The sequence below is a fragment of the Saccopteryx bilineata genome, chromosome 9 (assembly GCF_036850765.1).
Source record: "Saccopteryx bilineata isolate mSacBil1 chromosome 9, mSacBil1_pri_phased_curated, whole genome shotgun sequence".
Classification (NCBI taxonomy): Eukaryota; Metazoa; Chordata; class Mammalia; order Chiroptera; family Emballonuridae; genus Saccopteryx; species Saccopteryx bilineata.
This window is the reverse complement of record NC_089498.1, coordinates 46,210,692-46,332,587: the sequence shown is the minus strand read 5'-3', so window position 1 is coordinate 46,332,587 and position 121,896 is coordinate 46,210,692. Positions and strand designations below refer to the sequence as shown.

At 49.7% G+C, this 121,896-nt stretch overlaps 4 protein-coding genes across 7 annotated transcripts; 3 read left to right on the top strand and 1 right to left on the bottom strand.

The window, feature by feature from the left end:
• The first annotated feature begins 10,986 nt into the window (after window positions 1-10,986).
• Window positions 10,987-67,037, top strand: AKT2 (AKT serine/threonine kinase 2). Of its 4 annotated transcripts, none has more exons than XM_066242245.1 (14): window positions 10,987-11,175; window positions 30,763-30,892; window positions 37,312-37,440; window positions 39,031-39,142; window positions 56,663-56,816; window positions 57,236-57,367; window positions 58,842-58,907; window positions 59,903-59,971; window positions 60,713-60,835; window positions 61,907-62,035; window positions 62,215-62,429; window positions 62,925-63,012; window positions 63,123-63,225; window positions 64,320-67,037. In XM_066242245.1, exons 2-14 carry the CDS (start codon window positions 30,847-30,849, stop codon window positions 64,544-64,546), a joined length of 1,593 nt encoding a protein of 530 aa, XP_066098342.1. In that variant the 5' UTR covers window positions 10,987-11,175; window positions 30,763-30,846; the 3' UTR covers window positions 64,547-67,037. The 4 variants fall into 4 exon arrangements, with proteins under 4 accessions (XP_066098342.1, XP_066098345.1, XP_066098343.1 ...); XM_066242248.1 differs by having other exon boundaries at window positions 64,313-64,530; XM_066242246.1 differs by lacking the exon at window positions 10,987-11,175 and adding an exon at window positions 11,387-11,490.
• Window positions 67,038-71,610: 4,573 nt separating this feature from the next.
• CCNP (cyclin P) lies at window positions 71,611-76,447 on the top strand. Its single transcript, XM_066243076.1, has 7 exons — window positions 71,611-71,674; window positions 71,750-71,947; window positions 73,933-74,022; window positions 74,099-74,254; window positions 74,977-75,135; window positions 75,227-75,378; window positions 76,268-76,447. Exons 1-7 carry the CDS (start codon window positions 71,669-71,671, stop codon window positions 76,437-76,439), a joined length of 933 nt encoding a protein of 310 aa, XP_066099173.1. The 5' UTR covers window positions 71,611-71,668; the 3' UTR covers window positions 76,440-76,447.
• A 3,561-nt stretch (window positions 76,448-80,008) lies between these two features.
• On the top strand, window positions 80,009-82,245 carry TTC9B (tetratricopeptide repeat domain 9B). Its single transcript, XM_066242464.1, has 3 exons — window positions 80,009-80,423; window positions 80,964-81,146; window positions 81,960-82,245. Exons 1-3 carry the CDS (start codon window positions 80,009-80,011, stop codon window positions 82,061-82,063), a joined length of 702 nt encoding a protein of 233 aa, XP_066098561.1. The 3' UTR covers window positions 82,064-82,245.
• Window positions 82,246-82,342: 97 nt separating this feature from the next.
• On the bottom strand, window positions 82,343-102,125 carry MAP3K10 (mitogen-activated protein kinase kinase kinase 10). Its single transcript, XM_066242463.1, has 10 exons — window positions 100,079-102,125; window positions 93,615-93,795; window positions 90,574-90,722; window positions 89,947-90,122; window positions 88,486-88,732; window positions 87,069-87,185; window positions 84,764-84,926; window positions 84,557-84,669; window positions 83,610-84,266; window positions 82,343-82,946 (listed from the first exon to the last, which is right to left on the bottom strand). The coding sequence occupies exons 1-10, from the start codon at window positions 100,752-100,754 to the stop codon at window positions 82,624-82,626; spliced, it is 2,802 nt and encodes a 933-aa protein (XP_066098560.1). The 5' UTR covers window positions 100,755-102,125; the 3' UTR covers window positions 82,343-82,623.
• Window positions 102,126-121,896: the final 19,771 nt, after the last annotated feature.

Below are 121,896 nucleotides of genomic sequence, written 5' to 3'. Positions count from 1 at the left end.
GATGTTAGGCTGAGGCAGAGGTTCAGAGTAGATAAACCTATCTTCATTGTTCCAAAGTTTTCCCCTAAAGCTTTTTTTCTGCCCCCTCCTATTTAGCACAGGGCTTGCTCCTAAGTGACCAGCATAGCATATCCTGGAGATCATTTGGCCTTCTGATGGTCTGGGCGGATTAAGGGCTTGATCTCTTCAGCTGTGTGATTGGACACGTTAGCCTCTCTGTGCTTCAGTTTCTCTTCACTAAGATGGGAGTAATAGTAGCACTACCTCACAGGATGGTTGTGAGAATACATGAGTCAATTTATGTGAAGGGCTTAAAACAGTGTTATTTAATTTTATCTCTGAAAATTATTTTCAGGGAAGATATTCAGCACCAGCAGTAATTAGCACCACTACCTAAAGAACCCTTTAGGCCCTAGCTGGGTAGTTTAGTTGGTTGGAGCACTGTCCCCGATATGCCAGAGTTGTTGGTTCGATCCTCTGTCAGGGCACATACAAGAATCAACCAATGGTCCTGGCCAGTGGCTCAGTGGTTGGAGCATTGGCCCCACATATGGATGTCCTGGATTTGATTCTCAGTCAGGCCACACATGAGAAGCAACCATCTTCTCCCCCCCATCTTCCCCTTCTCCCCTTCTTCCCCTGCTGCAGCCAGTGGCTCGATTGGTTCGAGTGTCGGCCCCAGGTGTTGAGGATAGCTCCGTTGGAGCGCATCAACCTCAGGCACTAAAAAATAGTTCAGTACTCAAGCATTGGCCCCTGATGGGTTTGCCGAGTGGATCCCAGTCAGGGTGTATGCAGGAGTCTGCCTCACTATCTCACCTCCTCTCACTAAAAAAAAAAAAAAAAAAAAAAAAAAAAAGAAACAACCAATGAATGCATAAATAAGTGAAACAACAAATCAATGTTTCTCTCTCCCTCCATTCTTTCTCTTTAAAATAAATAAAATTTTAATAAAGAACCCTTTAATGACATTCTCTTTGGCTACAAAAAAGCTTTTTGAGTATGATATAATTTTGAGCTTATTTAAAAGAAGAATAGTACAAGCATTTTGCCTACTCGTGTGTGTGTGTGTGTGTGTGTGTGTGAGAGAGAGAGAGAGAGAGAGAGAGAGAGAGAGAGAGATACAGGATGGGAGAGAAATGAGAAGCATCAATTTATAGCTGTGTCACTTTAGTTGTTCATTGATTGCTTCTCACACGTGCCTTGACTTGGGGGCTCAAGCTGAGCTACTGACCTCTTGCTCAAGCCAGCAACCTGTGCTCAAGCCAGTGAACTTGGGATCATATTGATGATGATCCTGTGCTCAAGCTGGTGACCCCTCATTCAGTCTGGTGACCTTGGGGTTTGGAACCTGGGACCTCAGTGTCATAGTTTGATGCTCTATCCATTACATCACCACCAGTTAGTCTTTCTTTTTTGTTTTTGGTGCGGTTTTTTGTTTGTTTGTTTTTTACAGAGACAGAGCAAGAGGCAGAGAGAGGGACAGACAGACAGGAACGCAGAGAGATGAGAAGCATCAATCATCAGTTTTTCATTGTGGCACTTTAGTTGTTCATTGATTGCTTTCTCATATGTGCCTTGACTGTGGGGCTACAGCAGACCGAGTGACCCCTTGCTCAAGCCAGTGACCTTGGGTCCAAGCTGGTGAGCTTTGCTCAAGCAGTTGAGCCTGTGCTCGAGCTGGCAACCTAGAGGTCTCGAACCTGTGTCCTCTGCATCCCAGTCCGACGCTCTATCCACTGCGCCACCGCCTGGTCAGGCTGTTTTTGTTTTTTTAATTGATTTTTAGCAAGTGAGAAAGGGAGATAGAGACAGGAACATAGGTCTGTTCCTGTATGTGCCCCGACCTGGGGTCGAACCGACAACCTCTGTGGTTAGGTACAATGCTCTAACCAACCAAGCTATCCAGTCAGGGTGGTTTTCCTTTTTTTTTTTTTTAAATATTTTTTTATTTATTCATTTTAGAGAGAGAGAGAGAGATAGAGGAGGGGGGAGGAGTAGGAAGCATCAACTCCCACATGTGCCCTGACCAGGCAAGCCCAGGGATTCGAACCGGCGACCTCTGTGTTTCCAGGTCGATGCCCCATCCACTGTGCCACCACAGGTCAGGCTGGTTTTCTTTTTTATTTGTATTTGAAAGAAAGAGAGACAGGAAGGGAGGCATATTTTCTACTTTTTATTCAGAATTTGCCAATTGTTTTCTTATTTGTCTTTTCATTCCCTCCTCTTCCCTTCTCTTCTTTATAAGCATGCATACATACAAATATATGTACATATACATGTGTTGTGTTTTTGAGCCATTTGAGAGTTAGGCTGGAGAACATCCTGCCCCATTACTTCATAATATTTCAGTGAATATTTCCTAAGAATAAGCACATTCTCTTTCTTTTCTTTATTGAGAGCAGGGGAGGCAGAGAGACTCCTGCATGTGCTCCAACTGACCTGACTGACTGTGATCCACCTGGCAAGCCCCCTATGGGGTGATGCTCTGCCCATCTGGGGCATTGCTCCGTTGCTTGGCAACTGAGCTATTTTTTGCGCCTGAGGCAGAGGCCACAGAGCCAGGGGCCAACTTGCTGGAGCCAATGGAGCCATGGCTGCAGGAGGTGTGTGTGTGTGTGTGTGTGTGTGTGTATGTGTGTGTCTGGATGGTTGCTTCTCCTGGGTGTCCTGACCAGGAATTGAACCCGCAACATCCACACGCCAGGCCAACATTCTACCACTGGACCAGCTGGCCAGGGCCATATAGTCTCTTTCATAAATACAGTATAACTATCAAAAGCAAGAAATTTAACATGGCTAAAATACTCTTATCTAAGCCCATTTAATTAATTGTCCCAATAATGTTCCTGGAGCTCAGAATCTAATTGCAACCTCGTGTTGCTTTTGTTGTTGTTTTATTTTTTTTTTTTAATTTTTTTTTTAAATTTTATTTTTTTAAAGATTTTATTTATTCATTATAGAGAGGGGGGGAGAGAGAGAGAGAGAGAAGGGGGGAGGAGCAGGAAGCATCAACTCCCATATGTGCCTTGACCAGGCAAGCCCAGGGTTTCGAACCGGCAACCTCAGCATTTCCAGGTTGACGCTTTATCTACTGTGCCACCACAGGTCAGGCGTGTTGTTTTATTTTTAATTAAATTTATTGGGGTGACTGGGTAACTATATAGGTTGGATGGTTTCCATGTCTTGGCCACTGTTACTAATTCTGCAGTGAACATAGGGGTGTATTTTCAAAATTTTCAGGTAGATTCCAGAAGAGAGATTGCTGGATCATGTGGTAACTATTTTTAATTTTCTGAGGAAACTCCATACTCTTTTCCATAGTGGCTGTACCAGTTTACATTCCTATCAGCAATGAATAAGGGTTCCTTTTTCTCCACAGCCTCTCCAGCACTTGTTATTACTTGTCTTATTGGTAGTAGCCATTCTAACAGGTGTGAGGTGGTGTCTCATTGTAGTTTTGATTTGCATTTCTCTAATAGCTAATGAAGATGAGCATCTTTTCATATATCTATTGGCCATTTGTATGTCTTCTTGGGCAAAGTGTCTGTCAGTTTCTCTGTCCACTTTTTAATTGGACTGTTTATTTGTTGTTGAGTTGTATGAGTTTTATATATCTATATATTTTGGATAGTAACACCTTGCCAGAGCTGTTTGTAAGTATCTTCTCCCATTAGGTTGGTTTGCCTTTTTGCTTCCATTTTCATGGATTGAAAGAAACAACATAGTTAAAATGTCCATATTACCCAAAGCAATAAACAGATTTAATTCAGCCCCCATCAAAATCCCAATGACTTTTTAAAAGAAATAAAACATAAAACATCAGATTTATGTGGAACCACAAAAGACTGAATAGCCAAAGCAATCCTGAGGGGGAAAAAGTAGCCAAAGGTATCACACTAACTGAGTTTAATTTATACTGCAGAAAAGGATGGTTGATCTTGGCAGAAAAACAGACACACAGACCAACGGAATAGAACTGAGAGCCAAGTAATAAAACAACATGTATATGGGCAAGTAATTTTTACAGAGGAGCCAAAAACACACAATGGAGAAAAGACAGCCTCTTCAGTAGATGGTGCTGGGAAAATTGGAAAATATGAAAAAAAAAAAGAAACTAGACTACAGTTTGTCCCCATGTACAAAAATGAATTCAAAATGGATCAAAGATCTAAACATAAGATCTGAAATAAGAAATTACATATAAGAAAACATAAGTACTAAACTTACGGACCTCAGTCTTAGAGAAGATTTTAAAATTTTGACCCCAAGTGTAAGGGAAGTAAATGCACAACAAAAGAAACCAGCAACAAAACATGTTGCTTTTAAGAGCAGTGTCAGTTTTAAGGAGTGACTTGAACAACTCAGAATCTTGATGCCAACTGCTCAGCAGGGTTCCAGCCAGAATGGCGAGCACATGTGGCGCCATCTTGTGGCAACAGTTCAAATAGCGTTTATAAATCACCTTGAACATCTATGAAATGATGCTCTTCTTGATGACCTAAAAATCTCAATTTTAAAAAATAATGTGGTAACCCTGGCCGGTTGGCTCAGTGGTAGAGCATCAGCCTGGCATGCAGGAGTCCCGGGTTTGATTCCCGGCCAGGGCACACAGGAGAGGTGCCCATCTGCTTCTCCACCCCCTCTCCCTCTCCTTCCTCTCTATCTCTCTCTTCCCCTCCCACAGCCGAGGTTCCATTGGAGCAAAGTTGGCCCGGCCGCTGAGGATGGCTCCATGGCCTCTGCTTCAGGTGCTAGAATGGCTCTGGTTGCAACAGAGCAATGCCCCTGATGGGCAGAGCATCGCCCCCTGGTGGGCATGCCGGGTGGATCCCGGTCGGGCGCATGCGGGAGTCTGTCTGACTGCCTCCCCATTTCCAACTTCAGAAAAATACAAAAAAAAAAAAAAAAAAGAGAGAGAGAAAAAAATAATGTGGGGATGCCTGACCAGGCAGTGGCGTAGTGGATAGAGCGTCAGACTGGGATGCGGTGAACCCAGGTTCGAGACCCCGAGGTCGCCAGCTTGAGCGCGGGCTCATCTGGTTTGAGCAAAGCTCACCAGCTTGGAACAAAGGTTGTTGGCTCGAGCAAGGGGTTAGTCTGCTGAAGGCCCATGGTCAAGGCGCATATGAGAAAGCAATCAATGAACAACTAAAGTGCAACAACGAAAAACTGATGATTGATGCTTCTCATTTCTCTCCGTTCCTGTCTGTCTGTCCCTATCTATCCCTCTCTCTCTGTCTGTCCCTGTAAATAATAATAATAAAAATAAAAATAAAATAAAATAATGTGGGGAACTGTTTTAAGTATTTTTATGTTTCAAATATACATACTTTAACTTAGTATAAAATGATACTTTTCTTTATCTGAAATGTGGACACACACAGGTTAAGTTCAGTGCTGTGGGTAAAACTGTGGGCTTGATTTGAGGCATCTTTGGGAATGGATCCAGGCACCACAGTATGGCTCTGTGAAATTTGGCCTCACTGGGCCTATGTTACTTCTGCAAAATAGGCTTTACAGAGACTTCTACCTGCAGGAATATTAAACAAATCATGTATAGTTCCTAGCACTGTGCCTGATATGTGGGAGTTCTTCAATAAAGGTTAAGAAATTATTACTAGCCTGACCAGGCGGTGGCGCAGTGGATAGAGCATTGGACTGGGATGCCGAGGACCCAGGTTTGAGACCCCGAGGTCGCCAGCTTGAATGCGGGCTCATCTGGTTTGAGCAAAAGCTCACCAGCTTGGACCCAAGGTCACTGGCTCGAGCAAGGGGTTACTCGGTCTGCTGAAGGCCCGTGATCAAGGCACATATGAGAAAGCAATCAATGAACAACTAAGGTGTCTCAATGCGCAACGAAAAACTAATGATTGATGCTTCTCATCTCTCCGTTCCTGTCTGTTTGTCCCTGTCTATCCCTCTCTCTGACTCTCTCTCTGTGTAAAAAAAAAAAAAGAAAAATAAATCATTACTATTTGTTCAACTTTTTGTGAGTAGACAAGTTCTGACCTAAAGTAGAAATCAGCCCAGTACAGAACTTGAACCTTCCCAATCAAACCGGCAACCTCAGCATTCCAGGTTGATGCTTTATCCGCTGCACCACCACTGGTCAGGCCAACCTTCCTAATCAAACCCACAGTCAGTCAACGAGTATTTCTTAACCCCCCAGTCCCAACTCTGTGCTGGGCATTGTTCTAGGGGCTGGGAAGACAGTCGTGCCCAATACAAGGTCTTTGACCTCTTAGGAAAATTTGTTTTTGGTTTGCAGTATGACAATTACAAAATAAACAAGAAGTCTAAAGTGATCATGATAGCTTGGATCTTTTGGATTTGGGGTGGCCAGGGAAAGTTTCTCCAAAGAGTTGATATTTGAACTGAGTTCTGAAAGACAAAGAACCAGCCATGCAAAAATCAGAATCAGGAGTGAACTGTCCAGGCAAAAGGAATAGCAAGTGCAAAGGCACTGAGGTGAGAACAGCTTGTCTTTTTGGAGTGGCAGAGAAGGGGTTATTGTGCCTAGAATATAGTGGTCAAGGGCAAGAGTAGCTTGAAGTGAAATTAGAAAGATAGTCAGGGGCACTTCACATAGGACCCTGAAGGCCATGGTCAGGCCTTTAGCTTTTACTCCACATGGGACGAGAAGCCATCTATGTGTGTCTGATTAAGGTGTCCAATCTAATGAGGGTAGAAAAAGTACCACTCCAGGCTGACCTGGGGTGGCGCAGTGGGTAAAGCTTTGACCTAGAACGCTGAGGTTGCTGGTTTGAAACACTGTGCTTGCCCAGTCAAGGCACTTATGGGAGTTGATGCTTCCAGCTCCCCCCCCCCAAAAGGAATAAATAAAAAAAAAATATTTTTTTTAAAGTATCACTCCAAGGTCTGCCTCAAAGTGAATTAGCATAGCACAACCACTGAAATGTTTTGGGAATGTCCTGTGTTAAAAAATTAAATGTGCCTGACCAGGCGGTGGCGCAGTGGATAGAGCGTCGAACTGGGATGCGGAAGACCCAGGTTTGAGACCCTGAGGTCGCCAGCTTGATCACAGGCTCATCTGGTTTGAGCAAGGCTCACCAGCTTGAGCCCAAGATCGCTGGCTTGAGCAAGAGGTCTCTCAGTCTGCTGTAGCCTCCCAGTCAAGGCACATATGAGAAAGCAATCAACGAACAACTAAGGTGCTGCAACGAAGAATTGATGTTTCTCATCTCTCTCCCTTCCTGTCTGTCCCTCTCTCTGTCTCTGTCACACACACACACAAAAAAAAAAATTAAATGTGCATGGTGTCTTCTATTACAATTTTTGAAAGAGAAATATTTTTTACAAAAAGATAATTGGAGGCCCTGGCCTGTTGGCTCAGTGGTAGAGCATCGGCCTGGCGTGCAGAAGTCCCGGGTTCGATTTCCGGCCAGGACACACAGGAGAGGCGCCCATCTGCCTCTCCATCCCTCCCCCTATCCTTCCTCTCTCTCTCTCTTCCCCTCCCGCGGCGAGGCTCCATTGGAGCAAGGATGGCCCAGGCGCTGGGGATGGCTCCTTGGCCTCTGCCCTGGGCGCTAGAGTGGCTCTGGTCATGACGGAGCGACGCCCTGGAGGGGCAGAGCATCGCCCCCTGGTGGGCAGAGCTTTGCCCCTGGTGGGCGTGCCGGGTGGATCCCGGTCGGGTGCATGCGGGAGTCTGTCTGACTGTCTCTCCCCGTTTCCAGCTTCAGAAAAATACAAAAAAAAAAAAAAAAAAAAGATAATTGGAAACAACATTTATAGAATCTCTGAGGCTTAATTGTACTTCTGCCAAACAGTTAAAATGACTCTAAAACGATCTTTCCAACACAGTAGCATCTAAGGTGGGGCTTAGTAACTTCTGGCTGGGGAGTTAAAGATAGTTCAACATTTCTGTATAACATGAGAAATGCTTTTAAATAAAAAGTTTTTCTTAACGGTGCCAGGCTTCTTTAAGAATTTGATGAATGCAATGGACTTTCTCTCCTGAAAAGCTCTGTCTAGGATGAAGGGGGGATTCTCATTCCTCTTGCTTTCATCTCCTGATTGCCCATGTGGCAGGGAGGACCCCCATGACCACCTCCACTACTGCCAGGGATAGACCCCCCAGACCCCCTGGGGATGACGTAGAAGCCTCTTCACTTGGGGACCCTAAGAGCCGGTCCATGTAGCTCATGCAGTCACCACCAAGAGCCCATTCTTTGTGAGAAGGGTTGAAATGGATTTGAGGGCTGATGTCTGCTCCCTGGGGCTTTGCGGAGATGCCCTCTCCATCCCTCAAGGAAGGATCCTGAAATCATTTTTTTCTGAATCAAGAGGTGTAAGGCCAGCGGCCACCGCCATGGCCATGCAGGTTCTCATTGGATTCGGGCAGACAGTAAAGGAACAGTGGAGCCAGAAAATGGTGGGCCATTCCGTTTATTAAAGTCTTACAAGGGCAGACGAGCAAACAGGCAGGGAATACCGCTTTTCTTTCCCTCAGGGCTCCCAAGCCCCTCAGCTCCCTCTCTCTCTCTCTCTCTCTCAATTCTTCAGCAAAACAAGAGGTGTGTGTGTGTGTGTGTGTGTGAATCCCTTCTCCAGCAAACAATCACCCCTCCCAAGCAGAAAGGCAATCCACATTTTGCAATCTGTTGCCCTGACAGCAAGCACCCACAACCTTCCATAGACTGTACACACATGGTGCTGTCCCAATACAAGCAGCAAACTTAAAAAACACTTGTTTACCCAACAAGAGGCCTCTGAGCAGACTTCAGATGACAAGTTACCGGACTTTTCCCCATAAGCATGCATGAGCAGCCCATATTTATAGTTATGGGAGGGGAGTTCACAGAACAGATTAGACAGTAGAGAACAACTTAGGGTTCTAGGGAATTTTCTCCTCAGTCACCCTTGATGTGGAAATTGAGAGACTGAGGCCCAGAACAATAATTAAGTGGTTTGCTGAAGCAACACAGAGGACAAGAGTAAGACCAGTACTTCTATCATTATGCAGGATATAAGTGCAAAGCACAGGTTTTTATATTTCATTGCCAGGGTTCAAATCCCACCTCCACCCCTAACTTGTCCTGAGACTAGGACTGTTGTACTAACTTCCAAGATTATGTTGATAGAACAGGAAAGCACAGGCAGGACTGTGTTAAGCAGAACTTGGCCCACAACAATTTCTAAATAAATTCTATTAATATTTTGCAATGAGGAAAGGCAGGCTCAGAGAAGTGATTTGACAAGGACATAGGAAAGGCATGATTAGAACTAGAGCCCGTCCATCTCCAAAGCCAGTGAACGATGTTTACCTCCATACCAGTGTTTTTGAAACTGCAAAGCTTATTAGTGAATCAGAAAATCAGTTTGGCAGGGTCTCAAACAGCACTGGAAAAAAAATAGCAGACTGCATCACATATTAGGGTAAATAGTATTTGGTGACTTGGTTTCATGATACCTTAAGTACACATATGTGTATATTAGTTCTTAAAATAGTTTGAAAAACCTTACCTTTGACTACCAGTGTGCTGTAAATACAAGCACACTGGAGGCTTCAGTGAGGTAACCCATCCTGTGCTCTAGAAGGGTCAGGGATTTGAGTTGCCCAGGAAGACTCAGAGGTAGGGGAATGGGCTGTGAGCTGTTCTGCATGCAGAGGAGCAGAGAGGGTAGGCCACAGTAACCTTGCATCTAGATTGTAGCAGAAGGGCTAATTCTTGAAACAAGTATTCTCCAAGGGCCCCCTCTGTGCCAGGCCCTTTACAAAGTACACAGTGATGATTGAGACTGTCCTGGTCTTTTCCTTCTTCGGACTCTCTGTGCAGTGGAGAGAGACCTGTCACCAGACAGTAAGAATCTAAAATGGGTGTGGTGGGGGAGGCACTGGTCAAAGTTATCAACACTGTGTTGGAGCAGGACCACGAATTAGAAATATAGAGCAGCGAGTTCCAAGATGGAAGTCCATAGTAAGGGCTAGTTTCAGCATTAGGTCTACCTAAGGCCCATCCATGAACAAGACTTGCCCAAGGCACTCTCACAGACTTAGGTGAACCCAGGATTCTTCAACTCGCAGCCAGTCAGTCCTTCTAGAAGTATGCACTAACCAATGCATACTTGCCAAACTGTGTGGTATACTGGAACCCTAATTCATAAACTAACAACCTCCCCCAACCTATGCGAGAAAAGGCACTGGAGGCCAGATGTCTCATAGCTGTCTAGCACAATAGCTAATAAGTGGGCCAGAATATGTGCGAAACTCTTCTTGCAGGGCGACTTTTAAGGCCTTTGTACGCCCCAGTTACCCCGCAAAGTTATATCCCATATTTAATTACATAGGTGATGAGAAGATAAGAATAATTTGGAGTCATAGAATGTCTAATTTATATAAACTGTTCTGTTTACATAAAACAGTCCAATAGCCCAGTTACGTAGGTATGACTGTTTCCATTTTGCAGCTGTGGATACCAAGGCACAGAAGGAAAGGCGAGCCTTCTACTCAGCCACCAGCAAGAAAATGTAAAGCTGGGTTTGTGTGGTTTTAGAGCCTTACCTCAACTACGAAGGACAAACTGAAAATAAGCCACCCAGACTGACCCCAGGTCCAAGGCTCTTTAAGAGCCTCGGGACCCGGAGGAAAACCTAGAGCCGTGTAGAACATCAAAGCGTATGCAAATACAAACAGGGGCTGCCGGGAAACGTCGCTGCGGCTAGCCTCTAGGGAAAGCGGGCGTCAGCCAGAGTCCTACTGCGCCTGCTCATGCCTATCTCTTCTTTCCGTCCGGCGCCTGCGCGAGGCACATCCCTAACCCACACCGCCCAAACTTGACTAGTGTACGAAGTCGCTCAGCTCTGAGTCCGCCTCCTCCCTTTCCTTGCGCCTGCGTCCTAGCACTCTCCGAGTAGAGCGCTCGCCTTTACGTCAGTTCCTGTTGTGGCGGGAGAAGGCGGTATTTCCGGCCAGAGGGTGGGACAGGGCGGTAAGCGGGGGCTGGGGGGAGGGGGCGGGGGGGCCGCGCCGCGCGAGCCGTTGGGTCTGGCTCGAAGGAGGCGTTTCCACTGCCGCCGCCACCACTGCCGCCAGGAAACACAGGAGCGGGACCAAGCACCAGGAAACACAGGAGCGGGACCAAGCACAGCGTGGCAATGGGCGGGAGTACAGCCCCGCCGGAGAGGCTTGGCAGCTGTCGGTGACAGGTGAGTGCGCCAGTGCTTGTCCCCGAATGCCCCCCCCCCGCGGTGGTCGCGTCCGGACCCACCCGCAGTGCCTCGTTGGGTCGTACCACCAGTGCCTCCGGGTGGGGGCCGCGGTTCTCGAGCCCCCCCCTTCCGGGACTTAGGGGTGGCTGAGCGGGGGCGGTAGTTCTACCCTGAGGGGGCGGGGCGGCGGGGCGTACCATTGAAGCGGCGGGGAGGCAGGCGCCAACGAAAGTGAGAGGACCGAACCACTGGAGGGCTGGAGGCGCGGACGCCAGCATGTGCGGCCTTGGGGCTGAACTCGTGTGGTGTGAAGTGAGAGCGTGCCTAGTGGGGAGTGCTAAGCGGTTGAGGGGGCGCGACTTACGACGTGTAGGAGGCTGTACTTATTTGGGGTCGTGGGAGCAGTTCCTATAACGCATTGAGAGGGGTGGGGTCTTCTGGGGAGGGAGCTGTACCGAGTGTGGTCAGAGTAGCCCCGTCAGGGTTGTACCACTGAGGTTCATGGTGGGGGAGCCTTCCTTAGAACGTAGAGAGCGCTGTATCCGAGTGGGAAAGTTGTGATGTTTATGGTCTTTGAGAGACTGGGCCGACCCAATTGGGTGTTCAAGGGAATGTTTTGGGAGAGGTATACTACTAGTGATCAAGAGGGGCTTCTGCCTCGTATGTTTGGTGGGTGGGACTTGGGATTTACAGGGAGCTGGAGGGGAGTATCATCTTTCATTAAACTTAATGACTTTGGGGGGAACTGGATGGACACTGGATTCCCTTGTACCCCAGAATTCTTTCATATTATTACAGTCTATTTTAAGGTATGTGGGACAGATACCTCTGTGTGTGGCAGGTTCTTTCCACAGGGTCTGGGGGAGATGTCTTAGAAGCCACTGTTTGAAATTTAGGGAGAAGGGATAGTGAGCTTGAATTTAAGGAGTGTGCTTCTGGACCTGCTGAAGAGTTTGGAGGGACTGTTTGGTGTGGGACATGTCTCTTCCAGGGCAAAGGGGCTGGGGACACCTTGATACTTGGGGTTTTGAGGACCCCCTTCCTTGGATTCAGAGGCTGCTTGGGCTCAGCAGGAGCCTGGACTGAAGTAATTAGGTCCATCATGGGCTGCTATTCAGCCTTGTTTCTTTTTCCTGTCTCATACAAGCATGGGGAGTTACAGTAAGTCAGGTGCCTGACCTTTGTTGATGATGGGTGTGAAGAGACCAGGCACCACCCACTACAGGCCCTTCTGTCCTCCATGTGGCTGTTTGTGTCTCTTGGAATGGTTAGCATTCCAGGTGCCCGTCCTGTTTACGCTCCCCATCAGGCCATAACAGTTGGCCTCACCGTTAGGCAGCAATGAGGCTAAACCCTGTTTTCCCAGCTGTTCCTCTTTGCATAGGCCAAGGGGACTTGGGGGGCGGGAGGTGGGAGAGCTGCCCCTGGCTCAGCCTGATCCAGAGAGGAAGACTGCTCTTCTGAAGGACTTGCAACAGCCAAATTCCCCACAGGTCTGGTTTCTCACTGTGGCTGCTTGGTGGGTGTTAGGAGCAGCCAGATCCAGATGGGAAGCCACTGCCCTGCTATCCAGGCCAGCTTGTGACCTTGGCTTGCCTGGTAACCTCTGCCCCAGGTCTGGAGTTCCCAGAGGGCAGGCTGTAGTCCCTGATTTACCCAGCTAACATGGGCTGGGGATGTGGTCAAAAGGGAGAATGGTTATTTCTGGTCCACAGCATCAGCTACCAAGCTGGTGGGCTTCCATAGGTTGTGGTTCCTGGAGAGAATGGTCCTTGAGTCGCTTTGTGGCTGTGGTGGCTCTGTAGAATTTTTCTCCACTAGGGGTTTGTTCTGCTGGTTTCCTTCTGCTAGTTTTAGAGGGTTTGCCTGATGGGCTTAACAGCAGCAATAAAAACAATAATCATGAGATTGATGGCTGACATTTATTGAGTGCATTCTTTGTACCACATACTGTTTAAAATGCTTCACATGGATTAACTTACTGTATACTCACATTCTTTAGTAGGTACTGTTATGATCCATTTTAGAAGGGGAAACTGAGGCATAGAAAGGCAGATAATTTCCAGAGCTAGTGAATAGCCAGTGTTAATTGAACATCCAATATATGTCAGTCATGTGACAGGCCTCTTACACACATTATCTCATTTAAATCTCAAAAATACTCCTATAAGGTGGGTATTGGTTGGGCCCGTTTTATAGATCCCAATGAGGTAAGAAGTGTAATACCTGTTTTACAGGTGAGGAAACTTAGGCACTTCCTGTGAAGTGAAACGATTTGTCCAGTTTTTGTGTTTTTTTTTTAGATTATTTAAAAAGTTCATTTTTAGAGAGAAGGGGGGAGGAGCAGGAAGCATCAACTCCCATATGTGCCTCGACCCAGGCAAGCCTGGGGTTTCGAACTGGCAACCTCAGCATTCCAGGTTGACATTTTATCCACTGCGCCACCACAGGTCAGGCAGTTTGTCCCAGTTCTTACAGCCAGGGGTGGTACAGTTGGGATATGAATCCCTGGCCTCATTTGGCCTTAGAGTGAACCTCATGTCAACAAGTAACTGTGATAATGGTTTATTTTCACCCAGGGATGGATGTGGTGTTTCTATACATTTTGCAGAGTCAGAAATTGGGACTCTCAGACTTAGGGGCCAACTGGGGTTTGAATGCCTGTCGGCTTGTTGCTGGTGGCATGTACTCCCAGCTCACTGGGTCCCAAGCTGCAGTGAGGCTCTGTCACCTCAAAGCCCCTGCCCTGGACCCTGCTAGCTGCACCCTTGGCCATTTTCCTTCTCTCGTCCACAGAGCCTATGACTACTGTGAGCATCTCTGCAGGCAGGCAGTCAGTCCAGCAGTTCTGGCTTGCTGGTGGAACTTGGTCCATCCTCAGAGTTGAGCCAGGGCATCTTTTAACCCAGGGCAGAGTATATACTAGGAGCTGGGAGAAGACAATGAGAGCGACATGTAGGGGGTGTCACAGCTACCAGGGCACCCATGTTAGAGGTTTCTACACAAGGATGGTGTGGGGCATGCATGCAAGTTCTGGTGCTTTCATGTTTTGGCTGTGTAACCTTGGGCCCCGGTGTTCATCTCTGTGCAGTTGGCCCAGAAGGAGCTCCTGCCTCAGGCTATTATGAGGATTAAATGAGTTAGTTAATTCATGAGAGGCTCCTCAAAGAGTGCCTGGCACTGTGTAAATGCTTAGCAGTCCTGAGGGCATCAATCCCGCACCCTCAGTCTTGCTAACCAGCCTCTCAGCTTGACCCAGCCAGGATCCAGGAATCTGGTGTCCTGGTCTCTAACCTTTTTAAAGAGCTGCGCTGAAGTGACTCAGAGCACAGGGTTCAAATCCAGCCCCTTCACTCACTGATTGTGTGACATTCAGCAGGTTCCTGAACTCTTCGAGCCCTTTTCATCGTATGTGTCGTGGGATGATGATAACCGTCTCTTAACAGGTTGTCGTGAAGGTTAAATGGGTTAATTTGTGGAAAGCATTTATAACTGGGAAGGTGTAACAGTAAGCCTACAGTAAGTATGTCCTGCTCTCACTTTATTTAAGAAGAGTGCCTGACACATGGTGCATCATAGGATATCCTGGCAATTATAGTTCTTATTATTTCTGCTAGAATTTTGAAGGCCCTTTCAGGTTATAGAACCTTGTCAGATAACACCAGGAGGAAGAAATGGCCAAAATTAGCACCTCCAGTTTCCCAATGAGGGTTGAGGGTGGGAGGGACATACAATCAAATAAAAATTGGCAAAAGCAGTGCCCAGACCCATCTGTCGTCTACACAATTGCTGCCCGGAGACCCTTCAAGATAAAAATTCCAGCTCCTTTCCAGATGTTAGCCTCTGCTAAACCTGCTCTTCTTTCCTATGTGTGTTTTTATTGCATCTCCACCACAGCCCCCAGGAGGTGGGAATGGTCTTGACCCTGGTGAGGAATAGCCCTTTTGAAAGCTGCAAGGCCTTCCAGGTGGGCAGGGAGAGTTGGAGAAGTGCTCATGGATTTGGGCCAGGCTTTGTAGAGCCTGGTGGACCTGGCCAAGAAGTGTAGATTTAACCCTGAAGGCATTGCAGGGCTGAGAAAAAGTTTTCATTCATCCACCACTATTCATTGAGCACCCACTGCATGCCTGGCATTGCTTCAGATGCTGGGGATACAGGCATGTACTTGACAAAGGCCCTACCCCCATGGAACGAAGAAAGACAAACCCTAAACCTGGTGGATAAACAAGCGGCAGGTTAAAGGGTCTAGGCAGTGAATTAAAATCAGATATGCCTGACCAGGCAGTGGTGCAGTGGCTAGAGTGTTGGACTGGGATGCGGAGGACCCAGGTTTGAAACCCTGAGGTAGCCGGCTTGAACCCAGGCTCATCCGGCCTGATTGCGGGCTCATCCAGCTTGAGTGAGGGGTTACTGGCTTGAGCATGGAATCATTGACATGACCCCATGGTCGCTGGCTTGAGGTCCAAGGTCGCTGGTTTGAGCAAGGGGTCACTAGCTCTGGTGTAGCCCCCTCCCACCCCCCAGTCAAGGCACATATGAGAAAGCAATCAATGAATAACTAAGGTGCCGCAACGAAGAATTGATGCTTCTCATCTCTCTCCCTGTTGTCCCTATCTGTCCCTCTCTCTGTGTCACAAAAAAAAAAAAAAAAAAATCAGGTGTGACTGGTGCTCCTTTAGATGGGCTGTCAGGCAAGCCTAGGAGACAGACAAGGAAACATGAGAAGGAAGAGCCTTGGGGTGTAGGGGGACAGCAGTGCAAAAGTCCCAAGGAGGCCGGGCTTGGCGAGGTGCAGGGGCTGGGTCACTCAGAGCCTTGTAGCCTGCCCTGAGGAGCATCTTGGTCAGATTTAGGGTTTTAATAGGTGCCTTTTGCTATGAGAGAGGTTCTCAGGCTTCTGCTTGGGGTGGGAGTAGATTTTAGAGTTGGTCAGGGAGTTTCACATGTCTCCCACTTCCCCCTTGACTAGAATCTCCGTTTTAGAAATGCTGAAGGCCTGATGGTTGACTCCTTTCTCTGTGGTTTTCACACTGTGTTCCCCCAGGGCCCATGAGTATACCTTTTAGGGACAGATTGGGGGGGGGGGCTCAATGGCCTGATGCGCTGCCCACCCATCCCCAACCCAAATAGTTGGATAATATCAAGTAACAGTGCAGAACAATAGTAATACCTGATAAAAAGCATACTTGCTGATTTTGCCTTCCGCTCAGCTTGTGCCTGAGTACCTGTACCATTCCTGGTGCTGCTCTAGAACTTGGAAGACCAGGCCTTGTGGGCCTACCTTCTAGTGGAGACAGGTTCCCAGCAAACAAATCTGTCATAGGATGTCAAGTCAAAAACAATGTTATGAAAGCAGAGGGGGTGGGGGTCAGAGAAAAGAGTGTGAGGATGTTAGTATGTTTTAGCAGGGATGGTCAGGGAGGGCCTCCAGAGGAAGTGACATGTAGGTAGGAACTGGAGTGGTGAAGGAGCTGTGGGAGGATTTGAAGGAAGACCCCTGAGACCAAAGAGGAATCAGCGATGATTCTAACCTCACAGTGGTGAGACTTGAGGCCTGGAGAGCCTCAGTAACCTGTGCTGGGTCCCCCAGTCTGGCAGTGTTGGGCCAAGCTCTGAATTTAGACCAGAGGTCCCCAAACTTTTTCCACAGGGGGCCAGTTCACTGTCCCTCAGACCATTGGAGGGCCGGACTATAAAAAAAAAAAAACTGAACAAATCCCTATGCACACTGCACATATCTTATTTTAAAGTAAAAAAAACAAACAAAACAGGAACAAATACAATATTTAAAATAACAAGTAAATTTAAATCAACAAACTGACCAGTATTTCAATGGGAACTATGGGCCTGCTTTTGGCTAATGAGATGGTCAATGTGCTCCTCTCACTGACCACCAATGAAAGAGGTGCCCCTTCCGGAAGTGCGGCAGGGGGCCGGATAAATGGCCTCAGGGGACCGCAGTTTGGGGACCCCTGATTTAGACAGTATGGTTCTGGAGTCCTCCAGTTCAGGAAGACACTCTAACCGTGGGTGAGAGTCGCTTCTAATTCCTCACCTGAGCCTCAGACCTGAGGTTTAGCACAGAGAGCAAGAGCCTGGCGGTTGATTTTCCCATGTTCATTCTGGAGTGTCTTCCTGGAAGGAGCGGAGCCCCTCAGAGCGTGCTCTCAGGGTCTCCAGCATTTCTTTGGATTGGGAGGTTGGAAAGGAATGTCCTTTGTAGTTGATCTCAAAGCCTCTGAGGGACCCAGAGACGCCCCTCCCTGGGCCTCTCTTTGATTTCCCAAGTGGAAGGCTTTTTCAACCATCAGGCCTCTGGGCTGCACGGTGGGGTGGTTCCGTGGCAGGCTCTTCTGGACAACCAGCCAAGCAGTGAGAGGCCCAGCTGGGGGAGACAGCGGTGGGAGCAGGACCAGGAGGGAGGGAGCATGGGAGTGGACGTGGGAGGGGCAGTGGGGTAGGATCTCAGCCTGGCCCCCTTGAGGGCAGGACCCACTGCCACCTCAGCACCCACAGCAAGGCTTAGCTGTGTTGGGTTCGTGGAGCAGGGAACAGCAAGCCAGGGCTGTCAGAGGGGAGACTGCATGTCTGAGGTCCCTACAGGAAGTTCTGGAGCTCAGCTGTCCTGCCCAGGAAGCTCGTCCACAGATGTTTCTAAGGGTGAGGCCAGAAAGCCTGTCTTGGTTTGTCACCTTGTGGGCCCTTTATGAATGGACTGGGGTGACTGCCACTCCCTTGTTCCCCTCTCTAGCCCCTCTCACCCTGGTTTTAGGTCCTCTTCACCTGGCAGGTCATTGTGAAGTGGTCATGGCTGGGAGCAGCAGGCCTGGGTGTGATCCCTGCTCCTGGCACCCCCCCCCCCCCCTTGGTTGCCAAGGAACCCTGGAGACCTTATTTCATCTCTGATGTGTATTTTGCTCAGCTGAAATGGAACGATCCCTGGCAGGGCTGTAGGGAGGGCTCAGGAAGCTAACATGTTAGAGAGTGCTTGTCATGGGCCTCCTGGGAAGGTGCTCGATGGACCCGAGCTGCTGCTGATTTTACTGTTGGAGATTTTCAGGCTGGGCATCTGAGAACAGAGAAGGGGCTCTGGATTCAGCCAGATGGGGCTTGCTGGGTGGCACAGTGGGTTTGTGTTTAGAGCCTTGGGAGGGGGTGACAGGTCAATTGGCTGAGGTTCTCTGCTGGGAAGGCTCCAGACAGAAAAAGTAATCACACCCATTGCTTATACCCTGCTTGGCCAGACACGGCTCTGACACTTTGTGCATGTTAGCTCAGATGCATAGTAGCCTGTGAGGTATGTAGTAATCACCTCCATTTTGTAGGTGGGAAACTGAGGCATAGAAAGCTACATAGAATACCTGTGTTGTTATTGATAGCCAGTAGAGTGGTCCCTCTGGGTCAGGCACTGCTCCGTGGTTTTATGTGCTTGCTCTACCACAAGCAGGGAGCTGGGCACAGCTGTTCTCCCCATTTCCCTTAGATGATATTTTCAGAAAGTTAATGTAGGCATATCATGAATCATCTGGATCATTTCTCTCTTTTCTTTCTTTCTTGATTTTAGAGAAAGAGGAAGGGAGAGCGAGAGAGAAACAGAAACATTGATCTGTTTTTGTATGTGCCCTGACCAGAGATCAAACCTTGGCAACCTTGGAGAATTGGGACCATGCTCTAACCAATCGAGCTATCTGGCCAGGATCATTTCTTTTAGCCAACTAGTGACAATATTCACATAGCCGCCACTCCCATAAGCTCCGACTAATTGAAGCTCAGGCGAGCCCTTGACTTTGCCCTTTTCCTTCGTGTAATTGCCGCCTTTTCTCCCAAATCTCTGGCTGTGTGTGAAGCACATCTCATTGGGGCCCCATGACAACCCTGGGTTGTTAAGAAAAACCATCTTTTGAAATAAGAAGCATACGTTTGGTCGGGTTGGTGTTAAGATCCATTTCATAGATGAGGATGCTAAGGTTCCACATAAGTGACTCATGCAGCCTACAAGTAGTAGTCAGGATGTGAATCAACCAGGACTCCAGGTGTGGGTTTTGACCTCTGAGCCCTGTTTGAACCTTCTGGGCTGAGTGGGTCAGGGCTCTGGAGTGATGTGAGAGCTTCTCCTTGGCCCCTCAGGCCTGTGAGCATCATGGTGCTCACCTCACCCCATCCCTCCTCTTGCCTTCAGGTTCCTGCTGCTTCATTAGCTGAAGTTCTTTCTTTTCTTTTTTTTTTTTTTTTAATTTTTAAATTTATTTTAGAGAGGAGAGGGAGAGAAAAAGAGAGAGAGAGAGAGAGAGGAGAGGGGGAGGAGCTGGAAGTATCAACTCCCATATGTGCCTTGACCAGGCAAGCCCAGGGTTTCGAACCGGCGACCTCAGCATTTCCAGGTTGACGCTTTATCCACTGCGCCACCACAGGTCAGGCTAGCTGAAGTTCTATAGAGTGCACTTTCAATCTGCTAGCTACTGGTCATATGTGGCCATTTAAATTTTATTTAAATTTATTGATTTTTAGAGAGAGAGGGAGAGAGAGAACCACAGATTTGTTGTTCAACTTATTTATGCATTCATTGGATTTTATTTTGTTTTATTTTTTTACAGAGACAGAGAGAAGGATAGACAGGGACAGACAGACAGGAACGGAGAGATGAGAAGCATCAATCATAAGTTTTTCGTTGCGCATTGCGACACCTTAGTTGTTTATTGATTGCTTTCTCATATGTGCCTTGACCGTGGGCCTTCAGCAGACTGAGTGACCCTTTGCTCGAGCCAGTGACCTTGGGTCCAAGCTGGTGAGCTTTTTGCTCAAGCCAGATAAGCCCGCGCTCAAGCTGGTGACCTCGAGGTCTTGAACCTGGGTCCTCGGCATCCCAATCCGATGCTGTATCCACTGCACCACCATCTGTTCAGGCCATTGGTTGATTTTTGTATGCGCCTTGACCAGGGTTTGAACCTGCAACCTTGACATGTTGGGACAATACTAACTGAGATACCTGGCCAGGGTGCCATTTAAATTTTGTTTTTTAAGATTTTATTTATTCATTTTAGAGAAGGGGGAGGGGGGGAGAGAGAAGGGGGAGGAGCAGGAAGCATCAACTCCCATATATGCCTTGACTGGGCAAGCCCAGGGTTTCGAACTGGCGACCTCAGCATTCCAGGTCGACGCTTTATCCACTGCGCCACCATAGGTCAGGCCTTAAATTTTGAATAATTAAATAAAAGTAAGAATTTAATTCTTTAGTTGCACTAGCCATAGTAGCCACATTTCATCATTACAAAAAGTTTTGTTGGTTAAATCACTCATCTCCTGCACTCACCTGTGATCTTGGGCAAGTGATTTAGTCTCTCTGGGTCTCAGTTTCCTTTTCTGAAGAATGGGATAGTAACAGTATCTACCTTTCAGGGTTGTGTGAGGGTTGATATTAATCCAGGCCAGGCATGTTGTAAGCACTCAGGAAATGCTAGATGAGGATGGGACCCTGCCTGTTTGTTCCTAGGTGTCCTAGCAATGAGGTGGGGACTCAGGCCACCAGACGCTGCCTCAGAGCTCCGGACTGGGAGGTAGCGGGTAATGATGTAAAGCAATGCCTGTGAGGGAGGAACCCTTCGGCCAGGCTGGAGGGCCATGTGTGTGTATGCATGTACCCGCGTACATGTGTTTGTTGGGGGCAGCCTGGTTCTGCAGGGTGTTAAGGGTGGGCTGGCTGTGGAACGGGGGAGCTTGGTCTCTTGGAAGCAAGGGCAGGAGGAGGTGGAAGAGTCTCATCTAGGAAGACGTGATCCAGCCTTCTTGGCTGTGTCCTAGCTGCCCAGCCTTGGGTACTCACTGAATCCTTCCTGGTCTTAGTTTCCCCATCTATTGAGTATGGGTCCTCATAGTCCCTAAGTGAGCCAGGTGGTGGGAGTGACAGGCCACTGCACAGGGCTTCTAGGTACAGCTCCTGAGAGGAAGGCTGTGCCCCTGCTTCACTAGGGCCAGGGGATTTCGTATGCTGCTCCTCCTCAGGCCAACAGTTCCCCATCTCTCTACAAGATATAGCCACAGGCCTTACAGTGGCCTCGCAGTCCCTGCCCAACCAGGCCTGCAGCTTCCTCTGTTGCCGTCTGTGCCTTACTTTCTCCTACCCCCTCCTGACTGTCTTCCACAGGCCACACCTGGGCACTGCTCTTCCTGGCCCGGTGCACTCTTCCGCAGGTCTCTGCGTGGCTGCCTGGTCTCTTTCAGGTTTCTGCTCAGATTGCAACAGCTCAGTGACCCCTGTAACCTTATACAAAATTAGAAGCTCCTGCCCCCTTCCCAACACCTAGTTCTCCATATGCTGCTTTTCTCCATAGCATGTGTCAGCTTCTGATATTCTATATTTATTTAACTTAATTCATGCCTGTCCACCCTCCATGCTCCACCCTCATCCCCTACCCTGTAAGCTTCCCCAGGGCAAAGAGTTTGTTTTAGCCACTGCTGCTTCCGTGGTGACCAGAGCTGTGCTGACATAGTATGGGTGCCATACTTTTGGAATGAATGAATGCAGGATTTTTTGTTTCACCTTCACTTGGCAGAAATCTGAACTCAAAAGTTGTGTTTCTGTTTGCTCCCCGCCCACTTTGCATTAATGAATGCTCTGGGCTGGCCCCGTGCAGGGTGGGGCTAGAGACACAAAGGGGACCAGGATAGGCCCCATCCCCGCTTTGTGGAGCTCTCAGTCCAGTGGTGGCAAGGGGCACTGTTACCCAGATAATAGTATATGTGACTGAACACAGTGAAGGTTAGTGCTGTGAGGGTACAGAAAGGCTGAGCCTGAGGGTCTGTGAATTGTTATAGAGGGCTATTGTCCCTGAGTAAATGAGGGGTTAGGTAAAGGTGGGTGAGCAGTGTGCCAGGTGGATGGCCTGGCATGTGCAAAGGCCCTGGATTGAGAGAGAGAATGACAAGGAGTGTTCAAAGGACAGAGAAGGGGAAAGTTTGTGTGAGGGAAGCACACTGACTCATGAGGCTGGAGAAGAGGCAGGGACCACCTCAGGTGGGCCCCTGTAGCCTCCATAGGACCTTGGATGTGATCCCTGAGCAGGGGAAGGACAGGGTCAGCTGTGTTTGGAGGATCCCTCTGGCTGTGGCATGATATTCTCAGTATGTTTGGAGCCCACAGCCAGACAGACTCAAATATTTGACATGATTTTTGTAGGTGCTGTAAGGCCCTGGGTGGCAGGGTGAGGGGAAGGTGTTGGGAGTGGCAAGGAAGACAAGAAGTCTGCTTGGGTGCTTATTCTTGTCCTAGCATCTCTTGCAGCCCACCCACATCTTCCGCCTGCTTCCAGTCCTACCTGCCCCAGTTAGACTCGATGGTGCAGCTGGGCGGACTGTGTGGTGTTTAAGAGGGAAAAAGGCATCTTTAATGCCTCTTTCTTACCAAGGAGGTAGAATAGGTAAAAAATTCACATATTACAGAAATGTGTAATGTAGGAAGTGAAGGTTCCCATGTCTCCACCCACCAGAGGAAATACTGATATCTGACAGGTGTTGAGCAGTTGCTGTGTTGGGCTTTGTGTGGAGGACTTAAAGTGGATTCACTCATTTAATCCTCACAACAGCTTTGGCGGTATGTACTGTTATTATTTCTTTCCTTTCCTTTCCTTTTTTTTTTTGAGGAAGGGAGGTAGACAAATTCCTGCTTGCGCTCCAACTGCAATCCACCCAGAACCCCCATCTGGGACCCATGCTCTAATCAACCAAGCTATTTTTAGCTCCTGAGACTGAGGTGCTATCCTCAGTGCCCCGGGTGACACTCAGACCAGTCAAGCCACTGGCTGTGGAAGGGGGAAAGAAGCAGATGGTCACTTCCCATGTGTGCCCTGATGGGGAATCAAACCTGAGATGTCCATATGCTGGGCTGACGCTCTATCCACTGAGCCTACCGTCCAGGGCCTATTATTATTTCTAATATACAGATGAGGAAACAGAGGCAAAGAAATGGGAAATGATTTGCCCAACGTCACACAGCCCTAACCTCACAGCTGAGGTTGAAATGCATCTTGTTCCTCAGGCCACCTTGACTCCTGCATCCATTACTCTGCCTTTGTTGGCTCTTTGGCACAATTCCTTCTATGCACGTGGCAGTTAAACATATACCTCCTCTTGGCCCTCAGTCTGTGACAGTATTCCCCGTTAACATCCATTGTTGATCGTACAACTGCTTTTCTGAAAAGAATGATTTAGGTGAAGTTTATACATGGATTGTGAGATGCATGTCAGTCTCTGTAATGTCAGCATGTGAAAAAATGAGCATATCGGAGTTGAGATGACATGGTGTGTGTTTCAGAAAAGGGATCAGGTGGAATGTTCTGTTGGTCCATGAACACTGTGAATGTTAGCCGATTGAGTGGTTCTTGTGTATAGGATGGCTACATTGTGTTCTGTCAGCTGGATCAACCCTCACCAGGGGCTGGTTGTAGTGCTGAGCTCTGTCCATGAATGAGCCTTCTGTGGAGGCACTGCTCTTAGCCCCATTGTGCAGAGGAGGAAACTGAGATTTAGGCTATAAGTTGAGGAGCAAGGGCTTGAATCTGAGTCTGCCTAACTCCAAAGGCTGTGTGGTGCATTGTGGTGGGGAAGCCAGGCTGCTTGGGGTCCCATCCCAGCTCTGTACTTTTTGATCTGGTGATGGGAGCAAGTCATTTTACATCTGTGACTTAGTTTCTTCATTAAAATGGAATGAACATCCCCCTCTCCTTCCTCTCTGTCTCTCTCTTCCCCTCCCGCAGCCGAGGCTCCATTGGAGCAAAAGATGGCCCGGGCGCTGGGGATGGCTCGTTGGCCTCTGCCCCAGGTGCTAGAGTGGCTCTGGTCGCGACAGAGCGACGCCCCAGATGGGCAGAACATCGCCCCCTGGTGGGCGTGCCAGGTGGATCCCGGTTGGGCGCATGAGGGAGTCTGTCTGACTGCCTCCCTGTTTCCAGCTTCAGAAAAATACCAAAAAAAAAAAAATGGAATGAACAGTATAAGTGCCTGCTGCATAGGGTTTCTGTGAGGGTTGAATTTGCATATACAAAAAACTTAGATGTGCCTGGTATGTGTGGTAAGTGCTATACGGTATAGGTATTCCTTCTTTATAGTGTTGCTATATTAACTGTTATTACAATACCGGACTCTGTTGTGGACATTATGTTGCTTCCAGGATCTCATGAGTCCAGCAAGAAAACCCTCAGAACAGCTGTTCTGAAAGGCGGTGGCTTGCCCTCTCTCAGGGAATATTTAGTACTATCTGAATACATTTTTGATGGTCCCAACTTGGGAGGGTGTGCTGTTGGCTTTAGCATTTAGAGGCCAGGGATGCTGCTCAACCTACTACCATGCACAGAATAGTCCCCACGGCCAGAATTACTCAGCTCCAAACAGCGCTTGTGCTGAGGCTGATGAACACCTCTGTACACTGTCTTAAGCATTTTCTCCAGCAGTTCCTCCAAGAACATGTGTGTTTTCCACATTATCAGTTTTGCTAAAGTGCTCTCATAAAGCACGGGAGCAACGCACAGAGCTGCGATGGTAAATGAGGGAGCTGTTTCCCTCCGCCCATTGTATGCTTTTTCTCCCAAATTCTTGCAAGCAGCTATGCTGATCATTGAACTTATCTGCTGAGCAAGTCCTCCTCTGAGAGCTGTAGGTGAGGTCAGATTAGATGGCCAGTGATAGAGGCTCCTGGAGCGGTCTCAATGCCAAGAAGGAACCCTTATCCTACTCTCTCAAGTGCCTAGAGATGCAGAGCCTCAGCCTCCTCCTGCCTCCTTCGTCCCATATGTCCTATCTGGTGTAGAAACCAGGTCAGTGAGAGGGGGGAGAGAAAATGGACCTGACAAATGGCAAGGAAAGGAATTTAACTTATTTTGAGCCTGTTCTGGGCACGGGGCTTTACTCAGTACACATTCATTCCACAAATATTTATCAAGTGGCTGCTGTGTACCCAGCACATGCAAGGCTTTGAGATCCATTGCTGCCCAAGACAGGCCAGAGCCCCTGCCCTTACCATGCTGACATCATAGTGGGGAGAGGTCAACAAGAAAACGGATAAATTGGTTAATATGTATAGTCATGTGAGTGACAGTAAGCGTTTATGGAGAAATATAAAGGGTAAGGAGAAGTAGGATGAATGCACTTTGTCTAGGGAGGTTAGGAAGGCGTCTTGAAAAAGTAACATGTGAGCAGAGACTGAAGAAAGTGGGTAGGGCCCTGTAGAAGAGCCTCCTGGCTGAGGGACAGCATGGGCAAAGGCCCTGAGGTAAGGGTATGCTGGTATGTCATACAGGCTGCAGGAGCAGGCACCACTGAAATGGAGTGTTTGGAGAAGTAAAGGGGCAACAGTGCAGACCTCATAAGGTTTAGGGACTTCAGCTTTCACTCTTGGTTAGATGGGGAAACTGGAGGATTTGAGCAGAGGAGGAATGGGCTCTGACGCATGTTCACAGGGTCCCAGTCTGTAGGGGGTGAGGACAGAAGCACTGTAACTCATCTAGGCCTCATAACCGCCCTAAGTGACAGGAACTGTCTGACTAATTTTGCAGATGAGGAAACAGGTTTGAAAGGACCCTTCCCAGGGCTGCCAGCTGGGACAAGGACAAGGCTGTCATCCAGGAGCTCTCTCCACTGGGCCCTGCACTGTCCTGTACATTACCTTTCCTGGATCTGACTGCCATCTCTGAGATGCAGCTCCTGAAGGAACTACAGTTTGGAAACCATTGAGAAATAAGACAGATGAACATAAAAATGTCTTAAAGAAAATTAAAAATAATTTAATACAGAGTTTGAAACAGAACAATAAAGTCAGTGATACCATGTACTCAGTGACTTTTAAAAAATAAAACTTTGCCAGTACAGTCAGAACCCCTAAAACTCCCGCCCCATCCCTTTTTGGACTGCTCTGCTCCCTCCTGGGTGCATTTCTCTCCTCCAGCAGGATTGTTGTACAGATAGAAGCACATGGTACACAGAGGATGACGCTTGCCTGCAGCCACACACCAAAAAGCATCAGAGCCCAGGGTTGAAATTTGGACCCTGTGGACCCTGGATTTCTCCTTACTCATTGGTGTTCCAGCCTTCTTGAGGGGAAAATCCAGGCAGGCCAGCCTTGGGGGTCAGGGGAGCCCTGGAGGGCAGGAGACCCAATTTTGGCTCCTCTATATCCTCTGGACCTCCAAACCTGGGTTCTTTTTTATAGTTACTTCTTTTGTCATAAAATACTAAGAATATGTTAAATCCACATTATACATTATGGTATAACAAATAACTATAAAGCAAAGCCCAGTGTTATCACTGTAGAACATCGTCGACTCCCAGAAATATCACCCACCCTTAGTTACTCCCAAATCTATCCACTCTCCTGACTTTTGCATATTTGTTATCTTGATTTTTTTGCCCAGTTTACAAGCAAGAAAGCATCCCTAAACAAATACTGTTGCATTGCCTGTTTTGAATTTGCTGTAAATAGACTCATACTTGATGTGTATTTTGTGTCTGGCTTCTGTCATTCAGAGTCATATTCTTACACTTCATCCCTGTTGTATGTGTTAGCAGTTCAGTCCTTTTTATAGCCCAGTAGTGTTCTGCCATATGAATTTACCTCCATTTGTTTATCTGTTCTTCTGTGGATGGTCTGTTTCCAGTTTTGGGGTTACTGTATGCTGCTGTGAATATTCTAGTGAATGTCTTTTGGTAGACAGCTACACCCATTTCTGTTGGGGGCTCCGGACTTGCTGGGTCATGGCATAGGCATATTTTGAGTTTTTATTCTTACTGCCAACTAGTTTTCCATAGTGGTTGACCATTTGATACTCCTGGTAGCGAATTCTCTATATCCTTGTCAGCACTTGACATTATCAATTTAAAACAGTTCAGTAGTCATCGTGGTGATTGGTTTAATTTGCATTTCCCTATAACCAGTGAGATTATGTATGTTCCTTGGTTGTATGGGTATCTTCTGTGAGGTGCCTTTGTTCTTTTCACTTGCTTCCCAGGTGGCTCACCTCTAGCTGACAGCTGTGGCCCAGGCCTCAGCACACTCAGGTCTGGACACCCGAGGGAGCAGCAGCGAGGGGGTGTGTGGCCATGCAGGTACTCCCCGCTGTGGGGTGTGCTGCCTTCAGGCCAGTGGCCAGGGCGGACCCCTGCTTAAGGACACTGGCCTCCAGAGGCTAGTCTTTGTGCCCCGCCTAGGCGTCCTCCATCAGCAGCTCTCCAGAGAGCAGGCCATCCTCTTGGCTGAGGTGCCTGGTGTTTCATCACCGCAGGACTGCGTCACAGACACCTCAGCTGAGGCGCCACCCTCAGTGGGAAGACAGGGCAAGATCCAGGCGGGGCACAGGGAATCTTTCAGTTCCTCCCCCTGCCCTTGCCCAAGCTACTGCTGGCTTCTTAGCGGCTAAAATGAGAGTGTAAAATGTGATTCTGGTGTGCTGAGCAGCAGCCAGGGCCTCCACCACTGCTTAGCTGGGAGACCCCAGGTAACCGGCTTTCACTCTCTGTGCCTCTGCCCTGCCTAGCTGTGGTCACTGCCCTGTGGCGGGGTGGTTGGGAGCATGGAAGAGACTCCATGGGAACGCTCGCACCCTGCTCAAAGCTATCTAGCCAGCCGTGGCTCCTGGACTCCTCAACCCTGACCACTGTCAGTCACACCTGCCTGCCTTCACTTCTCTCTTTCTGATAATGGCAGCCATGTGCTTAGGTGTTCTTGGGGGGGTAAAGCTGCAGGCTGAACCTCTGCACATAGTGGGCGCTTGGGTGCTGCTGAATCACAGAGGCTCCTTCAGGTGAAGTCGCTGGGCCTGGAGGGGAAGGGAAAGGAGAGCTGAGCCTGGACACCAGGCCCCGTCTTTGCTTTCCACATTTGCCCTTCCTTTGGACTCTGGGTCCATCCCAGCCCTTTGGGAACTATTCCAAACTAAGTTCCTACCTGGGTAAGTATGTGTCTGCCCTGTGTTGGGGAGGAATTCCCCAAGTCCCCACCATAGCTCCTAAACCCTAGTGTTCTCCTATCCACAACTCCTGGCTCCTGACCCTGTAGCCACAAGGACCCCTCAGCAGTTCCATGCTCAGCAAGCTCCTTTCTGCCTCAGGGTCTTTGCACTTACTCTTGTCCTGCCTGAAATTCTACCCTCTGCATGTCAAGATTCATGCCCTACTCACACATCCCTCACAGCACGTGGCTAGCACAGCTCCGTCCTTTCCCCTGCTTTATTTTTCTTCTCAGTACCTCTGCACCACCTGACATTGTTCTGTGTGTATTGGTGCCTGTTTGTCTCTCCCACTGGAATGTGGGCTTCATGAAGGCAGGTGCTGTGCCTTAGTGATGCTGTCTCTGGTACTCAGGATGGTGTCTGGAGCTTAGGACACACTAAAAAATATTGGTGGCATGACTAGACTCTGACACTGTATTCGTGGCTGTGTCTGGTCCTGGGCCTGGTTCTGTTGGGGAGACTTGGATTCATTCTTTGTGTATTCAGCAGATTCCCAGACATTATGCTGGTCCGCTGTGTTAGCATTTATAGGTATGGGGAGAATTGGCTAAGGAAGTGCACAGAGAGTACCCAGTGAAGTCTGAATTCAGGAAGTCTTTCTGGAGGAGGAATTGGTTCAGCTGAGACCTCACGAAGAGGGAGAACTCATAAAGGAATGGGTGATGGAAGCCAGAGGGAGGGCCCAAGTGACAGAAGTGGGCAGAGATTGGGGGTGGGAAGAAGAGGTATTGGAGGGGTGGGCAGTGCCAGTTATAATCTTTGTCATGGTCACTAGCCTTTACTGAGGGCTCTCTAGGTGCCTCTTGGCTCACAGGGAGAGACGGGGCCAGGTTTAGATGGGGTTGTAGGGGTTGAGTACAGAGGCTGGGAGTGCAGGGAGGAGGCTGTAGTGGTAGGGGAGCGGAGGGAAGGTGAGTGGGCATGAAGGGAGGTAGTCAGGCTAGGTGGCTGAGCAGTGGGGTTCTTCCTGGTCAGCAGGGGTGAGAGGCAGTGGAGTACAGGCCCCAGAGGCCAGATACTGAAGGGCCTTGACTCCCAAGCCTAGAAGCTTGTCTCCTTTGTGAGGCCAATGGAAAGCCACAGAAAGGTTTTGAACAAGGGAAGGGAAGGACAGGGTTAGGTTTAAGAGTCCCCATAGCTGCTGAATGGGGGACAGATCGGAAGGGCGGCAGCGGGGCAGGGCCTTGCTGGGAGAGGATAGTTCTGGACCTGAGCCAGGCTTAGGAAAGGGCTGGATGCAGAGACTGGTCACATTAGCGATAAGCATAGACTAGTGGGACATTTAGGATTGAAAGTCTGGCAGTCCTGGGTGTTGGGTTCATGGTTGTGAGCCCTTTGAGGTACCTGTCATGACTACTGAGGAGGGGAGCCTCTTTTGCTGCTTCTGGCCCTGCTTTTGCAGCTTGGAGTTCAGAACATGGTTTCTCACCCTGCCATTGACTTCCCCGTCCCTGTTCATCTTGTCTTCCCCCACCCCCCTCTGCTTCCTCCCACTTACCTCCTTCCCTCTGCCCGGTCAGGCAGCCTGCCACAGTCACATGCCAGGCAGTAGTGTGTCCAGCCCACCAGCTCCCCTGGGTACGAGAGAAAGCTGATGCCCATAGTGTCCCCAGAGCCAGCTGCCGCTTCTCTGGGGGGCCACTGTAGCTCCTGACCCGCTGTCCACAAATAACCCCAGCCCAGGAAAGGCAAAAGGCGCCTTGGGTTCTGTGGCTCCTGTCCAGGCCTGTGGTTCCAGGTAGGGGCCCAGCTGGTGGCTGCCTCCCGCCCTTCTTCCCTCCACCCGCCCGGGAACCTGAGACAGAAGCAGCAGCCTTGGCGTCTGTCAGTCTGTCAGCTGCTGGTCCCTGAGGACAGAGCGGAGGTCTCAGGGAAGGATTTAGGGCCTTGATCGAGCCCAGGACTGGCTCTTGGGCTTCAGACAAGTGTCTGCGCAGTAGTTTGTTTTCCTGTTCAAGTTCTGGAGCACCTGAGACCTGTCTTTTCTTGGTCATTTGGTGGGGGTGAGGAGGGGCCTGAGGATGAGGGAGTGAAATAGGGTGGCCTATTGCAAGGGAATGGGGGTACTTGGTTTGCTAACGATGGCAGGATGTTGGCTCTCTGATTTGGAAAGGAGAGAGATGTGTGTTTATGTGTTGAGGGGGTGGCAGGCAGGTGCTGGTGGCTTTGAGTACTCCTTCAGGTGCCCAGGGCTATCTGATTTCATCCCAGGTTACCTCAGCTTGGAACATGGGAGTGATGGGGGGGCGGGGGCAGGGCTATAGCTCCCTTGTTATCTTTCCAGCCTGGGGTAAGGGTGGGTGTCCTGGGTGTCAAGGGCAATGTCTGGTCTGCACATAGGCCAGCAAGCTCTGCTCCCTGCAGAGGAGGGCTCTGAGGGCAGGGTTGTGTTATTTCTTCCCAGATTGAGGCCCCTCAGCCACATATCCCTCCCACAGTGGGCCCCACTCTTCTCCCACTCTCGCTGGCTCCACCCTGTATAGAGCAAACAGAGCAGCCACAGGGGCCTCAGAGCTTGACTGTCCAGAGGGAAGGGGCTGGGGTTGAAGCGATTCCACCTCCAACTCTGATGAGCTCCTCTCTTGTCTTGCAGATTGTGCTCTGTTCACTGTGCCTTCTGCATGTCCTGCTGCCCTGAGCTGTCCTGCGCTAGGTGACAGCGTATCACGCTGCCACCATGAACGAGGTGACTGTCATCAAAGAAGGCTGGCTTCACAAGCGTGGTAAGGGGCTGCTATGCCCGTGTGAATTGCGCAAAACAATCACACGCACACACACCCTTCTGGCAGCTGGTGTGGGAAGCCGGCGTGAAGCAGAAGAGCAGGGTCTTCACAGCTCAGAGCTGGCTTTCCTGCCCAGCCGGCCTGCCCCAGGCCAGTTGTTCCTTATGAGCCCCTTTCATGGAATCCTTCAGCAGGAGGCTGGGCTGGGGAGCTGTGGCTCTGCCTAGGGCCCACTTGGAGTCTCTAGGCCTGCCTGGACATCTGCATAAGCCCACAGGCCAGGCCTGGAGTTCTGTTTCTGCATTAGTGACTTCATTCTTAGCCCCATTTTATAGGTAAAGAAACTGATGCTCAGAAAAGGGAAGCACATAACTGAATACACACACTGAGGTGATATTCAGTATTCATTTGGCAAATACTGAGTGTGTGGTATGCCAGTGGACAAGAAGTAAGTGGACATGTGATGGTAGGTGGTGATGAGTACTGTTGTGAAAAAATAGGAACTCTGAGGGGGAAAGGGCTGGAGAGAGATGAGGTGGTTAGGGGAAGTCATTCTGAGGAGATGACAATGAACAGAGGCCCCGAGGAGGTAAGGGAGTGGGCGACACACAGGGCTGTGTTAGGGTGACAGCGAGGACAAAGGTGGGAATGTGGCTGGAGTAAAGTGAGCAAGGAAGAGCTGAAGAGGTGACTCAGTGGAGCAGGGATGGAAGGACTTGGGCTGGAACGCTGCAGGTGATTGGAAGCCCAGGCTGTTGTGAGCCATGGTGTGACCTGATCTGGTTGTACTGGTGGGCAGCCGAGTCATTTACAGCGAAGAAACTAAGAAACTGGACCTCTATCCCGGCTGCCTGTCCCCAGAGCTGTAGCAGTTACCAGCTCTGTTGTGTGCCGCTGTGCTGAGAAAGGGCTTCATAGTCCCAGAAGGAAGGAGGTGGACTTCCTGGCTTCCCTGGATCTTCTTTAGGGAGGGAGAGTGTCAGGCCTGCTGATAGTTGCTCTCTGTGCACTTTTTTTTATTTTTTATTTTTTTAAAATTTTATTTATTCATTTTAGAGGAGAGACAGAGAGAGAGAGAAGGTGAGGAGGAGCAAGAAGCTTCAACTCCCATATGTGCCTTGACTGGGCGAGCCCAGGGTTTGAACTGGTGACCTCAGCATTTCCAGGTCGACGCTTTATCCACTGCGCCACCACAGGTCCGGCGCTCTCTGTGCACTTTTGTTCACGTGGCAAACATTTATTGAGCAGCTGCTGTGTTCTAGGCATGGATCTAGGCACTGGGGACCCCCATCTTCATGTTATTATCTTACACTTAATTAGGAGGCGGTGGCACTGGAGTAAGCATGTGTGTGCAGTGGTGGCAGGCGCCATGGAGAGAAACCAGGCAGCATGAGAAGGAAAGGCTGTGAGGCAGGCAGGGGAGCTGCCACAAACATGGTGGTCTGATCATTTGAATAGAAATCTGAAGGAGGCAAGGGAATGAGCCCCGTGGCTAACTGGGACAAGAGCGTGAGAGCCAAGGGGACAGCCTGTGAGAGGAGTGGACTGGCATGTTTGAAGAGGGCAGGGAGGCTGATGCTGCTAGCCCTTCAGAAACAGGGAGAGTTGCTCACCCATCCTGCCCTATCTCGGCCTGCAGACAGAGCAGTGATAAGGGACAGAGGCAGTTCCCCAGGGGCACAGCTTTCCAATCAGACGAGCAGGGGACACCTGTTCCTATTGCTCTTAAAGACAGGAATCATTCAAGATGGTGTTGGTCTGCCCCCAAACCGGGCCCTGTGTTTGGGGCTGTCAGTGGAGCTCTCCGAAACTTGGCAGATGTCATGGTTCTAACCATTGCGCTGCCACTTCTTCTTGGTGTGAGTATGAGCAAGCTGTCACCTTTCTGAGCCTTGTTTTACATTTGTAAAATGGGTTAACAACCCAGGCCTGTGGTATTGTCAGCTCTTCGAGAGCAGGGATTTGATCCAGCTTGTTCGCTGTAGTAGCTCCAGCGCCTGGAATAGTGCTTGACATGCAGTAGGTGCTCAGATTGTTGAATGAATGCTTGAGATTGTGTATAGAAGTGGTGTGTTTGGGTGGGCCAGGGTCTCGGGCTTTTCAGTTTTCCAAGGCCCCCGGCTCTCTGGGCGGGGGTGTGGGGACCCTGGAGGTACCTAGAGGCCTGTAGCAGGGGCAGGCGTTTGTCTGTGGTCCAGGGCTGCTGATAGCATTAAATGGATCTCAGCCTCTCTCAGGCTTTCAGTGTCTTCATTTATTTTGGGGGTGGAGGGTGATGAGCTGCTGAGATGGCCTAGCTGGTATGCACCTGCCTTGAGTTTACACAACACACATGTATTTGTGTCACTCCTGGGCCTCCCAGTGCCTGCCATTCTGAGCAGTAGCTGGCAGAGGTGGGCAAGGTAAGGTGGCCCCTGCTGACTGCAGCTGGTTTGGCACCTGTGCCATTCTACCCCACCCACCCCTGGTGGTTGCAGTAATAGCAGTGCCAGTTTACTTGGCTCTCACTCCGAGCCAGGCACTAGCTGTGCTGTAGGCAAGCCTGATTTTGGCATTTTCTTAGCCGCCCCGTGAGATGGGCTCCTGCAGACCAGGATGCTGACGCTCGGCAGGAAGATTGACTTGCTGGTGGTTCCAGCAAGGCGAGGGCAGTGCTGTGTCCTCTGACTTGTGAACCAGTGCTTCCAAGGCCTGGCCGCATGCTGTCTCTCGCCCAGCAAGGTCTGTTCAAGGAATGGTGACGTGAGAGTCCCACTGTTGGAGTGGCTTGTGCTGTGTGCTGGTCCCTTTCCAGCACAGCCTCACTGGCCTAGTCCCATTCGCCAGTTTAGAGACATACAGTGTAGTGGGCATGAGCGTGGACAGAGCAAACCTGGGTTCCACTGTAGCTCTCCCTGTCAACAACAGTGTCCCCCAATTTCCTCATCTGTAAAATGGGATTGTTGTGAGGATGTTTTTCCTTCTAGATTTATTTTGTTTTCTTAGCTTGTAACTGATGCATAAAACGCCACTGTTAAGTTCCTGGATCATAAGCTCTCCCCAAAACTAGTTTCCAGATCAAGAAATAGAACAAGATAGTCCCCAGAAGCTCCCCCACCCCTCCCAAACAGTAACTCCCCTAACTTCCAAAAACATAGGTGAATTTTTCTAGTTTTGTTTTGCTTTTTTATTTATATATTTTTAAGATTTTATTTATTGACCCTTATGTTGGTGGTGCCGTGGATAAAAGCATTGACTTGGGATGCTGAGGTCACCAGTTCGAAACTCTGGTCAATAAAGATTTAATTTATTGATTTTAGAGAGAGATTAGAGAGAAATAAAGGGGAGGGGGAGCAGGAAGCATCAACTTGTAGTAGTCGTCTCTTATATGTGCTTTGACTTGGCAAGCCCCGGGTTTTGAACTGGCGGCAGTCTGAGCATTCCAGGTCAATGCTTAACTACTGCTCCACCACCGGTCAGGTTCATAGATGCTCTTTATCATATGGAAGAAATTTCCTTCTATTCCTAGTTTGCTCAGTATTTTTATCATGAAAGGGTGTTAGATTTTGTCAAATGCTGTTTCTACTTCAATTGAAATGATCATGTGTCTCTTTTCCTTCATTCTATTAATGTGTATTATATTGATTGATTTTCTTTTTTTTTTTTAGTGAGAGAGATGGGGACAGACAGGAAGGGAGAAAGACGAGATGCATCATCTCACAGTTGCGTCACCTTAGTTGTTCATTGATTGCTTTCTTATATGTGCCTTGACCAGGGGCGCCAGCTGAGCCAGTGACCTTGGGCTTCAAGCCAGTGATCTTTGGGCTCAAGGCAGCAACCATAGGGTCATGTCTATGAGCCCACGCTCAAGCCCATGACCCTGCGCTCAAGCTGGATGAGCCTGTGCTCAAGCTGGTGATCTCAGGGCTTCAGACCTGGGTCCTCAGTATTTAATTTTCTTTTTCTTTTTTTAAGTTGGTGGGAGGCGGGGCACAGACAGGGACAGCCAGACAGGAAGAGAGAGAGATGAGAAGCATCAATTCTTTGTAGTGGTTCCTTAGTTATTCATTGATTGCTTTCTCATATGTGCCTTGACCGAGGGGCTCCAGCAGAGTGAGTGACCCCTTGTTTTAGCCAGCAACCTTGGGCTTCAAGCCAGTGACCATGGAGTCATTGTGATGATTCCATGCTCAAGCTGGTGAGCCTGTGCTCAAGCGGAATGGGCCTGTGCGCAAGCTGGTGACCGTGGGGTTTTGAACCTGGGTCCTCAGCATCCCAGGCCAACACTGTCTACTGCACCACCACCTGGTCAGGCAGGCTTGATGCTTTTTATATATTGAAGCACCCTTGCATTTCCAGGATAAAACCCACTTTGTCATGGTGTATAATCCTTTTACTCTGTTGTTAAATGTGAGGTTATGCTAACTTTTGAACTTTATATGCATGGAGTCATTCAGTCTTTATTTATATTTGAAAGAATTTAATAAGTTAAAACCTGTAAGATACTTAGGACAGTATGTGGCACAAAGTACCATTATAGTGTTATCTATTCATTACCATCATCAGTATCAATTGGTAATCCGGTTGGCTCATTGGTAGAGTGTCGGCCCGGCATGTCCTGGGTTCAATTCCCGGTCAGGGCACACAGGAGAAGCACCCATCTGCTTCTCCACCCTTCACCCACTTCTTTCTCTCTATTTCTCTCTTCCCCTCCTGCAGCCAAGGCTCCATTGGAGCCAAGTTGGCCTGGGCGCTGAGGATGGCTCCATGGCCTCTGTCTGAGGCACTAGAAATGGCTCTGATTGCAACGGAAGCACAATGGCCCAGAGAGGCAGAGCATCGCCTCCTGTTGGGCATGCCAGGTGAATCCTGGTCTGGTGCATGGGGGAGTCTGTCTCTCTGCCTCCCCGCTTCTCACTTCAGAAAAATACAAAGAAACCCAACAAAACAGAGAAGTGAAGGGACCTACTGATGGCCACACAGCAAATACAGCTCAGAGCCCACTCTGCCATCATATCTCACATGTGCTATGTGAGTTGAGGGCTTGGCACACTCTTTGTACAGGGGGCTGATGATGATTAAGAGCATATATTGAGTGCCTGTGGTATTCTGGGTGGGCCCTAAGCTGGGTGCTTTATGGAGATAATGGTCCAGCTCAATGGCTTTTAGCATTCAGAGTTGTGCGTCTATCACCACAATCTGTTTTAACACATTTCACTACCACTCTCCTGCCTGCTCTCCTGTCTACCCTCCTCCCACCCAGGTACTTCCTGTGAGGCACCATCAAGCCCCCTTGTTCATGTCTACAGATTTGCCTAGTCTGGACATTTTATGTAAATGGAATCATCTAATTTGTGGTGGTTTTACTAACCACACGTTACAGTTCATCCATGTTGTAGCATGTATCCATACTTACTTTTTTTATATGGTTGAATAATAATATATTGTGCAGATATGCCATGTTTTGTTTATTCATTCATTAGTTTTTGGACTTTTGGGTTTTTTTCACTTTTTACTATTATGAGTAATGTTGCTATGGACATTTATGTACAAGTTTTTGTTTCACCATCTCTATTGTTTTGAGAACTTAAATAGCATTTTATTTTATTTTAAAATTTTTATTTATTTTGTTGACATGTAATTGACATGCAGTATCCTGTTAGTTTCAGGTATACATCAGTGACTTGATATTTATATACATTATGAAGTGATCCCCATAAGTCTAGTTACCATTTGTCACCTTGCAAAATTATTACACTGTTATTGATCGTATTCTCTGTGCTACACTTTACATCCCCATGACTTCCTTATTTTATAACTGGAAATTTGTGCCTCTTAATTTTCTTCACCTTTTTGCAGCATCTCCTTTTCTTCAGCAGCAATGAAGAGTGGATCCTTGTAAATGGGTGTGCATGTGTGTGTGTTTATGCGTGCATGCATGTGCATATACAGGGTGCTTGGATATTCATGGTTAGAACAAATAGCAGGGGTCAAGGGATACTTGGAGGACACAGCAACAGTTATACCCATGCTGGCACAGTGTTTTGACATTTGATCCCCCTGCATGGCAGTACTGGTGAATGCCAGCCCATGGGATTTGGCCTTACAGGGCCACAGGGCATGTGTGTTTGGAAGGCTGGGCCTCTCCTGGGACTGTGCCACGTGCTGGCAAGGATGGCTCGCTGCAGGCCACACGCTGAGGCAGCTGGTGCCCTGGGGCACTGCAGTAGGTGCCTTCCTGCCAGGCATGCCCTCTGAATCACTGGGGCCAGCTCGGTGCCAGCCTTCAGCAGCAGGGGCTGTGCCTCAGGGGTTTCTCTTGGAAAGGCACTCTCCTGCCCACCCTTTCATCCTCTCCTCCCACCCAGGTGCTTCTTTGAGGCACTGTTACACTGGGCTGTCTGCCCTGATCTCTCTCCCTCCACTCTGCCTTGGTTCAGGTGAATACATCAAAACCTGGAGGCCCCGGTACTTCCTACTGAAGAGTGATGGCTCCTTCATTGGTTATAAGGAGCGGCCCGAGGCTCCTGACCAGACCCTGCCCCCACTAAACAATTTCTCTGTTGCAGGTAAGTCTTGGGGCAGGAGGGTTGGCCAGTTTGGGTGCTCAGAGGACTGGCAGGTCCTGGGGGCACATGGGCTGTGGGTCTGACCAGTCTGTTTTCCCTGTTTCCCACCCTTCCCCTGCTTCACCTGTGTGTCAGTTGGGTGAGGTGAAGTGGGAAGCAGACAGAAGCCAGACGTTTCCCGAGCCTCCGACACCAGCCTCTAGTTCTGGCTGCTGCTGGCCAGGCCCTGGGGTTCTGGCTGGTGTCAGGTGCCTCTGCACTCTGGTAACAGCCTGCTTCTCTGTCCCTCTAACCTAGAGGCAACCCTGGCCTCCCTCTCAGTTGATCACAGGGCTAACCTCACCTCCTCCATCCCTTCCATGGTATCTCAAGTGGTGCCTTCCAGCTAGGCCCCAGCCAGTCAAAGCTTGGCAGGCCCAAAGTCCTTGCCTGGATCTTGCAGAACCACAGTCCTGCCTCCAACCCTCTTACCCCTGTTTCCTTCCTTCCTTTCTGACCTGATCGGTCACCACATCTTTGGTGTCCCACCTCCTAAGAACATTTCAAAGATACCCCCATCTTTACTGCCACTCCTTAGCCCACGCCACCATTCTCTCCTACCTAGTTTCTTGTTCCAACTTCTTGCCCAGTGTTCCTTCTACCTGCTCTCTGTCCTGCTAAAGCTTTGTCCTGGTTGCTTTCCCCATGTATTGGTGATTCTGACATAGCTGCTCCCAGTCCTAGCTTTGTACCTGACTGCCAGCCTGTCTTCCTTTACATTACTCCCTGGGTGAGCTCTAGGTCCCTCATACCCAGCATGTCCCAAACTGGCCATCTAGTCTCCCCTTTTATCCCCCAACTTCCCATTTTCTGTCTCCATCTTGGGGAAACTCCCCACTGCCCTCTAGTCCTCAGGCCATTAGCCTTGGCCTCATCCTAGGAGCCTCTCTCTGCCTCCTTTCTGGCCTACCTGCCTTATCCTCCCCTCTGCGTGGCTCCACTCTGGTGTAGCCCCAGCCTCCTCCCTGGGCTCCTAGCCTCCATTTTCTCTCACCCTTTATAGGGCAGCCAGACGAATCTGTATAAATCAGTCCATGCTCTTTCTGTATTTAAGCCTTCCACAGCTCCCTGTTGCCCTCAGGACAAAGTCCAGATTTCTCACCACACCCCTGAGCCCTGCATGCTGGCCCCTGCCTACCTCTGCAGCATGTTCATCGCCACTCCTCACACCTAGAACAAAATTTGTCATTCCCTAAATGTGCTGGTCCTTCAGGCACGTCCAGGCTCTGTACATAATGTACCCTTCTGTCTAACTGACCACTTCTTTCAGGGCTCAGTGTGGAGATGTCCCTTCCTCCAGGAGATGACTCCAGGTTTCCTCTTCATCACACCCCTGACCACTGAGCTATTATTGTCAAGTGGTCTGTCTTCCATCTACACACACTGGATCTTGAGCCCCATGGGGGCAAGTCCAGGGCCGTCTATGTCACTAATGTGTCCCAACGCCTCCTGGCATGGGGCTGGCACACAGGAGGTGGCTTGGGGAATGTGGACTGCAGGTCAGTGGGACTGTCCCCTTACTTCCCTGTATCATCCTTCTTCTTTCTATAGAATGCCAGCTGATGAAGACTGAGAGACCGCGGCCCAACACATTTGTCATCCGCTGCCTGCAATGGACCACAGTCATTGAGAGGACCTTCCATGTAGACTCTCCAGATGAGAGGTGAGTCTGAGCCTCTGTGTATCTGCCCTTTGAAAGTGGTCAGACCTAGAGGAGAAGGGGTCTAGATGGACAGACTCCCCTGGGTCCCTACTTAGCAGTTTTCTGTCCCAGTTCTTCTAGTGTGGGGATCTCCCCCACTTGAGCTGGGTGGAGCAGAGATTTTTACTCTACGGAGCCCCCTCCCTACACAGTCTGAGGACCTAGAGTGTGTATTGGAAATCACAGGCAGATCTTACTAACAGAATGGAGCGTGGGGCCACATCAGGGCCTCTGTCTGGAGATCTGTGGAGGGTCAGGGAGCTGCATTGTTTAATTTAATTTTATTCATTTTAGAGAAGAGAGGGAGAGACAGAGGAAGAGAGAGAGAGAGGAGAGACAGAGAGAGAGAAGGGGAGAGGAGCTGGAAGCATCAACTCCCATATGTGCCTTGACCAGGCAAGCCCAGGGTTTCGAACCGGCGACCTCAGCATTTCCAGGTCGATGCTTAATCCACTGCGCCACCACAGGTCAGGCAGGGAGCTGCATTGTTAATGAGCATCTCCATTGATTTTTAAGGCAGGTGGTCCAGAAAGAGTTTAAAAAGATAAATGTAATTATCAGAAGAGATGATATGATACAGATTTACCCAGTTCAGATATTGAACAGTATAAGGAAGGCATCTAGTGAAAGCTTCCCGCTCCCTTCTGTCCTACCTCCACGCTAAGTGCGCTTCTCACGTGTCCTCCAAGAGCTCCTTCTGGCAGGGACAGGCGCACTCAGAGAGAGCCTTTCACGCTGTACTCCCCTTGTTTTTTCTTTTCACACAAAAGGTAGCATTGTACACAAACTGTTCTGAACTTGCTTTTTTACTTAATTTATCTTGGGGAATCTTTCTACTTCAGTCTATAGTGAGCTGCTACATTTATTTATTTTTTTATTTATGAGACAAAGAGAGGGACAGATAGGGACAGACAGACAGGAAGGGAGAGAAATGAGAAGTATCAATTTTTTTTTTTTTTTCTTATTTTTCTGAAGCTGGAAACAGGGAGAGACAGTCAGACAGACTCCCGCATGCGCCCGACCGGGATCCACCCGGCACGCCCACCAGGGGCAACGCTCTGCCCACCAGGGGGCGATGCTCTGCCCATCCTGGGCGTCGCCATGTTGCGACCAGAGCCACTCTAGCGCCTGAGGCAGAGGCCACAGAGCCATCCCCAGCGCCCGGGCCATCTTTGCTCCAATGGAGCCTTGGCTGCAGGAGGGGAAGAGAGAGACAGAGAGGAAAGCGCAGCGGAGGGGTGGAGAAGCAAATGGGCGCTTCTCCTGTGTGCCCTGGCCGGGAATCGAACCCGGGCCCTCCGCACGCTAGGCCGACGCTCTACCGCTGAGCCAACCGGCCAGGGCCAAGTATCAATTTTTTTGTTGTGGCTTCTTAGTTGTTCACTGATTGCTTTCTCATATGTGCCTTGACCAGGGGGCTATAGCAGACCAAGTGACACCTTGTTCAAGCCAGCAACCTTGGGCTCAAGCTGGTGACCTTGGGGCCTTAAACCTGGGTCCTCCGTGTCCCAGTTTGACGCCCTATCCACTGCACCACTGCCTGGTCAGGCTTATTTATTTATTTTTTATTTTATTTATTTATTTATTTATTTGTATTTTTCTGAAGCTGGAAATGGGGAGGCAGTCAGACAGACTCCCGCAAGCGCCCGACCGGGATCCACCTGGCACGCCCACCAGGGGGCGATGCTCTGCCCATCTGGGGCATTGCTCTGTCGCGACCAGAGCCACTCTTTCGCCTGGGGCAGAGGCCAAAGGATGGCCCAGCGCCCGGGCCATCTTTTGCTCTAATGGAGCCTTGGCTGCGGGAGGGGAAGAGAGAGACAGAGAGGAAGGAGAGGGGGAGGGGTGGAGAAGCAGGTGGGCGCCTCTCCTGTGTGCCCTGGCCGGGAATCGAACCTGGGACTTCTGCACACCAGGCCGACGCTCTACCACTGAGCCAACCGGCCAGGGCCTAGGCTTATTTATTTTTTTAACAGCTGTACTTGTATGTTCCCAAGTTTTTAGAGTGGTTCTTTATGGTTGGTGACTGGGGTTGTTTCCAGCTTTGGCTTGTTACGAGCAATGCCATAGTGTGGTACTTGTGTTTGTCTCGTTGGCATATGTGCAGGTAAATTTGTAAGATGAATTCTTAGATTGAAGCTTGCCTGGGCTACAGGAAATATGTATTTGTAATGTTGAGGAATGTTTCTATTAGGCTGAGTCCACACAGCTTTGTGTTTTTAAATATTTGGATTTTTACTAATCTGATCAGTGGGAAATGACACCTGAGGGTAGTTTTCATTGGCCTCTCCCCTGTGGGTGAGTTTAAGTTAGGGGCTGTGTGAATTTCTTTTTTTGAACTCTCTGTTCATATATCTTGCCTATTTTTCTGTTGGGTAGTCTTTTTCTTATTTATTTCTGAAAGCTCTTTATATATACTGCTCACAAAAATTAGGGGATATTTCAAAATGAATATGAAGCAATAAGAAGCATTTGATTTTTTTTTTATTAAATAAGAACATCAGAAAAGCAAATGACAAGTCAAAGAAAGTTATTTGATTATGCAAGTGAGATGTAAAACCACCATTTATTTCATTGGTGAAAATGCACTACACAAAAGGCGGAAAGTATTGGAGTATCTGCATGTTCCCTGATCCCCTAATTTTTTATTTTTATTTTTATTTTTCCTGAAGCTGGAAACAGGGAGAGACAGACAGACTCCCGCATGCGCCCCACCGGGATCCACCCGGCATGCCCACCAGGGGGCGATGCTCTACCCCTCTGGGCGTCGCTCTGTCGCGACCAGAGCCACTCTAGTGTCTGGGGCAGCGGCCGAGGAGCCATCCCCAGCGCCCGGGCCATCTTTGCTCCAAGGGAGCCTTGGCTGCGGGAGGGGAAGAGAGAGACAGAGAGGAAGGAGGAGGGGGGGTGGAGAAGCAAATGGGCGCTTCTCCTATGTGCCCTGGCTGGGAATCGAACCCGGGTCCCCCGCACGCCAGGCCGACGCTCTACTGCTGAGCCAACCGGCCAGGGCCCTGATCCCCTAATTTTTGTGAGCAGTGTATTAGAAAGCTTAGCCCTTTGTAGTGAGTAGACAATATATTTTTCACACTTTATCCCTTTGCATCTCTCCTTGAGCAATACTCCTTTAGCTTGTCTATGGGTTGAAGATTCAGCTAGACTCTAAAACAGCGCCATCCAAGAGAATTTTCTGTCATCATAGGAGTTCTATACTTGTAGTGCCCAAGAGGGTGTTCATTGAGTATTTGAAATGGGGTTAGTGCAACTGACGAATGGAATTCTTTTTTAATTTAAATTTAAATAGCCATATATGACTAGTGAACGCTCTTTTGGACAGTGCATTTCTAGAACATACACAAAATAATATCACAAGATGTCTGACCACATTCTGTGCTCTAATTATTGCATACCTCCCCAAGGTTAAAAATGTACTCACCCTACCAAGGGGACAGAATTAGCATTTCAGGCCAGCTGAGGTGTTACTCAGGTAAAAACTGGGGACCAAAACGTAGACTGCCATTAAAAGCCAGTTAAGACATGCATAGGACGTTGGGCTGATTTTTGAAGTATAGGTAGAAAGGAGTTGGCCAGAGATAGGAAGAAGAAGGTGACTCCAGGAAACAGGACCAGCATATGCAGAGGCCTGGAGGTGAGATAGCTCATAATTCCAGGGATGATACAGGGTTTTGCATCACCAAAGAATCAAGGGCCAGCGGTATTAGAAGGGGGGAAATAGAGAACCTTGAAGCTGGTGAGCTCAGCCAGGGCCTAGACTCTAGATGGAAATCCCCAAAGGGACTTGGCAGGCGGTGAATCAGTTGGGGTTTGTCATAGAATTGCTATAAGGTTCAGGGGGATGACAAACAGGAAGCCCTTGATTGAGCAGAACCTGGCACACACTGTCCAAGCCTGGAAAAGGAGCAGTGGGGAGCCAGCAAGTATTTTCTTGGGCAAAGGACCCACTCTGGTTTTCATTTTATTAAGATACCATGTCCTTCAGTGTGAGGAAGTATCCCTTTCTTTTTCTTTTCTTCTTTTCCAAGTGAGAGGAAGTGAGATAGACTCCTGCATGTACCTTGACTGGCAACCCACCTGGCAACCCCCATCAGGAGCCAATGCTCTGCCCATCTAGGGTCATGCTTGCAACCAAGCTCTTCTTAGTGCCTGAGGCAGAGGCCATAGAGCCATCTTCAGCATCTGGCGCCAACTTGCTCCAATTGAGCCATGGCTGTAGGAGGAGGACAGAGAGAGAGAGGAGGGGGAAGGGTGGAGAAGTTGATGGTAGGCCTCATTGCCCTGAGCCACATAGACCCACACTTCTTCTGTTTGCACTGACCAGGAATCAAACCCAGGACATCCACATGCCAGGCTGATGCTCTACTTCTGAGCCATCCAGCCAGGGCTGGAGAGTCCCTTTCTTCAGTTTAACGCTCTTCCAACTGAGCTATTTCAGCTCCTTGAGGACTCCCTCCCCTTTTTTTTTTGTGACAGAGACAGAGAGAGGGACAGATAGGGACAGACAGGAAGGGAGAGAGATGAGAAGCGTAAGTTCTTCGTGTGACACCTTAGTTCAGGGGTCAGGAACCTATGGCTCATGAGCCAGATGTGGCTCTTTTGATGGCTGCATCTGGCTTGCAGACAAATCTTTAATGAAAAATATAATGTTAAAAATATAAAACATTCTCATGTATTACAATCCATTCATTTTCTACTGCTCATGTTCATGGTTGCGGGAGGCTGGAGCCAATCACAGCTGTCCTCCGGGACAACACCAAATTTTTTTTTTTTCCTTCTGTATTTTTCTGAAGCCGGAAACGGGGAGAGATAGTCAGACAGACTCCCGCATGCGCCCGACCAGGATCCACCCAGCACACCCACCAGGGGGCGACGCTCTGCCCACCAGGAGGCGATGCTCTGCCCCTCCGGGGCATCGCTCTGTTGCGACCAGAGCCACTCTAGCACCTGGGGCAGAGGCCGAGGAGCTATCCCCAGCGCCCCGGCCATCTTTGCTCCAGTGGAGCCTGGGCTGCGGGAGGGGAAGAGAGAGACAGAGAGGAAGGAGAGGGGGAGGGGTGGAGAAGCAGATGGGCGCTTCTCCTGTGTGCCCTGGCCGGGAATCGAACCCGGGACTTCTGCACGCCAGGCTGATGCTCTACCACTGAGCCAACCGGCCAGGAGAACACCAAATTTTATTGGATAATGCATAACATACATGGGTCGTTGTATGGCTCTTACGGAATTACATTTTAAAATACGTGGTATTGGCCTGACCAGGTGGTGGCACGGTGGATAGAGCGTCTGACTGGGATGCGGAAGACCCAGGTTTGGGACCCTGAGGTCTCCAGCTTGAGCGAGGGCTTATCTGGTTTGAGCAAAAAAGCTCACCAGCTTGGACCCAAGGTCGCTGGCTTGAGCAAGGGGTTACTCTGTCTGCTGAAGGCCCGCGGTCAAGGCACATATGAGAAAGCAATCAATGAACAACTAAGGTGTCACAACGAAAAACTGATGATTGATGCTTCTCATCTTTCTCCGTTCCTGTCTGACCCTATCTATCCCTCCCTCTGACTCTCTCTCTCTCTCTGTCTCTGTAAAAAACAAACAAACAAACAACAACAACAACAACAAAAATATGTGGTGTTCATGGCTCTCTCAGCCAAAAAGGTTCCCGACCCCTGCCTTAGTTCATTGATTGCTTTTTCATATGTGCCTTGACCGGGGGCTACAGTAGACCGAATGACCCCTTGCTCAAGCCAGCGACCTAGGGCTCAAACAGGTGAGCCTTGCTCAAACCAGATGAGCCTGCACTCAAGCTGGCGACTTTGAGGTTTTGAACCTGGGTCGTCCGCATCCCAGTCTGACGCTCTATCCATTGCACCACTGCCTGGTCAGGCAAGAGTCCCTTTCTTAAGACTGGCGGAGGGGGGTGGATGACTAGTGAGCCCCACTTTCCACCTCTTTTTAGCAGCTGCCACTGTCACTAGGGAGAAATCTTCAAGGGCTGCTCTGAGGCTGATGCCAGCTTCCTGACCTTCACCTCAGGGAAGTGTGAGCTAGACACTCAGCAAGAGGAAGCCTGCTTTGCCCTGGGCTGTCCTCATCTCCCTGAGCCACAGAGACCCACATAGGCCTGAGCCAGGACTAGGGGTGGGGGGCGAGGGCTGACAGGGGCCACCCTGGTGACAGGTCTTTGCCTAGATGCTGCAGCAGCCTGCTCGCTGCTCCTAGTAGCTTTTCCTTCCTTGCCCAGTAGGCTCTCCCAGGCAGCTGGAGGGATTCCCTGACCTCCGTCCTGCCAACTTCTTTCCAGCATACATTTAGTATAGTAAATGAAGGTCCAGGTTCCCACATCCCGATTCAGCAATTCAGCATTTGTCATGTATGCCTCATCATCTGTGTTTTATGCTGAATTTTGAACTTCTATTCGTATTCATTACACTTACCTCCTTAATACCTCAGCAGGCATCTCCTGAGTGTAAAGACTTTTCCTACTAAATCATGGTAATATTATCACACTTGAAGTGATTCTTTATAATACATCTTGAGTAACTTCCTCCCCATACCTGTGCCATTCTTAAATTTCCCCAGTTGTCCTCAAAATGCTGTTTTGCAAACCAAAATTTATTCAAGGTACATGTTGTTTCTTTGGCCTGTTTTAATCTACTTCAGCTCTTTGTCTCCCCACCACCACCATGAGACTGATTTATTTATTTATTTTTTTTTTGAGAAGAGGGGAGATAGACATACTCCTGCATGCGCCCTGACCACGATCCACCTGGCAACTCCCATCTAGGGTTTACACTTGGTCCAACTAAGCTATCCTCAGTGCCTGGGGCTGACACTCAAACCAGTCAAGCCACTGGCTGTGAGAAAGGAAGAGAGAGAGAATGGGGAGTGGGTGGGGAAGAGAAGCAGATGATCATGTCTCCTGTGTGTACTGACCGGGGAATTAACCTGGAATGTTTACACGATGGGCTGACACCCTCTCCACTGAACCAACTGTCCAGGACTGAGATTGATTTTTAGATATGCCAGGCTAATTGTCCTACAGAATGTTCCACACTATTGATGAATCATATTACTGCCTTTTGGTGGCTATATACTTTGGTCTTCTGTGCCTGTATTTCCTATAAACCAGAAATTAGATCTAGAGCAGGGTTGGCAAACTATAGCCCAGCCTTCTGTTTTTTAAATAAAGTTTTATTGGAACATGACCATGCCCATGATGGTTTTTTCCCTGCTGTGGCAGAGTTGAGTAGTTGTGATAGAGACCTGTGTCCTGCAAAGCCTAAAACATTTACTGTTTGGTCCTTTATAGGAGAAGTTTGCAAACCTCTAGTCTTGGCAGGTATACTTAATATTGTATTACATTAGTGTGAGCTTATTAATGTAAATCTCATAATGTAATATCTCTGCTTAGAATTCTGAGTGACTTTTAGTCCCATTTGGGAGTAAACTCCAAAGTCAATTTTGATTATCAAGTTCTACATGGTCTGGCCTCCCCTCCAGAATCATTTCTTACCATTAGTTTCCTCATTTTAGCCACTCTAGTCTCCTGCTGTTCCTTAAACACGCCAAACATACTTTCTACCTCAGGACCTTTGCACTTGCTATCTTCTTTGCTTAGAATCTTCTTCTCCAAGATATCATTATGGTTCTTTTTTTCTTTTCTTTTTTTTATAGAGACAGAGAGAGTGTCAGAGAGAGAGATAGACAGGGACAGACAGGAACGGAGAGATGAGAAGCATCAATCATTAGTTTTTCGTTGCACATTGCAACACCCTAGTTGTTCATTGATTGCTTTCTCATATGTGCCTTGACCGTGGGCCTTCAGCAGACCAAGTAACCCCTCACTTAAGACAGCGACCTTGGGCTCAAGCTGGTGAGCTTTTTTTGCTCAAACCAGATGAGCCCGCGCTCAAGCTGGCAACCTCCGGGTCTCGAACCTGGGGCCTCGGCATCCCAGTCCGATGCTCTATCCACTGCGCCACCGCCTGGTCAGGCATTATTATGGTTCTTTACTTAATTTCATGAAGTGCTCTGCTCAAATGTCACTTTCTTGGAGTGTTCTGCTGTGTCCCCATATCTCTGTTACTCTCATCTTGGCTTATTTTTCTCCATAGCACCATTTTTCTTCATAGCATCTATTGACCAGGTGTGACATTTTATATGTGCTGGTAACATAAATAGATATTCAGTGAATGTTGGTTGAATGAATAAAAGAATAATTAAAAATACTCTTCTGTTGCCTGACCTGTGGTGGCGCAGTGGATAAAGTGTCAACCTGGAAATGCTGAGGTCGCCGGTTCAAAACCCTGGGCTTGCCTGGTCAAGGCACATATGGGAGTTCATGCTTCCAGCTCCTCCCCCCTTCTCTCTCTCTGTCTCTCTCTCTCTCCTCTCTAAAAATGAATAAAAAAAAAAAAATACTCTTCTGTTGGCTAGACCCTGTTCTAAGATCTTTGTATCTATAAACTCTAATTTTATTGTCACAGTATTTCTAGGAGATAGTTCCTCACCTGTTAAATGGGGACGACACAGTGAAACAGAGGCACAAGGAAGTATAGAAAAAAAGAAAGGTCTGAAGGGCCCGGGGGTTCCTCCCCCAGGCAGGCTGGGTCTGCCTCAGCCAGCTCAGCCATCCGAGGGTATCTGTGAACAGAGGGGAACCTCAGATGCCCTCCAGCTGCAAACAGTCTTCTGGGTTGGAGGACAGCCCTGATTACAGGGAAAGGTCTCCCATCTGCTATCAGACCCACAGTCACTTGTTGCTCCTGAAGCTGACAAGTACAGGCCTATGCATCGAGCACAACCCTGCTGCCTCTGGTTTATCAGGCTTCCCTCTGGGGTGTATGTGGTCCTGCTCAGCAAGGTATCTAAGAGCTGGGTCCCCGTCTCTGGAGTCACAGACACTGTGCCACTTCTCATTGGAGCTCAGTTCCCTGACTGTCACGCAGAACATAGGAGGAAGTAAATGTGAAAGTGCTGGTCTGGCCCCCCATAGAATCCTGCTTGTTGGCTCCTTTTCTCTCCTCCATCTTCTCTGCCACCAGCACCTCTTGCCTGGAGGACTGCCAGTGTCTCGTCCTGCTTCCTCTCGCTGCCCCCAGTCCATACCCCACACAGCAGCTGCTGAATTGAAACAGAAATAGCATCCTGTCACCCTTATGTAAATCCTTCAGTGACTTCCCGTGATGTTAAGATGTAAATCCCTAACTCAGTGGAACATGCAGCCCAGTGTGGCCTGGGCCTGTCCTCCCTCTTAGCCTCATCTCCTCCATTCCCCTCTCTCTGTCAGATTTGGCTCCAGTATACCCGCTGAGCCTTCTGCAGACACCCAGGATCCCTGCTGCTCAGGCCTTTGCTGTGCTGAGAGGAAACCTGCCCGATTTCTTTTCCTCCCAGCATTTTGCATGGCTGCCTCCTTCCCTTCATTTCATTTCACTTCACAGTCGTGTGCCAAGTGCCTGTTCTTGGTGCTGGAGATAGTCCACATTCCAGGGACATCTTGCAAATCCTTACTTACATGCTACCTCCTTGGAGAGGCCCCCTCAGACCATCCTCTGAGAAGGGGCTTCCTGCTCCAATCCTTGCCTTGGGAACTTTACACACTTACCTTCTCCATTAGGCTGGGAGCCCCGTAGGGCTTCATTCTTGCTGCAGCCTCAGTGCCCAGACCCAGGCCTGGTGCACAGGAGGTACTTGGGAAGTATTGTTGGCTGGCTGGCTGGGCGGGCGAATTTTCACAACCACCCCTGAGATGCTCACTCTGCCACACATTGCCCTGAATGCTTTATATTTGGGGTTGCGTTTCACCCTTACATGACTCTCTGGTCCCTGTTCTATGTGGCAGCCAGCTGAGGCACAGGAAAATTATATCACCTGCCCAGCATTGTCTTTAGGAAGGACAGAGCTAATATTCATGCCAAGCTACCTGACTTCAGAGCGTGTGCACCAGCCACTCTGTGATGGCCAGTATATGTGGGAGGCAGACAGAGGCTGGAGCTGTGAGGCCATCCAGACCCCTCACAGCCAGTTTCCAGTGAGGCTGAGCTCCAGTTTCTGGCTCCTGAGCCAGTGCCATGCTCAACCTGGTGTTGTCTGGGGGAGCATGGCTCCACCAAATGTGCCTTCCTGGCCCTGGAGCCCAAGTGAGGGATAGGAAGGCTCCTGAAAGTTCCCCTCAGGGAAGAAGTGGTTTACATCATAGGGGCACCTGGTTCTCTGGGCCTCTGCTTGTTGGCTGTGTACCTGGGGACGTGTCTGCCTGTGTCTCAGTCTCCTTGTTTATAGGACATAAATAGCTACCTTTCATAGAGTTGTCAGGAGGACTCATGGGGTTACCTCCTGTAAAGCATCTGATTACTTTATGTGAGTAAACTGTCCTCTTAGAAAATTTAAAACAGCCCTGGCCATTTTGCTCTGTGGTAGAGCATTGGCCTGGCTTGTGGATGTCCTGGGTTCGATTTCTGGTCAGGGCACACAGAAGCACCCATATCTCTCTCTCTCTCTCTCTCTTCCTCTCCTCCAGCTATGGCTCAATTGGAGCTAGTTGGCCCTGGATGCTGAGGATGGCTCCATGGCCTCAACCTCAGGCACTAAGAATGTGTCAGATGGGCAGAGCATCGCCCCTTAGTGGGCTTGCTGGGTGATCCCAGTTGGGGCGCATGCAAGGGTCTGTTCTGCCTTCCCTTCCCTCCTCTCACTGAATAAAAAAAAAGAGAGAAAAAAAAAGAAAATTTAGCCAGACCTGTGGTGGCACAGTGGATAAAGCGTTGACCTGGAATGCTGAGGTTGCCGGTTCAAAATCCTGGGCTTGCCTGGTCAAGGCACATATGGGAGTTGAAGCTTCCTGCTCCTCCCCCCCTTCTGTCTCTCTCTCTCAATCTCTCTCTCTCCTCTAAAATGAATAAATAAATAAAAATAATTTTTAAAAAAAGTTCTTTAAAAAAAATTTTAAATACTAACTTTGGTAGATCTTAGATTAGAGAAATAGACTGCATTTGTGCACATGGAGGGCATTGGTGTTGCTGTTTAGAGGGCGAGTCCCTCTGAAAAAGGTCAGCTCCCAAGAGGATGCTTTCCTTCACTTGGCTCCTGGGCTGTGTGGTATGGCATTCCTCACTCCCTGAGCCTTTGGAAGAGCACCCTGCTTCATCTTCCTGGGCCTCACCTGAGAAGGAAGCTGTAGCTTTCATCAGGGAGTGGTGGTGGGGTGCCAGGAGTCAGGTGGCTCCACCACGGCCTGGCTGTGTGACCACCACAGGGGACTACACCTCAGTTTCCACATCAGAAACCCGCTCCTCTTCCCGTGCTCCCGTGCTCTTAAGGGAGATGCAATGAGGTAGTATCTGTGGAGCTGTTACTGTTCCATTGTGTCTCTTGTGGGGAAAGAGTTTGGTTGCTTTGGGAGCTCCCCTTTGAGGCATGGAAGGCATGTCATCCCCAGCTCTGGGTGGGAGCTACCCTCTGCCCCAGACACCATGTTGCAAACCCTTGAGGAGTATCCTGGACTGAGGCCCTTGCTTTTTCTCTGAATTCTGAGTGCTGCAACCTTGCAACCTTGGTCCAGTTGGAACAGGATTGGGGGCTTATCAGGTGTTAGGAGAGTCCTAGTTACCCCCATCCAGCCTGTGGCATCCCTGCAGGTTCTGCACATGCCCGTAGGTCTAGGCACCTGAGTCAAGGTGGATAGGATAGGCGTAGGCCTCCCCCAGTGTTGTTAACATCTTTCCTGAGTGGGGCACTATCTATGTATGAGGTGCTTTTACAGAGGAGCTCACCAGCATCACAGTGTCCCCACCCTACCGAGGAGGTGGTGAGTTTGCCAAGCTGATAGAGTTGCCATTTTAGCCCCAGCTGACGTGGCCCTGGTGCCCATGCTCCTGATCAGCAACTCTGTGGCCCAGAGAGCTTGCTTCAGAGAGCCCCTTGGAGCTGCTTCCAGAGCTCCCGTGGCGGGGGTGCACCGGCGTTGGTCTATTCGGGCTGCTGTCGATGGACTGTTCTCTCTGTAAACAGAGATGAGAGCATGCTATGCATCTTAGTCTGCAATTTGCTGTTTTTTCATGTGATAGCCTCAGTATGTGAGATATAGTTTATATACTTTTAAAAATTGATTTGAGAGAGAGAGGAAGGGAGAGAGATAGGAACATTAGTCTGCTGTGTGTGCCCTATTGTGGAATCAAAACGGTAATCTCTGTGCTTCTGAGCGACACTAACCAACCAGAACTATCTAGCTAGGTATGTATATATTTTTAATATATTAGCATATCCCTTAGGACAGGCATCCCCAAACTAAGGCCCGCGGGCCGCATGCAGCCCCCTGAGGCCATTTATCCGGCCCCCCACCGCACTTCCGGAAGGGGCACCTCTTTCATTGGTGGTCAGTGAGAGGAGCACTGTATGTGGCAGCCCTCCAACGGTCTGAGGGACAGTGAACTGGCCCTCTGTGTAAAAAGTTTGGGGACCCCCTGCCTTAGGAGATAGGTGACTTTTAAATTTTTTAACATCTATGGTCGTCTTATACCCAAAGTCAGCACTAAAAAATTTCTAGGACATTTATAGTAAATCATGATATGTGCTCCCATCCCCATTTTTTGAAATACAGGAATATTAATGTAGGCACAGCGATTTATGTTGTAATTGGTTCCAAAGAGGGCGCAGGGTAGAACAAGTTGAGTAATGCCAGCCTGAGGCATTGGATCAGGGAGGGAAGAAGCCACTGCTGTTCTGCTTGGCCATGCACCGGCCTCGGTGTGTTCCCTCTGGCTGTGCACCGGCCTCGGTGTGTTCCTCTGGCCGTGCACCGGCCTCGGTGTGTTCCTCTGGCCGTGCACCGGGCCTCGGTGTGTTCCTCTGGCCGTGCACCGGGCCTCGGTGTGTTCCTCTGGCCGTGCACCGGCCTCGGTGTGTTCCTCTGGCCGTGCACCGGCCTCGGTGTGTTCCCTCTGGCCGTGCACCGGGCCTCGGTGTGTTCCTCTGGCCGTGCACCGGGCCTCGGTGTGTTCCCTCTGGCCGTGCAGCGGGCCTCGGTGTGTTCCCTCTGGCCGTGCACCGGCCTCGGTGTGTTCCCTCTGGCCGTGCACCGAGCCTCGGTGTGTTCCTCTGACAGTGCACCGGGCCTCGGTGTGTTTCTCTGACCGTGCACCGAGCCTCGGTGTGTTCCTCTGACAGTGCACCGGGCCTCGGTGTGTTTCTCTGACCATGCACCGAGCCTCGGTGTTTGCCTCTGACAGTGCACCGGGCCTCGGTGTTTGCCTCTGACAGTGCACCGGGCCTCGGTGTGTTTCTCTGTGCAGCGGGCCTCGGTGTGTTCCCTCTGGCTGTGCACCGGGCCTCAGTGTGCTAAATCAAGCTTGGGTGTTCTCATTTAGTTTTGCATGGGGCCTCGGTGTGCTCCATCTGGCTGTGTGTCAGGCCTCAGTGTGCTTCCTCTGACTGTGTGTGCAGCCTTGGTATACTCTCCATCTGTAATGCAGGAGGAGGGTTAAGTGCTCTGTGAATATTATTAGAGGATAGTGTAATTAGACTGTACTTTGCCTCAGACTCCAGTCCCTCTCCCCACAGGCCACCAGGGCCCTGTGTCAAGACCATCTTTTTCGGAGGTGTTTGTGCTTATCTGAGTGTGCATAAATTCCTGTTGTTTCTGACTTGATAGTTTGATAGTGTGCTCTGTTCTGTACCTTCCTTTTTTCACTTAAGATGTCTCAGATCATTCCAAGTCCACAAATAGATCTGCCTCATTTTTTCCATTGCAAACTATCCCCTCTGTACCTCACGGAGCTCTGTGAGCTCAGTGCTCTTGCCATGTGTCCTCAAATTTAAGATACCATCACCTGTAAACACACCATTATTTTATATAATACCATGAAAAGGCAATGCCCAGTTAAATCAGGACATGTGTTGCAGGACTGAGGAATTACAGAAGTACAGTTGACCCTTGAACAGCATGGCTTGGAACAGCATGGTTCCACAAACACATTTTTTTCTTTTCTTTACTTTTTTTAAGTGAGAGGAGGGGAGATAGACTACCACATGCACCGTGACCAAGATCCATCTTGCATCCCATTTGGGGCCAAATCAGCTGAGCTGTTCTCAGTGCCTGAGGCTAACACTCAGACCTACTGAGTTATCTTTAGCACCTGGGCTGCCATTCAAACCAGTCAAGCTACTGACTGCTGGAGAATGGGAAAAGAAGGGGGAGAGGGAGGAGAAGAGAAGCAGGTGGTCGCTTCTCATATGTGCCTTGACTGGGGATTAAACCTGGGACACCTGCGTGCCCAGCTAACGCTCTATCCACTGAGCCATCCAGCCAGGGCTCACATGCTTTTTTCCCCAGTAAATACTATTTGTGTTTTTCTCTTCTTTATGATTATCTATTTTTATTTTATTTATTTATTTTTTTACAGAGACAGAGGGTCAGAGAGAAGGATAGATAGGGACAGACAGAGAGAGATGAGAAGTGTCAATCATCAGTTTTTCGTTGCGACACCTTAGTTGTTCATTGATTCCTTTCTCATATGTGCCTTGACCACGGGCCTTCAGCAGACCAAGTAACTAACCCCTTGCTCGAGCCAGCGACCTTGGGTCCAAGCTGGTAAACTTTGCTCAAGCCAGATGAGCCGCGCTCAAGCTGGCGACCTCGAGGTCTTGAACCTGGGTCCTCCACATCCCAGTCCGACGCTTTATCCACTGCACCACCGCCTGGTCAGGCTATGATTATCTATTTTTTATATAAATTTTTATTTTTTTATTTTTTTTACAAAGACAGAGAGAGGGATAGACGAGGACAGACAGACAGACAGGAACGAAGAGATGAGAAGCATCAATCATCAGTTTTTCGTTGCACGTTGTGACACCTTAGTTGTTCATTGATTGCTTTCTCATATGTGCCTTGACCGTGGGGCTACAGCAGACCAAGTAACCCCTTGCTTGAGCCAACGACCTTGGGTCCAAGCTTGTGAGCTTTGCTCAAACCAGATGAGCCTGCGCTCAAGCTGGCGACCTCAGGGTCTCGAACCTGGGTCCTCTGCATCCCAGTCTGACGCTCTATCCACTGCACCACCGCCTGGTCAGGCGGTTATCTATTTTTTTTTTTTTAATGTTTTTAATTCTTTTTCTTAAGTGAGAGGAGAGCAGATAGTCTCCCACATGTGCTGCAACTAGGATCAACCTGGCAACCCCCATCTGGGGCCGATGCTCTAATCAGCCGAGTGATTCTCAGCACCTGAGGTCTACACTTGGACCAACTGAGCTATCATCTGCACCAGGTCCTATGCTTGAACCAGTTGAGCCACTGGCTGAGAGAAGGGAAGAGAGAGAGAAGGGAGAGGGGAAGAGAAGCAGATGGTTGCTTCTCATGTGTGCCCTGACTGGGGATTGAACCCAGGACATCTGCACACTGGGCTGATGCTCTAGCCACTAAGCCATCTGGCCAGGGCCATGATTTTCTTAATATTTTTCTCTCTGTAGTTTACTTTATTGTATGAATATATACTGCTCACAAAATTAGGGGATATTTCAAAATGAGTACGAAGCAATAAAAGCACTTGATTTTTTTATTAAACAAGAACATCAGAAAAGCAAATGACAAGTCAAAGAAAGTTGTTCGATTCTGCAAATGAGATACAAAACCAACTTTCATTTCATTGATGAAAATGCACTATACAAAAGGCTGAAAGTACTGGAGTATCTGCACATTCCCTGATCCTCTAATTTTTGTAATCCATGTTAGCATACAGCATAGGTTTTAATTGACTATGTTATTAATAAGGCTTTTGGTCAATAATAGGCTATTAGTGGTTAAGTTTATGGGGTGTTAAAAGTTAATATACGGATTTTCAACTGCTCAGGAGGTGCCCCTCATACACACATGTCAGTCAAGAGTCAACAGCAGTGCTATTTGGTATGTGTGGAAATGGAGACTCAGAGGTACAGCAGGGTGGCCCAGCCACTTGTTCCCTATGTGAACTTGAATAGGGACCTCAGGAATGTAAAACAGTAATAACTCTGATGCCTGTGGCTGGGGGCAATTCTGGAAGATACTGTACTCACTGGGGCTTATTTAAATTGCTGTAATTTTGGAAGTTGCCTATTTACACTCTTTGAAATTTTTATTCCTAGCAAATGTTTTATTTTTCCCACTGTTCACATGCCTGTTTTAGAGGCATATCAGCAAAATCCACAGCGGGTTCAACAGATAGTGGGTTGAACCACTTAAAAAATTGCATAGTGCCTCAAAAATGAGAGGTATGAACAATTTCATATCATTCAGCTTCATGTTTTTTTCTTCTTGGTCTGGTCACATTTACTTATTTTTCCCTCTCTCCCAACAACAGCTTGCAAGTATCAGAAGCAAATTTTTCCCCAGCGAATCCTAAATCATGAGTGACAGACTAGCTTATTGTTTTTTGGGTTTTTTAAAAAATATATTTTATTTATTCATTTTAGAGAAGCGAGAGAGAAGGAAGAGAGGAGGGAGAGGAGCAGGAAGCACAACTCCCATATGTTCAAGCCCAGGGTTTTGAACCAGCAGCCTCCACATTCTGGGTTGGCTCTTTACCCACTGCACCACCACAGGCCAGGCTGACTTATTGTTCTGAAACCAGACTCCCTTTTGCTGGGACCTGCTTCCCTGTCCGCCACGTCCTCACCCTCCTCCCGGCCTCTGCCCCAGTCCCATTGGACACCTCTGTCCCTGACCCTTTCTCTGGGCAGACTGCCCCTCCAGGGAGTTATTATGTTGGAGGCACTTGCCTCTTAAGATCTTAAGCTCCTCTGGCTAGTGAATCCTTCTTTTATTCTTGGTTTTCATTATGAAAACATTGGTCACTTGCACTCATGAGCTTGTCATTTGTTTTGGAAGAATTTGGAGGAGTATTGTCTCTTCTTCATTCAAGGCCAAGGGTGGCAGCTCATTTTTAAGAGGCTAAGAAGAACCTGACTGGTGGTGGTTCAGTGGATAGTTGACCGGAGACGCTTAGGTTCCAGGTACAAAACCACAAGATAGCCAGCTTGAGTGCAGGCTCATCCAGCTTGAGCATGGGACTGTAGACATGATCCCATGGTCACTGGCTTGAGTAAGGGGTCATTGGCTTGGCTGGAGCCTCCCAGTCAAGACACAGGTGAGAAAAAGTGACACAACTACGAGTTGATGTTTCTCATCGCTCTTCCTTTCCCCTCTCTGCTAAAAAAAGAAGAAAAAGAGGCTAAGAAAGGTGGTTGCCACCTCTTTGATTATTTAACTGCTGCTTGACTTCAGGTGGCCCTTTCCTGGGACATGGACGGTCTTTGTCCTTATTCCACTCTTGCACTCTCCCACCCCGAGGGCCTGTAAAATTTCAGTTTGGTCCCATCAGCGCCCCCCCCCCCCCCCCCCCCGCCCCAGCTCAGACAGATCTTGCCAAAATGCCCAACTGTGAGGGGTGAGGCTCAGCCATTTATACCCAGGACTTATGGCTCCCCTGATCTGCCCCCACACAGGGAGGAATGGATGCGGGCCATCCAGATGGTTGCCAACAGCCTCAAGCAGCGGGGTCCAAATGAGGACCCCATGGATTATAAGTGTGGCTCCCCTAGTGACTCTTCTGCAGCTGAGGAAATGGAAGTGGCGGTTAGCAAGGCGCGGGCCAAGGTGGTAAGTGCTTGGGGGGCAGGACTGCCAGTCTGTGAGCACTCCTCCACAGCGTTGACCCCGCTACCCTTAGTTTCCAAGCGGTGTGCAGGTGCCCGGTCCTGCCGTGCTTCCCCGTAGGTGGGTGATCTCCTGGTGTATATGCCCAGCACGGCTCTGCTCACCTCCTCCTGAGAGGTTGTCAAGACCCATCCACTCCCATATCTGAGCCCTCCAAGGGGAGCTGAGTGGTGGGAGGGAAAGCGTTGGTCTGAAGGCCACTTCAGAACCAGCACTTGCTGCCCAGAGCTTCCCTTCCTGCTCATACTAGAGCCTTTTGGCAACAGTGTCCTTTGATTTTCCATTTTCTTTGTGAAAATTTTCTCCCACGGGCCATGTGCCTAGTTGTGCTAATGGCCCTGCTCTCTTCCCATGCCTGGCAGACCATGAATGACTTTGACTATCTCAAACTCCTTGGCAAGGGCACCTTTGGCAAAGTCATCCTGGTGCGGGAGAAGGCCACCGGCCGCTACTATGCCATGAAGATCCTGCGGAAGGAGGTCATCATCGCCAAGGTGGGTGCTCCCCGGGCTGCCGTGGGCTGGTCTCTGGGGAGTGGTGGGGAAATGCACAGGGTGGGGACACCTACTCGTGTTTTCCTTTGCTAGTGTCTCCTTTTCCCACCAAACGCATCCCCTGGGCTCAGTCCTATAAATCCCCAGGCTGACCCGCCTACATGCTGAGCCCCACCCTACCCTCTGGGCACCTAGGGAGGGAGGTGGAGAGTGATGGGAGCCCCACCCACCTGGCACTGTCCGGGACCTGAGAGGAGGGGTCTCATAGGCTGTGAGGGTGGGGCGTGGCTCAGGGTGTCTCAGTAGGAGGCTGGGCCAGGAATGGAAGTTTATTCCTTTTTATTTTTTCTTTATTTTAAGCTTTTTAAATGGAAAATTTCTAACATATGCAAAGTTTTGAAAAGAAAAATAAATGGACTCCATGTAGTTATCATTCAGCATCAACAATTGTCAACATTTGGCCAATCTAGTTTTGTTAGCTCTGCCCTCCCCCTTCTTTCTTCTGGAGTATTTTAAGGCATGTTTAAAACAGCGTATAATTTACACTTACCTACTTAGATATGTATTTTTAATAAGCAAAGATTTTAAAGACTATAATTGTGGTACTGTGATCATATCCAACAAAATGAACAGTGCCAATGTCATTGGTCCGAGGCAGGGTTTCTCAACCCCAACTCTGGACATTTGGGCCTGATTGTTCTCTGCTGTGGGGCATCCTGTGCAGTGGAGGATGTGGAGCAAGGTCCTCACCTCCCCCGAGTTGTGATAATCAAAGGTATCTTCCGGCAATATTACCAAATGAGCCCTGGGGATAGACCTGCCCTGGAGGAGAGCCAGTGTTTGGATCTGCAGGTGGTTCAGGTTGTCAGCAGCTCGTGCATGACTGCAGCGCGCTCAGATGGCAGAGTCGCATTAGAGAGAGTGGGAGGACCTGTGAAACTGCTGCTGGACCCACTCCTGTTCTTGGTGGGTTCAGGGAAGGGCCCGAGAATCTGCTTTTCTCCAAGTTCCCAGGTCACGTTGATGCTGCCCATGTGGGGACCACACACAGAACCGCAGCTCCACATACTAGAGTCCTGATTCTAGATCCAATTTTCTCTTCTGGTGAGAATATTTATAGGTGGTGCTTTCCACAGCCTATGGCATCATCTCAGGTCTCATAATGTCTGCTTGTTCCCTCTTAGGGATGTTAAAAATTGGCCTGTGGGTTCGGGAGGTGACAGCCTGATCCCTTCATCGTAAAGTCCGCATCAACTTCTCACGTCATGGTCTTGAGATCAAACCACTGAATGTTCTTACCTGGGTTCCTTACTTCATTAGGGCTGTAGATGGCAATGTGCCATTCTGCTGTTCTCTCTCTCTCTGCGCATCAAGTAGGGATGAAATTGCATTTCACCAAGACGTTGCCTCCACCCCCGGGGGGTCGGCAGGCTTGCTGTCACCCTCTAGCCTCTTACCTGGCCTTTGTCTGCAGGATGAAGTTGCCCACACGGTCACTGAGAGCCGGGTCCTCCAGAACACCAGGCATCCCTTCCTCACTGTAAGTGGCGCTCCCCTCAGGCCTGTGTGCCATGTGGGGCCTCCTGGCTGGCTCCTTTGGACGGAGCTCAGTGAATGAGCCCAACCCTGCCACTACAAAGCACAGACTTAGTGTCGCCCAAGTGGCTGGGACCAGGTGTTGCTGGGCTCCTCAGGTGGCCTGAACTGAAACCCCAGTGGTGGCAGCTTCTTCATAGACAGTGGCTTCATGTCAGCACCTCAGCCAACAATGAAATCATGTCACAGGACGGCCCGGGAGGGCAGTGCTGCTGTCTGTATGAGTTTATGGCGCTTAGCCCAGCTGGTCAAAGTGGGAACAGTATTCTTTTGTTTTGTTTTTATTTTAAAATGTAATTCTAGAAGCAGATGTATTATGCTTGCCTGTCAGTGGAGGCTGAGCAGACACCTCTTTGGGCTACAGCCATCAGCGAAATGGACCATGTTGAGGATGGCTTACATGTCATTTCTTTACCACAGTTGCTGTCCGGGTGTTCTATAAAACCACTGTACTTGTTCAAATGAAAATCTCCTAAGGTACTTCCATGGAGAAGACAGAACAGTGAAGTTGTGAGCAGAGGGATCAGTGTAGGGTTCCTCAGAGTACAGTTTGAGAACTACTCTTTGCTAGCAGATCCCTTATCCAAGCTGTCTTTGAGGTTGGCTTCATCTCCCAGCAAACAAACCTCTTGTGCCTGAGATGAGGGGGAGCAGGGAGGGTTGAACACATTTGACTGTAAAATAGGAGGAGGAAGAGAGATGTGAAGTGGCTCTGGTTGCTCAGAGTATAGTCCTGGCCGTGCCTCTTGGAATCTCACTGGCAGGCAGGACAGATTGCTCAGCACAGGAACCCTCTTTGACTCTCAGAGCCATGAGCCCACTCACATACCCCAAAAGGCAAAGCTGAGGTTTGAATCCGGCTGCCTGATTCCCACAGCTGGGCCAGGGTGGGGAGTGTCCAGCTGATCAGCAGTACCTCGCCACCTTCCTTCCTCACAGGCCCTGAAGTATGCCTTCCAGACCCATGACCGCCTGTGCTTCGTGATGGAGTATGCCAACGGTGGGGAGGTGAGCCAACCCCCCCCCCCACTCCCGCCTGGCTCTGGCCTTCCCGTTTCCCAGTGTGGGGGCAGTGAGGTGGAGGACAGAGGAAGACATACCAGGCGCCAGCTTGGTGCATAGTCTCGCCCCTTGAGGCAGGCATCCTCGTCTCCTTTTGTAGGTAGGGCAACAGGCTCAGAAAGGTTAAGTGGCTGCCCAGGTGCACACAGCTAGTGAACTGCTGGGCAGGGTACAAGCCGAGGGCCAGTGCGGTGTGGAGAGGGCTGGGAGAGTGGCCGGACGGCCGCGCTGCAGAGGTTGTTCTCGCGGGTGACCTGCAGAGAAAGCATGTGCAGGTCAAGGGCCACCAGTCCTCTGCTCTCCCGAGCCCTCCTGATGCGGAACAGTCAGCCACTTTCTGTCACTGCTCCATTTCCCCCACATTCTGTCTCACGTGGATGTAACTCACTGGCTCATGATTGTGGGCTTCATCTGAAACCCGTTTGGTCTCAAGCTGTTGTCACTTGCTCAAGATGTTGTGTTCCTCTGCTTCCTGCTGTCAGTCTCATTCACCGTCCCCTTCCTGCTGGCCCCTTTGATTCTCCCCTGAGCGCCTACTGTCAGTCCTTCACGTGAACTCTTCTCTCAGTTGGTCTTTGCTTTCACTTGCCAGTTTATGGAGTAGGTGTGACGCTGTCACTGGGTCGCCAGGCAGGGTCCTTGGGTTCTCTGGCCAGAGGTCTGACGCCTCCTTCCCTCCTCCGGCAGCTGTTCTTTCACCTGTCCCGGGAGCGCGTCTTCACAGAAGAGCGGGCCCGCTTCTATGGCGCAGAGATCGTCTCGGCCCTGGAGTACCTGCACTCGAGGGATGTGGTGTACCGCGACATCAAGGTGAGTGTGCGCTTGCCGCCTGGCCAGGGCCCAGGCTGGCCCCTTGCTACACTCACAGGACTTGCACCAGGGAGGCTGAGCTCCGCACCGCAGGGAGGGTCTGTCTTGTCTGTGTGCCTGTGACCAGCTCCCTTTGGGTCTTAAATCTTCCCACTCTGGCCCCGGGTGGTAGTCCCACAGCAAGCAGCCCTGCATGAGGGCCCACCTGAGCCTCTTGTGAGCAAAGAATTGGTATAGGCACCTTAGACGACAGTGTGCAGAATTCACCAACAGTGAACGTGTGCGCACTCGAGCGTATGCACCATAGAAACAGGGACCTGTGTGCACCTCAGAATGTGGACACGCACTCCTAGCAGCACTGTTCACCCTGCCCCCAGCCTGGGAGCAACCCAAGTATCTGCTGCTGGAGAGTGGATAACGTGTGTGTGGCGTGTTCATACACTGGGCTGGCACAACAGTTAAAGAGAATGCACTCCAGCCACACGCAGTAGTGTGGATACATCTCACACACCGACGTGGAGGGGAAAAGCCAGGACAGACAGGACAGCTCTGTTTACAGATGTATGTGTGGGGGGAGAAACTGCAAGAAAGAGCAAGGAAGTCAAATTACTTCTCTGTTGGGAGCAGGGCGATGGTTACTCACAGGGCAAGGGCACATGGTGGGAGGGCATCTGAGGGCCTGGAAATACTCTGTCTTTACCTGGGGGAGGGTATACAAAGGCCCATTGAATGGCTCAGTTATGTGAGGTGTAGGAAAAAATAGAATGATACTGACCCTTACATCCAAAGATGGAAACTGCAGTGCACAGTGGGGGGCAGGCTGGGGCAAGGCCGGGCTCCACCTCTCCGCCCTGCTTTTCTTCCAGCTTTCCTGAGGGGTGGCCAGGACTGGGGAGATGTTGACCCTCAGAGGGTGAGGGCTTAACCCTGTGCTCGGGTCTGCTCCATGGTTCAGCCTGGAGCCCCTGATGTGATATCTGCCGTCCCAGGCCATAGTCCCCTCTGGGGTTTCAGGGAGGTGACAGCAAGCCCCAGGAGGACATGACCTGATACACTGACTTCTTCCTGCAGCTGGAAAACCTCATGCTCGACAAAGATGGCCACATCAAGATCACTGACTTTGGTTTATGCAAAGAGGGCATCAGTGACGGGGCCACCATGAAAACCTTCTGCGGGACCCCTGAATATCTGGCACCTGAGGTGTCTGGGACTGTAATGCCCAGGGGGAGGGGCCCTGGGTCCTTGTGTTTCCTCCACCCAGCTGCTCTGAGGACCAGGCTCCAATTCCTTAGATCGCCCACCCCAGCCCTGGGCCGGGCCTTGTCGCCCCTGGGGGTGGGCCAGGCCTCTCACCACTCCTCCCTGTCCCTCCCCGTCAGGTGCTGGAGGACAATGACTATGGCCGGGCTGTGGACTGGTGGGGGCTGGGCGTGGTCATGTACGAGATGATGTGCGGCCGCCTGCCCTTCTACAATCAAGACCACGAGCGCCTCTTTGAGCTCATCCTCATGGAGGAGATCCGTTTCCCGCGCACGCTCAGCCCCGAGGCCAAGTCCCTGCTTGCTGGGCTGCTTAAGAAGGACCCCAAGCAGAGGTGAGGGCTGGCCGCTGCCCTGCCCAGCACCACCCGCTCCCACTCTCCCCCCGACCTAGAGAGGCAGCGTTGACAGGCACATGTGCTGGGTGTGTAGTGTGTGCTCCCCACACAGCCTCTGACGATCCCCGAGCTGGCATCTGGAGGCCAGGCCTGTCCGTAGGCCTCAGCCCGCACTACCGTGTTTTATGGGACACTGAGGAATAAAGGGGCAGCCCTGCCTGGCCTGGGGTGGCCCAGCCATGTGTGGCAGAGCCAGGATGGGAGGTGGTCATCTGCCCTCTCAGTTCTCGTTGTGGGCTGGTGGCCAGGTTGCAGTGCTTTGGCTCGGACCCTGGGCATGTGAGCTCCCTCTTCATCTCACTTTCCTCCTCTGTGAGGTGGTGGTTGTGTGGCTGGGACAGGATTATTAAAGGGTGTGCAGGGCCTGCACTGAGAGTGTCTCCCAGGACCTGGCTGCCCGGGAGGCGGGTGCTTACGGCCGTCTCTGCCCAGGCTCGGCGGGGGGCCCAGTGATGCCAAGGAGGTCATGGAGCACAGGTTCTTCCTCAGCATCAACTGGCAGGACGTGGTACAGAAGAAGGTGAGTGCCACCACTCACCTGCTCTCAGCAGGAGCCTGGCCCCTTGTGAGTGACCTTGGCCAAAGCTTCCTGTCCTCAGGGTCCTGAGCCTGGGCTCCTCTCCTCCACAGCTCCCGCCACCCTTCAAACCTCAGGTCACGTCTGAGGTTGACACAAGGTACTTTGACGACGAGTTCACTGCCCAGTCCATCACAATCACACCCCCAGACCGCTGTGAGTATCTGAGGCCCTGAACCCAGTGGGCCAGGCCAAGGGCGGAGGGGCCTGCTCCTGACAGAGTCCTCCAGGAGTACGCACCCGGGGCTTTTGCTCTTAGGCTCTGCAGACCCAGTGAGAGTCACTAAAAGCCACTGGGTACAGCACATGGCAGTGCTCTGGGCAGAGTCTAGGCAGGACACACTGGGGACTTGTCAGTACTAAGATGGCAAGTCCATAGTTGTATTCCCAAACCGCCCAGGTCTTTGGAGCTGGATTAGTTCATTGACTGTAGCTGTTTGAGTTCTTATCCACACAGTGCTGGGCTCTGCTGGAGATTTAGCAGTAGTGGAGACAGCCTAGGCCTTGGCCTCAGGGAGCTCCCAGTCCAGGTAGGGTGACAGCCCAGAGGGGTCAGTGCTAGGGCACAGGAGCACGGGGACTGAGCCCAGAGGAAATGCCTGGCTGGACCTGCAGGTCAGGGAGGGCTTCCTGGAGGGGGAGACATGGCAGTTGCTAGTCCTGGCAGAAGGAATTGCATGTGGGCGCCTAGAATTGGGAGCATTGCAGAGGTCAGAGCAGATGGGAGAGAGGAGGAGGAGAGGGCATGAGGGCCAGGGCAGGGGAGGCCTGGGGGCTGCTGGGTGGAGTGGGCAGTTGTGTGAGGAGCTGTGGAAGGGTTTCTGCAGAGGAGGAACAGGGTTGCATCACAGCTTAGAAGACCATTGGCTGCATGTGGAGGAAGGATTGTTGGGGACAGGAGTAGCCAGGGCAGCAGCTGGGCCAGAGAGTTCTGGGAGAACCTCGAGGTGGACTGAGGTGTGGGAGGGGAGGAAACAGAGCAGGGGAGCTGGTGGGACGCTCAGGTGGCTGAGTGAGCAGCTTTGGCTCCCTGAGGCCAGGTCTCTGGCCTGGGGTGGGGCTGTGACCAAGGGGCCTCTGTCAGGGAGGACGTCCTGTGGACACCTCATCAGCTGCGGTGTCTGCCTAGAGTCCTGGGGCTGGTTTCCCTCCGCCTCCTGCCACTCCCCCCCAGGAGCCTGGGCAGGGTGCGGGGCCCTCTGCAGGCCCGTTCTCCCCAATCCACCTCCACTGACCCCCACAGATGACAGCCTGGGCTCGCTCGATCTGGACCAGCGGACTCACTTCCCCCAGTTCTCCTACTCGGCCAGCATCCGCGAGTGAGCCGTGCTGCCCGCCCGCCGCCACCACCGTGGGACACACATGGCTGCCATCACCGCCGGGGGGCTTTGTCCTTTTTTTTTTGGCCATTTTTGTTTGCATCTCCATCCCTCACCCCTTCACCTCCACCTCTAGTTTTCTCTTCAGCCCTCTGTGAAACTGCCCTCGGCGGCCCTCGCGGCCCGGGCCTCCGGGGTCCCATCGTGCCCTCACTTTTGTGCCCAGATCAGGACTGGGGAGACTCCACCACCTGCCGCAAGACTGGGTGGTTGGGAAGATTTTGGTTTTTAATCAACACGAGCCCCAGTGGGGAATGAAGGTAGAGTTGGGGGCCTGCCTGAATTTCCAACTGGAGGCCCACAGCTGCCTGCCTCTGCTCTGTGCGGCCCTCGGAGGGTGGACAGCACCCTGGGGCTGCCTTCCATGCCTGTCCTTAGGCTCTGAATGGCCTGGTGAGGGGACAGTTCAGCCCCTCCCCCACAGGGGCAGAAAAGCAATAATGTCCAGGGCCAGACAGGGACTTTTTTGAGCGGAGGGAGCAGAGGTTAGGGCTCCGTCATGAGGCTGGGGTCGGTTGCTCAGTGGGAACCTGGAGGGGCCAGGGAGGTGGGCACTGTCTCCCTGCACCCCGTGCTGCTCTCCTGACCCTGTGCACAAGGCAGGAAGAACATTTGGGGCTAGCCTTCCTGCCCTCCAGCCCCGTGCCTTACCAGGGCTTCCTTCAGCCAGCCTTACCTCCCATTTGGTCCTGGGCCTGGCCCCAGACCCTCCCAGGATGGAAGCCTGGAGCCCCTTCTCTCTACCGGGGGTGGAAGGGTGCCAGCCTCGGCTGTTACACAGCTCACACCAAGACAGTATTGGGCCCTGGGGACTTGGGTTGAGGAGGGAGCAGGGTGGGTGTCTCGGTATGGTACGTACTAGGGTGGGGGCCTCTGAGAAGGCAGCTCCAGGCCAACCCCCTCCCCTCCTGCAGCCCCACATTCTACAGCCTTAAGGTGAACATGGGTCAGTGCTGTGGGCACTCGTGTGTGCGTGCGTGCCTTGGACTGTGTGTTTCTGTCGGTGTCCTTGTGTGTCTGAGACACAGACATGTGGCAGGAATGTGTGCGTGCGTGTCGGGTATGTGTGTGAGGGCAAGTGTGTCCTGGCCTCCAGTATGCATGGTGTTTGTGGCCTGGGCCCCCAGCCCTGGCCCTGGCGTTTCATCCCAGGGAAAGGGCTGCTGGCCTAGTGGGAAGTCACAGCTGAGGCCCACTTGCTGCCCTGTCTCCCCCCTTCCCACCAACATCTCTGGTGTTTGGAATGTAGTTTCTGAGGTTTTGATCTCCAGACCCCATCTCCTGTACTAGGTAGCTCACAGAGAGACATGGGGGGTTGGTTTGGGGGAGGGTGGGAGTCTCTTCCTTTTTGTGTGTGTATGTCCTTTATCTGACAATTCTCTTTTCCACTGGCCTTTCCCTGTTCCTCGTATTTGTACGGTACAAGCAATAAAGACACTCGTTTCAGAATGGGGCCCACCACCCTGGGCCTTCCCTTGCTTACAGTGTCCAGCCCCAGATACCAGCCGCCGCCTCCTATTGCTCTATTAGGTAGAATGCTTCAAGTCATTGAGGCAGAGAAGGCGTCCTGGGTGAAGATGTCGGGCTCACGCTGGAGTGGGAGGGGCCGCTGGGGGTGGAAGCTGCTGAGGAGTCCGGGAGATGCCTGGGTGGTGGTCTAGCGGACAGGAACCGTCCCAGGCCCTCAGAAGCTGCTTAGGCAGAAAGGTGGGGTGGAGGGCCAGGGGTGGGAGAGTTGGGTGGCCCTGAACAAGGAGGGTGAGTAAAGTGTCACGGCCCTGGCAGGAGTGAGGGAACCCATGGCGGGCGGTGTTTCCCATGGTGCTTAGCCCTAGAGCCAGCATTGCTGCTCATCCCTCCAACTTGTTTATGCTAAGCTGGGGCACCTGAGGCCCGATTTCCATACAGATTCTTTGGTTTACCACTGGGATTTGTGGTGGCTGTCAGCTGGAAGCATCTTGGATTGGGTTACAGCCCTCACAGCTCTGGGAATCCCCTGATTGCTGTCCTCTCTACCCTGACGTCCCCATGCCCGAATCACTCCTCCCAGACCTTGGGACCATGACTGCCCTGCTGCACACAGGTGAATTTAATATCTGATTTTGTCAGAAGAGGGCTTCCCATTCATGGAGTTTTTGAGATCTTATGTGAGGTTAGCAGAAAATTTGAATTCGGTTTCTAGAAATCTGTGTTCCTGCGGCCAAGACTCAAGGAATTTTGGGGGTTTTTTTTCTAATTTTATATGGATATTATTTTTTAAATTACAAAAGCATGTCCTGTGGGAATCAGGTAAACAGCATATGGGCTTATAAAGAAAAGCCTTTTACTCCCCTCTAGTCACAGCCCAGAGGTGACCCGCTAGAGTCTCTTCCCATCACACTGTCACTCAGCTCTCCTGTGTGGGTCTGTCCCTGGGGACCTCTTCTCACATTCCTCAGATGGGCTTCCGCAGATTAATCAACTGTTTTCCTCTGTTGAACATAATGTCCTTAGATGCAGTGGTGCTTCTTAATTTCTGTGGAACTTTCCCAAACAGAATTTTAGGTGGAAGAATTTTAATAATAAAACTTTACCAATTAGAAAAATTAAGTTTGGCATACCTGTTTTTTGTCATGTGCATGTGGAAAGTGTCACAATTTTAATGTGTTTATGTAAAGAATAAGCAAAACAATATGCAGAAGAAAGTAAAAATTACCAAGATCCCAGGCCCCAAGGCCCTGATTTGGTGCTCACTTGACCTCCTTGCAAATGGACATGGCAGCATGAAAAGGCTGGTCCCTCTTACACACAATTCTCTCTTCCCAGTTAATTATGCCAGGCCCCTGGGCAATGACCTGCCAGGGCTTCCCCACACTCCTACCACCATGTGTGCACCCAGAGGGCGTGTTGGATCATGTAAAAATGAGATCCTGGTTAAGCCACTTCTTTGCCTTTTGGAGAGCTCATGGCCATCACTGTCATGGTTCCCAGTTGCTTCACAAGGTTCCTCAGGGTGGACGGACCTCAACTGATTCAGCTGCCCCCTGTGGACAAGGATTTACTTCGTTTCCAGGCTTTTCTGTTTGCTTTTCCTGCTGTAGTAATCCTTAACAACCCATCTTTACTGTGCTTGTGCTTATATTTTTGTGGCCTACATTCCAGGGTTGCTGCATTTTAAACATGTCAGATAGCTTTCCAAAAAAGTGTGACTCAACATATTTTTAACTTGGATTTGAAATAATTGCAGACTGGTAGAAAACTTTGAAAAGAAAATAGTGCTGAAATCATTCTAGGACTGGAGCAGGAATTACACAAGATGAGCCTGAAACATCTGGTTTTGCCTGGAAGTAAGAACCTGCTTAAAAACAACTAAAAACACCTCACTAATGGCATGTAAAGGGACATAGGAGTCAGTGGGAAGAGCTTCTAGTGTTCAAAGCTGAATGCAATTTGAGTACCAAAATAACTAGCATATTTGTTATACCCAAGGTATAAAAGGAATGAGTCCAGCCTGACCAGGTAATGGAGCAGTGAGTAGAGCGTCGGCCTGAGATGCAGAGGATCCAGATTTGAAATCCCGAGGTCACCAGCTTGAGCACAGTGTCGCTGGCTTGAGTGTAGGATCATGGACATGACCACATGGTCGCTGACTTGAGCCCATAGGTCTCTGGCTTAAAGCCCAAGGTTGCTCGCCTTGAGCAAAGGGTCACTGGCTCAGCTACAGCCTCCGGATCAAGACACGTATGAGAAGGCAATGAACAACTAAGGTGCTGCAACTATGAGTTTATGCTTCTCATCTTTGTGTGTCCCTATATGTCCTTCTGTATCTGTCTCGCTAAAAAAAGTCTGTGCTGATATAAATGATAAATGGTGAGAACAGACATCTGTACAGAAGTCCAGATACTTCTCTAGGTACTCTCCTTCAAGGAGGGGTAGCATATATCCCCTACTCTAGGTGTGGGCTGCAGTGACTTCTTCCAAAGAGTACAGTATAGATAGGAGGCAAAGCCTGACAAAGACTACATCAGTCGGTGATGGAGGTCAACATCAACAGTGGTGAGTCATGTTGGCAGTATGTGCCTGATACGCAATTAGAACGGTACTTTATTTCTGTGACCATCCTCCCCAGAACAGATGCCCTCAGTCTAAGAAAACAGACATCAGGCAAATCTCAACCAACGGATGTTCTGCAAAATTCTGAGCACTAGTTCTCAAAGTTGTCGAGGTTCAAAACAAGAAAAATCTGACAAACTGTCACAGCCAAGGAAAGCCTGGGGACTATATCCTGAATGGGGTCCTGGAACAGAGAAAGGCCATTACATAAAAAGTCAGGAAATCTATGCCTGACCTGTAGTGGTGCAGTGGATAAAAGCGTGGACCTGGAACTCTGAGGTCGCCGGTTCGAAACCCTGGGCTTGCCTGGTCAAGGCACATAGGGGAGTTGATGCTTCCTGCTCCTCCCCAGCCCGCCTTCTCTCTCCTCTCTAAAATGAATAAATAAAATCTAAAAAAGAAAGAAACCAGGAGCCAAAATTTATTAAAACAAAGTCAGGAAATCTAAAGCATGGACTTTAATTACATATTTCTATTGGTTCATTAAATTGTGACAAATTACCACACTATAAGATGTTGATAGGAGAAATTGGGTGTGGGGTACATGGGAACTCGACTACTTCTGCAACTTCTCGTGAATCTACTCTAAACTTTTTTTAATTTAAGAAATAAATAATTCTCATTTCCCCTTCACACAAGTTCCCCACAATTTTTACATTTACTTTCTTCCCTATAATTTACTTTCTGTCCTATAATGAGAACATTCTTTTCCTTAACCACAGCTCAGTGATCAAGGTCAGGAAACTAACATTGAAGTGATGCCCTTCTTAGACCATAATCAGGTTTTATAATGGTCACACTAATATCCTTGTATACAAAATAGAAAACAATTTCCTGGCTAGTGGTTCAATCTAGGCTCACGGGTTGAATTCAGTTGTCAGGTTTGAAGCTTACAGGGCAGTTATTTTGCAGAATGTACCTTAATTAGTGATTGTTGCCTGATGTTTCCTTGTGGCTACATTCAAGCTACTTTTGGCAGGAATTTCCAGAAATGATGTGCCCTTCTCAGTGCAACTTATCAGGAGAATTCCAGACATCCCATTGGTGGTGACTGATCCCTTGGTTAAGATGGTGTCTGTCAGGTTTCTCCATTATAAAGTTACCACATGCTCTTGGATAATGTAGGTATCCAATATCCAGATTCTCGCTGAGTGCACAGGAAAAGGGGATAGCAAGTGCAAAGGCCCTGAGCCAGGCTGGTGCCTGATGAGTTTAGGGACAAAGGATGAGTTAGAGGACAAGGTGTCAGTGGAGTGAGGGGGGATCAGAAGGAAATGAGGTTAGAGGGAACAATGGGCCAACGAGGCCTTGTGATAAAGAGGCTTTACTGTAAGTATGGCAGGAAGCATTTGGTCACATCTCACTCCTCTCTGCTCACTTTGCCAGCCTCACTGACCTCTCAATGCCTGAAAATAGCAAGTTCTTCCCTACCTCAGGGCCTCTGCTCAGGCTGTTCCTTCCACTTGAGATATTCTCCCCAGTCTTTGCTTTCCTGGCTCCTTCTTTTCCAGGTTTCAGCTCCAGTGTCACCTCAGCGAGGTCCTTTCGGACTACTACCTCTAAATTACAAATCTAGCCCTTTCACTCATTCATTCAACGAATATTTTTCTAAGTACTATGTGCTCAGCCCTGTTCTAGGCACTGGGAATACAGCAATTAACACATACAAGCCATGCCCTCACAGGGTTCACATTCTAGTCAGGAGGAAGACAATAAGTGAGGCAGTTAAGTGCTAAGACGAGAGTAAGTACAGAGAATGGGGACAGGAAGTGCTCAGGATGACACTTTGCATGGAGTGGGTAACATCTGAGTAAACACTTTAAAGGAATTGAGGGATATCTGAGGTAAGAATATATCAGGCAGAGGAGACAGCCAGTGCAAAGACCCTGTGGTAGGATCGTGCCTGTTGTGAGTGAGCATGAGTGGGGAGGCCAGTGTATTGGGAGAGGAAGGAGTGAGGGAGGAAGATTGGGATAGGAGACCTCACAGGTGTGTATGCGGGGGTTGGGGGTGGGAAGATAATATAGGGCCTTGTGAACTTTCTCTTTGAGGGCAATGGGAGCTGCAATGGAGTTCTGAGCAGAGGTTAAGTGCAATCTGACTTATTTGGTGTGCTCAGGATCCCTTCTGGCAGTGTGAAGGGAACGAACTGTAGGGGGTAGGAGCGGGGAGAGCAGTGAGGAGGTTGCTGCACTAGTCCAGACAGATTTAATCACTGGTGACTTGCCCCTATCAACTGGCCCAGCTCTGGGTCTAAAGGCAGCGGCCACAGGGTATTTGCTTACTCCAGAATCCCCACTGCATGGAACACAGAGGCCTTCCTTATTTTTTATTTTTGTACTTTTTCCAAAGTTAGAAGCAGGGACACAGTCAGACAGACTCCCGCATGCGCCCGACAAAGATCCACCTGGCATGCCCACCAGGGGGCGATGCTCTGCCCATCTGGGGCGTTGCTCCACTGCAATCAGAGCCATTCTAGCACCTGAGGCTAAAGCTATGGAGCTGTCCCCAGCTCCTGGGCCAACCTTGCTGCAATGGAGGCTTGGCTGCAGGAAGAGAAGAGAGAAACAGAGAGAAAGGAGAGGGGAAAGGGTGGAGAAGCAGGTGGGTACTTCTCCTGTGTGCTCTGACTGGGAATCGAACTGGGGACTTCCACACGCCAGGCCGACGCTCTACCGCTGAGCCAACTGGCCAGGGCTGAGGCCTTCCTTAAATAGTTATGAAGTGACTTGTACCTCATATGTCTTGAGCTTTGATTTATTGAGCCCTGTGCTGGCCACTCAAACACAATCTTATAGACAAGACAACTCTATCAGCTAGATTTTGAAATCTCTACTTCATAGCTGAGGAACGTGAGTCTCCAATGGGCTGCTTCTGATCGTGTGGTATAAGTAGCTGGACGAGGGCTTGACTCCAGCTGCCTGACCCTGGAGGATTTAGGCAGAGTAGTCTGTGTGGTATCTGCCATTGCCAGCGCACCTGCGCACCTGCCCCTCCCCCGCCCCCCTGCCCCGGTGAGGCGTGCTCAGCGCGCATGCGCCCAGGTTCACTTAAGGCGCCAGCTGTGGGTCCTCGCTTCAGCGGGAAGAGGTGGGCTCTCGGTTCCGCCCCTGAAGCCAACCTGAAGGATGTTGGTGAGTAGAAGCCGGGATCCCACTCCCGTCTGGGGCCCCTCCAGACGCCGACCCCTGGCCCTGTCTCCCTTGTAGAGTCCGGCAGCTTTCCTCGACGCAGAGCCTGCGAGTTCCCCAGTCCTCGACGACGTCCCTACATGCACCAGCGTCCCCCCAGAGCGCCCGGAGAGGCCCCCGGGGCCGTGCGCGCCGCCGGGGCTGGAGGAGGCGATGAGTGCTTTGGGGCTGCAAGGAGAACGCGAGTACGCCAGGGACATCTTTGCAGAGGTCATGGTGAGGGGGCCGGGGAAGACAGTGGCGCCGCCCCAAACCTGAGCGCAGCAGACGCGGCGGGCTGATGGAGGCCAGAGTTGCCCGCTAGCCCAGCGCCTTGTTAACAGGGTTTTCCGAACTCCCTCTGGGGCAGTCTCAGTCTCGCCCCTTCCCGCTGACTTCCCAGCCCTGCCCCAAGTTCGTGGCTTGGTTTTTCTTGCAGTTATCCTCGTATACCCTTTCCTGTTCTCCCAGGCTCTTTGTAGTCTCTCCTTTGGAATTTCAGAGCCCCTTGTACTTGTCGCTCACATTTATTCGTTTAACAAATATTTAGCAATTTATTAACAAATACTTTCCCCCACCCATCCTTCCTGTGCCTTAAAAAAATTACAGTTTCAAAGTAAATTTAACAAATGTTTTTGAGCATGCTCTAGACCAGGGGTCCCCAAACTTTTTACACAGGGGGCCAGTTCACTGTCCCTCAGACCATTGGAGGGCCGGACTATAAAAAAAAAACTATGAAGGCCTGACCTGTGGTGGCGCAGTGGATAAAGCGTTGACCTGGAAATGCTGAGGTCACCGGTTCGAAACCCTGGGCTTGCCTGGTCAAGGCACATATGGGAGTTGACGCTTCCAGTTCCTCCCCCCTTCTCTCTCTCTCTCTCTCTCTCCCTCCCTCCCTCCCTCCCTCCCTCTCCTCTCCTCTCTAAAACGAATAAAAAAAAAACTAAGCTTAAAAAAAACAAAACTATGAACAAATCCCTATGCACACTGCACATATCTTATTTTAAAGTAAAAAAAAAAACCCAGGAACAAATACAATATTTAAAATAAAGAACAAGTAAATTTAAATGAACAAACTGACCAGTATTTCAATGGGAACTATGCTCCTCTCACTGACCACCAATGAAAGAGGTGCTCCTTCTGGAAGTGCTGCGGGGGCCAGATAAATGGCCTCAGGGGGCCGCATGTGGCCCGCGGGGCCGTAGTTTGGGGACCCCTGCTCTAGACACTGGGTACGCTGTGATGAACAACACAGATAGTCTGTTTTCATTGTGGAAGCCAACAAACAAGCAAATGTAGGTGATAACTTCACAAAGGCCATAAAGACCAAAACACAGATGGTGGTAATCCTCAGACATCTGTCTGAGGTGCTGTCAGAAGAAACACTCAAGGGATGAATTAATTTAACACATCTTGTGAACATCCCTGCTGGTCCAGGGTCTCCATTAGGAACTGAGGTACATCTGGGATTTGGACAGAAGTCCTTGCTGTTGTGGTACCAGCAGCCCTAGCGGGGCAGACAGACAAAACACTCCAGGAAATCTGAGCTATCTCCAGACTGAAAATAATATGAGGGAAATAAAGTGATGCGTTAGAGACAAGTATGGAAAAAGTCAGAGAAATTTAGCTGAGATTTGAATGACGGAGAAACTGTCAGCCATGCAGGGAACTGGGGATGGAAGAAACAGTACACATATGCATAGGCCCTGAGGTAGGAACTAGCTTGGCATAGCTTTAGGGCCAAAAGAAGGCCGGGGCAGCTGGAGTGTGAGAAGAGGGTGAAGCGGTGATGCTGGAGCAGGGTAAGGCCTGAGAGAGTCTGAATTAGATTTTCTCTTGAGGGTACTGGAAGCCACAGAAATGTTTTAAACTGAGGAGTTCCTTGGTTAGTTAGGTTTGGACTTTAGAAAGACCCTTCTGGGTGCTCTGAAGATGATGGATTGAGGATTGATGGCCAAGATTGGAGTCTGGGAACCCAGGGGGAGATGCTCAGGAGGTCCTGTGGCAATGGCAGCTGCAGACTGGTGAGGTGAACAGGGGCCCGTCCAGAAGAAAGTACCAGGTCTGGATGGTTACACTAAAGAGGAGCTCATTTGGAGGAGACATTAGAGGCCAGTTTGGGTGTGGCACTCGTGCTACCTCCAACTGATGCAAGGAGTGTAGTTCAGGAGAGAAGCTGAGGCACAGGTGTGGAGAATGACACTATCCCTACCTAACCCCAGGTGTGCCGCGCGCTGCCTCAGAGGGCCCTGCCCCGCGGGGTGACCCCAGAGATGCGCGAACTAGTGGTGGACTGGTTGGTCCAGGTGCACGTAAGTACCTATTAGGGGGAAGGGGGCGAGGCGGGGCCTGTGTCTCAGCCTGGTTGTCACGCGCGCCCCTCCCCAGGACTATCTGGGCCTGGCAGGGGACACGCTCTACCTGGCCGTACACCTGCTCGATTCCTACCTGCTCTCGGGCGGAGTGCGCCTACATCGCCTGCAGCTGCTGGCCACGGCCTGCCTGTTCGTGGCGTGCAAAATGGAAGAGTGCGTGCTCCCAGAGGTACTGGGGCTGGGAGTGCAGAGCCCTTTCTACTCTGCGGCAGTCACAGGTTAAACTACTAGTGTGTGCCAAGCGTACATTTCATGTTCTTTTGGAATCTCAGTAGATCTGATGAGGTCAGGGCTCATTGGAAGAAACTGAGGCCCAGAGAGAGGAAGACATTTGCCCAAAGTGAACACATGGGGCTTGGACTCAGTCTTAATATTTATAGTAGTTTTAGTCCTTATTGAGTACTAACATGTGTAAGTGCATTATCAGAAGTGCCTGGTGAAATAGGAGCAATATTTCCATTTTACAGATGAAGAAACTGAGGATTAGAGTGCTTCTGTGATGTGCATGTCACACAGTGCAAAAGTGTTAGGGTTTGTTTTTTGTTTGTTTTATTGAATTTTTTTAGAGAGGAGAAAGGGGTGGGGTGGGGAGTGGGAAGCATCAATCGTAGTAGTTGCTTCTGGTGTGCGCTTTGACCTGGCAAGCGCAGGGTTACCAACCGGCGACCTCAGCATTCCAGGTCGAGGCTCTATTCACTGCGCCACCACACGTCAGGCCGAAGTGGTAGGGTTTGAACTCGAACCCAGGCCTTCCTGACTCCAGGCAACAAATCAATGGCCTTTTTACAGACCAGAAAAACTGAGGTCCAGAGCGGGACGGAACCGGTCCCAGCGCAGGGAGTAACAGCCGGAGTCCAGCACTTCCCCCACCTCTTTCTCCCCAATCTGCAGCCTGCCGCCCTCTGTCTCCTGGGCGCTGGCTCCTTTTCCCGATCCGAACTTCTGCGCGCCGAACGGCGCATCCTCAGCTGCTTGGATTTCCGGCTGCACCACCCAGGTCCGCTCCTTTGCCTGGAGCTACTGGCTGCGTTGGCTGGGAGCAACTCCCAGGTGCGCAGGACAGGGGTGTGACCTGAGCGTCCAGGGCCACAACCTGGACGGTATAGGGGTGCGGTCTGATGGTCTCCCCACGCTTTGGCAGGTGATACTACTTGCCACTTACTTTCTGGAGCTGTCTCTGCTGGAGGCTGAGGCGGCTTGGTGGGAGCCCAGTCGCTGTGCAGCCGCTGCGCTGAGCCTGGCACACCGTGCGCTGGACGGGGCGGGCTCTGGGCTGGAGCCGGAGCTTTACAGGTACGGCTTCGAAGGGTCTCTGCCCTCCAGAGACGTGGTGGCTTCAGGATCTGCCTTCCTGGTCTCTGTCTTTCCTGTCTCAGAGTGAGAATTTTCGGGGGAGGGGACACGCTGACACCTAGATTTGATTTTTCTGGGTGTAAGAGAGAACAGGGTATTTGCCTAGCCTAGAGGGGGAATCACATTTGCTTTCCTCTGGGCGTGTCTGAAAGAGTGTGATGCTTGTTCAGATTGGGGGACTCTTTTGTCCAGGGTGTAATATCGATCTCCCCAGGCCCAGAAGTTGCTGCACTGCGTTCCAGGGTTGAGAATGAGAGATCTGCTATACTAGAGTTCTCTAGCTTTCTTTTAACTGCTAGACTCTGAAACCTGTGACAGTGAAGTGACTTGGGGGAGGCCATCTGAGAACACGGGTTTGAAACGAGATTTTGAGAAGGAGGCGCTGCCGGCGAGTCTAACCTGGCTTGTCTGGAAGATGAAAAAATAAACCACGGAACCTGGCTGTGCGGCCGCCGCGTGTCCTGAGCGCCCAAGCTCCCACCTCTGTTACCCACGCTACCAAGGGGCAGGATGAATTGTCTTTGTTCCCAGCCTGTACCCACAGGGTAGAGCTGGGTGCCAGTCCACCCTCAGTCCCATCCCTTTCCTCCTCAGGAGCCCTGGCTCCCCCTAACCGTGCCCTGCGGGGAAAATCAAGGGTTGGCCCATTTTGGCCCCCCTCCGGTCACTCTTTAGATGATGGGCTGCGTGCTCAACCTCGAGAGAGCCCTAGGGAGGTTTCCGGGGACCCGAGTCAACGTGCTTGGCCTCGAGTCCCCAGCTCTAAAGACAGATTATCTCCATCACTACTGGTTGCGTCCACCTCAGTTTCCCAATCTTCCTTCTGCAGCCCCGCGGAGCTGGGCTTGTTGGAGCCGCGCATGGCCCGCGCCGCGCTCCGAGGCCCGGAGCCCGGCCGCGCCGCCATCTTCCTCAAGTACGCGCGGCCCCAGCGTCAGGGCACCAGCCTCACCGCCGCCCACCTGCTTCGCTGCCCCAAGCCTGGACCCCCCGAGCCCTGAGACTCGGTCTGTGTCGTCTTCACTTCAATAAAAATTTCTTTTATTCCGAGCGCTCTCTGTTCTTATTGGTCGAGCTCCTGTCCTTCTCTCGCTTTTGATTGGTTGCTTTCCAGGCCTCTCACTCCTCTGACTGGATGTTCTCTCCAAGTCCCTGATGATGCAAATTACGGACTCCTCCGCGCGGGGGCACTTGCGAGCTTCCTTAAGCGCGGCTCAGCGGGACCAAACTGAGATCCCGAGGGCAAACACTTGGGAGAGATGGACTGAGAGGCAGAGAGGAAAATCCCAACGCAAGCTCGGAGTCCTCAGACTGAGAGTTGGGAGGAATTTAGGAGGCATGGGGACTGTGGGAAACTGAGAATGCCCCAGTCATGAAGGCTCTACCTCGAGGTTGCCAGATTTTCAGATTTTGTTCAAGTGAAGCTGAAAAACTGCAATTCCGTAGATATAGTATTTCTTCTTTCGTATATTGGCAACTAATCCAATATCTCTTAACGGTTGCACAAGCCCAACACATCACGTAAGCTGGCCTGCAAGGGTCATCAGTTTGTGACAGTATGGGTCTTTGATAGCAAGAGTTTGATAAATGGGATCTGATTTACTTCACTGTGGTATAAGAGACTGTTAACCTCTGCACAAAGTTTTAGAACATTGCCTGACACCTAGTGGGTGTGGTGAAAGTGCTAGCGTTACATCCTAGCAGGACTGTGAGTTAGGAACAGTGGTCACTGGTTTCTACTGAACCCCAAGCACTTAGCCATTTAGTAGGTGCTCAGAAAATGTTTGTTATACTCTGGCCAGTGGCACGGGGGATAGAGTCTTGTGATGGAGTGACAACATCGCCAGTTGGTGCCCCCATCTGGGCACATGAGAAGCAATCAGTGGATACACAACTAAGTGGAACAATGAGTTGATGCGTCTCTTCCTCTCCCTTCCACTGCCTCAAAAAAAGAAAGAAAAAATATTTATTTATTTATTTATTTTTTTCATTTTTCATTTTTCTGAAGCTGGAAACGGGGAGAGACAGTCAGACAGACTCCCGCATGCGCCCGACCGGGATCCACCCGGCACGCCCACCAGGGGCGACGCTCTGCCCACCAGGGGACGATGCTCTGCCCATCCTGGGCGTCGCCATGTTGCGACCAGAGCCACTCTAGCGCCTGAGGCAGAGGCCACAGAGCCATCCCCAGCGCCCGGGCCATCTTTGCTCCAATGGAGCCTTGGCTGCGGGAGGGGAAGAGAGAGACAGAGAGGAAAGTGCGGCGGAGGGGTGGAGAAGCAAATGGGCGCTTCTCCTGTGTGCCCTGGCCGGGAATCGAACCCGGGTCCTCCGCACGCTAGGCCGACGCTCTACCGCTGAGCCAACCGGCCAGGGCGAAAAAATATTTATTATAAATCAATGGATCTCCACATTTTTAATGAAAACAAAACCCACATGAAGTGCAGAAAGGTGACCTCGCTGCTCTGGAATTCAACCCCAGGAATATTAGATTCTTAACCAAGCCAGGGTTCAGAAGTACAGGGCAGGGGGGGGATCTTTGTCCTAAGATGTTCAAGGCTGGAGGACCAGGAATGGGGGAAGATACTCAGCGAAGTACAATAGGAGATAAAAGCAGATAACTGCTGTTGGAATGGAAGGGGCCCTGTTCAGATTTGGGACTGTAAGATGGGGCTGGCCATGGGATCTGGGGGAGGATGTACTGTGGGAGGAGGAGGGGACAGTGGAAATACAAGCATGGTTCTTGAGGCCGAGGCCCAACCTAGAGTCTTGTGGGGGGTAGGGGATGGTAATATATAAAGTTATTCATTCACTTACTCATTCGTTTAACAACCATATATGGATGCGGACCCAGAGCCAGGTACTTATGATCACCCATCTCACAGTCTCAGTGATGATGGGAAACACAGGTTGTTAATTGCCCAGTATATATTAGGCCCTTTGCTAAGTACTTTATCCGCATAACATAATTCACTCCTTACAACTACTCTGAAGTAAGTTCACTTGTTATCCCATGTTACAGAGAAAGAAGTCAAGGTGAAGGCAGATCAAGGATCTTGCCCAAGATTCTGCTGCTAAGTAAGTGGCTAAGGAGGGTTGAAGGACAACCACCTTCTTCAGAGTCGGTTTTTGTCTCCAAAGCCTCTCATGTGTTTTTTTCTCTGTACACTATTTTTTGTAACATTAAAATTAAAAAAAAAAAACCAATTCATTTTAGAGACAGAGGAGAGAGAGAGAGAGAGATGGGGGGGGGAGAGAGGGAGGAGCAGGAAGCATCGACTCCCATATGTGCCTTGACCAGGCAAGTCCAGGGTTTTGAACTGGTGACCTCAGAGTCCCAGGTTGATGCTCTAGCCACTACACCACCACAGGTCAGGCTTTCTGTACACTTCTTTTTTTTAAGAGAAAGAGAGGAAAGGAGTGAGGAAGGGAGATAGATAAATAGATAGATAGAAAGAAGTATCAACTTGTTTCATTCAGTTGTGCCTCTCATAATGTCCTGACTGGGGCTTGAACTGGTGCCCTTGGGATTGAGTCGGTGACCCTGGAAGCAAACCAGCGACCTTGGCACTTCAGAACGGCACACTATCCACTTTGCCACTGGCTAAGGCTTTTTGTACCCTCTTATGATTGCACTGCTCACTCTGGGCTATCATTTACCAGCATTCTTACTGTTTTTTCTACTTAATGAGCTTGATGAGGGCAAGAAGCAGATCTCCCGTGTTCACAAAATTATCCCCTCTTCCTCGAAATCTTCACTCACCACTACAGTCTAGGGCAGGCACCTCCTCTGGGCCCTCAGAGCCTGTTGTGTGTCCTCCATTCCAGGATTGACCCCTCTGCTTGTGCCTTCCCCATCCTGCCCTGACCACTTTGCCTGAGCTTTCCAGGCTAACCCACTCTGGGTTGTCACTGCCTACTGGTTTGTCTCTTTACTGGACTAGGGGCTCCATGAGAGTAGGGTTGGAGGCTCACTCACTTCCTGTTATATCCCAGCATCACCCAGCCCACAGCTGGGCACAGAAAGGACATCAGTGAATATTTGTTTGTTGCATAGATAAACAAATAGTTTCAAAGTTGCTATCATTGTCTTTTCCATGTTACTGAGGCATATACAGGATTCCAGGTAATTTAGGTGATTCGTCCAAGTCATATAACTAGTGAGGGACATAGTAGGGAATTGAATCTGGGCAGCTTGAGTCCATAGTCTGTGTCCTTATTCAACACGCCAAATGCCTAGTGGGCTGAATACTAGCTTTCCACGAGGTTAAAATCTTACTCTTCTTTCCCCCAGACTTGTCCTTTCCTTCTAGAGAGCTTTGGAAGCTCTGGGCACCGGGTAGGAGAGCAGGCAGAGGGTAGGAAGAGTAAGGTGAGTGGGGAGGAGGGAGAGGTGGGCTGGAGAACCAGGGTTGGGGCTGATTTGAAGGAGAGACTTGAGGGGTTTCTCTAGACCCATAGGTGGCAGCGGGAGCCGGCTGCCGGAGGTGCGGGGGCGGAGAAAGGGTGGGGACCGGCCCCGCGGGGGGCAATGCGGTAGCTGCAGCGGCGGCCGCAGGAGTTTCCCACAATGCAGCGCGGCGCGCTGTCCCCGGTGCTGATGCTCAGCGCTGCCCCGGAGCCTCCGCCGCGCCCGCCTCCTGCCCTGTCCCCGCCGGGCCCGGGCCCCTGCCATGGCTCGGGTCGGCCCGGTCCTGCCCCAGAGCCGTCGGGGGGCCTGGGCGCGGCGCTCGACAGCAGCCTGCGGGCCGCCGTGGCGTTCAAGGCAGAGGGCCAGCGTTGTTACCGAGAGAAGAAGTTCCGGGAAGCCATCGGCAAGTATCATCGAGCACTGCTGCAGCTGAAGGCGGCGCAGGGGGCCCGCCCTGGTGGCCTGCCCACCCCTGCCCCCGGGCCCGCCACCAGCCCGGGGCCAGCCCGCCTCAGCGAGGAGCAGCGGCGCCTGGTGGAGAACACGGAGGTGGAATGTTACGACTCTCTCACGGGTACGCGGCCGTCGGGGGTGCAAAGGGTGCATATGTGACAGGGATGGGGATTGAGGGGCAATCATGAAGGCTTGGGTGGGGTAGGAGGCGGAGGCTTGAAGGGACCAGGGCTGGGGTCTGTGGGGGGAGCATCAGAACTTATCAAGGAGAGGGGTTGGGGACCACAGGGAAGGAAAGAGCCGGAATGCACGAAATGGGCTTTGGGCTGCCACCTGCGAACCTCAGATGAGATTTACCTTGTATGAGCCTTTTAAGGCCCCATCCGTCACCTGAGATCGCCCTTAATAGTACTCCCCGCTACGGAAATCGCCGGAGAGCTACTGTCTGTGGGGTTTTTTGCGCCCTCTAGTGGCGGCGCAGATTGACTCTATTCTGATTGGTCAGAAGCTCTGCAGCCCCTGGTGGCCTGGTCAAGCCTTTAAGCCCAGCTCAGCAGTGGGAAAGGGTGGGGGTTCCCCGCAACCTGAAAGCAATGCTGCTCGCGGTTAGGTGAGGTCTGGAGTTGCCGACAGGCTCTGAGAGCACCTGGTGTCCCCGCAGCCTGCCTGTTGCAGTCGGAGCTGGTGAACTATGAGCGGGTGCGCGAGTACTGTCTTAAGGTGCTGGAGAAGCAGCAGGGCAACTTCAAGGCCACCTACCGCGCTGGCATTGCTTTCTACCACCTTGGTGACTATGCACACGCGTTGCGCTACCTGCAGGAAGCCCGAAGCCAGGAGCCCACAGGTGAGGTGAGGGGAGGCGAGAGGGTCTGGAGCAGAGGAAACAAGGGCAGGAAGGCCAGGGCAGGGCTACTTCAAGGGAGTGCTTCACGTCCACCTCTCCACCTACTCCTGCACTCACACTCATCCACTCACCCATCCTTCTTTGATATTCATCTAGCCACCTCTAATCTATTCATTGACTGATTCTGATGCTTCCTATCCAGCTGATTCCCTATCCACTCACTGCCCCTCCCTTGCTCCTGACTCATTCATCCACCTCCTAACCCATTCCCACACTCAGCTATTCATCTACCTGTTCTTTCAGCCACCACTTGTGGACCACTTGCTGGGAGGCAAAGCCCAGGGTGGGAAATGTCAGCAACTTTGCTGGGATGGGTGGGTGGGTAGGACAGAGGGCATGGCAGGACTGGAGGCTTGTTCCTTGACCTCTGGGAGATCAGTCAGGGTGTGTGGATGTACAGAAAGACAGAGGGGCACAGCCAGGGCGGTGCTGTGGGAGCACAGGCAAGATGAGTTTTCCTGGTCGGTGGTTTGGAGAAGACAGGTTTTGTGCAGATATCATTGGGGGACAAGCAGAGTGTGACAGGAGTCTGAGCAGCAGCATTGCTGGCGGCAGGCATAGCAAATGCAAAAGTCTGGAGGTGTGACACACCCCCTCCGTTGTTGGGGCTGCGGCTTTTGGAGAGGAGCTCTGGAAATATCAGCAGGGGAGCCACTGAAGGCTGGAGACAATGGGGTGGGGTGTGAGCTGAGGGGCTGCAGATGTCACCTATTCCAGGATACTGAGATAGTGCCCTGCCCATTCTCCCTGCAGACACCAATGTCCTGCGCTACATTCAGTTGACTCAGCTGAAGATGAGCCGGTGTAGCCTCCAGCAGGAAGACAGTGGGGCCCGGCCTCGAGATGTCATTGGCTGAGGCCAACCTACGGGGGGACTGTCCCTGTCCCCACTCCTTCCCACCTCACTGTAACTTCCCTGACTCATGAGTTCACTGGTAAAGCACTTATCACTGGTGACCATAACTTCTTTGTGTGATGTTTCTTGTGGGAACCAGGGAGGGAACATGAGCCTGGGCGTCACCTGCTGGACCTCAGAAACCTAGGAGGCCCAGGGAAGGAGCAAGGATGGAAGGTACCCCATTGGGGATGAGCCAGGTCAGGGCCTGGGCTAGGGAAAGACACACAGTCAAGCGTGGTAGGGGGCAGGGGTTACCTTTAATGCTGCATTTTGTGCTGAATCCCCCATGTTGCCCTGTCCCTGAGTATCCCTGCCCACTCTTCCTCCTGCTGCAGGGCGAGCACAGGGCCCCACCCCCAGGGTACAAAGAAATAAATTAAGTGCCCCCCTCCCCCCTTCCCCAATAAATAGTTATGAGCATCCTGACCCAGGGCCTCCCCTGCCTTGTGGCCTGGTGGGCTGGGGCGGGGCCTGGGGCGCTACATTCATGGCTGCCCAGGCGGGTGGCCGTGGCAGGCCTCAGCGTGAGCCATGGGCACCACACAGGGGCACTGTGCTGTCCTGGCTCTGCCCCTCCATGTCCATGTCAAGCAGTGTGGGCTGCATGCTGGGGGGTCTGGGGCTCTCTGGAGTGTCTGGCCTGCTGGGAGGCGAGATGCTGAGTGTCCGACCAAAGGAGACCAGTTTCCAGGGGTCCAGACGGGGGCGGCTGGAAGCTGGCCGGGGTCTTGGGGCAAAGGTCAGGGTGGTGGGGCGACCAGGAAACTCAGGAGGCCGGTGGCGGGTGGGAAACAGGGCCTGGGGGTCGGGTAGGCGGGGGAAGTCCAGGGAATCTCGAGGGCCTGGTAAGAGAGGATCAGACAGGTGAGTGGGGGTGGAACAGAGGGTGGTATTGAAAAGCCAGGAGGGTTGACCTAAAAATTGGAATTTCTGACTTTTCTCAAAAAATCTACTGGAGAAAAAGCCCTCATCCCTCCCAACTCTTCTACACTGGGCTAGGGTCAGGAAGACAGAGCTCAGAGATATGGAGAGACCTTAGGCTTGACAGCATCTCTAAATGGGGATAAAAGCACCTCCCCACATAGGTGAGAAGTAAAATAATAATAATAATTGTAAAGCAGTAGCTCAATGCCTGATAGGCAATACTTAACTCCTATATGTTCCAATCATCTTTGTTGGATTAATAAAGGCACAGAGAACAGGGCCTAGTGCATGAGTGTTAGCTAAAATTTTTGTTAGCTAGTTATTATCGTTGCCATTAATGTCACCTGCCTGGCCCCTATGGGCCTTAGAGCTTGCCACCTTTGCTTCATGCTATGTCTCAATCACTTGGGGTCCCATAATGCCTCCAGCATTAAGGGCCAAGGGGGCAGCCCCTTCCTCCCCGTGCTAAGCAGGAGATTGCCGCCTTGGCATCCTTGGGGTGGTTGCTGAGCTGAGACACTGGACCTCAGCAGGGCAGGGGGAGGTCATTTTCTGCACACTGGGCAGTGTGCCTCACTCACCAGGGCCAGGCCCCGTGGGCTCTGGCGCCCCCCGCTGCCCCAGCGCTCCATCAGAGGGCGTCCTCCGGTGCCCGCGGCTCACAGCGCAAGCAGCTGTGATGTGAGTGGGCGTCAGTGACTGGCGAGGGTCCTTCTTGAAGCTCTCCAGCTCCAGGTCCACCAGGGGGTTGGTACTGGGTGAGGACTCGGGCGGGGAAGGGAGCGGGGAGGGTACCGCCGGGGTGGCCTCGTCACTGTCGGAGCGTAGCAGCGAACGCGTGGAGTTGCAGTCAGAAATGGAGGACAGCGACACCAGGGTGGCTGAGGGCACCAGGCCTGGGCCGGTGGCGCCGTCATCGCGGCGGCTGGGGGAGCGCATAGGTGGGCTAACGCCGCGTGGGAAGCGGCCCGCCCGGGGGAAGAAGCCGTCCAGCCAGCGGCGCTGCTCCTCACCATAGGTTGCCCGTGCGTCCGCCACATCCGCGCCTAGGCCCACAGCACCTAGCAGTGTGGCGCAGCCCAGCAATGCGAATTCACAGCACCGCCGGGCACCGGGCCTGGCCGGGGCCACTGGCATTCCCGGGGAGGGCTCGGTGGACAAAGGAACCGTGAGGTAGGCCGGGGTGCTGTGGGGCGAGGGAGGCTCGCTGCTGCCTTCGTCTGCCTCCGCGAATTCCTCTGTAACCGGAGAGGGCCAGCACTCGACTCCGGGCAGTCCCTGGAGACTTGGAGGCCAAAGGCCTGCTCCCAATGACCCCTCCACCAGCAAGACCAAGTGCACTAAGCATGGCTTTCGAAGCTGTCTCCCCCTAAGGCCCTCTGTCCTGTTTTCTGGGAACACCTTCTACCCTCTGGCCCAGCGGCTCCCTTTCTGCAACCATGGGGAATGGTCATGTCTTGCTTTAGGGTTCTGTTCAGCCTGGGAGTGTCCCTTCCCCTCCCTTTAGAGGGCACCCTCATCCTCTTACCCATCTCATTGAGGCTGGCGAAGCCTGGGGCAATGGGGGTGTGTTTGGGGGACTTGCCCAGGTTGGGGGCGCTTGATGACCATTGTTTGCTTCCTTCCCCCAGGGCCTTCAGCCTGCAGAGGGAACCAGAGATGGGGAGTGGTCCTGGGCCTTCTGGTGGCTGTGGGCCTGGGGGTGGGGCACAGGGTGGGCTCCAGCCACCAGTACCTCTCCTCGCCTCCAGCCCGCTCCCTCTGCAGGGTGGAGCTGGGCCCCCAGGTCCGGCCTTTCTTCTTGCCCCCAACCAGTTCTTCCTTCTTTGGGGGCCCACTGCGGCCCCATGTTCCGCTGCCACCACTGCTGCAGCCACCGCCACCGTCCACAGGGGTCACTGGGCCGAGAAAAGCCACTTGGTTATTGGGTCTTGAGAAGTCTGTCCCAGCTGGGTTCCCAGCTTCACACTCCCCACCTCAGATTCGTCCTCCATCTGGAAGTCCAAGGGATCTTAGATTCTAACTCCAGTCATGACCCTTCTTTTTTTCTAAGTCCTTCCATATCTCCCCACTGCTGTAAGGACAATGGCCCAGCCTCTCAGCCTGGCATTCGAGGCCCTTCATGTTATTCCCAGCTGACTTCTTCAGCTTCATTTCCATCACTGCTCACAGCCTAATCCTTCAATCATCCATTCATTCCCAAATGTTTACTGAGCACCTGTTCTGTGCCAAGCCCTGGAGCAGGTGCTGAGAACACAGCAGTGGACAAAGCAGACAAAATCCCCTGCCTCTGGAGTTGACATTTCAGTAGGTGAAGACTCACACTGGGTAAGTCATTTGTGTAGTGTCAGAAGGTGGTAAGCACTAGGGAAATATGAAGTGGGAATGGGGTCTGATGGCTAGGGAAGGTTTCACATGGGAGAAAGAGAAATCTAAGCAAAAATGAGGTGGTGAGGGAGTGAGTCAAGAAGATACAAGGGAGAGGAGCATTTCAGGCAGAGGGAACAGCAAATGCCAAGGCTCTGAGGCTGGACAGCCCGGAGTGTGCACAGAACAGGAGGCCAGTGGGACATGTGTGGAGGGAGGGAGGCAGGAAAGGAAGAGAGGGAAGGAAGGAGAGGGAGGGGAGGGGGAGAGGGAGGGAGGGGAGGGGGAGAGGGAGGGAGGGGAGGGGGAGAGGGAGGGAGGGGAGGGGGAGAGAAAGGAGAGGGGGAGAGGGAGGGGGAGAGGGAAGGAGAGGGAGGGAAGGAGGGGAGGGAGAGGGAGGGAGGGAGGGAAGGGGGAGAGGGAAGGAGGGGACGGGGAGAGGGAAGGAGGGGAGGGGGAGAGGGAGGGAAGGGAGAGGGAGGGAGGGAAGGGGGAGAGGGAGGGAAGGAAGGGGGAGAGAGCTAGTAGGGATACACAGGTGAAGGCAGAAGTGTCATGGCTGGAACCCCATGTCTACAGGTTCCCAAATGGGTTCACACTTCCATGCTTTGCACAGGCTGTTCCTTCATCTGGAATTCTGTTCCTTTTCAGTCCCTTTCCTGACCTGGTTGGCTGCTTGCCCTTCAAGCCTCCGGATCTGTAGTAGTTTGTTTCTTGGAGAGTTAGTTGATCTGTTCTCTGTTCCTACTATGCTCTCAAGGCATCCTGATACCAGCACTGACTCCACTGCATGGCCATTGTCTTTGTGTCCCACTTGAGAATGACCTTCAGGCCTAGTACAAAGCTGGTGCCCAAACAGATGTGTGTAGGGGGCAGTGTGTGTGGCAAGGCTGGAGGTGAATGATGGAACAGAACAGACTTGGGAGTCAGCCCTGTATCCTCAATTCATCAGCAAACCCCAGCAGCTGCACCCCTGCCAGGCCCCCCACTGTGACCATCTTCCCCTCCAAGGCCCTGCCCCAGTCCAGCCCCCATTAGCTCACTTGTCTCCAGCCCTTACTCCTGCCCTCCTATCTCCCATGCTCCCCACAGCAGCCAGAGGGAAAAGGCAGGTTTTATCATATCACTGCCTTGCTCGCAGCCCGCCAGGGCTCCCATCACATTTAAAATAAAATCCAGGTTCCTATCCCGGCTCTCAAGGCCCTGCTGGACCCCTGTCCAGAAACCTCCTGTCAGCACCCCATTTATTCTACTCCGGCAAAGCTGGCCTTTTGGGCTGGCACACACCATCCTTGTCCCCAGTTCTAGGCCTCAGCCTTTGCTGTTCCCTCTGCCAGGGACACTCTTCCTTCAGGTCTCTGCATGTCCTCGCTCACTCCGTATCACACAGATCCCTGCTCAAACCCCAGCTCCTCAAACGGGCTTTCCTAATGAAAAACAGCAACTCTTTCTCCCTTATTCCCTCCCCTGATTTCTTTTATAGCGCTTATCCTTACAGACAAGAAAGTGTCCTGCTTGCTTACTGACCTGTTCATTGTCTGTTTCCCCTCAGTGAGAATGAGGGAGGGGACCCTGCCCGTCTTGTTCCCTGCTGATCCTCTGGCTTGATGAAAGGGATGTACTCAGAGAAGCGTGCTGCCTGGCGGACTGGCCAGCGCCTGGGAGATACTCACAGCGAATGGCCCTCAGGCGGGGGATGATGCTGGGGCTTGCGGGGGGGCTGGCTCTATCGGATCCTTTCCGCTTGTCCAGAGTCGGAGAGGCTTGGACTGTAATCTTATGCTCAAAACCTGCAAAACAGAGATTTCCTTAAGCTAATGATTCCATGGGTCACCAGAGCAGTTACCTTTACAGAAGGACCCTTTTCCACTCCTTAATGCAGTAGTTCTCCAAGTGTGGCTCCCAGACTAGCCTCATCATCAAGTGCCAACGTCCCGAAACGCAGGTGCTCTGGGGCCCACCCTGAAGGGGCAGCTTTAGGGCTGAGGTGCAGTGATCTAACTGGGGGACACGCCCTCCAGGTACCTCATTGGCCACATGTGGCAGCTAAACACTTGGAATGTGATCCATGTAACTGAGGAACTAGAGGATTTTACCTGAATTTATTTAACTGTAGTTAATTTATGTTTACTTTTAAAAGTGAATATGCAAACTTAGTCATTAGAAACAGTTAAATATGTTTGGAACAACTTGGGTGTATGAATCTACTTTTTCAACTGTACATTTTATGAAATCTAAATACAGGTCAAGTATTTTTGATGAAAATTTAGCCCTGGGATTGAGATGTGCTATAAATATAAAATACATGCTGGATTTCAAAGATTCAGTGTGGAAAAAAGGTGTAATATCTCATTAACAAGTTTTTCTTGTTATTTATTATGTGTGAAACCGTAACAGTTTAGATATATTGGGCTAAATAAAATATAATATTTAAATTTCACTTGTTTCTCTTTCCTTAGTGTAGCTAATAGGAAATTTAAAATTACACATGTAGCTTGCATTTTCTTTCCGTTAGTGGGCACTTCTCTGTCACAGAGACAGCCAGCATGACGAGCCCTGACATCACCTGGAAAGCAGTCTTTGAAAAAAAAAATCAAACCTGAACTTGAAACTGCTTAAGCCTTGAGACTTGTGTGAAACTTGTTTTTGTAGGTCAAATGGCTGAACGTCAGCAAACCTCGTGGTTTAACCCAACACCAACTCACAGGAAATTCGGGGGTAGAGGGACACGGAAGTGATAGCAGGGTGCTGCAAGCAGCAAAACCTAGACTGTGGGAAATGCTGCACAAATGATACGCGATGTATCCTCAACGAATCAGTGTCAAGGGAAAAAAGGGCAGGCTAAAAGATATTAAGTCAATAGTTGGGAGACAAAATTATAAAGGAAGTGACTGCCCCGAAAGTCAAGATAGGGATTGCCCTCGGGGGCCTCATTAAGCTGCACAGTTTTATTGGTGGTTTCCTCTGTGTGATATATTTAGCAATGAAAAATTAAAACAAACAGAAAAAAGAAGCAATAAACTGTGGGCTATGGATGCTCCCAGCAACCTGTTAGGGGATGCTCAAGGGACAAGGGACAGATGTGGGTACCAGAGGGCAGGCTGATGTGGCTGCTGCCTTCCCGCAGCTTAAGCAGGCGGCTGCGCTTGAAGTTGCCCTTGCGTTTGCGGACCCGCGGCTTCTCCTGGCTCAGCTGGCACATGAGCAGGTGCAGCTCCCGCTCCACAATGTCCATCTCCCGCTCAGCCAGCTCCTGCTCCCGCCGGCGCAGCTGCTCCTCCTGGAAGCGCTGCTCCTGAGCGGCCCGCAGCAGCTCCTCCTCGCGGCTCCGGAGCTCCTGGGGAGGACAGGGTGGCCTGAGGGGAGGCACTTAGCTACTCTGCCCCTGGAATGAACCCAGGGCTGCTGCGTCTGGCTGTGGCTCTGCCCGGGACTGTCCTGCTGTGAAGCAAATTGGGGGCACCATCCAACTCACATTTCACTAACCAAGCTGCATCCAGGGCAGGGGCTGCGTTTCTTTTCTCTCTTTTTTATTCTTTTTAGCTCTTCAATTTGGAAAACTTCAAACATCCACAAAAGCAGAGAATAGTACGTCCCCATGTATTCGTCATCCAACAATTTTGTCTATACTTCGCAAATCCTTTTTCATGTATCTCCTTCCTTCTCTCTTCTCTCCCTCTCATTTTGCTGTAGTATTTAAAACTAACCTCAGACATCACGCAGTATCACTTGTAAGTACTTCAGTGCAGGGGGTCTTTTTCTTATTAATTCACTAATAGGAGGCTGTCTTTTTATTTTTATATTTTTAGCAAGAAAGAGCAAGAGGAACAGACAGGGACAGACAGGCAGGAAGGGAGAGAGATGAGAAGCATCGATTCTTTGTGGCGGCACCTTAGTTGTTCATGGATTGCTGTCTCATGTACCTTGACTGGCGGGTTCCAGCCAAGCTAGTAACCCTTGCTCAAGCCAGTGACCTTGGGCTTCAAGCCAGCCCTTTTTGGGCTCAAACCAGCAATCATGGGGTCATGTCTATGATCCCACGCTCAAGCTGGTGACCCCACACTCAAGCCAGATGAGCCAGCAATCAAGCCAGTGACCTTGGGCTTCAAGCCAGCCCTTTTTGGGCTCAAGCCAGCAATCATGGGGTCATGTCTATGATCCCACGCTCAAGCTGGTGACCCCACACTCAAGCCAGATGAGCCAGCAATCAAGCCAGTGACCTTGGGCTTCAAGCCAGCCCTTTTTGGGCTCAAGCCAGCAATCATGGGGTCATGTCTATGATCCCACGCTCAAGCTGGTGACTCCGCACTCAAGCCAGATGAGCCAGCAATCAAGCCAGTGACCTCAGGGTTTCGAACCTGGGTCTTCTAGGTGCCAGGCTGACACTTTATCCACTGAGCCACAGCCTGGTCAGGTGAGGCTGTCTTTTCTTAATACGTATGCAGAAGAGGCTTCTGTGGCCCTGGCTCAGGGGACGGGACTCTGTCCCACCCAAGGCAGCAGAACTCAGGTTTCTTGCTCCATCCCTCCCACCTTGCCTCCTGCTTTCACCTTCTCCTTGGTCCGAAGGTCATCGAACATGTGCTGAATTTCCAGCTTCCAGTCTTCCTGCAGCGAGTGGAAGGACTCCAGCGGCATCTGGAATAGGGCTGACTGTTCTATGACTTCAAGCTGCTTCAAGATGCTGCTGAAATCTGGCCGCCCATGGGGGTCTGGGTCCCAGCATTCTGGGGTGGGAGTGAGATGTCAGTGGCCACGCTTTGGGGCCTCAACATGCTCAGTGAAGGGCAGGACTTCAAGGGACTGTGGACAGCTTCCATGGAGCTGAGGGGAAGGCATTTAAACCCAAATTCCCGGTTCTGTTTCACCTGGTGAAACTCTGGGAGAGAAACCCAAGAACCTGCTCCCTGACTAGAGGTAGAATGAGGGATCAGGGAGGTATCCCAGGGCCAATGAGTCCTAAGAGGTTGCCCTCAAGAGCTGTGGGCCTGGCCAGGGTAAGGGTGTGGGGGCCATTGAGTCAACTGTGGGGGAGACTGTTCATGGTCTGACAGGTCCAGCCCTTTCTCCCCCACTTTTGGGCCCACTGGCATGGATGGGTGTGAAGGGGTGAGGTCTGGGCCCAAGGGCTCCTGCCACCCAAGCTGAGCCTTCCCTCTCCATGGGGCCCTGGCTCACCCTCCAGTAGGCGGGCAAAGGGCTCGGGGCACGTGGAGGGGATGGGAAGCGTCAGCTTGTTCATAGCCACGCCATATGCCACAGCCAAGGCGTCGATTTCACGGTAGGGGACCTCACCCGTCAGCAGCTCCCAGAGAAGTACCCCAAAGCTGCAGGTGGGGGAGAGGAAGGAGTGATGCCGCAGTGCACTCCAATCCTCACCTCCACACCAGTCCTGCCTCTGGTCCCGATGGGCCTCCCTCACTCTAACACCCACCCTGGCCAGTGGGGCCACAGGAACCTACTTTGACCTCCACTGGCCTGATCTTAAACAGACGTATTGGGGTTGCTCTCTGATGTCATGCCTTTGCTCTCTCTTCACTGGCCTCGCCTGAGAACCTTCAAAGGTCCCAGTGCCCCCCGAGAAGCCCCGCACTTCCCAGTCCTGCCCTCTGATGGCCCCACGGCCTCACCTCTAAGCGCTCTCAGGCTACACGCCAATCGCGGCTTCATCTCGCAGCCACACTGAAGCGTTGAACAAGTCCTGTTCTCTAACACCTGGCCTTTGTACAGCCGTTCCCTTTGTCAAGAACACTTTTCCCTTTGTATAACTGTCCCTCAAGTCTCGATTCAGGTACTCCCTCTGCCAGGAAGCCTTTCTTGATTCCGCAGCTTCCAAAGCTGGATTAAAGGTCTCTCTTCTATGTTCCTATAGAACCTGTGGCACTTACCTCTAAACACAAGTTAACATTAACATTTATAAAGCACTTTCTTCTAGCTAGCACTGTGCTAGGTATTCTCAGTAATCCTCCCAACATCCCTGAAAGGCAGAAGGTCTCGGCATGACCCATATTTTTTCTGAAGAGCAGATGTAGGCTCAGAAAGGTTAAGGTGCTTGCCTACAGTCACACAGTTAGTAGGTGGTGGAGCCACTCTTGAACTCAGGTCTGCCTCATGCCCACAACAATGTCCTTAATGGCTGCATGACACCAGAGTTTGCATCACTGTGCTACAACCCTCTGAGTGTCCACTTTCTCTAGTAAATTGAGCTCCTCTGGATCTGGACCACTGTTTTGTGCCGTGCCTAACGTGTAGATCCCCATGCCCCCCATATCCACACATTCATTCATTCCCCACACACTGAGCAAATACCCACTGTGTGCCAGACACTGTTCTAGGCACTGGAACAAGGTAGACGCCACCCTCGCCCTCAGGCAGCTGACACCTCCCTTTCTCTCTCAGTGATAGTACTGGTGAATCTGTGCGGGGCATATGCTTCCTAAAGTTTTCCATCCTCCTTTGCAGCTAAACATGCCTGTATGACAATGGTTCTGGCCAGTGAGGAGGGTGCAACGAACATCCAGGAAGTGTCCTTAAAGGGAAGGGGTGCTCCTTTCATCTTTTCTCCTTCCTGCTGGCTGGAATGTGACATAAAACCTGGAGCTCAAGCAGCCATCTTGGACCATGAAGTGAACTTGGGAATGGAGGCCATACAAGGTGGAGGAAAATAAGACTGACTTGTACTTAGACGTGGCATGCCCCCCACCCCCCGCCATGTCTCTGGAAACCAGTACAGATGCTTTGATTGTCACAATGACTGGGAGTGGTAATGATGTTTGGTGGCTGGGAACCATGGATACTTTTGTCCTAAAAACTACAGGACAGTATCATGCAAGCAATAATTATCCTGTCCAATGTCAATAACACCCCTGTTAAGGAAACATGCCATAGGACGTTCAATTTCTAACACTGGGGGCACCATATCAGTCTTGGCTTTACATGACAGGATAAACTTCAGTCTTGTTTTTGGGGGTTTCTGTTCCCTGCTACTGAAATATGGCTCTGCTGAATGTCTGGGATCACAAATGAATGCCTGAGGCGAGGCCAGTCAGGCCTCTCCCCGAAGAGCTGTATTGCTCTGGTTGAGACGTCCTGTCTGATCTGTCTGCCCAAGAGCTGTGGTTTTGCTGCTTGGTCCATCTGGAGCCTCAGCTGGGGACTGACCTGGGTTTGGCTCTCTCCCAGAAGAGGCCTTGGGATAAAGAGTTTTGCTGCCACTACAAAGTCTCGCTGGTGATGGCAACAGCCTCCTTATTGGCCTCTCACCCCTACCCTTTCCCCTGTAATCCATTCTCTGGCTGGCCCAGAGGGAGCCTTTCCAATGCTGACTCTGATCTTATCATTCATAAACGTCTCTAGTGGCCTTCCATTGTGCTCAGAATAAAACTGGAGTCTGATGCCTCATCCAAGGGGACTTCCAGCTCTCTCTCCCATGTCACTTCCTACCACTTCCCTGCTTGTCTGCTCCAGCCGACCACACAGGCCCTTATAGCTATTTCTGGAACATACCAATCTTGTTCTTATTTCAGTACCTCCTTTGTATGAACTATTTCCTCTGCCTGGGAAGCTTCTTCCCCCAAACTCTGTATAGCTGGCTCTGTCTTGTCATCCAGAATACAGCTCAAGTATCATTTCTCAGAAAAGACTTCTGCAAGATGTTCTCCAGCCCTCAGAGTATTTTTCCATCAACCTCCTGGCTTGTAATGCTATCACAGACTTTCTGGTGAATTAATGTCTTCTTAGATTATTTTACAATTTTCTTACCAGAAAAAACAGCTTTTTGAAACTTCTTGTATACTTATTTATTTACTATCCTTGCGATCAAGAAATGTGTCTATTTTTATTTCCTGCTGTATCCCTAGCACCCAGCACAGGTGAATAGTTGAGATGAAGGAATGAATGAATGGTTGTCTCTGAAAGCCTCAACTTCCTGTTTGACAAGTGGGGCTGTGTACCAGATGGTGTCTGAGGGCCTTTGGTGCTGACAACATCCTAGCTCTACATCTTTTCTTTTTTTTTTAACTGCAATCCAAGTCATCCTTAGCTGCCAATTTTGCTAGCAGAGCAGAGGCCTGCTTTGCTACCTGTGAGATGGTCTGTGTCAGCAAGCCCCTAAGCCGGGCCCAGATCCTGGCTTCGGTGGCAGGCTACCTCTCCCACTACGCCGTAACCCCTCCTCACTCCCCCTTCCTGGGAGGCCTCCCCAGCCCCACCGTCAGCACCTCCAGACGTCACTGCTTTTGGAGAAGAGGGAGAGACGGATAACCTCCGGGGCCATCCAGGCGTAAGTCCCCGCAGCGCTCATCTTGGTGGTCTTGTGCCACTCACGGGCGAGGCCGAAGTCTGTGATCTTGAGCACCGTGTCTGCGAGGTTGTGGTTCTCGATGGCCTCCAGAATAAGGACTGTGGGGGAGGAAGAAAGGTGGTTACCCCAGACCTGGCGGGTGGGAGATGCATGCTCTGGCTCTGCTGCAGCTGGACTCTCTGGTTTTCTTCCCACCACCTCACGTGGCCAGTCTAACCCCTGCCCTCCTGACTCCAACCTCTATTCTGGGAAGCTCAATGCAAAGTCGAAGGCCACAGCCTTGGTTCTCCGTGGTCCAGGCCTTCAATTCCCAACCTCCAAAGAAGTGGAAACAAACCATGAAGAGAAGGGACGACGAGGTTTCCTTTGTCTCTGTCAGCCCCTGTGGTATACTGCATTTGTGGCCCCGCTTCTGCTCCTTTCTGTTATACTCTTTGCCATGTGACTTCACAGGTCTTGCCACCAGAGAGGCAGGGTGCATTCCCTCCAGGTTGGCCATGTGACTTGCTTTGTGGCCAGCAGAGTGAGGCAGAAGTGAGAGTGCCAAGCCTAGGCCTCTAAAGGCCTCACGGGCCGGCCTGCCCTTTTCCACGTCTGCTATCACCAGGAGAACATGCCTTGCTGGTCCAACGAAGATGAGAGATACTCAGAGCAAAGCCTCTCCCACTGAGTTGAGCCTAAATTATATACCCTCCACCTGGCCTGCAAATGTATGAGCAGTGATAAATGACATGGAGTTTGAGGACACAGAATTTTGGGGGTGGTTTGTTACATAACAGTATGGTGATAAAATATGACTGATATAGCCTCCCAAGCACATTGAATGGTTCCAACTTACTTGCTGCCCATGGTCAATACTAACAACAACAATAATCATGGCTGGTGTTTATTAGGAAACCATTATGTGGTAGGCATAGTGCTAAGCAACCCATGAATTATTTCATTTATATCCATTTACATGAATTAACTAGCAAGTAACTCATTTTGTTGACTAGCACACTGAGGCTCACAGGGATGAGGTCACTTGGCCAAGATCATACAACTTGAAAATGGTAGAGCAAAGACCTGAACTAGACCTGTCATCAAAGCCCAGTCTTTTAACTGCTATGATAGCCTACTACCTCCTATCAAACAGAGGTCCCAAAGTGTACAGTGTACTGCTTGGGTTTGAATTCCAGCTCTGCTGCTTATTAGTTGCATAACGTTTTTGTGTTTCTTTTGACAGAGACGGAGTCAGAGAGAGGGACAGATAGGGAGAGACAGACAGAAAGGGAGAGAGATGAGAAGCATCGATTCTTTGTTGCGGCACCTTCGTTGTTCATTGATTACTTTCTCATATGTGCCTTGACTGGGGTGGGGGCTACAGCAGACCAAGTGACCCTTTACTCAAGCCACAACCTGGGGCTCAAGCCAGCGACCATGGGGTCATGTCTATGATCCCATGTTCAAGCTGGCGACCCCACACTCAAGTTGGATGAGCCCACGCTCAAGCCAGCGACCTCAGGGTTTCCAACCTAGGTCCTCTGTGTCCCAGTCCAACGCTCTATCCACTGCACCACTGCCTGATCAGGCTAGCTACATAACCTTATATAATTAACTTTCTTTTCTTTTTTCTCTTTCTTTTTTTTTTTAATTTATTCATTTTAGAAAGGAGAGAGAGAGAGAGAGGAGAGAGACAGAGGGAGAAGGTGGGGAGGAGCAGGAAGCATCAACTCCCACATGTGCCATGACCAGGCAAGCCCAGGATTTCGAACCGGCAACCTCAGCACTTCCAGGTTGATGCTTTATCCACTGCGCCACCACAGGTCAGGCCTTTCTCTTTCTTTCTTTTCTTTTCTTTCTTTTCTTTCTTTCTTTCTTTCTTTCTTTCTTTCTTTCTTTCTTTCTTTCTTTCGAGACAGAGAGAAAGAGAAAGACAAAAAGAGAGACGAGAAGCATCAACTTGTAGTTGTAGCACTTTAGTTCATTGATTTCTTCTCAGATGTGCTTTGACTGGGGGGCTCCAGCCAAGCCAGTGACCCCTTGCTCAAGCCATTGATCTTGGTCTCAAGCAAAGTACCTTGGGCTTCAAGCCAGTAACTATAGGATCTCATCTATGATCCTATGCTCATGCTGCTGAGCCTGTGCTCCAGCCAGTGACCTTAGAGTTTTGAACCTGGGACCTCAGCTTCCCAGGTCAATGCTCTATCCACTGTGCCACCGATTAGGTAAGTTTATTTTTCTTTTTTCTTTTTTTTTTTTTCTATTTTTTAAATTATTTTTATTTATTCATTTTAAAGAAGAGAGAGAGAGAGAGAGAGAGAGAGAGAGAGAGAGAGAGAGAGAAAGGGAAGGAGGAAGGAGCAGGAAGCATCAACTTCCATATGTGCTTTGTCCAGGCAAGCCCAGGGTTTTGGACTTGCGACCTCAGCGTTCCAGGTTGACACTTGATCCACTGTGCCACCACAGGTCAGGCGACTCATTCTATTTCTATGGAGAAATCTGCACGCATGGTACAGAGACTCTACCATGAGTGTGGGGCTCCTGAGAATACTGGGATCCTAATTGTCTTTGCTTGAGCTCATCAAATTCCCTGCAGGGAGAGGTACTAGAGAAGTACACCCTTGTTCCTACACCCAGCTTCAGAACCACGGCTTAGAGAATTTTCCCAGGGGGCTCTGGTGGAGGAGAGCTGAGAAGACTAGAGTTGCATGAGGAAAGTGTGAGTTGGAGGCCCAGGGAGAGACACTGTGGGGTACAGCCACTGGACCCCTGTGCTGGTTCATTCTCCAGTACAGCAGTCACCGTCTTTCTCGAGTGGATCAGTCCTCTTAAGTTTATTTTTCTTAACACTAAGATTTCTGCTCTATTAAATGGAGATAACAGTATTTATCTTATAGGATTGTAGTAAAGATTTATTGCCTGAAGCAACAATAGGTCCTTTAAAAGTACTAGTGGCCCTGGCCGGTTGGCTCAGTGGTGGAGCGTCAGCCTGGCATGCGGAAGTCCCGAGTTCGATTCCTGGCCAGGGCACACAGGAGAGGCGCCCATCTGCTTCTCCATCCCTCCCCCTCTCCTTCCTCTCCTTCCTCTCCTTCTCTCTCTTCCCCTCCTGCAGCTGAGGCTCCATTGGAGCAAAAGATGGCCCGGGCACTGGGGATGGCTCCTTGGCCTCTGCCCCAGGCGCTAGAGTGGCTCTGATCGCAACAGAGCTACGCCCAGGATGGGCAGAGCATCGCCCCCTGGTGGGCGTGCTGGGTGGATCCCCGTCAGGCGCATGCGGGAGTCTGTCTGACTGCCTTCCCATTTCCAGCTTCAGAAAAATACAAAAAAAAAAAGAAAAAAGTGTTAGCTATTACCATTAGTGTGTAATGTCACTGTAATTATTCCTTATTTCTCCACCTTTATCTTTGACCCTTCCTGGCTAATTTTCTAGTCAAAATAACAATGAGCTAATTCTACCTTCATGTCTACTTGACATAAAGAAACTGGGGGTCAGGGAGATCAGTACATTTCCTAAGGTCACACAGTTGGTAATCTTGTCTATTCTTTAAAGCCCGACTCAAACGGCACCTCCTCTTGGCAGCCTCCTATAACTCTAGCCTATGATTTCAACCCCCAGAAGTCTCTCGTCTTGGGTCTCCATCTCTCCTGTTTGTGGAGTGACCCTATGACAAGGGGAATAACCCCATGGTCATATACTTTAGTTCTGCATCTCCTGGGCTGGGCTCAAATCAGTTCCCTTTAAAATATTTATATATGCCTGATCATGTCATCCCCTGCTTAAAACCTTCTAATGGTCTCCACTACACTGAATAAAATGCCCAAAGTCCTCACCAAAGCCCCCAAGGTCAACAGGATCTGGCCCCTGCCTACCTTTCTGACCCGACCTCCTTCCACCTCTGCCTCCAACTCTTGCAACGCCTCAGGTCTCCTTGCTGTCTCTCTGACAAGGCACACTCGTTCCCTCTTCATGTCCTTTGCCCTGCCACAACTTTGTAAGGCTGGCTCCTCTTTGTTCACATCTCTGTTCAAGTGCTCCCTTACCATCTGATCCAGAGCTCTGCCCCATCCTTAATCTGCTTTACTTCCTTCAAAGCCTGATACTCCCTGGAAATTTTACCTATCTAAATATCAATCACCTATTTCTATTCATTAGACTCTAACTCTCATAAGGGGGGAATCTTGCTTCATTCACTTCTATAATCCCAGGGCCCTGGACAGTGCCTAGTATGCTTAATTCTGCTTAAGAACCATTAAATGAGTGATGTCAGATGGGGAGCTCCTTAGGTAAGGATGACTGGGGGAAGCTGTGCTGTGGAGGCTGTCTGACCTCTATCTCAGGCATGGAGCGGTCCCATTGCCTGACCAGGAAGCCCTGGACTACAGTTCCACCAACCCTTTGTCCAGGTGGCACAGACTACACAAAAACTTGGGGTTGTGAGAGCAGTGTCTTTATTCCCCAACTGCAGGTTGTGAATCAGCAGGGCCGAGGAAGAGCTGAGAAGGTGCCCCAGCCTTCAAAAGGAGGATGCTAGTAGTCCTGCCTCCATTTTCCCAGCATTTCAGAGGAGTTGGAGCATGAGCATCTGTGAAGGCAGGGGCCATCTCTGTCTGCCTTGCTTCATTCTCAGCCCTGTTTCAGGGCTTGACACACCTCAGATACTTGGTAGCTCTCTGTTGAGTATATGAATGCCAGGCCTGGGAGGTAAGGGAGACTCACCCCTCTGTTCTAGGTGGTGGTGGTAGTGGTGGAGAATAGCAATAAACTTATAAAAAGTGGGATGGATTCAAACAAATTTCAAGATTTAGAATTGACAGGGATCAGAACTAGATGAGTTGTGAGGGGTGGACGTACACCCTTCATAGTTCATGTGAGGGCAGAGAGCATGCTGGTCTCATTCCCCATTGATCCCTCTAGCTAAGCACATGATCTGGCCCAGTAAAACCAAATTAAAGAATGAATAAATGCAAAAATGAAAGGAAGTGAGGGGGCAGAGAAAGGATAAGAGCCAGGAAAGTAGAATTTCCCCCCTGCTATATCCTTAAGGGGCATGACAGGGTCTGGCATACAACAAACAGGTAATCTAGAAATACCTATATCTTGGAATGAATGAAATCTCTAGTTTGTAGGTATCATTAGGGCGGAAATGGCCGTCTTGGTCCCTATTGGCTCCTACTTAATAAGTGCTCAATTAATATTTGCTGACACTGTGTGAAAGCTCCTTGATCTATACGTGGGTCCAGGGGAACCGTCCCTTCTACCTGGCCTTGGTGCCCAGGTCAATTTTTTTTTTTTTTTGTATTTTTTTGAAGCTGGAAACAGGGAGAGACAGTCAGACAGACTCCCGCATGCGCCCGACCTGAATCCACCCAGCACGCCCACCAGGGGCAACGCTCTGCCCACCAGGGGGCGATGCCCTGCCCCTCCGGGGCGTCGCTCTGCCGGGACCAGAGCCACTCCAGCGCCCGGGGCAGAGGCCAAGGAGCCATCCCCAGCTCCCGGGCCATCTTTTGCTCCAATGGAGCCCCGGCTGTGGGAGGGGAAGAGAGAGACAGAGAGGAAGGAGGGGGTGGGGGTGGAGAAGCAAATGGGTGCTTTCTCCTATGTGCCCTGGCCGGGAATCGAACCCGGGTCCCCCGCACGCCAGGCCGACGCTCTACCGCTGAGCCAACCGGCCAGGGCCCCAGGTCAACTTTTGAGAACTTGTAATAGGCCTGGAAGCTTTAACATAAGATCCCTTTTCCTCCTTCCCCATCTTTTCCAGTTTGTCTTAGTCAGCTGGGGCAGAGATGTAAGGGGTCTCAGGAAGTGGGTCTTAACTGGGGCGTTTCTGCCCCCTCCCCCGGGGGGGGGGCATTTGGCAATGTCTGGAGACCTTTTTGCTTATCATAACTGGAGGGTGGGGAATACTAGTGGTGTATCTAGTGGGTAGAGACCAAGGATGCTGCTAGACAACCTATGACACATAAGGCAGATCCTATGTCACCCCTCCCCAAATGTCAATACTTCTAAGGTTGAGAAACCCTCACTCTAGGTCATGGGTTCTCTCTGTCTCTGCCTGGTGGATTCTGGCATCCTGGCTGGACAGTGAGTGCCATGAAGGCAGGCACTCCATCCATCCTGTTCACATTGGGAATGCAGAGCCTATCACAGTGTTCATAGATACATATTTATTGAACTACTGTGACGCTGTAGCCTGGGAGGCAGGTAATCCCTCAATCATTCTGAGCCACCCTTTCCTCCCTTAATGGGGCAAAGCCTGCCTCACCAGGCCCTGAAGGTATACTGCTGCCCTTTCTTGCCCCAGACAGTGTTTTCTGGTGTCCCCACTTCCCACCACCTAGGCTTGGCCTCCTAAAGTTCTGTGGAAGCAAGATTTGGGGGAGGACACCACTTACTGTTGATAGACTTGAGGTCCCGGTGGATGATGGGCACAGGGGCATCATTGTGTAGGTAGTTCATGCCCCGGGCCACCTGCACAGCCCAGTTGACCAGCACATGAGGGGGCACACGGCGACCCGCCAGCACCCTGCTTAGTGCACCCCCCCTGGCATACTCCATCACCAGGCAGAGGTGTGGGGGGCTGAGGCAGGCGCCCCTCAGGGCAATGATGTTGGGGTGCTGAAGGGCTCCGAAGAGCCGGGCCTCTTGGCGCACCTGCTCTGCTGTCACAGCTGGGTCCCGCTCAGGGTCCAGCCGGGCAGCCTTGACGGCCACCTCCTCGCCACGCCACAGGGCCCGATAGACCTTGCCAAAGCCCCCTACACCGATGATCTCCTCTAGTTGCAGCTCGTGGAAGGGGATCTCCTGGGGCAGCTGCAGGCTGGCGGGTGCGGCGGGGGCCACGTAGTTGCTGGGGAAGACGCCCACACGGCCGCCGGGTAGCTGCCCGGTCCACCAGCCCTCGTCTCCCGACACCGCACAGTCCTGGGAAAGCACCTGGACGCGGTCGCCCCTCCGCAGGGTCAGCTCCTCATCGCCCGCCGCCTCGTAGTCGAACACCGCGGTCCAGACCGGCCCCGCGGGGGTGGTGCCCCACTCTTTGGCCGCCGCGCCCCCGCCCTCCTCCTCCATGGGGGAGGGGCCGGGGGCTGGAAGAGGCCGTTTCAGACAGGCTGCCCGCGGGATGCAAAGGGAGGGCCCCGGCGGCCAGCATGGGGGGCAGTCCCTGCAGGTTCTAGGGGGCTCCTGGGGGCCATGGCTGGAGGGCCCTCCGCAGGAGCAGGAAAATGCCGCTTTAAAGGGCAGGGTCGTCCGCTCTGATTCAGCTGTCCAGGCGGGGCCGGGTGGGGGTAGGGCGGCGGTTTCACCGGTCCCCCCCAAACGTCAGGGTGCTAAGAAGACCCGGACGCCCAGTTCCCGAATTCCCGTCGGGGCCCGCCGGTGGGGGACGAGGGCGAGGGCAGCAGGCAGCCCCCTTCCCCGCGCCTCTCACCCCACGCAGCTCCACCGGCGGCCCCCAGCTCCGCATCCCGGGCCACGACAGCCGGGCGGGGCGGCGATGGCGAGGCCGGGGGGGCGCCCGCCCCGGGACGGGGTGGCGCGCCCCTCGGCCTCCTCACGAGCGGAGCAGCCAGGCGGCCCCCATCCTCTGCACCAGCCTCCGGGTCGGCCCCAGTCCTGCCCCCGCCCGCGCTGTTTCCCCGGGCTGCGGGCAGTGCCTGAGTGACGTATCGCTGCCGCCGCCGCCGCGATGCCACTTGGGAGTTGTAGTCTCCCGCTGCGCGATATAGAAGTCCGCCCTGGTCCACCGCCTTCAGAACCCCGGTGCCAGCCCCCGGCCGCTGTGGTGACTTCGCGGGGCCGAAGAAATCCTCCCAGGAGATAAGCCTGGCCTCGGATCCTCCCTGGAGGCCGGTGGCCGGACGCCTGAAGGAGGGAAGTAGGATGGGTGGCCTCACCGACCTTGTAGGGACCACGGCCAAAGTGAGATTGATGGTGAGGGATGAGCTTTGTAAAGCGAAAAGTAGGAGCTGCGGAAATGGCGGTTACTGCCCGAGCCTCTAACGAAGCCGGGACGCGGTCCCACGCTGGAAGGCCCCTGGGGGCCCCTATCCCAGGTGCACGCTGGAAAATGTAGTCCGCTCTGATCCGTGTTGCGGGAGGCACCGCGCAAACCTCGGGCTTCGGGGAGTCTGTTGGTGGCTCCGGCAAGCCAGGGAATCGGGCCAATAGAGAGGCCTCTACGGGGGTGGGAGGATGTGTGCACTGTCCGTAGAGATAACAGCCATATTCGTCTTCCCTGCCAGCTGTGAGTTCCTCTGCCTCCGCCATCAGAGCTTGTATCCTCGAGAATCCCGGCTTCCCATAGTAAAAATTTCGATTGGGGGGTGGGGGGCGGACTTAATGTACATCTCGTGCTTTGCACACAAGGTGTTATTAAATCTTTGGAAAGACCTCGTTTTACAAATGACGCATGGAGAGAAGTAAAGCCCAGGTCTAGACCTATAATGACAAGAATGCAAAACATATTTTTAAATTAAAAAACAAAAACATGATTTAAAAATGCCATCTCATTCATTTTGTTTAATTTATGTTTAATTATATTTTTCGATTACAGTATGCATTCAACACTTTGGGGGGGTATTAGTTTCGGGTGTACAGCACAGCAGACAGCCATTCATTCAGGGGGGCCAGCAGCCCCGGGAATTGCCCACCTGGCATCATGAATAGTCATTACAGTGTTGCTCTACCTTACATCCCTATGCCTATTTTGTAACTACCAATTAGTACTTCTTAATCCCATCAACTTTTTTTACCCTCTCTCGCAACACCCTTCCCCTCTAAAATGCCATCCCCTTGAAAGAATGAGGAAACAGCCTTGCAGCAGTTCAGTGACTTGCTCCAGGCCTGCAAACTTCTTTTATTTTTAGGTGAGAGGAGGGGAGTTAGAGAGGCTGCTTCCCACATGTGCCTCTATCGGGATCCACCTGGCAATCCTTTCTGGGGCCAATGCTCACCTGAACTCAGGACTCAGGTGGGGCACTGAGACCAACCAAGCTATCCTCAGCGCTGGGGACCATACTGCTCGAACCAGTGGGACCACTGGCTGCGAGAGGGGGAGAGGGAGAGAGGTGGGAGAGAACCAGATGGTCACTTCTCATATGAGCCCTGACCAGGAATTGAACCTGGGATGTGCATTTGCTGTGGGCAGACACTCTATTCAATAAAGCACCAGCTATGGCCCTGCAAGCTTTTAAGTGGCAAAATTCTGGGTCTTTTTTCACTTGGCTTCTCCTGAGTGGTCTGGGGGTCTGGAGGGAGGATAGAAGAGGGGTGCTCTGATGAGCTCTGGTGCCCAAATTCCAGAGAATTGCCTCACAGGCCCCCTGGAAGTTGTTCCACTTAGAGGAAAGTGGGTACCTGGCTCCTGGCTACCTGTCAGGGAAACTCAGGACCTATCAAGAATGCTTGCTGGAAGAGAGAGGACCTGCTTCATTCTGAGTACAGGTGGTTCTGTTATAATCTGATACATGGAGTTCCTGAAAAACCTGCAACACAGTGTACTAAAAATAACAAGGCTTTATGGTGTCAGGTAAGAACTTCTAAACTTGTAGAAAAATTTAAAAGAGCTTATTAGCATTTATTTGAGCCAGACAGAGGACACATCTGGAAGCAAGATCTCAACAGACTGAATAATGCTTCCCAGAATGACAATTTGCAGTTTCTTTTCTGCATTTGAAGTGAAAGAGGGAATATATAAGGAAGATTACATGAAAGAGAAAACAAAGTGGAGATCGGGTGACAGGATAGTTTAGATTATGTGCTCTCTTGAGGGGGGTTACCTTCGGAGGGATCTGAAAAAGGCATTTCAAAGGTGTGTTAATCTAGGTGCACAGAAACATTGGACATGGCTTGTTAAGGCAAATATAACCTTTTACTAAAGAACTTATATGCCTACTACCCACCAGGATCTCCCCTTTTAGGAATTTATAATCAGTTCACCCAATAAAGTTACTTTTGGTTAGCTTTATATTGCACCTCTTTTTCATCCACAATGGGAAAAATAGAATTAGGGACAAATTGCTCAAAATGTATGCAACTTTATAATAAGAGCACTACAGTCCGACCAGGCGGTGGCGCAGTGGATAGAGTGTTGGACTGGGATGCGAAAGACCTGGTTCGAGACCCCGAGGTCGCCAGCTTGAGCACAGGTTCATCTGGTTTGAGCAAAGCTCACCAGCTTGGACCCAAGGTCGCTGGCTTGAGCAAGGGGTCACTCGATCTGCTGAAGGCCCGCGGTCAAGGCACATATGAGAAAGCAATCAATGAACAACTAAGGTATCGCAATGAAAAACTGATGATTGATGCTTCTCATACCTCTCTGTCTCCGTTCCTGTCTGTCTGTCCCTATCTATCCCTCTCTCGGACTCTCTCTCTGTCTCTGTAAAAAAATTTTTAAAAAGCAATACAAAACAGTAATGATTCTAATGGGATCATTAGAATGATCCAGTGGCTGATGCCAGACAGTTTCACATTGGATTCAGGCAGACGGTATAAGAAGGGAGCAAGCCTTCTGCTCGGAGAGCGGAGAAACCAGAAGAATACAGGGGAAAGGAGCCAGCAGGGATATCTGAACCAGCCAGTTATAAATTAACTACATCCCATAGTTCTCTAAATGGTTGCTTGGAGCCGCTTGCAACACAAAGCAAGAAAAGCAGGATCTGTATGTACCTATATGACCAGTGATCTTGAACCCCCTTCTCCCTTGCTGACCACACTGAAACTCCCCCTCCTCTCCTCTCCTTGAGTCCCGGGAAACCTTAAATAAAGGAATCACGTGCCCATTGCTTGGATACTGTAAAGCAGTGGTCTCCAACCTTTTTTGGGCCATGGACCGGTTTAATGTCACAAAATATTTTCACAGACCGGCCTTTAGGGTGGGACGGATATCACGTGACCCAGACAAGTGTCAAGAGTGAGTCTTAGATGGATGTAACAGAGGGAATCTGGTCATTTTTTAAAAATAAAACATCGTTCAGACTTAAATATAAGTAAAACGGAAATAATGTAAGTTATTTGTTCTTTCTCTGCGGACCGGTACCAAATGGCCCACAGACCGGTACTCGCCCACGGCCCGGGGGTTGGGGACCACTGCTGTAAAGGTATATAACCTGTAAGAAAATCTAATTCAGGGAGCTTGTGCTTTGGTGCTACTAACCCCATGTGCTCCACTGGCTACTTATAAATTCTCCTTCCTCTGTTAACAAGTTGTCTGAGTGTCTTATACTCCATTGGCTGTCACTTCCTGCAACAGGTAGAGAAACTGCAGAGCCGGAAAGTGTTGGGCCATTCTGTTTAATAAAGTCTCACAACGGCGGAGAAGCACACAGGCAGGGGAAACCGCCTCTCAGACAAACAAACAGCAAGAATGGCCCCTCACAGTGGTGCGCAGGCAATCGGCCATCGGCAATCGGCCATCGGCCACCCCCCTGAGCACAAGCACCCATGGCCTTACACATGCTGCCATACACTGTGGTGCAGCCATACACTCACGCACCAATCAGGCAAAGAGCTTGCATCCGGTAAACCAGCGAGCAAGCCTAACACAGCTGCCCCACAGGAATATTAACATAGTCAAATTTCCATGGACATTTGCACTTAGCAACAACACCCTTTGTCCCTTCTTTGCAATTTTAAAGGCTGGGCTTGTCTGGAGATATTAACTTGGAGATACTGGTCTAGAGATACTAAGTTCTAATGAAGACTATTTTCATCAAAATTTAAAAAGTCTCATCCTAGGTGTAGCCTTCATTAATCTGTTATTTTAATATGGGAAATATGTTGTAGGTTCTTCACCTGCATTCACAGCTTTGCCACATACTGTGATATTGTAGCAAGCATTGTGGTCTGTGAAGCCACTAAATCAATCACTGTGGATATGAAGGAAGATATTTTCTATAGATAGGCAACTTTTCCCCTTAAGATCTTTTATTACTAAAGTTGCCCCTTTAACAGTGAAAAAGCTGGCCTCTGACTGCTTCAAAACATTAACTTCTTGGAGAAAAACTGCATATTAACCAACATGCTTGTGTTATGCTGACATCTTTACTCTGTTTACCAGCTGCTTGTGGGGTGAGTCAAGTCAAAGAAGCAGGCAGGCAGCGGACTAGGTTGTATCTGAGCAGATGCCTAGATTTGGGTGAGGAAAGGGACCTGGCCTTTGCTAAACCTGGTTGGGCCCTGCAGTGGGAATGGGGAAGAATGGGATGAAATTGGTGTAGTATTGAATCTTTTGTCCTTTGACATAGGTATAATTTTCTCTTGGGATAGCTTGTATATGCTTTCTGTGGTCCACTCACTGGGACTTTACTGTTTTTATTTATTTATGGCTAGGATTATACATTTTTCTAATCAGTTACTGCTGGTTGTGTGGTTTTTCTTTTTTTTTAGTGAGAGGAGGGCAGGTAGAGAGACAGACTTCCACATGCGACCAGACTGGGATTTACCCAGTAACCTCCACCTGGGGCCGATGCTCCAATCAACCAAGCTATCCTCAGTGCCTAAGGCCAGCGCTTAAACCAATCAGCCACTGGCCTTGAGAAGGAAAGAGAGAGAAGGGGGAGAGGGGGAAGAGGGGAGAGAGTGAGGGGAAGAGAAGCAGATGGTTGCTCTTCATGTGTGCCCTGACTGGAAATCAAACCCGGGATGTCTGCATGCTGGGCTGATGTTCTATCCACTGAACCAACCAGCAAGGGCCCTGCAGTTGTATTTTTAATGCTGATCTTGAACCTGGCTACCTTCCTTTTTTTTTTTTTTTTTTTACTTTTTATTTTATTTATTCATTTTAGGGGGGGGGGGAGAGAGAGAGAGAGAAGGGGGAGGAGCAGGAAGCATCAACTCCCATATGTGCCTTGACCAGGCAAGCCAGGGTTTTGAACCGGCAACCTCAGAGTTTCCAGGTTGATGCTTTATCCACTGCGCCACCACAGGTCAGGCCTGGCTACCTTCTTGAACTCACTCTTATTTGTTCTAGAATAGCTTGACATACTTTTCTAGCTAGATAATCCTGCTGTCAGAAAATAAAAGACAGTTTAGTCTTTCCAATCTTTATAACTCATTTCTCTCCCTTTGCCTATGAGTTCCAACAGTTGCTGGATGATAGTAGTGATAATGAACAATCTTGTCTTGTTCTAGACCAGGGGTCCCCAAACTTTTTACACAGGGGCCCAGTTCACCGTCCCTCAGACTGTTGGAGGGCCAGACTATAAAAAAACTATGAACAAATACCTATGCACACTGCCCATATCTTATTTTAAAGTAAAAAAAAAAAAAACGGGAACAAATACAATATTTAACATAAAGAACAAGTAAATTTAAATCAACAAACTGACCAGTATTTCAATGGGAACTATGCTCCTTCCACTGACCACCAATGAAAGAGGTGCCCCTTCCAGAAGTGCGGCGGGGGCCAGATAAATGGCCTCAGGGGCCGCATGTGGCCTGGGGGCCATAGTTTGGGGACCCCTATTCTAGACTTTCAAAGGAATGACCCTAAGGTTTCAACATTTAATGTGATATGTTCAGTAGATTTCTAGTAGAAGTTTTTTAAATAAATAAATTATTTTAATTAAGTGAGAGGTGGGGAGTAGAATGATAGACTCCCGCATGTGCTCCAGCCGACCAGGATCCACCTGGCAAGCCCCTTACTGGGCAACACTCTGCCCATCTGGGGCCACTGCTTTGTTGCTCGACAGCTATTTTAGCACCTGATATGGAGGCCACAGAGTCACCCTCAGCACTGGTCTGGGCCCAACTTGCTTGAACCAATAGATCCATGGTTGCAGGAGGGAAGGGAGGGAAGAGGGAGAAGGGGAGGGTGGAGAAGCAGATGGGCGCTTCTCCTGTGTGCCCTGGCCGGGAATCAAACCTGAGACTTGCACACGGCAGGCTGATGCTCAACCAGTGAGCAAACCAGCCAGGGCCTCTAGTAGAAATTCTTTATCAAATTCTATTCCTAATTTGCTAAGAGGTTTTCTTTCTTTCTTTTTTTAAGCAGTTGATGACTTTAATGAGACCCCTATTTTGCATTTATTGATGTGATTAGATTTTGTTTTTTGCCTTAATCTGTTAATGTTCAACCATCTTCCTTTTCCCTTTCACCATTACTGGATTTAATTTAATTATATATTATTTTATTTATTGATTTTAGCTAGAAGAGGAGAGAGAGAAAGGCAGGGGGTGGCATGGGAGGAGGGCAAAGCATCAACTTGTAGTTACTTCTCCTATGTGCCTTGACTGGGCAAGCCCTAGGTTTTTGGGTTTTTTTGTTTTGTTTTTTTTTTTCCCTGAAGTGAGAAGTAGTGGGAGGCAGACAGACAGACTCCCACATGCGCCTGACCGGAATCCACCTGGAATGCCCACCAGGGGATGATGCTTGGCCCCTTTGGGGCGTTGCTCCGCTGCAATTAGAGCCATTCTAGCGCCTGGGCCAACTTGGCTCCAGTGGAGCCTTGGCTGCAGGAGGGGAAGAGAGAGACAGAGAGAAAGGAGAGGAGGAAGGGTGGAGAAGCAGATGGGTGCTTTTCTTGTGTGCCTTGGCTGGAATTTGAACCTGGGACTTCCACATGCCAGGCTGACGCTCTACTGCTGAGCCAACCGGCCAGGGCCAAACCCTGGGTTTTGAACCAGTGACCACAGCATTCCAGGTCAACACTTTATCCACTGTGTCACCACAGGTCAGGCAGTAATGTATATATTTTAAAGATTTCATTTATTGATTTTACAGAGAGAGGAGTAGAGTGTAGCGAGAAGTATCAACTCATAGTTGCTTCACTTTAGTTGTTCATTGCTTGCTTTTTGTATGTGCCTTAACCAGGAAAGCCCGGGGCTTCAAACCAGTGACCTCAACATTTTGGGTCAATGTTCTATCCATTGGGCCACCACAGGCAAGGCTGATTGAATAATATTTTATTTAGGATTTATTTGCATTTGTTTTCATGAATGGAACTGGCCTACGGTTTTCTTCCCTGTGCTATCCTTGCCCAGTTTTTTGTGTTTGTTTTTGACAGAGACAGAGAGAGAATCAGAGAGAGGGACAGATAGGGACAGACAGACAGGAAGGGAGAGAAATGAGAAACATCAATTCTTTGTTTCAGCTCTTTAGTTGTCCATTGATTGCTTTCTCATATGTGCCTTGACCGTATGTGTGTGTGCGCGCGCTACAGCAGAGTGAGTGACCCCTTGCTCAAGCCAGTGACCTTGGGCTCAAGCCAGCAACTGTGGGGTCATGTCTATGGTCCTATGCTCAATCTAGTGAGCCCTTGCCCAAGCTAGCTGAGTCCACGCTCAAGCTAGCAACCTCGGGGTTTTGAACCTGGGTCTGCATCCCAGTCCAACGCTCTACCCATTGTGCCACTGCCTGGTCAGGCACCCAGTTTTTGTTTTTTTTATATAATTTTATTTTTTTAATGGGGTGACATCAATAAATCAGGATACATATATTCAAAGAAAACATGTCCAGGTTATCTTGTTGTTCAATTATGTTGCATACCCATCACCCAAAGTCAGACTGTCCTCTGTCACCTTCTATCTAGTTTTCTTTGTGCCCCTCCCCCTCCCCCTTTCCCTCTCCCTCTTCCTCCTCCCCCCGTAACCACCACACTCTTATCAATGTCTCTTAGTCTCACTTTTATGTCCCACCTACATATGGAATAATGCAGTTCCTGGTTTTTTCTGATTTACTTATTTCACTCAGTATAATGTTATCAAGATCCCACCATTTTGTTGTAAATGATCCGATGTCATCATTTCTTATGGCTGAGTAGTATTCCATAGTGAATATGTGCCACATCTTCTTTATCCAGTCATCTATTGATGGGCTTTTTGGTTGTTTCCATGTCCTGGCCACTGTGAACAATGCTGCAATGAACATGGGGCTGCATGTATCTTTACATATCAGTGTTTCTGAGTTTTTGGGGTATATACCCAGTAGAGGGATTGCTGGGTCATAAGGTAGTTCTATTTTCAGTTTTTTGAGGAACCACCATACTTTCTTCCATAATGGTTGTACTACTTTACATTCCCACCAACAGTGAATGAGGGTTCCTTTTTCTCCACAGCCTCTCCAACATTTGCTATTACCTGTCTTGTTAATAATAGCTAATCTATTAATAACAGGTGTGAGGTGGTATCTCATTGCAGTTTTGATTTGCATTTCTCTAATAACTAAAGAAGATGAGCATCTTTTCATATATCTGTTGGCCATTTGTATTTCTTCCTGGGAGAAGTGTCTGTTCATGTCCTCTTCCCATTTTTTTATTGGATTGTTTGTTTGTTTGTTGTTGAGTTTTATGAGTTCTTTGTATATTTTGGATATTAGGCCCTTATCTGAGCAGTTGTTTGAAAATATCATTTCCCATTTAGTTGGCTGTCTGTTTATTTTGTTATCAGTTTCTCTTGCTGAGCAAAAACTTCTTAGTCTGATGTAGTCCCATTCATTAATTTTTGCCTTCACTTCTCTTGCCTTTGGAGTCAAATTCATAAAATGCTCTTTAAAACCCAGGTCCAGGCCCTGGCCGGTTTGCTCAGTGGTAGAGCGTTGGCCTGGCGTGCAGAAGTCCCGGGTTCGATTCCTGGCCAGGGCACACAGGAGAGGCGCCCATCTGCTTCTCCACCCCTCCCCCTCTCCTTCCTCTCTGTCTCTCTCTTCCCCTCCCGCAGCAAGGCTCCATTGGAGCAAAAGATGGCCCGGGCGCTGGGGACGGCTCCTTGGCCTCTGCCCCAGCCGCTAGAGTGGCTCTGGTCATGGCAGAGCGACGCCCCGGAGGGGCAGAGCATCGCCCCCTGGTGGGCGTGCCGGGTGGATCCCAGTTGGGCGCATGCGGGAGTCTGTCTGACTGTCTATCCCCGTTTCCAGCTTCAGAAAAATACAAACAACAACAACAACAAAACCCAGGTCCATGAGTTTAGTACCTATGTCTTCTTCTATGTACTTTATTGTTTCAGGTCTTATGTTTAGATCTTTGATCCATTTTGAGTTAATTTTAGTACAGGGGGACAAACTGTAGTCCAGTTTCATTCTTTTACATGTGGCTTTCCAGTTTTCCCAGCACCATTTGTTGAAGAGGCTTTCTTTTCTCCATTGTGTGTTGTTGGCCCCTTTATCAAAAATTATTTGACTATATATATGTAGTTTTATTTCTGGGTTTTCTATTCTGTTCCATTGGTCTGAGTGTCTATTTTTCTCCGGCACCCAGTTTTGACATTAGGGAATGCTAACCCTGTTCTATGGAACCATCTACCTTTTTTCTGCATTCTGGGATGGTTTGTGATATACTGGAGTTATCTGTTCTTTGAACATTTAGTAGAATTGGACAGTAAGATCTGCCACCCATGGTACCTTTTTTGGTAGGTCTTTGACCGCAATTTCAACTTCCCTTGTGGCTACTGGTTTATTTAGATTTATTACTTTCTCTTGGGATATTCTCTTTAATGACATATGCCTGGAACAACATCTATTTTATTTAGGATTTTAGATATATTGACATAATTTTATACATATTATTTCTTATGACTCACTTGTATCTAGTTATATTTCCTTTGGCTTTCCTTTTTTAAAAAAATTTTTTTACAGAGACATAGAGAATCAGACAGAGGGCAGAGAGATGAGAAGCATCAGTTCTTCGTTGCGGCATCTTAGTTGTTGGCTGATTGCTTGTTCATTGATTGCTTTCTCATATGTGTCTTGACCTGGGGGCCTTCAGCAGGCCTTGGGCTCAAGCTGGTGAGCCTTGCTCAAACCAGATGAGCTCGTGCTCAAGCTGGCAACCTCAGGGTCTCGAACCTGGGTCATCCACATCCCAGTCCGACGCTCTATCCACTGCGCCACCTCCTGGTCAGGCCCTAAATTATTTAAAAATGTATTTTTTAATATCTAGGTACATGAATGTTTCCTTGTTTTTTTTTGTAGTTGATTCTTTTATTCATTGAACATATTCTGAATGATAGAAATCTTAGGAATTGGTTGAGCTTTCCTTTTTGAACTAGTATATGGCTTTTTTTTGGTTTTGTTTTCTGTATGTGTTTTTAAAGGACGTGCATTCTAGTTATTTGGGTCAGAAATGTGAAGATACAAATTTATTATCTAATTATTATCTGCTTTTTTCCCCCCTGTTTACTTTTTTTTCTGTTTGACTTGTTGCCTTCTGGAAAGTGTAATGAAGTCTCCCATTATGAGTGAGTATATATCCATTTATCCTTTCAGCTGTATCAATTTTTCCTTTATATATTTTGAAGTTATGTTGTGAGATGCTTAAGGGTTTGTGATATTAATATATCAGTGAATTTTTCTTTTATCAGTGTAAAATACTATTTGTGTTTCTCCTAATGATTTTTGCTTTTTTTTTTTTAGAGCTATTCTTTTTTTGTGTGTGTGTCACAAAGACAGGAAAAGGGACAGATAGGGACTGACAGACAGGAAGGGAGAGAAGAGAAGCATCAGTTCTTCACTCCAGCACCTTAGTTGTTCATTGATTACTTTCTCATATGTGCCTTAACCGGGGAGGCTACAGCAAACCGAGTGACCCCCTACTCAAGCCAGCGACCTGGGGTTCAAGCTGGTGAACTGTATTCAAACCAGATGAGCCTGTGCTCAAGCCAGGGACCTCAGGGTTTCAAACCAGGGTCCTCTGCCTCTCAGTTTGATGCTCTATCCACTGTACCACTGCCTGTCAGGCTGAATTTTGCTTTTGATGCTTCTTTTTCTTAACATGTATTTCTTTTCTCATTCGTTCATTCTTCTTTTCTTTTCCTTTTCTGAGTTTTGATGTTTCCATACTGTCTCATCCTTGACACACTATTAACAATAGTTGTGTAAAGCTCTTCTCTTATGTTATTTTTTCTCATATCTCCATTCCCATTTCTATTTCTTCCTCCATCTCATTGACACACTTTCTAATGTGCTTATTTATTTATTTATATTTAAAGAGAGAGAGAGAACGGGGGTGGGGAGGAGCAAGAAGCATCAACTCATAGTGGTTGCTTCCCATATGTGTCTTGACTACAAGCCCAGGGTTTTAAACCAGTGACCTGCACATTCTGGGTTGAATACTTTATACACTGTGCCACCACAGGTCAGGCTCTAACTTAAACATGCCTATATGTTTATATTTCTAGAAGATGTATAGGAATATAGACATATCTATATCCCTATGTGTTATGTAAAATTCCCCAGGCTGGGGACCTGAGGAAAGAGGCTGACAACTCCATCATTACATGAAGAGTTTATTAAGGAACATACCTATGAGGTGTGTCTTGGATAGCAGCAAGCCCACATGGCTATCCTCTGCACCTTCCACAACCCTAATTCTGTGTTTCATAGTTAAAGCAGTGAGTCCATGTGCTGGGAAAGGAATGTGTGTTTAGTCTACGGGGTGGGGACTGCCGCATGCCAAGAGGCTCTGGAGCCAGATCTGGTTAAGAGACAGCAGTCAAGGGCATCTCACTCCCAAGGCAGAGCACAGAGTTCTTGTGTATATTCCCTGATGGGGTGCAGGGTCTGGGGTCATTTAGGCATCAAGATTGAAGACTAGTTTTAAGATGGAATCATCCTTGTCTGCACACTTACATATATGTATTATATGTGTTTTGTATATGTATATGTTACATATACATATATAAAACATGGTATTAAGTAAATTTCTATTTTACTTTCTTTTGCTCAATATTGTTTTAAGACCATTTCACATTGTTTTTTATACATCTAGGTCATTGTTTCTGATTGCTGCATAGCACTTCAATTTGTTAATTCATCATCCTTAATTATTCACCTACTGGTAAAAAACCATCATTGCCTTGAATTTTTTGCTACTACAAACAATACTTCACCCATCAACCTTGTACTTGTATTCTTTAGGACTTGTGCAGGAGTTTTTCTGGATTACATACCTATGATTAAGATTACTGGATCATAGGATATACACTGTATTATACCAATGGAGGTGCATGATAGTTCCAAATTCTACATGTCTTCATTAATTCTAATAATTTCATTAATAAATTCCTCTCTGACCTTCTACTTTTGGCCACTCTGATGGATTTAAACTAACATGTAATTTCCTAACTTATTATGATGAGGTTGAGCATCTCTTCAGACTTGTTAGTGATTTAGATTTTCTTTCATGTTAATTGCCTAGTCATAGCTTTTGCCCATTAAAAAAAATTTATTGATTGATTTTAGTGAGAGTGGAAGAAAGGGGGGGGAGGGAGAGAGAGGAGAGACAGAAAAGACAGGAGAGACAGGAACATCAATCTGTTCCTGTACGTGCCCTGACCAGGAATCGAACTGGCAACTTCTGCACTACAGGACAATGCTTTTAACCAAAGGAGCTATCCAGCAGGCGTCCCCAACCTATGGCCCGCGGGCCACAATGCGGCCCCCTGAGGCCATTTATCCAGCCCCCACTGCACTTCTGGAAGGGGCACCTCTTTCATTGGTGGTCAGTGAGAGGACCACTGTACTTGGCAGCCCATCAATGGTCTGAGGGACAGTGAACTGGCCCCCTGTGTAAAAAGTTTGGAGACCCCTGATAGGCTTGCCCATTATTTTTTCTATTGGTTTTCCACTTCTTAAATATTTGTAGAATTTTGTTGTATATTTTGGATATTGATCACTTTTTAAAAAATTTTTATTGAGAATTAAATTTAACAGAGTGACATTAGTCAACTAGAGTACATAGATTTAGAGAAAACATCACACATTTGGACAGTCGATTATGTTGTATACCCATCACCCAAAGTCAAATCATCCTTTATCACCTTATATTTGTTTCTCTTTATGCCCCTCCCTCCCTCCACTCCCTCTCTCTCCTCCCTTTCCCTCCCTCTGGTAACCACTGCACTCTTATCTATGTCCATTAGTTTCAATTTTGTGTCCCACCTATGTGTGGAATCACTTTTTTTTTTTCTGAAGCTGTTAACGGGGAGAGACAGTCAGACAGACTCCCGCCTGCGCCCGACCGGGATCCACCAGGCACGCCCACCAGGGGGCGACGCTCTGCCCACCAGGGAGCGATGCTCTGCCCCTCCGGGGGGTCGCTCCATCACCTGAGGCAGAGGCCAGCGCCTGAGGCAGAGGCCACAGAGCCATCCCCAGCGCCTGGGCCATCTTTGCTCCAATGGAGCCTCGGCTGCGGGAGGGGAAGAGAGAGACAGAGAGGAAGGAGAGGGGGAGGGGTGGAGAAGCAGATGGGCGCTTCCCTGTGTGCCCTGGCCGGGAATCGAACCCGGGACTTCTGCACGCCAGGCCGACGCTCTACCACTGAGCCAACCGGCCAGGGCCGGAATCACTTTTTTGAAGCTGAAAACATCTTCTTCCAGTTCGTCACTCATTAGTTAACTTTCTCAATCACGTCTTTGGGAGAAATCTTTAATTTTAATATAGTGAAATTCACCTGACCAGGCAGTGGCGCAGTGGATAGAGCGGCATTGGACTGGGATGCAGAAAACCCAGGTTTGAGACCCCGAGGTCGCAGGTTGAGCGAGTGATCATCTGGTTTGAGCAAAAGCTCACCAGCTTGAGCCCAAGGTCGCTGGCTCGAGCAAAGGGTTACTTAGTCTGCTGAAGGTCCGCGGTCAAGGCACGTATGAGAAGGCAATCAATGAACAATTAAGGAATGAAAAACTAATGATTGATGCTTCTCATCTCTCCGTCCCTGTCTATCCCTATCTCTGTAAAAAAAAAAGAAGAAGAAGAAGAAGAAGAAGAAGAAGAATATAGTGAAATTCATCTCATTTTTACTATATGGTTTATGTTTTCTGTGTTTAAGAATCTTTATTCACTCTGAAGTCATAAAGATAGTCTAAATTTTTCTACTAGGTGTTATAGGTTGAATTGAGTTCTCTCCCTCAACACTATGTTGAAATCCTATCCCCCAGTACTCTAGAATGTGATCTTATTTGGAAATAAAATTGTTGCAGATGTTAAGTAGTTAAATTTAGATGAGGTCATTCTGGAGTAGGGTGGGCCCCTAATCCAACATGGCTGACGCCCTTCTAAGAAGACAGCCATTTAAAGACAGACACGGCCCTGGCCGGTTGGCTTAGTGGATAGTATGTCAACCTGGCATATGGACATCCCCAGTTTGATTTCCTGGTCAGGGCACACATGAGAAGCGACCATCTGCTTCTCTTCCACTCCCTCTTCCCCATATCTCCCTCTTCCCCTCCCACAGCCAGTGGCTCTATTTGTTTGAGCGTAGACCCAGGGAGCTGAGAACAGCTCAGTTGATTCGAGCATCAGCCCCAGGCATGGATTGCCAGGTGGATCCCAGTCAGGACACATATGGAGCCTGTCTCACTAACTCTCCTCCCCTGGCTTAAAAAAAAGGGGGGGTATAATTAATTACATGTAAATTAGCCCTCTAATTTAAGGAAGAACTGCAGAGGAGGACCAGGGGCCCAGACACCCAGGTTTTTCCTCTCGGTTGTTTCACTCTTTTTTTAATTTTTATTTTATTTATTCATTTTAGAGAGGAGAGAGAGAGACAGAGAGAGAGAGAAGGGAGAGAGAGACAGGGGGTAGGAGCTGGAACCATCAACTCCCATATGTGCCTTGACCAGGCAAGCCCAGGGTTTCGAACCGGCGACCTCAGCATTTCCAGGTCAACGCTTTATCCACTGCGCCACCACAGGTCAGGTGGTTGTTTCACTCTTTAAGTATATTCTTTTCTTTTTTTCAAGTGAGAGGAAGGGATATAGTGAGACAGACTCCCACGTGCACCATGACAAAGGTCCACCTGGCAACCCTGTTTGGGGCCAATACTCAAATTCGAGCTACTTTTAGCACCTGAGGCTCATGCTCAAACCAATCAAGCTACTGGCTGCGGGAATTGAAGAGGGAGAGAGGGGGGAGAGGAACGGGGAGAGAAGCAGATGGTTGCTTCTCTTGTGTGCTCTGACTGGGAATTGAACCCAGGATGTCCATATGCTGGGCCGATGCTCTATCCACTGAGCCAACCAACCAGGACTTTTAAATATATCTTACAGACCGAAATCAAGAAAGCATGAACCCAGATGTGAAGAGAGCTATATATTCATTACTCTTCCAGGGTTATCTGTATTAAGCCTCGTGTTAATAGGCCATTTTCATAGAAGAAGAATCTTGGGGCTCAAGCAGAATGAAAGGAAAGATCAAAGACCTATATATAAAATTCCAGATCCTGAATGCCAACCCTTAGAACTTTTTTTAAAAAAGCCCCTGCCCTGGCAGGCTAGTTCAATGGTAGAGCGTCAGCCCGGTGGCGAAAGTCCCAGGTTTGATTCCTGGCCAGGGCACACAGGAGAAGCTCCCATTTGCTTCTCTACCCTTTCCCCTCTACTTTCTCTTTGTCACTCTCTTCCCCTCCTGCAGCCGAGGTTCCACTGAAGCAAAGTTGGCCTGGGTGCTGAGGATGGCTCCATGACCTCCGCCTCAGGCGCTAGAATGACTCTGTTGCAACAGAGCAACACCCCAGATGGGCAGAGCATCGCCCCCTGGTGGGCATGCCGGGTGGATCTCGGTCTGGCGCATGCGGAAGTCTGTCTCTCTGCCTCCCACTTCTCACTTCAGGAAAATACAAAAGAAATAAAAAAGCCCCTCATTCTGAAAAAGACAATAGGAATCTAAGTTTGTCTCTGCCTCTATAATGAGTAAAGTGAGGGAAAGTTTCCCCTGCAAATTCCTAAAGGTAAGCCCACATTCCTTTAGGTTTGGAACCAAATTTGTACTATCAGTGTAGACTGAAAGACCGCCAGGCAAAATTTTAGAGTGATCCCAAGTCAGCTATTCTCACAGGTCCATGGCATAAGCAAACACTAACTCTATCTAGAAAAATGCTTTTTAAACTCAGGCTTTAAAAGATTTCCACAGGCAAAATTCCAAGGAACATGAATTCTACAAACCACAAAAGCAGAAGCAATAAACCTCAGTATTAGACTCACAAATGGTATAAATATTGAAATTATATGGTACAGAATATAGACTAGATATATTAAAATTTTAAAGAAATTAAAGATGGAATTTAAAAACTAGTGGAGGAAAAACACACTATCAAGATTGGTGAGAAATATTTCAACAAGAAATGCTATAAGTTACAAGCCCTGGCTGGATAAATCAGATGGTTTGAACATCATCCCAATGTACCAAGGTTGTGGGTTCAATCTCCAGTCAGAGGACACATAAGAATCAGCCAAATTGGCCTGACCTGTGGTGGTGCAGTGGATAAAGCGTCGACCTGGAAATGCTGAGGTCGCCGGTTTGAAACCCTGGGCTTGCCTGGTCAAGGCACATATGGGAGTTGATGCTTCCAGCTCCTCCCCCCCTTTTCTCTCTCTGTCTCTCTCTCTCTCTCTCTGTCTCTCCTTCTCCTCTCTAAAAATGAATAAATAAATTTAAAAAAAAGAATCAGCCAATGAATGCATAAATAAGTGGAGCAACAAATCAATGTGTTTTTTTTTCTCTCTCTCTTTCTCTCTCTCAAAACCAACAACAACAAAACTAGAAATTATAGAAGTGAGAAAGTTAAAACCTATTGGACAAATTAATTACATCACAGCTGAAAGAAGAAGAAACTAGAAAACACATTTATTTAAAGAAGTTACACAAAGTACAGCACAGGGAGAAAAAAAAGGAGAGAAATTACAAACAATGGGTTAAGAAATATGAATAGTCCCTGACTGGTGGCTCAGTGGATAGAGTGTTGGCCTGGCATATGGATGTTCGGGTTGGAGTCCCAGTCTGTTCTCTGTGTTCTCACACAAGAGAACAGACCATCGGTTTCCCCCCTCCCACTCCCTCTTCTCCTCCCACAGCCAGAGGCTCCACTGGTTTGAGCATGGCCCTGGTGCTGAGATTAGCTCCCTCAAAGTGCAACAGCCTCAGGTGCTAAAAATAGCTTGGTATAAGCATTAGCTCTTTGCCTGACCTGGTGGTGGCGCAGTGGATGGAGCGTCGGACTGGGATGCGGAAAGACCCAGGTTCGAGACCCCGAGGTCGCCAGCTTGAGTGCGGGCTCATCTGGTTTGAGTGAGGCTCACCAGCTTGGACCCAAGGTCGCTGGCTCCAGCAGGGGGTTGCTCAGCCTGCTGAAGGCCTGCGGTCAGGGCACATGTGAGAAAGCAATCAATGAACAACTAAGGTGTTGCAACGCACAATGAAAAACTAATGATTGATGCTTCTCATCTCTCTCTGTTACTGTCTGTCTGTCCCTGTCTATCCCTCTCTTTGGCTCACTCTCTGTCTCTGTAAAAAATAAATAAATACATAAAATTTAAAAAAATTTAATCATTAGCTCTGCTGAGTGGATCGGTTGCTGGGTGTATCCTGGTTGGGGCACATGTGGGATTCTGCCTCACTATCTCCAGAGGTGGGATTCAAATACTTTAACAACCGGTTCTCTGCCCCTAATAAATGTTTTAAGCAGGGGTGGATTTAATGGGCGCAACAGGCATATGCCCTGGGCCCCGACTTCTGAAGGATCCTGCAAAACCCCAACTTTACACTTTTTTCTAGTGACACCAAGTTTGGTTTCATATGTGCAATTTTAACATTAATAGTACATAATATTATTACTTATTTAAAAAGATGGTTAAGATGTATTTTTATTTTCCCTGTCTCTTTCTTTTCTTTAAGGGGCCCAATATTTTCTCCTGCACCCGGGGCCTCAAATGACCTTAATCTGCCTCTGGTTTTAAGTATAAAAGAACAATATAACAAAAGGTAGTTTATTATTTCATGCACTTAATACTTAAATAAGAACAATAAAAGAGGTATACAGAACTAGATTGTTATAAGATTTTTAAAATATTAATAAAAATATTAAATAATACCTGACCAAAAACTGTTATTTAAGAAATTTCCATATTGCTTCTGATTGGCATACTCACTTGCAATTTTCTTCGCTTTCATCCGAGCATCATCGGCTGTGTGATTTATCCTTAACCATTTTTCACTGTAGGAGTAGGAGCCTATTCTTTTACTTATGGATGAACATTACTGCAGACTCTTCGAATATGCTGTTGCACAGATGAACGTTAAAAAAGAGTAAGGAATGTAAATTTGTGATTTCCACATTGGACGGCTGCCCAGGCACCCTCCTTAGAGAGAACCCTGATTACTAGTGCTATTTTAACAACCAGTTCGCTGAACTCAACATAAAATTAGGTATCGGTTCTTCTGAACTGGTGTAAATCGGCTGGATCTCACCACTGACTATCTCTCCTCCTCTCACCTAAAAATAAAGAAAAGAAAAGAAAAGAAAAAGAAATATGGAATAGAGTGGAAAGGTCCAACATACATTTAATTTATGGACTTTTAAAGTTTTTTCCATTGATTTTGAGAGAGAGAGAGAGAGAGAAAGAAAGAGAGACAAGGGAAGAAGGGAGAGGGGAGAGTGAGGGAGGAAGGGGAGAAAGAAGAGAGAGAGAGAGAGAGAGAGAGAGAGAGGCATCAACTCGTTGTTCCATTTAGGTGTGCACTCATTGATCACTTCTCATAGGTGCCCTGAAAGAGGATTGAACCCCCAACCTTCACTTGCCAGGACAACACTCTATCTACTGAGCCATTGGCCACGGCTAATTTATGTTAAAAAAAAAAAAAAGATAATAAAAGGGAGAGAAGCATATTTGAAGAGATATCTGAGAATTTTTCAGAAATGAGACCCTTCCTCAAATTCAGGAAATCCAAGGAATCCCATGCATGATATTTAAAAATAGATCCACATGAGACATGGAGTAAACCTCAGCACACTACAGGGAAGATCACGACTACAGCCAGAAGGGTTATTTCTTATTTTTCAATGGCAATGGAATAATAGTAGCCAGAAGACAGTGGAATGAAATACCCGAAGTGTCGAGAGTGCTGACATAAAATAACTGTCACAACAGAATTGTAAGCACAGAACTATCTTTCAAGAGCAAAAATAAACTTATTGTTTAGATACACCAAAAACTAGGAACCAATGACCAAGGTAACCTCTCCCAAAGAACTTCTAAAAGACTTCAGGAGGAAGGAAGATAATCCTAGAATGAAGGTATGAAACATAAAATGTAATGATGAAAAAAGAAATAGGAAAACAGCCCTGGCTGGGAGCCTCAGTGGGCAGAGTGTTATCTCAACGCACCAGAGGTTGCAGCTGATCCCTGGTCAGGGCACATACAACAGGAAACCGATTAGTACACAACTAAATGGAACAACTGAAGTGTAAAACGAACTGATGCTTCTCCCCCCCCCCCCCCCCAATCAATGTGAAAAAAGGAGACCAAAGTGAAAGGTAAACATATATTTACTCTATCAAAAATACAGCAATAGGCCCTGGCCGGTTGGCTCAGCGGTAGAGCGTCGGCCTGGCGTGCGGGGGACCCAGGTTCGATTCCCGGCCAGGGCACATGGGAGAGGCGCCCATTTGCTTCTCCACCCCCCCTCCTTCCTCTCTGTCTCTCTCTTCCCCTCCCGCAGCCGGGGCTCCATTGGAGCAAAGATGGCCCGGGCGCTGGGGATGGCTCCTTGGCCTCTGCCCCAGGCGCTAGAGTGGCTCTGGTCGCGGCAGAGCGACGCCCCGGAGGGGCAGAGCATCGCCCCCTGGTGGGTGTGCCGGGTGAATCCCGGTCGGGCGCATGCGGGAGTCTGTCTGGCAGTCTCTCCCCGTTTCCAGCTTCAGAAGAAATTAAAAAAAAAAAAAAATACAGCAATAGCCTGACCTGTGGTGGTGCAATGAATGGGGCATAGAACTGGAACGCTGAGATCGCTGCTTTGAAACCCAGGACTTGCATATATGAGAAGCAACTACTACGAGTTGATGCTTCCTGCTCCTCTCCCATGCCTCTCTCTCTCTCTCTCTCTCTCTCTCTCTCTTCTCTCTCTAAAATCAACAAATAAAATCTCTTTAAAAATATAGCAGTAATGTCAAATTTTGGTATTAAAAAACTACAATCTTGAAGAGCTTACAAATGAAAAGGATTTGGTTAAATACTCATAACATTGTTAATGTAATCACTAAAATAAGAGAAACTAAGTGTAATACTCTCAATATATACTGCTCACAAAAATTAGGGGATATTTCAAAATAAATAGGAAGCTATAAAATATCCCCTAATTTTTGTGAGCAGTATAGAGGGGGGAAATGGATGTGTTGGGAGGAGACTCTGTCCAAAAGTAAGAAGCAAAAGGAAAATATTAATATTGTAATAGAGAAAGTGAAATAGGGTTGAGTAGAATGACTGGAGGAATTCAGTATCTCCC

What these genes read in the sequence shown, in the direction of transcription:
- AKT2 (XM_066242245.1), top strand. Translation starts at nt 30,847, where the DNA reads ATGAACGAGGTGACTGTCATCAAAGAAGGCTGGCTTCACAAGCGTG. An exon ending in GTAGACTCTCCAGATGAGAG is followed by an intron (nt 39,143 to 56,662) that starts GTGAGTCTGAGC and finishes GCCCCCACACAG; the next exon opens with GGAGGAATGGATGCGGGCCA. An exon ending in AAGAAGGACCCCAAGCAGAG is followed by an intron (nt 62,430 to 62,924) that starts GTGAGGGCTGGC and finishes GTCTCTGCCCAG; the next exon opens with GCTCGGCGGGGGGCCCAGTG.
- CCNP (XM_066243076.1), top strand. An exon ending in ACATCTTTGCAGAGGTCATG is followed by an intron (nt 71,948 to 73,932) that starts GTGAGGGGGCCG and finishes ACCTAACCCCAG; the next exon opens with GTGTGCCGCGCGCTGCCTCA. An exon ending in CTGGAGCCGGAGCTTTACAG is followed by an intron (nt 75,379 to 76,267) that starts GTACGGCTTCGA and finishes TTCCTTCTGCAG; the next exon opens with CCCCGCGGAGCTGGGCTTGT.
- MAP3K10 (XM_066242463.1), bottom strand. Translation starts at nt 100,754, where the DNA reads ATGGAGGAGGAGGGCGGGGGCGCGGCGGCCAAAGAGTGGGGCACCACC. An exon ending in CTTTGCCCGCCTACTGGAGG is followed by an intron (nt 90,123 to 90,573) that starts GTGAGCCAGGGC and finishes CTCCCACCCCAG; the next exon opens with AATGCTGGGACCCAGACCCC. An exon ending in CGCCAGCCTCAATGAGATGG is followed by an intron (nt 84,267 to 84,556) that starts GTAAGAGGATGA and finishes CTCCGGTTACAG; the next exon opens with AGGAATTCGCGGAGGCAGAC.
- TTC9B (XM_066242464.1), top strand. Translation starts at nt 80,009, where the DNA reads ATGCAGCGCGGCGCGCTGTCCCCGGTGCTGATGCTCAGCGCTGCCCCG. An exon ending in ATGTTACGACTCTCTCACGG is followed by an intron (nt 80,424 to 80,963) that starts GTACGCGGCCGT and finishes GTGTCCCCGCAG; the next exon opens with CCTGCCTGTTGCAGTCGGAG. An exon ending in CCGAAGCCAGGAGCCCACAG is followed by an intron (nt 81,147 to 81,959) that starts GTGAGGTGAGGG and finishes TTCTCCCTGCAG; the next exon opens with ACACCAATGTCCTGCGCTAC.